At 41.2% G+C, this 144,179-nt stretch overlaps 4 protein-coding genes and 1 pseudogene across 4 annotated transcripts; 4 read left to right on the top strand and 1 right to left on the bottom strand.

Annotated features, from left to right (window-relative positions):
* The first annotated feature begins 8,883 nt into the window (after window positions 1-8,883).
* On the top strand, window positions 8,884-10,838 carry LOC128367702 (uncharacterized; annotated as a pseudogene).
* Window positions 10,839-17,628: 6,790 nt separating this feature from the next.
* LOC128367507 (olfactory receptor 6N2-like) lies at window positions 17,629-18,561 on the top strand. Its single transcript, XM_053328076.1, has one exon. It carries the CDS (start codon window positions 17,629-17,631, stop codon window positions 18,553-18,555), a length of 927 nt encoding a protein of 308 aa, XP_053184051.1. The 3' UTR covers window positions 18,556-18,561.
* A 12,408-nt stretch (window positions 18,562-30,969) lies between these two features.
* Window positions 30,970-89,334, top strand: itgav (integrin, alpha V). The gene is made up of 32 exons (XM_053328031.1): window positions 30,970-31,469; window positions 33,190-33,317; window positions 48,584-48,675; window positions 50,132-50,246; window positions 51,009-51,070; window positions 51,659-51,707; window positions 58,494-58,616; window positions 59,925-59,969; window positions 60,419-60,462; window positions 61,450-61,506; window positions 64,417-64,469; window positions 64,957-65,032; window positions 66,826-66,955; window positions 67,081-67,181; window positions 67,386-67,479; window positions 67,619-67,664; window positions 68,792-68,899; window positions 69,139-69,194; window positions 69,316-69,470; window positions 70,161-70,298; window positions 70,924-70,991; window positions 71,293-71,437; window positions 72,219-72,311; window positions 73,018-73,097; window positions 74,664-74,744; window positions 75,127-75,232; window positions 75,567-75,725; window positions 76,100-76,234; window positions 77,885-77,998; window positions 86,392-86,499; window positions 86,647-86,766; window positions 87,905-89,334. The coding sequence occupies exons 1-32, from the start codon at window positions 31,303-31,305 to the stop codon at window positions 87,995-87,997; spliced, it is 3,141 nt and encodes a 1,046-aa protein (XP_053184006.1). The 5' UTR covers window positions 30,970-31,302; the 3' UTR covers window positions 87,998-89,334.
* Window positions 89,335-92,764: 3,430 nt separating this feature from the next.
* Window positions 92,765-106,936, bottom strand: si:dkey-69o16.5 (Alpha-aspartyl dipeptidase-like). The gene is made up of 8 exons (XM_053328699.1): window positions 106,760-106,936; window positions 106,210-106,298; window positions 105,596-105,670; window positions 104,799-104,878; window positions 103,458-103,631; window positions 94,714-94,773; window positions 93,406-93,488; window positions 92,765-93,273 (listed from the first exon to the last, which is right to left on the bottom strand). Exons 1-8 carry the CDS (start codon window positions 106,852-106,854, stop codon window positions 93,207-93,209), a joined length of 723 nt encoding a protein of 240 aa, XP_053184674.1. The 5' UTR covers window positions 106,855-106,936; the 3' UTR covers window positions 92,765-93,206.
* A 3,005-nt stretch (window positions 106,937-109,941) lies between these two features.
* tgfbr2l (transforming growth factor beta receptor-like) lies at window positions 109,942-132,131 on the top strand. Its single transcript, XM_053328313.1, has 8 exons — window positions 109,942-110,043; window positions 122,305-122,461; window positions 126,579-126,790; window positions 127,504-128,252; window positions 129,853-129,990; window positions 130,126-130,267; window positions 130,622-130,749; window positions 131,745-132,131. Exons 1-8 carry the CDS (start codon window positions 109,989-109,991, stop codon window positions 132,129-132,131), a joined length of 1,968 nt encoding a protein of 655 aa, XP_053184288.1. The 5' UTR covers window positions 109,942-109,988.
* Window positions 132,132-144,179: the final 12,048 nt, after the last annotated feature.

Below are 144,179 nucleotides of genomic sequence, written 5' to 3'. Positions count from 1 at the left end.
GTTGAACGTGAGGCTGAAGTTTTGGGTGGTTCTGGTGTGGGATGTGGGACCGATGATGATGATGTCCGATTTGTCACTGTTCAGTTGGAGATAGTTTCTTTGCATCCATTTTTGAATTTCAGTGAGACAGTTGCTGAGTGTGGAGTGGGTGGTGTTGGTGATGGCTTTGGTGGAGATGTATAGTTGGATGTCACCGGCATAACAGTTGAAACTGGAGACCATGATGATGGATGATTTTGCCGAGGGGAGCATGTAGAGGATGAAGAGGAGGGGACCAAGCACCGATCCCTGGGGGACACCTTGTGACAGAGGAGCGGTGGTGGAAGTGCAGTTGTTAGTGCTGATGAACTGGTGACGGTTGGTGGGGTAGGAGTGGATCCAGGTGAGTGTTGTGCCAGTGATGTGGGCTGAATATTTCAGTTGGGAGAGCAGGATGGAGTGGATGATGGTATCAAAGGCTGCCGTGAGGCCAAGAAGAATGAGGATGGTGAGGTGACTGGAGTCTGAGGAGAGGAGGAGGTCATTAGTGATTTTGAGGAGGGCTGTCTCTGTGCTTTGTTGAGATCGGAACCGGATTGGAATCATTCAAAGAGATTATTGGAGGTGAGGTGGGTTCTGAGTTGAGAGGCTACAGCACGTTCCAGGATTTTGGGCAGGAAGGGGAGATTGGAGATGTGGCGGAAGTTACTTGGATTGTCAGTGTTGAGACCAGAGTTTTTGATGATGGGTGTTATGGCAGCCAGTTTGAGGGTTTGGGGAACAGAACCAGAGCTGAGGGAGGTGTTAATGATGTCGGTGATGAGTGGGGAGATGACAGGGAGGCAGTCCTTAATGAGTTTGGATGGGATGGGGTCCAGGTGGAGGTTTTTATCCCCGTCATGAGAGTTTTTAACTGTGCTGGAGATATCGGAGAGAACTGTAACAGGGGCTGGATGGTGGCAGGTGGTGAGGCAGGTGGTGAAATGGGAGGGATTCCAGAGGTGTTGAGGTTATTGTAGATGGTGTCTATTTTTGTTTGGAAGTATGAGAGGAATGATTGGCACTTTTCAGTTGTAAATGATTAGGGAGTGTTGTCGTGGGGTTTGAGCAGTGAGTTTATGGTGGAAAACAGAGCCTTGGAGTTGTTTGAGCCAGAGTGGATGAGGTGGGAGTAGTAGGTGGTCCGGGCTGCGTTGAGTGCATCTTTGTATAGTTGTAGGTGGTCTGTGTAGGCAAGAAGGTGAACAGATAATCCAGTTTTCTTGCAGAGTCTTTCCAGTTGACGTTTCCGGGATTTCATTTTGCGGAGTGCGGGGGTGTACCAGGGGGCAGAGTGGGTGAATGAGACAGTTTTTGTTTTGGAGGGGGCAAGCTGATCCACGCAGGAGGAGAGTGTACTGTTGTAATAGTTGACCAGGTCAGTGGGGTCATCAGAGGGCAGGGGAGGTGAGACAGACAGTGAGTGAGAGAGGCTGAGAGAGCTGCAGGTGAGAGGGAGTTAAGGTTTCTGAAGGTTATTTTCCGGCTCTGGATTGGGGTGGGGTAGGGATTTCAATGTTCATTGTGATTGCCAGGTGGTCAGAAATGTGCAAATTGTCACTGGTTAGCTGTTGAATGTTGAGTTTAGTGGAGCAAACCAAGTCCAGAATGTGACCACGGCTGTGTGCTGGGAAGGTTATGTGTTGAGTGAAATTGAGACATTGCAGCAGTTCTAAAAATTCTGTGGCCGGTTTATTGTCTGTGCTGTCAATGTGTAGATTAAAGTCTTCCAGGAGGAGAACAGATGGTGAGATGGCAGGTTACTGGGTCAGAAAGTCAGCAAAATCAGAAAGGAAGGAGGGATGTGGTCATCAGGCTGATGCTCTTGCAGCGCTGGGTGGCAACACCTTCTTTTCGACTGTAGCAGCATAGAGGGCACTGCCCTTGATTACAGCCAGCTGGTGGCCGTTGGCCCAGCATTGTATGAATGCGGTTCTCTCGCCGCCTCGTTGTCTTCGCTCCCGCAACGTCATTTCCGCACCGGCTGTTTTGTATCACAGGTAATTGCCTCCTGCCGCTGCTTCAAATTGTGTACTCTCGGGGTGCTGACGGCATTTGCGTCCTCCGCCGCGTAACTGTGGGACTGTGGGCACCTTGTGCTCCTGTGTTAGGTGGCATCGTTTTTGTCGGTAGATGCCGGTACCTGTGTGACTGTCCTTCCTCACTCCTATGCCTGCTCGAAAACTGAGGGGAATCTAATCAGCTGATCGTCACTGCTGCTTTGTCTCCACTCGTTTCTGCTTGCCATCTACTCCTCCTGCTGCCCAGCGGCACCCGGTTTCGTTAGTGTGACTGTGGGTTACTGTCCGGGTTTATACCGGATGGTTACGGATGTAACCGTGGTTCTATGAATGAAGGTCAACACGCCACCGTATGGGTCACTCTCTCCGAGGGTGAGCTGTTTTAGGAGACAATGTAGCAAATTAACACCTCCGCCCAGCGGGCGCAATCAGAGCCTATTAATACAGCTGTGCGATCACCTGCTCACTCTCTTTTTCTCGACTGAGGCCGAACTAGCCTTCTGAATGACAGAGCAAGCTGGCGTGTTGACCTTCATTCATAGAACCACAGTTACATCCATAACCATCCGTTCTATTTCATATCCGGTCAACACGCCACCGTATGGGTCAACAGTATAGCAAATAAGGTCAGGCAGGAGGTGTAGTGAGGCAAAAAACAGTCAGGACAACCAGTTCACAGATCAGAACACATTTTATTGAGAATAAATAATCTCCAGGTTTGTGGTTCCAGGTTCGTGGCACAATAGCCAAAGGCCGACGAAGGCCACCTGCTGTGCATGAAAACACTTTGCATTGAAAAGGAAAAAGGTCCCCATAACAGAACATCCTTAATAAATGAACACAACCACCGGGTAAATATCAACCCTGAAGCCATGGTCCAGCATGGCAGGGACCATAAATCTCACAGGCCTGCTTGCAGAACAGCAGAGGCTATGGATGAAGCAACATTTAGCCTGTAGAACCTTGCAAAGGTCCCAGAAGAGGCCCAACCAGCCGCTGCACAAATGTCCTCCAAGGGAGCCCCCTTGAAGAGAGCCCAAGAGGTAGCCATCCCTCTGGTGGAGTGGGCCACCACCCCCCTAGGTGGAGGGACCCCAGCACTATCATAGGCCAGAGCTACGGCCTGGACAACCCAGCGGGCCAAACGCTGCTTGGATAGAGCTTGGCCCACCTTAGCACCCCCATAACAGACAAAGAGCTGATCAGTCTGTCTAACGGGGCTTGTACGGGCGATGTACAGCCTCAGGGCCCGGACTGGACAGACCAAGTGTAACCGGGCCTCCTCCATAGATGCCTGGGGAGGAGGATGGAAGGGCTCCAGAACCAAGGGCCTTAAAACAAAAGACAGAGGGAGCACCTTAGGTAAGAAGGCTGGATTTGGCAGGAGAGAGACGGCAGAGCCCTCTTCTCCCAACCTCAAACAAGACGGATGCACAGACAGGGCATGTAGTTCAGAGACCCGCTTTGCTGAGGCCAGGGCAAGAAGGAAAACCGTCTTGAGGGAAAGAAGCTCCAGCCCCAAACTGGTCAAAGGCTCAAAAGGAGGCTCCGACAGAGCCTGCAACACCACCTGCAAATCCCATGATGGGACCATGTGGGACCGTGGTGGCCGGATACGCCTAGCCCCCCTCAAAAACTGGCTAATAAGGGGCTGCGAGCCCATTGTCCTACCCTCAATAGGGATGTGACGGTCAGATACAGCCGCCACATAGCCCCGTAAGGTGGACTCTGTCAATCCTTTCTCCAACAGGGACTGCAAAAATAAGAGGACTGCCCGTGTCCCACAAGAGACTGGGTCCCAGCCCTTCTCTGCACACCACTGGCAAAACCGTTTCCATCTGCCAGCATAAAGCACCCTGGTAGAGGGAGCTCTGGCTGCCTGCAGGGTAGCCATAACCGCAGGACTCAAACGGCTGAACGGCTCCCATCTAGAGGCCAGACATGCAGCCTGTAAATCCCCGGATTCTGGTGCCAGAGCTGTCCTTGAGCCTGTGACAGCATGTCCGGTCTGACTGGGAGGCACCATGGGGTTCCCGCCAGCAGCCTCTGCAAAGTTGCCATCCATGGTTGATGTGGCCAATCTGGGGCCACAAGCAGAACCCTGGCCTCCATCATCCCCACCCTGGCCAGAACGGCTGGTACGAGGGGAAAGGGAGGAAATGCATACAGCAGGCCCTGGGGCCACTGGCCCGCAAGAGCGTCCACCCCCAATGTTCCCGGTGGACCTGCTATGGAGTACCATAGTGGGCAATGGGTGGTCTCCCGTGAGGCAAAGAGGTCCACCTGGGCCTCTCCGAAGCGAGACCAAATGGCTTCCACAATCTGCGGGTGAAGCCGCCATTCCCCCGGCCTGGGGCCGCCCCTGGACAGGAGGTCTGCTGCCATATTCACTGCCCCTGGCAAGTAGATGGCCTTCAGGGACACACCCTGCGCATGAGCCCAGAGGAGGAGCTTGTGTGCCAAGTCGTGCAAGGACCCCGACCGCAGTCCGCCCTGCCGGTTGATGTAAGCGACCACAGTTGAATTGTCGGTCGGAACCAACACATGCTTCCCCCGAATTGTAAATATTGAAATACACCAAGGCTCGATACACTGCCTCCAGTTCGAGCAGGTTGATGTGAGCCCCTCTCCAAAAGGGACCCCACAGGCCCCGGACCGGGTGGGTCTCCCATAGGGCCCCCCAGCCTGCTTCTGAGGCGTTGGTAGTGATGGTCACCCTTGAGCACACCGGCCCCAGCGGAACTCCCTCCCTGAGGCCTTGGGCTGTGGTCCACCATGCAAGTGCTGGAAGGCAAATTGCAGACAACAGGATAGCCCTCAGGCCATGCTCGTGGGGGCACACTTTGTGCCTGGCACCACCTGGGACGCCGCCGCCATGAGGCCCAACAGCCTCCGGCCACACTTCACTAAGATGTGCTTGCCCACAGTCAACTGTGACAAGCTGTCCATCAGCACCGCTGTCCTCTTCAAGGTGAGGACAGCTCTCATTAAGGTTGAATCCAGAACCAAACCCAGATACTCCACCCTCCTGGATGGAACAAGGCAACTCTTCTCCCTGTTCAAGGCCAGCCCCAGGTTCTTGAGGTGGTTCAACACCGCCAAGGTGTCGAGCTGGGCCTGACGCTCTGACGGGGAGCACACCAGCCAATCGTCCAGGTAATTCAAAATATGAATGCCCTGGTGATGGAGAGGGGCCAGCGCTGCCTCCATGCACTTTGTGAAGGTGCACGGAGACAAGGACAGGCCGAACGGGAGGACGGCGTACTCGTATGCGGTGCCTTTAAAGAAGAAACGGAGGTACTTCCTGTGACCTCTGTGAATAGGAATGTGGAAGTACGCATCGCGCAGATCCACTGTAGTGAACCAGTCTCCATGCCTTATAGCTGACAGAAGGCGCGACAGACGGAGCATACGGAAGGGCAGGCATTTCAGGAAGCCATTGAACCCCTTCAGGTTCAAGATAGGACGGAGGCCACCGTCCTTTTTTTTGGAACCAAGAAGTAGGTTGAATAAAACCCTTGGTGCAGCTCGCCACTGGGGACGGGTGTTATTGCCCCCTTCTTCAGAAGGGCCGAAACCTCTGTCACAAGGGACTGACAATCTGCCCTGTTGCTGAGGAGGGTAGGAACAATGCCGGGAAACGGCGGTGGTCTGGTTCTGAACTGGAGTCTGTATCCTGACTCCAGTGTATTTAGTACCCAAGGGCACCGAGTACACTGGCGCCAGTGAGCAAGGTGCTGAGGAGTGAAGCGTGAAGCCGGAGGCTGACAACCGTCAGCACCGGCCACCAGCTGACCCCAGTCTGGCACCCCCACGACCAGAGTTTCCACTGCGGTCATAGCAAAAGGAACGCTGGCGAGCCGGGCCGCCCCGGACTGGGAACCCCTGGGCGGCAGGCTGCTGCGCCCTGGAGGCTGTAGAGCTGCCTTGAAAGGATCCACGACCCCAACGCAAGCGTGAGGCCGGCACATCCCTCACAGAGCGCGTCAGCTCCCTTGCCCTACGAGACTGCTCCAAGGCTGCCTCACAGGGTGGACCAAAGACCTCTCCTGGCACCACTGGAGCTGCCAGCACAGCAATGCAATCCTGGTCGGACAGATTGGATTGTGACAGCCAGACTTGGCGGCGTGCCTGGACCATGGAGGCCATTGATTGGCCAAGGGCTTGGGCATGCGCACTCGTGCCCCGCAGCAACATGTCCGCCACATGGAGCATCTCCGTTAATCTCATCACTCGGGGCTGCCGAAGCCAAATCCTGCAGCAGACCCTCCAAATAAAGTAGCAACAAAGAATTGGTGCACGCCAGCCTGGCCGCCAACGCTGAGGCATGATAAGCTCTGCGGAGCTGGTTATCAGTGGCCCTGCAGCGCCTGTTAGAGTGATTGGCATCCCGGCCAGCCCTTGCCATAGCTCCTGCCAACATAGCAAAGGTGGCCCCAACTCGGGGGGCCGTGGCCACCCCATGTGTTTCAGCCCCTGCAATGTTAGCCAGCTGGGTCCTCGGAAGGGCTGCAGAAGGGAGCCCCCCCAAGAGGACCGAAGCTCAGACATAAAATCAGGAAGGACAGGGAGCCCGACTGACCTGCGTCGCCGTGAGCCCCTGTCAAACACACCCTTGTAATCACAGCCCTATCAGAAGGGTCCATCGGCTCAGGCTCCGAAGCCTGTGAAGAGCCATCCCCAAAATCTAAGAGCGACTGGACATCCTCCTCGAACCGGGGGTCGTGCAGACCCTCCAAACTGTCAGAGGCTGCGATAGAAAGCACATCTGGATCTTTATCCCAGACATCAGGAGGTGGCCTGCCCATGCCAGGCAGCCCTGCAGGACGCTGAGCATGAACAAGCCCCTGCAGGGTATTCTGCATAGCCTCCACCTGCAGCTGCAGCTGCAGCTGTTCAATCTCCGCCTCCGAACGCTTCCTCTTCCGCGTGCGCTGCTTACCGGCGAGCGGCCGATCACGCGCCTCTGTGTCCAGCTCATTCTCCGCCCGCAGACCAGCTTGGCCCAGGGCAATGGCTGGAGAGGGAAAAACCTCGCAGTCGCCGTCCTGTGACATGATCTGGCAAGCCAAGACTGCCACTCGGACTTAGCGGAAAGACACAGGCGACAGGTGTGGATAAAAGCCTCAGGTAGCGTACAACCTCCCGGCCGCAGCGGCTCCTCTCAGCTCCAAAAACAATCAGTACTCAGTCAGTACAGGCAGTACTCACCTGGCCGAAGACCACAACAGTAACCCAGCCACGTGAGGTAGCGTTTTCCCTCACGGGAAAAGAGGTAGCCATCCCTCTGGTGGAGTGGGCCACCACCCCCCTAGGTGGAGGGACCCCAGCACTATCATAGGCCAGAGCTACGGCCTGGACAACCCAGCGGGCCAAACGCTGCTTGGATAGAGCTTGGCCCACCTTAGCACCCCCATAACAGACAAAGAGCTGATCAGTCTGTCTAACGGGGCTTGTACGGGCGATGTACAGCCTCAGGGCCCGGACTGGACAGACCAAGTGTAACCGGGCCTCCTCCATAGATGCCTGGGGAGGAGGATGGAAGGGCTCCAGAACCAAGGGCCTTAAAACAAAAGACAGAGGGAGCACCTTAGGTAAGAAGGCTGGATTTGGCAGGAGAGAGACGGCAGAGCCCTCTTCTCCCAACCTCAAACAAGACGGATGCACAGACAGGGCATGTAGTTCAGAGACCCGCTTTGCTGAGGCCAGGGCAAGAAGGAAAACCGTCTTGAGGGAAAGAAGCTCCAGCCCCAAACTGGTCAAAGGCTCAAAAGGAGGCTCCGACAGAGCCTGCAACACCACCTGCAAATCCCATGATGGGACCATGTGGGACCGTGGTGGCCGGATACGCCTAGCCCCCCTCAAAAACTGGCTAATAAGGGGCTGCGAGCCCATTGTCCTACCCTCAATAGGGATGTGACGGTCAGATACAGCCGCCACATAGCCCCGTAAGGTGGACTCTGTCAATCCTTTCTCCAACAGGGACTGCAAAAATAAGAGGACTGCCCGTGTCCCACAAGAGACTGGGTCCCAGCCCTTCTCTGCACACCACTGGCAAAACCGTTTCCGATCCGATCACGCGCCTCTGTGTCCAGCTCATTCTCCGCCCGCAGACCAGCTTGGCCCAGGGCAATGGCTGGAGAGGGAAAAACCTCGCAGTCGCCGTCCTGTGACATGATCTGGCAAGCCAAGACTGCCACTCGGACTTAGCGGAAAGACACAGGCGACAGGTGTGGATAAAAGCCTCAGGTAGCGTACAACCTCCCGGCCGCAGCGGCTCCTCTCAGCTCCAAAAACAATCAGTACTCAGTCAGTACAGGCAGTACTCACCTGGCCGAAGACCACAACAGTAACCCAGCCACGTGAGGTAGCGTTTTCCCTCACGGGAAAAGAGGCTCCCCGCAGCGCCACACTATTCCAGACAAAAACTCCAAAGATCCGCACACTCTTCCTTACTGCGAGCAACAAGCTGTTCCTGCAGGAAGAAGGCAGATAAGTACGTATATTGATAAGCCACATAAAATGTCTCAGTGTGGACAAATACTCACGCACTCCAGGAGGAGAAAAAGAGAGTGAGCAGGTGATCGCACAGCTGTATTAATAGGCTCTGATTGCGCCCGCTGGGCGGAGGTGTAAATTTGCTACATTGTCTCCTAAAACAGCTCACCCTCGGAGAGAGTGACCCATACGGTGGCGTGTTGACCGGATATGAAATAGAAAGCCATTTATACAATTGTGTGCCCGTGGGCCCTGAACGACTCTGCGACACCGGTTGCTCGGCCGTCTCCTCTTTCCCTCTGGCGCTGGCAGTCTCTGCTGCGTCGGCTGCGTTACAGGGGATTGTATGGTGTGGCGGACTGTCTCACGGTGGCACACTCCAGTTTGAACTGGGCCCGGGAAGAATTGAAAACGATCTAATGTCCTGACAATTTAGTGCAAGTATTAGTTTTATGTAAAAGACTTGCTTCGTTTAATATTTTGCTTATTTTCCTTTTATTTATTGATTTGATTTTGTTTTATTCCGTTATTTTGTTTGATTTCTGTTTATTTAATTTAGCCCTATTTATCTCGACTGAGTTGAGTTTTTCTTTGTTCTTTTTTTTGTGTGATTTAACTAATTTTGGGCAATTATTTGTTTAACTTTTATGTTGTTGTTGTTCTAGTCTCATAGTCCTACTTGCCCACCTTTTCATTTTGATTATGTTTATTTTGTGATTAAGTAATTTTGTTTATTCTCTCCCCTCAGTTGCTGCAGGCCGGTGGTGGTGCTGGTGTCCTTGTGGTGGTGGTGTCGTCCCATTTGTGTGCTGTGTCCCGGGATTGTGGGTGATTACACTGTGTGTGTGTGCTGGTCACTTGTGTTTAGGTGTTTTATTATTTTTTTGCTTTAGCTGCTCAAAGAAGTATTCCCCTCAGTCAGCACTTCCTTATTAGATATGATTAATAATTAAAACCTACTCTTGATTCAGAGGTTCTAGCCAACTATAGGCCGATATCAAACCTTCCCTTTCTCTCTAAGATCCTTGAGAAAGCAGTTGCTAATCAGCTGTGTAACTTTCTACATAGTAACAATTTATTTGAGGATTTTCAGTCTGGATTTAGAGCTCATCATAGCACTGAAACTGCACTGGTAAAAGTTACAAATTACCTTTTAACCTCATCAGACAATGGACTTCTCTCTGTCCTCATCCTGTTAGACCTTAGTGCTGCCTTTGACACTATTGATCATCAAATCCTGTTGCAGAGACTTGAACATTTAATTGGCATTAAAGAAACAGCATTGAAATGGTTTAAATCATATTTATCTGATAGATTTCAGTTTGTAAATGTTAATGATAAATCCTCCATGCAAACAAAAGTTAGACATGGTGTTCCTCAAGCTTCAGTGTTTGGATCAATACTATTCTCCTTATATATGCTTCCTTTAGGAAACATTATCCGGAATCACTCAATAAATGTTCATTGTTATGCAGATGATACTCAATTATATCTATCAATAAAGCCAAATGAAACTAACCAATTATCTAAACTACAAACATGCATTAAGGACATAAAGGCCTGGATTACCTGCAACTTCCTGTTATTAAACTCAGAAAAAACTGAAGTTATTGTGCTTGGCCCTAAACACCTTAGAAATTAATTATCAAATGAAATAACTACTCTGGAGGGCATTACTCTGGCCTCCAGCACCACTGTAAGGAACCTAGGAGTTATATTTGATCAGGATTTGTCCTTTAATTCCCATATAAAACACATTTCAAGGACTGCCTTCTTTCATCTGCGTAATATTGCAAAAATTAGACATATCCTGTCTCAAAATGATGCTGAAAAACTAGTCCATGCATTTGTTACTTCTAGGCTGGACTACTGTAATTCATTATTATCAGGCTGTCTCTAAAGACTCTCCAGCTGGTCCAGAATGCAGCTGCTCGTGTTCTGACAAAAACTAGAAAGAGAGATCATATTACTCCTATCTTGGCTTCACTGCATTGGCTTCCCGTAAAATTCAGAATAGAATTCAAAATCCTCCTCCTCACCTTCAAAGCTCTTAATGGTCAGGCTCCATCATATCTTAAAGAACTGATAGTACCTTATGTACCTACTAGAACACTGCGCTCCCAGCATGCAGGTCTACTTGTGGTTCCTAGTATCTCTAAAAGTATAACAGGAGGCAGAGCCTTCAGCTATCAGGCTCCTCTCCTGTGGAACCATCTTCCAGATTTGGTCAGGGGGGCAGACACCCTCCCTACATTTAAGAGTAGGCTTAAAACTTTCCTTTTTGATAAAGCTTATAGTTAGGGCTCGTTGAGCTCTTGACTTATGCTGCTATAGGCTTAGATTGCCGGGGGACCCCCATGATGCACTGAGCTCCTCTCTCCTTCTCCCTCTCTCTCTCTCTCTGTCCATCTGTCTATATCCATTAACATTCATGTTCTATTAATGCATTCAATAACCTAAACTTCTTCCCCGGAGTTGTCTGTGCTTTCTCGTCTCACAGATAATCTGGGCCTGTAGATGACCGGATGACGGATTCCAGTCTCGGACCTTCTAGCTCCATTGTTGATTTTCACTGTGCTTCTCTCCTCTATCCTTCCTTTCTCTCCTCTCTACCCCAACCAGCCGAGGCAGATGGCCGCCCACTTCTGAGTCTGGTTACGCCTGAGGTTTCTTCCTGTTAAAAGGGAGTTTTTTCTCGCCACTGTTGCTCATGTGGGAATGTTGGGTCTCTTTAAAGTTAAAACCTGAAGAGTTCGGTTTAGAACCTACTCTATGTGGAAAGTGCCTTGAGATAACTTTGTTGTGATTTGGTGCTATACAAATAAAGATTGATTGATTGATTGATAGCATTTTGTGTTTGGTGGACCGCCGCCCCCCCCCCCCCCCCCCCCCCATTAGCTCCTACGACCATGGACCTCACGTCTGGTTACTACAATGTTGAGGTTCATGAGGATGACAAGACATATACAGCCTTTACATTGCCGTTTGGGTTGTACAAATACAACCGCTTGCCACAGGGTCTGTGCAACAGCCCTGCAACCTTCATGCGGATGATGTTGACCATCTTTGGGGACCAGAACTTCCTTAGTATCCTTTGCTACTTGGACGATGTCCTTGTGTTTGCTCCTACTGAGCATATGGCATTGGAGCGTCTGGAAATGGTCTTCGAATGTCTTCAGGCTCACAACTTGAAGCTGGCTCCAAAGAAATGCAATTTCTTGCAGAGGTTGGTGAGGTTCCTTGGCCATATTGTGAGTGCAGAGGGCATCGCTACAGATCCTGAAAAGGTGCGCACCATTACTGCCTTATCTGAGGCGGACCTTATGGAAGACGGGCGATACGATCCTTTCTGGGAATGGTGGTTTTCTACCAATTCATTGAGGGTTTCTCCTCGATAGCTAAACCGCTGTTTGGTCTCACTGCTGGACCCAAGGCCCCCTTCCAAAAGAAAAAAAGTGTTGTCCCCCCCAGCGGGCACTGATGGCCGCAGATTGGACAGACGAGCGCAGACATGTCTTTCATCTGTTGAAGCAGGCTTTGCTGGATCAGGTTGTTTTGGCCCACCCGCATTTCGAAGAACCTTTCCTCCTCTTAGTGGATGCTTCTAGTAATGGTCTTGGAGCTGTCTTGTCGCAGGTGTCGGAAGGAGGCACAGTAGCGAGGCCGATTGCCTTTGCACAGTCGAGGTACCCTGCACACAGACAGAGTTTTTCGCCATGAAATGGGCTGTCTGCGACAAATTACATCATTGGCTGAGGGGACACCCATTCACTGTGTGGACGGATAACAATCCACTGACATATATTCTATCCAAAGCTAAACTAGATGCATGTGAGCAGAGATCGATCGCCAAGCTGGCACCATACCAGTTTGATATTAAATACATCCCGTGTCCCAAGAACATTGTTGCAGACGCTCTGAGCAGGGAGCCCTTTGTTCATCCAAGTGTGCTCCACTGCTTGACAAGAGTGGCTTATGAGACACTCTCTGTTGTTGGGCCTTCGGCCGCCTGTTAGTGTGCTGCTGTTGTCCAGCCTGGGGATTTCTCAAGTCAGGAAGTGGCAGCCATTCTTCAGTCACACAATCTGCAGGGAAGTGCGGTAACGCCCCACGCTTTGTTGTTGCCACAGCTTCCACAAGAAGTGTTGCCAATGGAACTGTTGAAACTGAAGTGCTGTCTCATGACCAGCTGATGGATAAGCAGAGAGCTGACACAGTACTGAGCAGGGTGATTTTTTGTGGAAAGGGGATGACGGCCATCTAGGAGAGAGTGTGCCTTGGAACCAGCTGATGTTCTCCATCTACTGAAGAGTTGGGATAGGGTACTTATGCAGAAAGGCATGCTTTATCTTGTGTCAATGAGCCCTGTTACAAAGAACAAGTCTTACCTGTATGTTGTACCTGCTTCTCTGAAAGTAGTCGTGCTGGAAGGGGTCCACAATGAGGCAGGTCACCAGGGCCAGCAACGGACCTTGTACCTTGCTAGGCAGTGATTTGAGCAGGTCTGGAGAAGGATGTGAGAGAGCATGTGAGGAGCTGCAAGCGTTGTGTGCTGAGCAAACCCCCCGAACCAGAAGCAAGAACACCGCTGAAGAACATTGTGACAACAGAACCTCTTGAACTCGTGTGTATAGACTTCTGGTGTGTAGAAGATTCTAAGAACCGGTCAATGGATGTGCTCGTTGTTACTGACCACTTCACAAAGATGGCGAATGCTTTCCTATGCCTGAACCAATCTGCCAAAGCTGTGGCCCATCAATTGTGGCATAACTTCTTCTCTGTCTATGGGTTTCCCAAGCGCATTCACTCAGATAGGGGGGGCAATTTCGAGAGCGCTTATTGCTGAACTCTTGAGGTTTGCCGGTATTCAGAAATCCCATACAACGCCATATCATCCAATGGACAATGGCTCATGTGAGAGAATAAACAGAACGGTGGGTAACATGATTCGGGCACTGCCCCCTAGAGCAAAACACAGATGGCCCCAGGCTCTGAAATCTCTCACATTTGCCCATAACTGTACCATCCATGAGACTATAGGGTATGCACAGAGTCTGAAGGAAGCAATGGAGATTACACAAGCTTCAGCTTCCAAACAGTTGAAACACACTGAACTATACAACCGCAAGGTCCAGGGAGCTCCAGTTGAAGTCGGGGATCATGTATTGTTGGCCAACAAAGGAGAACATAAGCGCAAGCTTGCTGACTATTGGGAGGATGCCATTTACCTGGTCGTTGGGGTAAATGCGGGCAGCCACATCTTCAAGATCCAACATAGCACAACTGGTGTTATGAAAATGGTCCATTGCAATCTGATAACACTGGTCACCTTTCTGTCACTCCCCCGACTCTGTTTCTGAAGATGGGCGGGACTTGTCTTTCTCCTCTGTCTCTGAGTATCCATGTGCAGAGCGGGACGATGCTGTTACTGATGATGATGACGTGTCAACAGATGCAGTCGAGTATAGAACCCAAGTCTGAGTTTCTTAGTTGCCATCTGAGGGGTTTAGTGACCTAAGTTTGGAGACTGACAGCTAGTGTCAGGATGTCCAGCACGCTCCACGTCTTGACCCATCTCCAGTTCAGCCACAAACTGGTGGCTCTGACCTACCTGGTGGTGCGGGTGGTCTACTCCCTTCACCTGTTTTTGTGGGATTTCAATCTCATGATCTCCAGCAGCTGGACTCAGAGTTAAGTAGTGTGGTATCTGCTCAGGGTGACAGTTCTTGCGCTGCCCTGGCTGATGTTGCTGGGTCAAATTACCACATTTCCACACTACATGATGCTGCTCCAGTTCCACCGGTGGAACCATCTTGCAGTATTAGGTCTAGGACAGGGAGGCTGCTAAGGCCTGTGACTAGACTTATTGAGATAATGGACCAAAGGATAAAGACATTTTGATAGGTCGTTCATTGTAGCCCAGGAGGGTGAACTAAGGTCTACATAGTTCCTCAGTTGAGTGTTGTTTTTGACAGTTTTATTTTGTTAAGTGATATGGATGGGAGCAAGCACCTTTCTTGCTGCTTGATATGTTATTACATGTGTATGTTGTTACAAATGTATTGTGATGTAAAATGTTTTTTTTTCCCTTTGTTTTTTTTCACTCCTACTTGGCTGGGTTTAGGCTCACGTACAGTGTCAAGGTTTTCTGATAACCTTCTGAGGGGGCAGGTTTTCTGATACTTAGTGTTGATTATTGATGAGGGATTGTGTAGTCACATTGTGTATTAGACATGTAACAGGCATGTTTACCTGTGATGGTTAAGGAGTATTTCTCCTCTAATTCTTTCAGAGAGTAGTCTCCTGACTGGACTGCATGTGACTTCGCAGAGTTGGCTTCCTCTGTCGCTTTTTCCTGATGTAAATATATATGGATATGTTTTTTTCCTCCATTGTTGTCATGTTGTTGTTCTGGTTTGTACTCATGTTTACTACCTAATGTGTTGTCAACCTGGTCAGAATATTTTTTTTCTTTTATGTTTTTTTTTATGGACAGTGGTATGTGCAAGTGGAATTCACACCAGGACACCCTAGACCGGAGTTTGATGATTGACTTTGTAGTCGTATTGTCGGACTTGCGGACGCATGTCTTGGACCCTCGGGAGAAGAGGGGGCGGGGCTGTCAACTGATCACCACCTGGTGGTGAGTTGGCTACGATGGTGGGGGAGGATGCCGGTCAGACCTGGCAGACCCAAACGTATTGTGAGGGTCTGCTGGGAACGTCTGGCAGAGTCTCCTGTCAGAGAGAGTTTCAACTCCCACCTACAGGAGAGCTTCGACCACGTGCCGGTCAGGGGACATTGAGTCCGAGTAGGCCACGTTCCGTGCCTCCATTGTTAAGGCGGCCGACCGGAGCTGTGGTCGCAAGGTGGTCGGTGCCTGTCGGGGTGGCAATCCCCGAACCCGCTGGTGGACACCGGCGGTGAGGGATGCCGTCAAGCTGAAGAAGGAGTCCTATAGGGTCTTTTTGACCTGTAGGACTCCGGAGGCAGCAGTCAGGTACCGGCAGACCAAGCGGAGCGCAGCTAGGGAGGTCGCCGAGGTGGTTAAAAAGCTGGGTGGGAGGGTCCCGATGGTGGATGAGATCCGCCCTGAGTTCCTTAAGGCCCTGGATGTTGTGGGGCTGTCATGGTTGACACGACTCTGCAGCATCGCGTGGACATCAGGGGCAGTGCCTCTGGATTGGCAGACTGGGGTGGTGGTCCCTCTTTTTAAGAAGGGGGACCGGAGGGTGTGTTCCAATTACAGGGAATTCACACTCCTCAGCCTTCCTGGTAAGGTCTATTCGGCGGTGCTGGAGAGGAGGGTCCGTCGGATAGTCGAACCTCTGATTCAGGAGGAGCAGTGTGGTTTTCGTCCAGACCGTGGAACTGTGGACCAGCTCTACACCCTCTGCAGGATCCTTGAGGGTGCATGGGAGTTTGCCCAACCAGTCCACATGTGTTTTGTGGACTTGGAGAAGGCATTCGACCATGTCCCTCGGGGAGTCCTGTGGGGGGTTCTCTGGGAATACGGGGTACCGGACCCTTTGATAAGGGCCGGTGTGACCGGTGTCAGAGCTTGGTCCGCATTGCCGGCAATAAGTCGGACTTGTTTCCAGTGAGGGTTGGACTCCGCCAGGGCTGCCCTTTGTCACCGATCCTGTTCATAATTTTTATGGACAGGATTTCTTGGCACAGGAATGGAAGGGGTCCGGTTTGGTGACCTCAGGATTGGGTCACTGCTTTTTGCGGATGATGTGGTCCTGTTGGCTTCATCAGATAGTGACCTCCAACTCTCACTGGATCGGTTCGCAGCTGAGTGTGAAGTGGCCGGGATGAGAATCAGCACCTCCAAATCCGAGAATCAGCACCTCCAAATCCGAGGCCATGGTCCTCAACCGGAAAAGGGTGGAGTGCACTCTCGGGGGATGAGATCCTGCCCCAAGTGGAGGAGTTCAAGTACCTCGGGGTCTTGTTCACGAGTGAGGGAAGGATGGAGCGTGAGATCGACAGGCAGATCGGTGCAGTGTCTGCAGTAATGCGGACTCTGCACAGATCCGTCGTGGTGAAGAGTGAGCTGAGCCGAAAGGCAAAGCTCTCGATTTACCAGCTGTAGGGTGGCTGGGCTCTCCCTCAGAGATAGGGTAAAAAGCTCAGTTATCCGGAGGGAGCTGCTCCTCCGCATCGAGAGGAGCCAGATGAGGTGGCATCTAATTAGGATGCCTCCCGGACGCCTCCCTGGTGAGGTGTTCAAGGCACGTCCCACCAGTAGGAGACCCCGAGGAAGACCCAGGACACGCTGGAGAGACTATGTCTCTTGGCTGGCCTGGGAACGCCTCGGGATCCCCCGGGAAGAGCTGGACGAAATGGCTGGGGAGAGGGATGCCTGGGCTTCCCTGCTTAGGCTGCTGCCCCCGCGACCCGACCCCGGATAAGCGGAAGAGGATGAGACGAGACGACTTTAACAAGCCAGTTAGGCACACACAACATGTGAATAAGACAATATTGAAATAACCACGTCTTTCAGTTGATCATAGAGACCACACTGATATCAATCCCCCCCATTAATCCCAGTAAGACAGCAAGCACTGGACCACTGGACCCCCTTAAGTGTAAATGTAATGAACATTACTGAGATTAGTAACATAATTACAGAATTTCAAACTATAATCTCTTACTCTACTTGTCACTGAAAAATGTAATTATGTAACTGTAATGTGTAACATTGGGCCTTTTTTGATAGAAGATAGTAGAGAAGCCTCACAGGAAATGAGAGGGCAGAGGTATGACATGCAGCAAAGGTCCCCAGGCAGGAATCAAAGTGACTACATTACAGTTATGTGGTGTGCGCCTCAGGACTCAGGACACCCTGAGTTAGAGTTTAATGAGATCCATGGAGGTTGAAGCAATCTGATAAAAAAACATTTCACAGCCTCAAACTGTTCACTTTCTAATAGTGGAGTTGAGCACACTCTAAATGTGTTTCGAGGTCAGTATGATGAAGACTCTCCAGTGCAGGTGAAATGTTTCGCTGACAGTTCTTTTCTGTTATTACTTCATTTGTTATAAAATAAGTCTCTTTTATTTGAACTGTTTTTTGATAATCTTAATGGATGATGAATTAAATGTAACATATATAACTCTTGGTGGGTATGTGGAGGTGGACAAATACAGATATGTTTATTTTTTAATTATTTTTACAGTATATATTCTAATAATCTTAAGCAATTCCACTATTGTGTATCTTATCTGGACTCACCAAAACCTTCATGAGCCTATGTACATTTTTATTGCTGCTTTATTAGTCAACTCTGTTCTTTTAAGCACTGCCATCTATCCAAAGCTTTTGATTGACTCTTTATCTGAAAAACAGATCATACCATATTCAGCCTGTCTCTTTCAGTTTCATATATTTTATTCTTTAGGCGGTTCAGAATTCTTACTGTTGTCAGCCATGGCTTACGACAGGTATGTGTCTATATGTAAACCTCTGCAATACCCTGTTATCATGAGAAAAACTACTGTCAGTATTTTCTTGCTTTTAGCGTGGCTTCTTCCTGCCGCTCAGGTTGCAGTGCCAGCTGGACTGAGTGCCAATAAAAAGCTGTGCAACTTTAGTTTGAAAGCAATTTTTTGTAATAATACAGTGTACAAACTTCAATGTGTAGTCTCAAGAGCACAAATTATACACGATATGGTCATTTTGCTTAATGTTGCACTCATCCCTGTGCTCTTCATCATTTTTACATACACAAGGATTCTTATTATATCCTATCGAAGTAGCAGGGATGTCAGGAAAAAAGCTGCACAGACTTGTTTACCCCACTTGATTGTTTTAATCAACTTCTCCTGTTTGTGTGCATATGATGTCATTACAGTTCAGCTGGAATCAGATTTTCCAAAAACTGTACGTTTAATAATGACATTACAAATAGTAATGTATCATCCTCTCTTTAATCCAGTTATGTATGGACTAAAGATGAAAGAAATTTCGAAACACCTCAAGAAGTTGTTCAGTCAAGCCAAAGTGATCTGATACTGACAACAAATGTCTAGATGTTTCTTCTGTAATAATATTATGTAGAATATTTTAAATTTGATTTTTAAAATTTAAAAAGAACAGAATTTTATTCTATCAAGGTTTCATTATAATTTTGTTTTTATAGGCACAACCCATAAACCACATGTAAACAACTGAATGTAAATTATGAATGTTCTGTGGTACTGTATATGCAAATATACCGAAAACAGATGTGATCCAAAATATAAGCTTTTGAATTAACAACAAAAAAGACCCATATCATGATATGATTGCATGTCATTCTTATTACCATGTACTGTATGAATGTCATATGTGAATGTCAGGTTTATTGATTACTGATAAACTGAAGATGAACATTTTAAATACACTATCATATCTCTGATTCATCTTTTAAACTTCAACAGTCTTGAACAAAAGAGCACATGCCCATGTTGCACAGATCATTCTTTATTCCGTTATTGTGTTTTAGATTCTCATTTAGAAACACTGTTCATGGAATCAAAACTAGTAAGGTATTTTATTTACAATTAACTGATGTTCTTATTGAGTGGGGTGTGATTATAAGTTTGTGCCATCTGAATCAAAATTTTGTATAAATAATATTTAAAAAATAAAATTAATAAACCACAACCTGCTGTTAAATAATCATTTCATTATCTGTCTGTCATTGGTTTGTGTGCAGTGTGCAGCTGCAGCACACAGAGGGAACCACAGTCCCTTAGCATGCAGCAGTAATGTTTGGAGTTTTATGAACTGCAAATTCAGCTTCAAATCCCTGCCAGTTATTAGCATTACAGTATGTCCAGTCTCAAATACCAGTCACTGGCCAACAGCAGACCACACTAGGTGTGTGTGTGTGTGTGTGTGTGTGTGTGTGTGTGTGTGTGTGAACAGGTGAGTGAATGTAACTAGTTCCTAACTGACATCAGATTTTTGGATCATGCAGTATTTCATTGTTCTGGATTGTTTAAATAATAATAAACTTACATTTGCATGAAGCAAGCATATGTGTCCACTCCCATGTTCATTAGAGTACTAAACACAAGTACATTTAGAACAGTTAAAAAATGTGGGATTCATTTGCAATTAATCATAAGTTAACTCATCATAATCATACAATGAATCGTAATTCAATATTTTAATCGATTGACAGCCCTAATATATATGTGTGTATATGCATATTCTCAAAATTGTATTGATCAATCTCATTGCACCTGGTCAAAGGTGATTACTGATTTGTATAAGAAGAAAATAAAAAGAGGAATGTGTCTGAAAACAAAATCATTCCAACTTTATGGGCAACCGTACATACATACATACATATATACATATATATACACATATACATACATATAATTAGAATTTATGAAAATGTACAGTTTTGCACAGAAGGCATAGTTAGACAAAACAGGTTGAAACACCAACAAGTCGAAATAATAAAATTAAAACAAACAAAACCGCCACACACTTGAAAAAAGGAAATATTGTTCATGATAAAAGGTCTGTCTGCTCATGAACTGAGTCAGAGCGCGGGGGACAAGACTGTCTGAGGTCAAGGAGAGCCAAGATATCTCTGAGGATCAGACCACAGTAGAGAAGGAAACATAATAGAACAGCCTAATTTAGTCCATTTCATTCCCATGTTCAATCAATCAATCAATCAATCAATCAATCAATCAATCAATGTTTATTCATATATCTTGATTGATTGATAAATAAATAAATAAGCAATCAAGGGTACCAGGAGGAGAACATGGACAAAAACAAAACAAGAAGACAGAGACAAACAGGGGAGCAGTGTAAATTCAAGGGAGGGGAAAACACAGAGAAACACAAGGAGTCTGCAGCTGAGCCAGCCAAATTCACAACACCATTTAAGTTGTTGGGGTCTCTGGACGCTTAACCTCAGGAAATAAAAAAACACAACAGCTTTGGAAAAATGATAGGGACATAATTTCCAAAGCTCCACTGGGCAAGGATGCTGAGTCATAACTCATATGGATCTTTAAGTGGAAGGCAGCAATATTTGTCTGGCTGTTCATTTTAAAAGGAATAGTTGATATATCTTTCCAGTGCTACGTTCAAAATGACACCAATGGTGTTATACGTTACCTGTGCTTCACTTGGCTTATTACACAGTTTGGCAGGTAGGGGGCACACTTAGCTGAAAATTGAGACATTGGGTACCAGAAGAGTTTTTTTAACCACCATTTTGTATCCTTGTGAGAAATATGAATCAATTGTTAATCAATATTAATCCATTTTTTACACTAGTCTGTGAACTTACAAAAGGAGAAACACAGAGATGGTGGTATCTGTGGTCCTCACACAGATCAGAGGAAACCACAGTGACCTATGTACACTTCCACCTTGGCAGTGGCTAACAGGGGAGATATAGTTTGCATTTTATTCTCTTAAAGCTGTAGATCCATTGACAAATCACAAAAGACAGTGTTAGATCATCTCATGATGATAACATTTATCACTGGATATGTTAGATGTTTAACAGTCTGGTTGTTTACTATGTGTTACTTACTACATGTTTAGTAGATTAACCATTTAAATATAAAATTGATTCAAGTATTAAAATACACAATTCAATTTGAATGCAAAAAGGAGACACAGGGGCAACCATACAGTTAATCATACATGAATTCAGTAAAAATGTATGTCTTCAGTTAACAATTTTTAAATGTGTATGATTTCTCACCCAATTCCCTGATGAGGATAAGGATAAGGATAAGGATAAATTTATTGATCCCACAGTGGGGAAAATTCATTATTACAGAAGCTCAAAAAATAGTGATATAGAAAAAAACAAAAAAACAAATGTATACAATTTAAAAACTAATTTAAAAACTAAATAAAACACCCCTAAAATGCAATTATAACATACATATATTCACACATACATACACACATACATACATACACATATATACGAATATATACATATATACACACACACATACATATATATATATATATATATATATATATATATATATATATATATATACACACATATATACATATATGGAACTCTCTCCCACCAGACATTTGCACTTCTGACTCTGTCTCCACATTTAAATCCCACCTGAAAACGCACCTATTCAGAGTGGCCTACTCTGTCTCTCACTAACTATGCAATTTTCATTCTTGTTTATTTATTGTAATAATGCACTTTGTAGTCACATTCATATTTATTCTTTATCTTTGCACTAAATGTCACCTGATTTATATTGTTAGATGTACTGTTGTTGTGTGATATGTGCCTTGTAAGGTGTCCTTGAGTGCTTTGAAAGGTGCCTTTAAATAAAATGTATTATTATTATTATTATTATTATTATTATTATTATTATACATACATACATACACATACATACAACAATAAAAATGCTAAATAAAAATGGCCTTAAAGTGCACTTATAACATATGTATACAACATTAAATTTTATAAAACTAACTAAGTGCAACTATAGTGCAGCATTGTACAGTCTGACTGCAGTTGGAATGAATGACCTGCGGAAATGCTCCTTCTTGGGGTGTATTAGTCTGTCGCTGAAGGAGCTGCTGAAGGCCCTCACAGTCAGATGCAGAGGGTGAGAGGTGTTGTCCATGATAGAGGACAGTTTGGCCAAAACCCTCCTCTCTCCCACCACCTCTATAGTGTCCAGGGGGCAGCCACAGACTCTTTTAATCAGTCTGTTGAGTCTGTTCTTGTCTCACTCAGAACATCCCCCTACCCAACACACCACTGCATATGAGACCACTGATGCCACCACAGAGTCGAAGAAGGATCTCAGCAGTCGTCTACACACACCAAATGATGCCAGCCTCCTCAGCAGTGGTCTGCACACACCAAATGATGCCAGCCTCCTCAGCAGTGGTCTGCACACACCAAATGTAGTACTGTACCCTGATTGGCCCCTGTGCTGCAGACCACCACATCAGACACGCAGTCCTGCAACCTCACATACTGGGGTCTGTCTGTGAGGTAGTCAAGGGTCCATGCAGCCATCTGGTCACTGACCCCCACTCTCTCCAGCTTCCTCCTGAGCAGTGTAGGTTGAATTGTATTGAAAGGGTTCCTCACAGTATTTCCAGTGTCCTCCAGGTGAGACAGGGATCTCTGCAGTAGGTAGATGATAGCATCATAGTTAATAGTTTTGTTACAATTTGCTGCAAATCCACTAAAGATGGAGAATACTGCTTATATTTGCAACCATTCATTTGGTGTGCTGTGGGTCCACTTGTGCATCACTGAAGAGTTTTTAGTGATACTTCTACAGCTAGTGCAAATAAGAAGGCCTAGGTAATGTGGTGTCTGGTTGGTATCCTCATGGTGCTGTTAATTGGTGGTGTTTAGTTTACATTATTTATAACAGTGAGTGAACATCACATGGAAGGTAGGAGTTCTGGCCCGTTGAGTTCAGCTGGATGGCAGTAGCTGCGGGATCATTATTGTAAACTGCTTTTGAATATAATTAAATAACTATTCATCTCATTTTGTTATCACATAAGCCCACAGCTATCTTCTGTAAATTAATTCCATGTCTTTGTTAAACTCAGTTTTACCAGTGCAAATGATATTTTGCTTTATTATAATCAGATATAAGAAAAGTTGTAAATGAATGAATAACTTATTTTGATTTTTGTATAGTAGCTATGCCTTATAACACTGCACTGCACTGTGTAACGCTATGATATTTAAATATTTGTGTTTGTTTAGATGGCAAGGGCAGTAATGAATGCCTTTCCAGCTGTTCCTGACATCTAGTTTGACACATCCAAAAAGGAAATGGCAAAGGAAAGGGAAAAAAGCCTTCTGAAGATATTTGATTGTAACTGGAAATTAATATCAATTTGAATTCAGAGGAAATACAGCTCATATACACTGCTTTAGAGGGATTTGATTTTGCAATTCTACATCAAAAATGTCATGGTATTTTCTGCGACTCATATCAATGTAAAGTGGAAATCACTTTTCGTTTATTTAAATAATTAAAATATGATTTGTAGTAGACCTTTTTTGCTAGAAGTTTCTCTGGAGAATAACAGATGACGAAGTGATGAATCTTTTTCTTTTTCTCAGTACATGCCAGCATGGAGAAGGACACACAGTCATTCTACTGAACAACAAATCGTTTCATGTGTCTTTCTTGACTTAACAAAAGTCATAGTACAGATGTCCATAGGCATTATACAGATGTTAAGGCACACACACACACACACACACACACACACACACACACACACACACACACACACACACACACACACACACACACACACACACACACACGACACACTGAATCCCTCTTAGATTATTCAATTATTTGTATTAAGTCATTCATTTTCACTCTATAAAAGCTTTTCCTCATGGTGTTTTTCCTTGCTGCTGTCACTAAGTGCTTGCTCATGCTATATAAATAATTATTATATAATGACAAAAGTATCTAAAAGCATTGCAGTTCTTAAAAAACTATTTTTATATTTGATTATGAAAAGGTACTTCAAATGTTATACTTCTCACTTATTTTCCATATTTTAGTTACTATGTAGAGGTTTACACAAACACATGACCTTTACATATAATCCTCAGTATAGAGCTATGAATAAGATGGAGTCAAGAGAACACACCAAACTGAAAGATCTAGTTCAGTTAGAAACTTTGTTAGTCATGTATAGAACACATTATTACCTGAATGTGAATCAAATGTTGTCTAAAGGGGAACTATCATTTTTACAAATTTACAGATCTTGGAGAGCAGGCTAGTAATGGTACTGCACATGTGGACAGAAGTAAAAACAATCTCTGATAAATCTGTTGGGGCTTTAGACTAAAAGCCCCCACATGAATGTTGATAGGTTTTTTTTTTTTTTGTTTTTTTTTTAAGATATTGATTATGAGTCCACAATGTTATTGGAATGCAATGCCAAATTGGTAGAGCACCGTTTTAAGATGAAGTGATAGGATCATGGAAATTTGTTCTTTAAAATCAGCATACACAGACTATGTTGAAGCAAATGTGTATTCCATGGATCTATAAAGAAAACTGGACTGAACTGGTCTCTGGTGAGCATGCTCCATGGATGCATTGGGCCTATAGAGCATGTGCAGAATGTGCTACTGCCCCACTGAGCAACTTTCATATAGGAATGAACGGTGCCCCGCCTATTTTTGACTGCAGACAGGGATGATTAAACGTGATTGCATGTATAATAACCTGTTGATAATTTACTTACACAAAATACGTCAAAATATATTTAGCTGACTAGGAAGGCCACTGAACATTAAAGTTAAAATGCCCACTGCTTTCATCTCTTCTGCAGTCCCCACCTTCTCCACTCCACTCTATAAATACAGGATATATGTCACTATTTCACATCTGCTTATGTGTCACATTTGTTTGGACAATCTGTACCCCAAAACACACACACACACATGCACACACACAAACACACACACGCACACACACACAGACACACACACATGCATTAAAAACACATAAACTAGACTTGCATTCATCTGTGCTCTACATAATGCCTTGTCTATTGCACCATTTCGCACAAATAAATAAGCATGCTCTCTCTAGTAATCCCCTGTAATACACACACACACACACACACACACACACATATCTTAATCATGGCATGTAAACCATGCTCACATGTTTATCTTGATACTTTCCAGCGTCTTCATACAGTGTCTGTGTCTCACACTGTACGAATTACACCACCCCTCTTTCTCTTTCACACACACACACACACACACACACACGCACACACACACACACACGCACACACGCACACACACACACACACACACACACACGCATACACACACACACACACACACACACACACACACACACACACACACACACACACACACACACACACACACACACACACACCTCCCCCCTCCTGTGAATCCCATGGGAGTTCTGCCACACATTCTTGAGTGCACACTTCATTGTAGCAGTGATTCAGAGCAGCTCATGGCCAAATAAGACGAAAAACCCTCAGCTCACTTACTGGATCTGTAACTGAGCTGTCGCTCTACGTAGAGATGACTGTGGACTGTGATGATTACTGATGATTGTGGATTTATAGACAACAAAAAACTAGGTTGTATCTCTCTTTGAGCTTGACACATTGCCAAATACTTGTAGATAGTTTCTCAGCCATGACTTTCTAAGGCAGTGTTGTTATGTACACGTGTTAAAAGGGAAAATCATTAAAACAATCTTAGACATGACTTGACTTTGTTCTGACACCTTTCCTGGCTTTGGACTTGGCTTGGGACTGACTTGTCTTGACTTGAACTGGTGAAGATAATCATGGCATCTAGCAGAACTGACTTGACAGAAATGGAATGATCATCAGTAAAAATCCAATGAAAATAAGAATGTCTGTGTTTTTGTTACATAAGAATGAACCCTTTATATTTACATAGGGAGCGGGTCCTCTTTCACGGAGCCCGCCATGTTGCATCGCCGCGTTTCTGCAGTGGCCCGGAAAGGACAAATAAAAGACTGGCTTCAGAGAGGACCTTTGATGTTTTTTGTGAGTTTTATGGCCACAGTAGATTATCCTATATACAGCGAAGGGTGAAGGCAAGGGGCTGCAATCTGCAACCTCATGGTTAATGCCACTAAATCCTACATACTGGTCCTTTAATACTTTAATAACACTTGATGTTGGAGGTGTGTTGTGACTTGGGACTTGACTCTCTTGACCTAGACTTAACTTGGGCTCAGCTGTCTTGACGTGAGACTTGACTTTCTTAACTATTGGACTTGATTTGGACTTGACATTGGCTGTGCTTGCCATTACTTAGGACTTGAATTGGGCTTCAGATTAAAACAAGACCTGACCATACAATACTTGTGGGTGTTGCCTGTCCTGACATGGGAACTGTGACATGTAAAAACAAAAGACTTTGTGCACACCAAGCTATCAGGTATTCACATTACTAATGAAGGTGTCATTCAGTCAACAAATGGAGAAAGTATACCGTCAAAATTGAAGTCAAGTAAATGTCACCATGAAACAAATGTGTATCTTTCAATCATTTGACTGTAAACTTTAATTGTTGTTTGCTTATCAAGACAGTGTGTCCTGTTGAGCCTGATTGAAGGCATACTAAAAACTAAGAAAGAATATTATTATAAAAACAGTGTCTTATCAAGATATCAATTTGATTTGACAAGATCAGACTGCTGAAACTCAATGTTGGCTTTGGCTGAACTTTGAAACTGTATACATTTAAGAAGAGATGTCTTCTATCTGGTTTGACTACCAGACAAGTATATCCCTCTCTCCTTCCCTAGCTTCCTGTCTTACTGTCTATCACATAAAGGCAGGAGGAACTATATCAGTGGCCAAATGACTCTCTTGATATTACATATGAACATGTGAGTAGCCTATTGTAAGACAGACTTGGAAAAAGTGTGAACATACCCGTAATGGTACAAAGAAAAACATTGACTTTTTCTATCATTAATTGACTAAATATGGGCAAAACATGTGTACAGTCTCAAAAGACATTTTTAGATGTGGTTGTAAGCTTTAAAGAGAGTAGTGTGTGTGCGTGTGTAAATAAACCCATCCCATAAGAATTGAGCAGCCTGTGGGTGTTGATTCAGTTCTGATAAATGCAGAACCCTGAGATCAGTCAACACTCCCTGCATTCAGAGACATGCACAATTGTTATGCCATTGATAATTCAGTATGCATTGCTGTTGATAAGTTCTCCTTCATATCAGTAGTAGTAAAAATAGTAAACATTAACTCACATTAACTGTGTCATGGAAGTGAGTAGAGCAGGTGGAAATGGTCTTTATTCTTATGAAAAACAATCTGAATGACCAGAAAGAGACACATGGAGCAGAACTGGAACAAATGTGACAAAACTAGACAGAGGATCCAACAAAGACTGAACAGAAAATCAAGATTTAAAAACTAACAGAACTAATGAGGGAATGGAGGGCAAGTGACTGGACTCTAGTGCAGGCTGGGAGCTGATAGGCTGGGACAGACACAACAAGGAGCAGGGCATAGCTAACATGGAAGACACAGGGCAGGTGTGAGGACAAGCACATGAACACATGCGGAGTGAAGAAACACACATGCAAGGGAAACACCAGAAAAAAACAACACATCTCAACAATAATACGGCACAAATAAAACTGTCCCAGAATGTAAAACTCAAGAACACAACACCATGAGCTATTGAAGAAAGCAAAAAAGTTCAAAGATGGTCAAATAACAAGGAAAACCACAAGATCCAAAACCCTCAGCAACGTAGGAGTAACATAGTAAACCCAGGCAAAGACTTCCAAAAGCATGACAAGAAGTAGAGCTCATTTTGTCCTGTTATTAACTGAATATCACCTTTTATGTCTTACTTGGTTCTTTTAGTCTTGAATCATATATATTTATATAACAAGCTAGAATACTGTTGCTAAAATTGTTATTGCAACTGTAATACAGTTATTTTTAAATCAATATTATCAGCAGTAGCAGCTATGATATATTATAGATCTTTTGCACTTACACTTACACATGCACACACATACACACAGGCACACAGGGATACACAGGAACATTTAGAACAGCTGATCGTCACAAGTTAAACCCAAAATGAACCTATGACAGTATTTATCCAGTAAAGGAAAGAGACATGGCAAATAGGAGAAAAAATCCCCCTTGTTGAAGTGCTGTTCCCTCTGTCTGATCTGATGCAGTGGAATGGACTTCCTGTTGTGAGGCAAAGCTCAGTTGTGTCAAGTTACATGCAGACAGACTGGAAGACATGTGGGTTTGCCTTCAGAATGAAATCATGACGTGCCTATATATAGTGCCAATGCCATAGTGCTAATCAAAAGTGTGGACACACTTTCTCAATCAATGGAATGGGAAGATGCATTCAAAATGTTGACTGGTACTGTACAACAGTTGACTGATTTGAGTCAGTGATTTTGAGATCCAGACAGTAACTACTACTGTTGATGTAACATATAAATCACCTAATATTTTAACAGAAACTGCCCTCTTTATTCCATTAAAATTATATTTTGATGTGCATTTAAGTGTGTTTTAAATGAAAAAATAAGTCAGTGAAAGAGGTAAAAATAATCTTACATTAAAAACAGTGTAAAGTGAATTCAGACATGTTCTTCTAAACACATTAAATAGGTCATAAATATATTTCTAAAAAAGGTGTAAAAATCATTTCAACCATTTAGATTTGAATTGTGGAGCTAGGCTTCACAAACTGTGTTTCAACATTTCTGTGTTCAGGATTTAGTGGGTGGGTCTGAAAATGATTAGCCCCGCCCCTGCTGCTGTAGAGGTATAAATATATTCAGCACACACTACTACTACTACAGTCTACAGTTATTTTGAAGCCTAATTTCATATATTTGGCGATTTTTTTATTCATTCAAATTTGGCAGGGTGGTTAACAACACACTTTTCTGTGGTATGTCAAACTCAGAACACATATTTATTCTTACTTTACACAGACTTTAAAGTTTGTATGATTATGGAGAAAAATGTGACTTCTATCAATTAAAAATGCAAAACAATGCTTTTGCTGTGTGTGCAATAAAAGGTGAAGATAAAAACCAAAACAAAATGTGAAAAGTGGAATTTGATTTCAAAACTAGCAAAATGGCACTTTGCTACCAGATCTGCGTGATTTTTTCAATCAATCTTTATTTATACAGTGTCAAATCACAAGAGAAACCATCTCAAGGCACTTTACACATAAAGCAGGTCTAAATCAAACTCTTTAAATTGAAATTGAAGAGACCCAACATTCCCACATGATTAGGAAAAACTCTTTGAAACCCTTTTAACAGGAAGAAACCTCAGACAGAACCGGGCTTTAAGTTGGTGACCATCTGCATCAACTGGTTGGGGTTGAGAGGGAGATAGAGAGGAGAGGAGAGAGAAGCACATTTATTGGTTATGTAGCTCTACAGGTATCCAGATATAAAAAACTGGACTTATGACACATATTAACATTCACAGTATATTAAAATGAATGGAGACTGGCTGTCTGAAAGAACTAAATAAGAGTTTCAGCAATCTAAAAAACAAGGCATACTTTTTAAAACTGTGCAGAGCAATGTGTTTTGTAGTCTATTAAAACATGCAAAAACAGTGTTCTTTTAAAAAGCAAGGCTGTCGGTGTCATGGCCTCATGGGCTTTGGACTCTGTGTTTTGTTCTCTTTCTTTCCAGTGTTGTACTTCTGTTCAGTCCTTTTGATCATTTGGTTTTGCTTGTATATATTTGGGTTGTGTAAATATTTTCTGGGTTTTGATTTTCAGTTTGCTCTGTTTCCCTTCTGTGGTCCCAGACCATTTTCTCTCCACACCTGCTCTGCATCTGCTCTTTTGATGAGATATTTCCTGACTGAAATTGCAAAACATTTTTAATGTTTCTTATGAATATATTTTTTCTGTTGGACTAAATGTAGTCCAGTTTTAAGTATATTGAATCCAGACATAATCAGCCTGTGTATTTGCTACAACCTAGCCCCAGTTTGTGCCTATGAGGTTGTCTTTCATATCTTTTCTATGAATTTGTTGGTTTAAGCAACACTACACAACATTGTCTTATTTTTATTTATTTATTTTATTTACAAGCTAATTTTCATATGTGTAGAATTGATACACTTAAACGACTTTTTAAAGTCTATCTTAAAACTGTTGGATGTTCATATGAACACTGAAAGCAGATTTATCCCTGTCATCATTCCTCCTGTTTATACGGACTTTTAAAAGATCTCCTTCAAATGGAAGTGACAGAGGACTCTGTATCCACAGTGTGCCCACGCAATCATTTAAAAGTACATGATCAGCTTCTATCCAGCTTCAGCAGTGTTACAGTCTTTTTAGCATCAAATTCCCTCTTAGTCTTTCCCTGTTGAGCTGTGGTGGAAGTATAGTAACTAAAAGAGGGACTTTGACACAAAAACACATAGAAGATGAAGATTTGACTATTCATATTAGATTCAGATCAACTTTTAAATACATTTTAGAAGACAGAATGTGGACTGTAGATTTAGTCCATCACTTAGGCCTACAAGCATCTTCTAATGAACAGGAGGAATGATTACAGAAAGAAAAACTGTTTTCACTGTTTATTTGGGTCCCTGGCTGTTTTAAGATACACTTGTCATTGGACACAATATACGAACGGTAAGGGTTAGGGTTAGTGAGTAAATAAACGGTCTCAATGGAGAATAGTTGTTTTAAAACGGCTTTTGTTTTGAAAGGGATTGACCGGACGTTGTGTAGGCTGTGATATCATTGATGCTGACTTTGAGTCCAGCTGGCTGAGACAAGCCTCGCCTGCAATGACACACTTCCAGAAACACACACATACACATACACACATACAGTCACGGCCTCTCCCGGGCTCGTTTCCGTGTCTTTCTTGTATTTATCGGCTAAAACAGGGAAACGAACCGTCGTCAACACCCGGACTGAGCGCCTGCTGAAACGGCCATTAAACTTCGCTTCAACACGGTAATGTGCTTTAGTTAATGACGACTTGTTCTCTACGGCTATGGAGGGGACCTCCTGTTAAAAAGACTAACACTTTCCACCAGTTTAAAGTGACTCTGTTGGTGGACAGAAAGCACAAGACGCTAGCTAAGTAACTGGCATCTTAATCTGTATTTGAATCGGTTAACGTGTGGAGACTTGGAGCAGCAGCCATGGCAGTAGGACGGTCAGCTCTCAGTCTGTTCACCCTGATGTGTTTACTCTTCCACCGCTGCGGTTCCTTTAACCTGGATGTGGACAAACCCTCCGTGTATACCGGACCGGAGGGAAGCTACTTCGGCTTCTCGGTGGACTTCTTCAAGCCCTCAAACAATCAAAGGTAAGATTCCCAGCAGTGATGTAGTATGATGATGATGAGTGATTAGGCTACACTGTCTAACACGTCTTGTACATTAAAGCAACATATTTAATTAAGTCTCTATTTATAACGCCGGTACCTCAAAACACACGCTATTCTTTCTTTTTTTTTTTGGCCTCTTTTCATGTTTACTGTCAATTGTATTAACTCACTCTTAACTTGATGTCAAATTTGCAAGGAAGTACTTAAATGCGCCAACAGCAGAATGAGATGGTAAACAGAGCAGACAGTGTGTTCTTCTGCAAACTACTCTTATATTTATATTTATATTTTTGAGATAATTCATTCAGATTGTTTTTGAAATGTTTGCAACAGACACAACACATTGGCTGTCGTGGGAATTTATAACTTTATATTTAAAGCTTTTTTTCTAATCTCTAATTTATAGCCATTATAAAGACCGGCAAGAGTTTTTTCAGGCATCAACAATTAAATAATATATATAAGTCATTTCACACAGCATATTTGTGTGTATAATTTCAAACAAACCATGGCCATGGCAGAGGAAAGAAGCAAACCAACCTGAAGTTTGTTTCCATAATGTGCTTCTTCTCTTCCTGTCTATTTTCTAACAGGCGAACTTAAATGTATGGGAGCAGATCTGTTTAAAAGTTTATACCTTATCAAACATTATGTTGCACACGTAAGATACATTTTAGTATCATCATTAGATTGTCTATCAGGAAGCAAGACAGACTGTTTTAATCTCATTCCACTGACTGTACTTCCCAACAGTCTATAAAGCATCTATAATAAATCAAGAAGACTGTCCTATTAAGAACACAGAGCTCTGAAGTCCTGTAAAGCGTAAATGGTTAACATTTTTTCTCATGAATTCTAATCCTCTGAACAGCACTTTTGCTTTACAGCCCAGCTAAGAAGATAAATCCTGTTTCAGTCTGCAAGTAAACCAAGCTGCTGTGAATAAAGACTTTTTTTCTTTCAGCTCTTTCCTGGACACCGGTGAAAACTTTGAAGTAACACTGCAAATTATGTTTCATGTGGCAGAGAAGCACTTGTGATATAAGTGTAGATGGATTAACATTTTTAAGTGTTTCAGTTATGTAAAGGAGAGTTCTAACAGCTTTGGTGTGACTATGTCATGTGATTCACATCATTGTCATACTCATCAAAACATTGTATCTGCATTCGTTTCCACTCAATGGATACCATTACCACTCCTGCCTTTATTGTATCTGCTTAATTCAGGGGTGTCATACATGCGGCCCACGGGCCAGAACTGGCCCACCGAGGGGTCCAATTCGGCTCACTTTCCTTCTTTTCCTTCCTTCCTTCCATCTGTCCTTCCTACCTTCCTTCCTTCCTTCTTTCCTCCCTTTCATCCTTCTGTCCTTTCTTCCTTCTGTCCTTCCTCCCTTCCTTCCTTCCTTCCTTCCTTCTGTCTGTCTGTCCTTCCTACCTTTCTTCCCTCCTTCCTTTTGTCTGTCTTTCTTTCCTTCCCTTCTTATTTCCTTTCTTCCTTCCTGTCTTCCTGCCTTCCTGCCTTCCTTCCTTCCTTCCTTCCATCTTTTTAATGATCCGGCCCACATGAGATCAAATTAGTATGTATGTGGCCCTTGAATGAAAATGAGTTTGACACCTCTGGCTTAAATGATAAGCTGTTTCAGGACTACATTTTAGAAAAATCTTGTATTCCTCTCCTCTCCTCTCCTCTCCTCAGGTCAGACGTTCTGATTGGAGCTCCTCGGGCCAACGCTTCTTCATCCAGCAGCATTGTGGAGAGAGGAGCTGTGTACAGCTGTCCCTGGAAGAGCTCAGACTGCGAGGAGCTGCTCTTTGATAACTCGGGTAACAAAACATATTTAACAGTGACATGCTCAGTACTCAGGTTAACCAGCTCTGTCTCATTCAAGTTCAGCTGTTTGTCATCAGCTCAGAAAGCCTTCAGTACACTCATTAACCCTGGACAGTGACCCCCCCCCCCCCCCCCCTTTCTGCTGCTGTTTTTATAATGCAAAGAATAATCCTAATCATAATTCTGTGGAACAGTTGTGTATGTTAACTATCTAATGGTTCAGTCATTCCCACAGTGTGACCACACACAGAGGAAATAACTATGTTGGGGTTAGTTTGAGAATAGTCTGCTTCCAGACGCCTGACATTCTGCCCACATTGCTCATTTATTCAGCAGTTCAAGGAGGTCTGATTTTTCCCAGTTGGAAAAACAGCTGAGCCAAGCAGAGCTGTGTAGGTGGGATTAATAAGAGGGAAGTCATTGCTGTATTACAGAGCCATGAAAATCACTGCAGCTGTTCAGGTTGTTGTAAGTTCACTCACACAAATACATTGAAGTAACATATTTCTAATGATAAAGATCCCCTCCACACATGTTATAAAACACAGAAATACTCTTTGAATACTTTGAGAAAGCATGCTGATTGTGTCTGATGTTTTTTCCAGTAAAGTTCAGTTTACCTAATTTAAATCCTTAAAATGACTTCTCCCTGCTGAAAAACCAAGAATCCATCTAAGTTGTAATCTAAGTGAAGCTTTTGGACATAACTTCTCTCTAGAGGCTCCCAGTCTCCAAGTTGCATACTGGACTCCAACTAATAGTGACTATTTATTGTCTTTGTGATTATTACACATTTGTTCATTTCACAGAACTACAGATGGAGATTTTTATTGTTTTTTTCCTCCCACATCATTTATTGTAGGCTTTAATTTAATAACAGTTGCTCATTAATATGTTAAAAATGAACTTAATTTTCAAATATTACAGGTGTAGGTGTCAAATAAACAGCTTATAATCACTGAAATGCAGTAAATTAGATGTTATGTTATAGTGTTAATAATAATAATAATAATAATACATTTAATTTGTATTGCACTTACATTTCAACAATCTCAAAGTGCTACAGAGCAGAAAAGAAAAAAAGAAAAAGAAAAAAAAATAATAAAAAGAAAAGGTTAAAAGAGAACATATAAAAGACACTTAGCAAAATGCTTTAGAAAATGCTTTTAAAAAAGTTTTTAGGTCTCTTTTAAAGACTTCTGCTGACTGTGGGGCCCTCAGGTGGTCAGGGAGGGCGTTCCACAGCCTCGGGGCTGCAGAGGAGATCACCCATGGTGCGGAGCTTGGCTCTGGGGGCTTGGAGGGTGTTTAAGTTTTTAGAGCAAAGGGTGCGTGAGGAGGTCTGGGGGGTGAGGAGTTCTTTAAGGTATAGGGGGGCATGTCCGTGAATGCACTAGTGGGTGAGGAGGGAGACCTTGTACTCAATTCTGAGCGGGACAGGGAGCCAGTGAAGGGATTTTAGGATGGGGGTGATATGGTCATATTTGGGTGAGTGTTGGACGGAGTTTGGCGATGTTCCTGAGGTGGTAGAAAGATGTTTTACAAGGTGTTTGATGTGGGTGTCAAAGGTGAGTTGAGGGTCCATTTTACCACCCAGGTTGGTGACGGATAAGGAAAGGGGGATGTTTTGGCCAGAGAAGGTGATGCTGGTGATGGTGGAAGAGCGGAGCTGATGTGGTGTGCCAACTAGGATGGCTTCTGTTTTGGAACTGTTTAACTGCAGGAAGTTGAGCTCCATCCACGTCTTGATCTCCTCCAGGCAGGTGGTCAGTGTGGATGTTGGCAGGGGAGCAGAAGAAGTGGGGGTTGACCTTATGTAGAGCTTTGTGTCATCAGCATAACAATGGTAGGATATACCATGCCTGCTAATTACATTGCCCAGGGGGAGCAGGTAGAGAGTGAAGAGGGTGGGGCCCAGCACCGAGCCCTGAGGGACACCGCAGGTGACGTTGTGGGTGTGTGATTTTGCTTTGCCCAGGGCGACGTGCTCGTTTCTGTCGGTCAGATATGAAGTGAACCAATTTTGTACATTTTCTTAGAGTCCAATGGTGTATTTCAGGCGGTGGAGGAGGATCTTGTGGTCAACTGTGTTAAAGGCATCTGTTAGGTCCAAGAGGATGAGTAGAGATGGGGAACCAGTATCTGCTGCCATCAAGAGGTCATTGGTGACCCTGACCAAGGCTGTTTCTGTGCTATGGCCAGGGCGAAACCCAGACTGAAACTTCTCAAAAAAGTGATTGAGTTTGAGGTGATCCTGAAGTTGTGCTGCAACTGTTTTTTCCAGAACTTTTGACAGAAATGGAAGATTGGAGATGGGCCTGTAATTGGAGAGGACCTCTGGATCCAGGGTGGATTTTTTCAGTAGTGGTCTGACAGCAGTTTTTAATGCAGATGGGATGTGGCCGGCCAGGAGGGAGCGGTTTATGATCCTGGTGATGAATGGAGAGATGGCAGAGATGTTTGCCTTCAGCAGGGCTGAAGGGAAAGGGTCCAGGGCACAGGTGGATGGCTTCATTTTTCTGACGATGTCCTCCACCTCTTCCTGTGTGACATGGGAGAAGAAGCAGAGAGGCTGGACAATCTCAGACGGTGGGTCGATAGTTGGGAGGGGGGGCAGGACAGCAGTGGTGGAGAGATGTGCGTGGATAATATCAACTTTTTGTCTGAAAAAAGTGATGTGCATGTTGCACCTCTCTTCGGTGGCCTCAAAGAGGGAGGGTGAAGGGGGTTTGAGAAGGTGATTTATTGTTGAGAAAACGTGCAGCTTAGCCCAGGCTACATTATAAAGCCTGTTTCTATAAACACACTGCAGGATAAAAGAGAAAAACACTGAAGGAAAACCGAACAGTACACACGTGCCCCAAATCGTGGCAAGCATACCGAACAGAACAGATTTTTTGAATGAACCGTTCCACCCCTAATCAATAAAGACTAATGCTGTTCAGTTCTTCCATGGAGCTGACATGGAAACTATTGGCTGTCGGTCAGTCTGGTGAAGGCAGGTGATTGGGCCTGTCAGGAGCTGCTTACAAAATGGAAAATGAATTGAAATATTTTAGCTAATCATCTTGTAATGAATCACTTTAGTAAATTATAAAGAGTAGAAAAAATTCTAATATATAAATATAAATTAAATAAAGAATCCAATTATCACAAATTATAATATATTGCTAATAAAAAAACAGAAATAAAAGTAAATTGCACAACTCCTGTATCACATAAATACACAAGTAGAACAACATATAAATTGTGTTTTTGGTAGTGTGACTCATTTTACTTTTGGCATCATTAGGCTTCCATAGCTACGCTAGATTCCTCTGCTCCTCCTACTTCAGGCTCTCAGTGTAGAGACCTGCAGTTAACCTGCTCCTGTTCCTCTCCTCATCTCATACTTCTGACTGAGATCTTCTCAGCAGGTAGAAGCTGTAACAAGGTTAATGATCCACATGTGACTTTATAAAAAGAAGACATGACATGCAAATGAGCGTTAGAAAACCAAGCGCCCCTTTATTATAGCTTCGCGAGACAATATTCACTTCGACGAGAAATATCGTCGCGTTTTCGTCCTTCTCTCTCTCCCTTTGCTTCCTGTTTGCTTCATCCCTACTCACTATGTAATAAAGGCTGTATGCCAAACGAAGATGTTTAAAAAGAGTGATACTGTTGTGTGTCCTCGCAGCAGGAGATAACACCTCGCCAACAAACCAAAACCAAGAGCTCAGTTTCTTTTTACTTTATTAGACCATTAATTCATTGCCAGATAGTGAGAATAATAAGACACACAGAGTCAGTTTCTCATGTCAGAACACTTCAGGAATGTGTGGTGAAACAGAAGGTGTGTGAACTTGTTGGTGGACTGTGTGTGTGTGCAGGTGAACAGCTGTGTCTCATCATGCAAACAGCTCTCTCAGAACAATGAAGAGACGCAGGAGCATAGGGCTGCTTTGTCTTTGCTCACTGTACATATTAATACAGAGACATTAATCATTTGTTCTTCTTCTTCTGTTTGCTTTCTTGTTGTTTTCACTGCTGTGTGAAACCAGCAGTAAACACTTTCCAGGACTCTTGGTTGATGCTCTGCTGTGTTTTCACTGACTTTGAACATTAACATACCGTATTTTTCGGACTATAAGGCACATTTAATTTTCTCAAAAATCGACAGTGCACCTTATAGTCCGGTGCGCCTTATATATTAATTCTGGTTGTGCTTACTGACCGATTTTATGTAGTACACGGCGCTCAAAAATCTGTCAAAATTACGCATTACGGCTGCCTTAGTCAGGAGCAATAGTAATAGGCGTAAAAGGCTACGCAACTGTGTTCCAACATACCGCTACTATTACGATGTGTCTATAAGGACCCCAAAATAGCACCTGTTAAGAGACATGCTTACGAAGTGGATTTCAAGCTCAAGGCTATCAATCACACATTAGAACATGGGAATAGAGCAGCTGCGCGAGAATTCAACATTAATGAATCAATGGTACGGAAGTGGAGGAAGCAAGAAGATGACCAAGTAAAGAAGACCAAAAAGTTTCCGCGGGAACAAAGCGAGATGACCACAGTTGGAGGACAAAATTGAACAGTGGGTTATTGAACAGAGAGCAGCAGGTAGAAGCGTCTCTATTAGAGATGCACCGATTGCAAAATTCTTGGCCGATACCGATTTCCGTTTTTTTAGGAGGTCTGACCTGCCAAAACCGTTTTTTCCGATACAGATTTTCTATCTAAGAAATAATTATAATCATATAATAGACACTATATTTGTTTGGCTTGAGTACCCTTCTCCCAGACTACATTTTGCTTATATAACTGCAATTAACACCACAACTAGTGGTAGGTAACTCATTTGCTAGCTCGGCGGCTAACTCATCTGCTAACTCGGCTGCTAACTCGGCGGCTGGCTCAGCTAACTGGCTAACTGTAGACGGGATCATCCCTATGTTCCCCGGTCACATACAAAGCGGGGAACATAGGGATGATCCCTTACCCCGTTGTGAAACTGACCGGGGATTTGGGTCGTCCTGGCACAAAGTGAAATAAGTCCAAATCACCGACATGTTTTCTTGCTAGTTTTTAGCTGTGTTTTGCTCTGGGTGCGTTGAGCTACTACGCACCACGCATGCGGGTCAGTTTGATCGGCCGAAAACCGGAAATGACGACAGTGACCGGCTGGTCACCGATTGGGGCTGATTGGATATAAAACCGGCTTTTTTAATCGGCGGCCGATTGATCGGTGCATCTCTAGTCTCTACAGTCTCTATTCGACTCAACGCAACAGCGCTAGCACGTGACATGGAGATCAACGACTTTCAAGGAGGGCCTTCATGGTGCTTTCGTTTTATGAAAAGGTGTAATCTCTCCATCTGCACAAAAACTACCATCTCGCAGCAACTGCCAAAGGATTACGAAGAAAAGATTGTCATTTTCCACACCTACTGCAAGAACAAAATCACTGAGAAAAAGATCTGGCCAGAACGCATTACCAACATGGACAAGGTGCGACTCACCTTTGACATTCCCGTGAACCGCACTGTCGAGTGAACAGGGACCAGTACGGTGTCTGTACGCACCATAGGGAACGAGAAGTCATCCTTCACTGTAGTTCTCGGTTGCCAGGCTAATGGCCAGAAACTACCACCCATGGTCATTTTCAAGAGGAAGACTTTGCCAAAATAAAAGTTTCCAGCCGGCGTCATCATCAAGGCTAGCCCAAAGGGCTGGATGGACGAGGAGAAGATAAGTGAGTGGCTGAGAGAAGTTTACGTCAAGAGACCCGGTGGCTTTTTCCACAAATCTCCGTCCCTATTGATCTACGACTCCATGCGCGCCCATCTCACCGATACTGTCAAAACCCAAGTGAAGCAAACTAATTCGGTGTTTGCCGTCATTCCGGGTGGATTAACCAAAGAACTCCAACCGCTGGATATTGGTGTCAACAGGTCGTTCAAAGTTAAATTGCGAGCTGCGTGGGAGCAGTGGATGACAGAAGATGAACACACATTCACCAAGACTGGGAGGCAACGCCAGGCGAGTTACGCCACTATCTGTCAATGGATCGTGGATGCCTGGGCTAAGGTATCAGTCTCAAGTGTCGTCCGAGCTTTCATGAAGGCCGGAATCATCACTGAACAACAGCCAAGTACCGGTAACAGCAACGAGACTGACTCGGATAATGACGAAAGGGATCTGGGCATGCTTGATGCTGAAATCGCCCATCTGTTACACTCAGACACTGAAGATGAAGACTTTGAGGGATTTGTGGATGAGGAATGAACTGAAAAAGTGAGTGTATTGTTTTGTATTTTATGTGTTACAATTGAACAATGTTGCGTTATTGTTAATGAGTTGAATAAAGTTCGATTTATCTGACACACGTTTTGGTTCGCTTTATGCGTTTTATAATCCGGTGGGCCTTATGTATGAAAATAGACACGTTCATTGATATTGCGCCTTATAGTCCGGTGCGCCTTATCGTCCGAAAAATACGGTACAGGTAAATTATTTTTGTGATGCTTTGGCAGTAGCTGGCACAGAGTGTTTTGGAGTGTTTGAGCTTATTGTTAGGGTTTTCTGGCCTGCAACGTCTCGGTTTGGTTTGTCTATTCTCATCAACGGTAAAAACACAGTAGGGCTGCGTGATGTGACCAAAGTGTCATACCCTGATCATTTAATATCCCCATAATGACATCACAGTATATTACGTTTTAATTCAGTGAATCAATAGTTGGTCCATGCCTCCATGCAATCTACACAAAAGATGGACAGACTCCAAATGATGAAAAATGCTGCTGTAAAGAGTGTGATTTGTCACATCAATAGAAACAATAGAAAAAGCAAAATATGAAACAATATTCTTCAATATTTTTCTCTCATCACATGATTACATATGGCTTAGTGACAAATAAGGGTTGGCAAGATGAGCAATTCAAAAATGTCTTAAAGATAGTTCTAAAAGCAGCATCAGGTTTGTTAAAAAAATTGCACAATTTTCTACCAAAAGTAAGACTTAATGTCAATTAATACTGGGTTGCATCACGTCATTGACCCATATATCATCATATCACACAGCCTCACACTCACCCTAATCTACTGCACACTTCCTGCTCATCACCAAACAGCACAGACACAGTTAGCTGTTGACTAGCTGGTGAACATAGTGAAGCATTTAGCAGCTAAAGAGCCTGATATTTCCTTCAGCAGTTGGTACAGTAGAGAGGAAACATGGAGCTAAAAGAGAGTGAATATTGGACTTGCATTGAAATGAATGATAATGTTGTCCTCTATCTGGTGGATGTATTAAACTACTGCTAATAAGTTTGCTGTATCAACTGAAAAGTTGATATGTTGCAGCAGGTGAAAAGAGGACTGTCTTAATGACTTCTAACTATGAGTGATGGTGTCCACATGCCAAAGTTAGAACAGAGACTTGTTGGTGCTCTGTGGGGGAAACATGGTTGGAAAGAGTTGATGTAACATATAACAAACATGGGACTAATCAGAATGTTTGGTGGTTAGCTTTGGTTGTATATTGTTCACTGTCACACACTCACCAACAATTTGTGTATGTTTTTCCCACAAAAAAGTTGAATTGCCCTATTAAAAAGATATGAATCCCTTCTTCCTCATTCAATATCCAGAATGTCTGAATATACAGTGGTCATTTCAAAAGTTTCCAGCTGAACATAAAATGTCACATAATAATGCACATTTATTATGAAAACATGTTTCAATGAGCATGTAGAGTAAAGCTCAAACATTACAAAGAACAAGAAAGAAAACACATTTCTGAGAGGAGGGGAACTTTGGTGGGGGAAAAAAATCATATTTATTAAACAGTGATTTTGAATGTTATTGCCTATTTATTTTAAAGGTTGGAGAGAAAGGTTTGAGTATTGGGAGATATCAAAATTGTTTGGGTTTTATTTCTTACCTTGCTATAAGTGTAATTTCCTGATGTGTGTGTCAGTTTCCTGCATGACAAGACAGTCTGAGTGATTAAATAAAGCAGGATACAGAGTAAGCTTGTAACAGCACATACTTTATGTTCAGCACCTCTACACCGTCCACGCATGGTTGTGGAAAATTTAGGTTAGATGTGTCGGGGCGTCTTCACTGCCATTATTAAGTAAAGGCAAAATGCCCCAAAAAATATTTTAAAAGAGAAGAACTTCAAACACACAGTACTTTATTTCAATTCTAGTAGTAATTTAGTGGCATCTTTTATTATTAGTCAACTAGACTAATACTCTGTACTGTAGTATGGATACTTGGATCGTAAGACTATGGATTACTTTTTTTCTTTTGTGAAAACGGAGTGAACGAGCAAGAGCGCGCACTAGAGAGTGACTGCGGGTGCCTGTGTGTGTGTGTGTGTGTGTGTGTGTGTGTGTGTGTGTGTGTGTGTGTGTGTGTGTGTGTGTGACTCTCAATGCAGCGCGTGTGAGAGCGCAGCGTCCTGATAGCTGTGTGATGTCACTGAAGATGTCCCAGTCCTATCTTTCTTCTTGTCAACCAAAGGCCTTTCTGTCATTTTAAATCTCCCAGATCTGCACAGAGACACACCGTTCCTCCAGCGGGTCTAACATAAGGGACGGGACACAGAACTTGCTGGGAAAGACGGGGGCGTTGGATGTATGTCACAGGTGCGCCGCGCCGAGCAGATCAATAATCGTTTATGTCGATTATTACGTTTTTATAATTGTGGGAGGCCAAAATCGATATCACGAAGGTTCCCCAATTGGGGAACCCTGACGAGACTCCGCAAAAGGCATAAAACACTGCCCTAATTATGTAGAATACAGTCATACTGCACATCAAATTAAATAGGAGAAACTCTGCTACAAGCACGTCATTTTTACACACACCAAACACAACTCAAACACCAAGCATATAAATGATCAAATATCAAAATCCGAATAGCGTCAGAAAGTCAACCCACTCTCCACATTTCCATTGCTCCCGCTCTGATACTTCATGGTACACAAACAAATAGCATCTCATATGAAAGCTAAGACCCTGGCGAGTTCAACAGTACCACTATTATTACCCTACGACGAAAACTGAGTGAGTGAACCAGCAGCCAAAGAATACAAAGTTTTGTGATGAAAAGTTGTACTTGAGAGCAAAAAACGCTGGTTTTAGTGAGTCCAACACGGCTGTGTTTGTTTACAACCAATACAACTTCAACCTAACTTCATTTTTTTGGGGGGGGGCTTTCTGTCGGACGAATGCAACGAAGTTCGTTTCGTGTACAATCCATTTGCTTCCTTATAGTTATCATATCATGATCATGTGTCTGGCACAAATTTCGACACTGCCCCTAAAATCAATTGGCTCTAACGGTTAAAACGAGGTGTCAATCATCCAAATCGACCAATCCCCTGCTGAGATATTAGCCTGCGTATCTTCCAGAGCTAAATCCGGCGATAACTTCCCTCACGCATGTGTGTACACCACCTGCTTCTGCCCATTGCAGGTGGAGTGAGAGACGGTAGCAATGTGTGAGAGAGTTTGTCAGTATTTTTGATCATTTATTTGAACGAAAATGGCAGGACGTCGTCTCAACAAACTGTGGATATGGATGTGTGCCAAGATGGCCATTTTGGAGAGTTCTCCTTAGCAGTCTGTACTAAAACCTCTGTAATTTTGCTCTGCTTCACTTTGTAAGGACCAAACATGGCAGAGATAATGGTCACACATTGTGCTATGCTTTGATTTAGAGTTTTAGCTTCATCCTCATCTTTTCAAAGAGATATTCATGAAAATGTGTGATTTTTTTTTTTTAGGCGGAAATTAAATGTCATTTATGCTTGTGTGCCATCTGAATTTACTCTGAGCCAGTGACAAAAATACTGATACTTACACATCTGAAAAAAAATCACAAGTGTTCCCTTTATTATGACACCAAAATTATTCAAATAGACCTTGTAGATGCAGAGATATATTCTATTCTTTTTGGGTATGTCATTTTTGAGCAGAAACCTAAAAAAGAGCCTCAGAGCTTAAGAGGTTAAAATTCAATTAATCATCCAGCCCTAGTTCATGTAGCAACAACTGACTAATGCTCTGATGGTGATGATGAAGAATATACTGATGATGAAGAAATGACTTGCCCCAGAGGGACATGTTTTCTGTCTTTAAACTGCAGAAACCTTGCAGCACTTCCTTTTGTGTTATTCTATCTATGAAGAAATACTTGAAATACATGTTGAAACAATGTAATAATTTTGCTTTTGGAAGCATTTACTTTGTTACAAAGAACTGGACTAAACTGGACTAAACTGAACAAAAGGGAGAACAGAAAAGATCAACAATGGGTGGGGAAATGTTTGAGAAACACATTTGGTGCATAGAAAGGGAGCCACTGAAACATATTTACAAGTTAAAAATAGTCTAGATTGTTTTGAGCCTGGTTGGTATTCTGTGGCAGACCTCAGCCATGAAACTATAGGAACCAGAGGTGGGAGTTAGCCTTAACCTTCAAGTCTCAGACAAGTCCCAAGTCACTGTGAGAATCAAGCAGGTTAAGTCAAGTCCTTGCTAAAAGTCAGTTAAGACCAGTCAAGTCATTGCTCAGGTCAAGCAAGTCACAAGTCTAGTCATATGAAATTCTATGATCTCCCCCAGTTTCCACATGTATATCAGTTAAAATGTCATCAAAAGTTTAAAACTGTTGCAGCCTGATTTCACCCTATAAATCTTACTAATATTTGACATTTTGTGGCAATCAGTAACAAACCTCTTAAATGAAGAACTGGAGAGTTGGGCTCTGAAATGATAGCATAACCTATTGCTCTAAAGTGAAAACACACATATGAGTACACAAGTTTGACTTATAATAATAAAACAGTCCTGACAGCTCTGATTTATTAAAAAAATGTGCAGATACCTTGACCTAAACAACATTATAATATTCAGACATTAACACTTTTCAGACTTGCCTGAGTCACAGTAATATCTATATTCTGATGGACATCTCAGTAGATGATGTTATAGATATGACGTACTAGCAGTAAAAGAAGCAAATGAAATGAAAGTATATTTGTGATGTTGGAGACCTGTGTGTGTGTGTGTGTGTGTGTGTGTGTGTGTGTGTGTGTGTGTGTGTGTGTGTGTGTGTGTGTGTGTGTGTGTGTGTGTGTGTGTGTGTGTGTGTGTGTGTGTGTGTGTGTGTGTGTGTCTGTGTGTGTCTGTGTGTGCATATCTGCTGACTTATGCTTTTTTCATAACAAACCGATCCTGTGCTGAGATGTGGAGAAATGCCTGAAACACTGGAAAGTGCTCCACTCACCCCCCCCCCCCCCCCCCCCCCCCCCCGACAGTCTACGTTATGTTCTGTTCTGTTACATGAAAATCTCAGTTTTGAGGAGTAGAAATATGCAGTAGAGCTCCAAACATTCAGGGCTGAAGCAGAGCAGCAGCAGCAGCACTCAGGACCTACAGGACAGAGCCAAAGTTTTGGCATCGTGCTCATAGCTGTCAAATAAGATGCTGGAGGTTTGCCACCCCCCCCCCCCCCCACATCCACCTCGAATGAAATACATATGCTCATATGTCAAATGTATTCTTCAAAATGAATGAGCTTATATTTAATATTTCAAACAAAAGGTTTCGGGCATTTTAATGGGACGTGTTTACTGCATGATATCTTTCCATCTTTTGCTCTGACCATCTCAGACAGTTGTAAATAGTCTGTGTTTCAGATGTGAGAGGGGTGGAGGTTACCTCACATTTACTGTATAACAAGACATGAATACTTTAATTTCTGCTGTGTACTGGTCAGGCCATGTCCATAAAAGGTGAATTTGTCTTGCAGCAGCCTCAAACCTTCTAAAGTAGACAGTTTTTGTGAGTTCCAAACCGTTTACTTTTCAGCAGCATTTGATTTGGAACTTGACAGCATCTGTACTGCTGATGTGCCTCTGAGCAAGACACTCTGTAGCACTGATAGAAACCACATACTACACACTGATGTTGTACCCTCTGGCTCTAATGCTGTTAGTGAGTGGCCTAGTTATGCCGTGTGTGCGTGCGTGCGTGCGTGCGTGCGTGCGTGCGTGCGTGCGTGCGTTCCTCCCACAATAGAATTCTTTGTTATTGATTTGCTGGCCAAAGCTTTACTGGAGCAGGAGATCAGAATTAACTGGAATTCATGTGTGCGTGTGTGTGTGTGTGTTTGTTGTCTGACTCAGTGTGGGTCTGTTCTATTCTGGCTGTGTAACCATTTTTGGTGTGGCTAGTCCCCTCATGGCACAGTAAATGTTTATCTGTTTAAACACATTTGTCTGCTTTGTTGGACAGAATGTAGCAGGAAGTGATAAGAAATAAATATGGATCCCACTAACTATATTGTGATCAGTTCTCCGTGAATAAAACTTGTCTGTAACATTCCAGATTCAGCGAGTTAGTCATTTATCAGTTTATAACCCCTAAAGTATAATGGGAACTTTCCAAAACTGAGAGCATAATAATCCTCCAAACACATTCCTAAACTTCTATCTAACAGTTAGTTTTGTTTACAGTTTCACTGAGCTGCCAGTGTGTCTCAGTCTAACTTGTCATGTTGCTTTGGTCCCTGGTTATACAGTGAAGTCCTCCATTGACAGACAAAGAGAGTGTGCCAGCCAGTGTTCATCACCATAATAAAAAATGATGTATGAAGTATCTGGTTTCTTGACAAAACTGTGAAACTACTCCTTTATATGTTATCCACAATGTCAGAGGGGCACCAACATGCCACTGATACTGTTTTATCAGCCAGAAGCTTTTAGAAAAAGCCACTTCCTCACTGCCTGTTAGTTTCTCAGATATTAATCTACTTCTTACCGACATTTGTGTCATACTTGTGTGGGGCTCCTCCTATTTCCTTCAGAGGTGACTCTGCATAGCATCAGTCAGCTGGCTTCAGGTGGAGAGCAGGGCCAGCTGCTGGCTCTCTATCACATTAACACCACTTTATTACTATAAATAAATACGTGTATACTACACACATAATGAAGTTTGAATATCTTCATTGCACATGTTTGAATGCAATGACTTCACATGTACTCATGTTTAATTTCCAGTGTTTGAGCATTCTGAATCTTACCATATAACCTTTTTATAGGGCTGTCCACACTGAGAACGATAACTATATAAATAATTGGTTTTAAGTATCATTCAAACTGACCGACGGGGTGGGGTTGGTTTCGGTAAACTGGCCGACCGGGGGGGGGGACTGTGTGTGAGCTATGTGAGAGAGACGCGTGAGTGACAGAGAGCAGAGAAAGGAAATGCAGTTTAACGAATACGATGCGTATTTTTTAATTAGCGTTAAAAAAAAAATTAATAACGAAACGCAATTATGTGGCGTCCGGTGTTGAAGCCACGAATTAGTCTATGTGTGGGAAACACTGGACTGCTGTATTTATTTATTTGAATTCAGCTTTGCTCCTTTCTTACCACAGACTGACGCGCTGTACATTGGAGCAGGATGACACCTAGAGGTGATTTCTCTAGAGAGGTTCTTATTATAACAAAGATGCTGGAACGTTGTTCTCTATTATTATGTATAAAAACAACAAAGTTATGGGATGTCATGCTGTGTGTTACTGCTGCAGCGCTGCATTTTTACACACTGAGCTTCAACACCTGCTGTGTGTCAGTTTGGTGTGTAAATACTGAAACATCACAGCAACTAGTGTGTGAAATACTTGTGATCATCACATTGAATCAGCACACACCTCTGAACTCTGCTGCTTTTCTTTTTATATCTCTGCACAACATACAGCAGTAACAGCTCATCAATAATTAGTTGTCGTTATAGTTATTGTTCTTAGTGTGGATGGCCCTTAACTGAGAGAACTTGAACCTGATTTCATACTAAGGTACTATAAATGAAGAGTTTGTGGAAAGTGTGTGACCACATAGATATTGGTCTTTGGGAGTGTGAGCAGAAGTGTTAAGGCTAACCCTGCATTAGAGGGTAACCTCAGTGCTGTGCTGTGTATCATGCTCTGAGTACTAATCAAGTGTGACAGTTGGTGCATTCTGGACCAGCTGGAGAGTCTTTAGAGACTTGTTAGGACAGCCTGATAATAATGAATTATAATCTAGAAGTAACAAATGCATGGACTAGTTTTTCAGCATCATTTTGAGACAGAATATATCTGATTTTTGTAACATTAGATGAAAGAAGGCAGTCCTTGAAATGTGTTTTATATGGGAATTAAAGGACAGGTCCTGATCAAATATAACTCCTAGGTTCCTTACAGTGGTGCTGGAGGCCAGAGTAATGCCATCCAGAGTAGTTATGTCATCAGATAATGTGTTTCTAAGGTGTTTAGGGCCAAGCACAATAACTTCAGTTTTTTCTGAGTTTAATAACAGGAAGTTGCAGGTCATCCAGGCCTTTATGTCCTTAATGCATGTTTGTAGTTTAGATAATTGGTTGATTTCATTTGGCTTTATTGATAGATATAATTGAGTATCATCTGCATAACAATGAACATTTATTGAGTGTTTCCGAATAATGTTTCCTAAAAGAAGCATATATAAGGAGAATAGTATTGGTCCAAGCACTGACCCTTGAGGAACACCATGTCTAACTTTTGTTTGCATGGAGGATTTATCATTAACATTTACAAACTGAACAGAACTGAACGGATTCAAACCAGTTTAATGTTGTTCCTTTGATGCCAATTGCATGTTCAAGTCTCTGTAACAGGATTTGATGATCAATGGTGTTGAAGGCAGCACTAAGGTCTAACAGGATGAGGACAGAGAAGTCCATTGTCTGATGAAGTTAAGAGGTCATTTGTAACTTATACCAGTGCAGTCTCCGTGCTATGATGAGCTCTAAATCCAGATTGAAAATCCTCAAATAAACAATTACTATGTACAAATGTACACAGCTGATTAGCAACTGCTTTCTCAAGGATCTTGGAGAGAAAGGGGATATTAGTTATAGGTCTTATTTGGCTTTGCTAATTTACTCATTGGAAAATATGCTGGAAAAAATGCCCCCCTTTAAAGTTTCAGTTTTTACAATATCAATTTGATCGATGTTCAGCTGCCATATCCAGATGGCAGTAACACTGCTCAGGGTGACAGAAAATTAAACCATCTGCATATTTTCTACACAAAAGAAATTCCTAAAACTAAATTGGATGTACATGTGTAATTTATTTGTTTTAATAAAGAAAGACATCAGACATGCTGATATAAGAAGAGATTAAGAGTGATTGCATGTTTTAATAGGAGCTCTCCCTCTTTGCAGGTGACAGGAGGAACAGTCAAGGGGCTCAGATGGAGTTTAAATCTAAGCAGTGGTTTGGTGCCTCAGTGCGATCAGATGGAGAACACATTCTGGTAAGAAACACCACACACAGAGACAGAAACACGGACAGAGACAAAGACACGGACTGAGACTGAGACACGGACAGAGACAGAGACATGGATTGAGACACGGACTGGGACAGAGACACGGACAGAGACTGAGACACGGACAGAGACAGAGACACGTACAGAGACTGAGACAGAGACACAGACTGAGACAGTCACGGACAGAGACACAGACAGAGACACGGACAGAGACACAGACAGACACACGTACTGAGACAGAGACACGGACAGAGACACAGACAGACACACGTACTGTGACACGGACAGAGACAGAGACACTGACAGAAACACGTACTAAGACACGGACAGGGACTCGGACGGAGACACGGACTAAGACACGGATAGAGACATGGACAGAGACACAGACTTGGATGGAGACACGGACAGAGACACGGACAGGGACTCAGACGGAGACACGGACAGAGACACAGACTCGGACGGAGACATGGACAGGGACTCGGATAGAGACATGGATAGAGACACGGACAGAGACACAGACTCGGGTGGAGACAGGGACTCGGACGGAGACACGGATAGAGACTCGGACAGACACGGACAGGGACAGGGACTCGGACAGGGACTTGGACGGCGACACGGACAGAGACACAGACTCGGACGGAGACACGGACGGAGACACGGACGGAGACACAGACATTTTATGGATGCAAGAAATTTCCCAGTGGAGACAGTAGTCAGTCAACATGTTTTATAGCACAGGCGCGGTCCATTATCAGAGCTAATTCCAAGCAAATCAGATATTTGAGCAATGAATGAAATGACCATTATTAGAATAAAAAAAGGCATTCACTAAAAATGATGGTTGGTTGACTCAGTTGTGTTGCTGTTCACTAAATGTCCTTACAAGTTCAAAACATCATTTTATTGGAGGACAGTTAAATTACGTTAAACATGGTGTCACATCTATCACTTAAAATATTACACTGTTCCAAAAAATGGCTGTAGCTTGAAATTGCTGTTACCAAGTAAACATAATGCAGTCTCAGTGATTGTCAACAACAATCTGTCCTCTGGTTTGAATTCAGATGATAAACATTCTGTGGCTACATGATCAGAGTTACTCCAGCACTGTTCGCTCACTCTTATCTAGTTCAGCTGCTAAAAACATCAGCTCAGGTGAACTGAGCTTATTCTACATTCCACAACCTTCACTAACTTAGATTTTCCTCCAAAGAATGGAGTGGTCAGTCCACACAAACAACTATAACGAGTCAAAATTGCCTCATGTATAGTACTTATATGACAAAGGGATTGTTCCTGTGGTCTCTGCTATATATTAAGTGTGTGTGTGTGTGTGTGTGTGTGTGTGTGTGTGTGTGTGTGTGTGTGTGTGTGTGTGTGTGTGTGTGTGTGTGTGTGTGTGTGTGTGTGTGTGTGTGTGTGTGTGTGTGTGTGTGTTTTCCAGGCCTGTGCTCCTCTGTACCAGTGGTCCACCTTTGGTGTCTCTGAGCGAGAGCCAGTGGGAACATGTTACCTGATGAGAGGAAACAAAGTGGTGGAATACTCACCCTGCAGATCAGGTGTGTTCCTCTCTTCTCCCTGTCTGTCTTTTCTAGGTTTAACATGTTTTGTTGTGGTTTAAGGACTTAACATTAGGATGAAAAACAGTGTTTGACTCTGACCACAGTGATCATCACTCATAGCTGTGATTGGGCATGCGTAGAATAGCATTCTCTTGGATCTATCAAGACGTGTATGGACTTGATTCACCTAGCACCTGTGACCATACCTAACAGTGATGTCACAGTGTCCTGTACATGAGCGCAGCAAGCTGACAGGTTTAAGCACAGGAGCTCAGCAAAAACATGACTGTCAGGTAGTGTTAAGTTACTGATACATTAAACAGCCTGTCAACAAAAGCCCTCTATTAGGTTTTATCAAATCTGTCCAGAAACAGTACTCACATGTCCACATGTAGATTGAAAGCTATTGTTTGCTGTAATTGTTCCTCTCTGCATACTGCCATGAAGAGATCCTTTCTGACTGCAATTCCAAAAATTGAATTGGTGTCCTCCAATGTTAATAAAAAAATCCCTCTTTGTGTTTCCTTGGACTCTTTTTCCTGACTGAGCTGCTGTTCAGGGATAGTGACACATAGAGGGTGTTTTTGTACTAAAAGACATCATGAACATGATCACTTCATTTGTCATTATTTGTTTTTGCACAGGATGACTGGAGTTCATTACTTGCATTTTACAACTTAGATTTTCATTGATTTCATGTCTTCCTCTCCTTATGCTATATTATATGATGTAATGTTGCTACTTTATTTCTTCATCCAGCGGCCAACTCACCAGAAGGGCAGGGCTTCTGCCAAGCTGGCTTCAGTGTTGACTTTCTGAAGGTTGGTAACCAATACTGACCCACACAGACTCAAAGTTATGCTAACTGGACTGTACTAACCCATATAGTGCTTTTCTAGTCTTTTTTGATCACCCAAAGGGCTTTTACACTGCATGTCACATTCATACACATCAACATGTGGAATGGAATTGAACCACCGATCTTGCGATCTATGGAACCGCCGCTCTACCTCCAGAGCCACAGCTGCCCCTACACACAACAGTGTTGACATCTGTTAATATTTTGGACTTAATGCTGCATCACTAGGAGTAGAGCCTACAGTGATCTGTTTATGGGAGAGTCTGGGATCACTAGTTGACTTTTATTTAGATCAGGTTGCACTGACAGCTAACAAGATGCTACAAATCGAGTGCACATGGACACATCTAAAGATCACTAACTGTGTGTTGTATCTAGTTTGTTTAATCTGTATTAAACTAAGAGTGTGCAGCTCTGTGCTTTGAGCTAAATGGTAACGTTCTGATACTACAATGTTTACCAAATGCACCATCTTAGTTTAGTGTGTTAGCATGTAATTAGCATACAATATAATGTAATTCTCTTTTTCCCCCCTGTTATTGTGGTGCAGAAGAACAACAGAGTGGTGGTGGGTGGACCTGGCAGCTTCTACTGGCAGGGTGAGTGTTACACTGCATGTGTGGATGTGTGTTGTTGTTGTTGCACTCTTAAAGCAAGTTTGGTGTCTAAAAATGAAGAGGAAAAAAACAGTTTGTCTGTGTCTGCTCTCACTATGTGTTAGTGGAAGGTGAACAGAGTACAGACTCTGTGTGGCTTGTCACCGTGAATAACAATCAGTACAGACTGAGGAATCCCCCACAAGCTGTCTGTGCCAGCTGGCAGCCACAAACAGGAGAGTTTCCCACAGCCCTCAAACAATACTTCTTCATCTCAACTAGATTTATTACCATCATTTTAGTCTGGAAATTGCTTTATTTAGTTATTTCTGTTATTTCTGCCACCAATGTATTGTTTTGTTCCTCCGTTAGAGTAGCCAAGTTAAGAGAATTTAAGAACTTTCTAATATTTTGTTCCTCTAATTGTGGTTGAGAATATAGTTGACTGTAATATTTTTGGAAGGCTGCTTAGTATTTCACCTCTTTTTATATTCTAGGGTCTTTGTAGTTGGATCTCTGATTTTGTAGATAGGGTTGTCTGATTTTTGTTTTTGAAGTTTTCTCACCAACAGTTTTGTTCTCCCCGAGCTACTACCTTACCGTGGTGGAGGGGTTTGCGTGTCCCAATGACCCCAGGAGCTCAGTTGTCGGGGGCTTTATGCCCCTGGTAGGGTCTCCCATGGCAAACAGGTCCCGGGGGAGGGGCCAGACAAAAGGTAGCTCAGAAGACCCCAATGACGAGCAAGATAGTTGGTCTTTCGTGTCCCTTGTCCGGACGAGGGTCACCGGGGCCCCCCCCTGGAGCCAGGCCTGGGGGTGGGGCTCGGAGGCGAGCGCTCGGTGGCCGGGCCTTCACCCATGGGGCCCGGCCGGGCACAGCCTGAAAAAGGGACATGGGACCCCTCTCCCACAGACCCACCACCAGTGAGAGGGGCCAAAGGGGTCGGGTGTGTAGTGAGCTGGGCGGCAGCCGAAGGCGGGGACCTTGGCGGTCCGATCCTCGGCTGCAGAAGCTAGCTCTAGGGACGTGGAACGTCACTTCTCTGGTGGGGAAGGAGCCTGAGCTGGTGCGTGAGGTTGAGAAGTTCCGGCTAGATATAGTCGGCCTCACCTCGACGCACAGCAAGGGCTCTGGAATAAGTCTCCTCGAGAGGGGTTGGACTCTCGTCCACTCTGGAGTTGCCACTGGTGTCAGGCGCCGGGCAGGGGTGGCAATACTTATTGCCCCCCGGCTTGGTGCCTGTATGTTGGAGTTTACCCCGGTAGACGAGAGGGTGGCCTCCCTCCGCCTTCGGGTGGGGGGACGGATCCTGACTGTTGTTTGTGCCTATGGTCCGAACAGCAGCTCAGAGTATCCAGCCTTTTTGGACTCCTTGGAGGGGGTGCTGGAAAACACTCCCCCTGGGGATTCCCTCGTTCTGCTGGGAGACTTCAACGCCCATGTTGGTAGCGACAGTGAGACCTGGAAGGGTGTGATTGGGAGGAACGGCCCCCCCGATCTGAACCCGAGCGGTGTTCTGTTATTGGACTTCTGTGCTCGTTACGGATTGTCCATAACGAACACCATGTTCAAGCATAAGGGTGTCCATATGTGCACTTGGCACCAGGACACCCTAGGCCGCAGTTCGATGATTGACTTTGTAGTCGTGTCGTCGGACTTGCGGCCCCATGTCTTGGACACTCGGGTGAAGAGAGGGGCGGAGCTGTCAACTGATCACCACCTGGTGGTGAGTTGGCTCCAATGGTGGGGGAGGATGCCGGTCAGACCTGGCAGGCCCAAACGCATTGTGAGGGTCTGCTGGGAACGTCTGGCAGAGTCTCCTGTCAGAGAGAGTTTCAACTCACACCTCCGGGAGAGCTTCAACCATGTACCGGGGGAGGCGGGGGACATTGAGTCCGAGTGGGCCATGTTCCGTGCCTCCATTGTTAATGCGGATGACCGGAGCTGTGGCCGCAAGGTGGTCGGTGCCTGTCGGGGCGGTAATCCCCGAACCCGCTCGTGGACACCGGCGGTGAGGGACGCCGTCAAGCTGAAGAAGGAGTCCTATAGGTCCTTTTTGGCCTGTAGGACTCCGGAGGCAGCAGACAGGTACCGGCAGACCAAGCGGAGCGCAGCTAGGGCGGTCGCTGAGGCAAAAACCCGGATATGGGAAGAGTTCGGTGAGGCCATGGAAAAAGACTTCCGGACGGCTTCGAAGAGATTCTGGACCACCATCCGGCGTCTCAGGAGGGGGAAGCAGTGCGCCGTAAACACTGTGTACGGTGGGGACGGTGCGCTGCTGACCTCGACTCGGGACGTTGTGGATCGGTGGAAGGAATACTTCGAAGACCTCCTCAATCCCACCAACACGCCTTCCGGTAAGGAAGCAGGGCCGGGGGACTCGGGTGTGGGCTCTCCTATCTCTGGGGCTGAGGTTGCCGAGGTGGTTAAAAAGCTCCTTGGTGGCAGGGCCCCGGGGGTTGATGAGATCCGGCCCGAGTTCCTCAAGGCCCTGGATGTTGTGGGGCTGTCATGGTTGACACGACTCTGCAGCATCGCGTGGACATCGGGGGCAGTGCCTCTGGATTGGCAGACTGGGGTGGTGGTCCCCCTTTTTAAGAAAGGGGACCGGAGGGTGTGTTCCAATTACAGGGGAATCGCACTCCTCAGCCTCCCTGGTAAGGTCTATTCGGCGGTGCTGGAGAGGAGGGTCCGTTGGGTAGTTGAACCTCGGATTCAGGAGGAGCAGTGTGGTTTTCGTCCGGGCCGTGGAACAGTGGACCAGCTCTACACCCTCTGCAGGATCTTTGAGGGTGCATGGGAGTTTGCCCAACCAGTCCACATGTGTTTTGTGGACTTGGAGAAGGCATTCGACCGTGTCCCTCGGGGGATCCTGTGGGGGGTTCTCCGGGAGTACGGGGTATCGGACCCCCTGATAAGGGCCGTCCGTTCCCTGTACGACTGGTGTCAGAGCTTGGTCCGCATCGCCGGTAGTAAGTCGGACTTGTTTCCAGTGAGGGTTGGACTCCGCCAGGGCTGCCCTTTGTCACTGATCCTGTTCATAATTTTTATGGACGGGATTTCTAGCTCTCGATTTACCAGTCGATCTTCGTTCCTACCCACACCTATGGTCATGAGCTTTGGGTAGTGACCAAAAGAACAAGATCGCGGGTACAAGCGGCCGAAATGAGCTTCCTCCGTAGGGTGGCTGGGCTCTCCCTTAGAGATAAGGTGAGAAGCTCAGTCATCCGGAGGGAGCTCGGAGTAGACCCGCTGCTCCTCCGCGTCGAGAGAAGCCAGATGAGGTGGTTCGGGCATCTAATTAGGATGCCTCCCGGACGCCTCCCTGGTGAGGTGTTCAGGGCACGTCCCACCGGTAGGAGACCCCGGGGAAGACCCAGGACACGCTGGAGAGACTATGTCTCTCGGCTGGCCTGGGAACGCCTCGGGGTCCCCTGGGAAGAGCTGGACGAAGTGGCTGGGGAGAGGGAAGTCTGGCCTTCCCTGCTTAGGCTGCTGCCCCCGCGACCCGACCCCGGATAAGCGGAAGAAGATGGATGGATGGGTGGAGTTTTGTTAATTTAGAGCCAGCCTCTTAATGTTTTGTTTTGTATAAATCATCATCTTTTTTTTGCGTTGAGTAAATATACAGTAGTCCTTCCTGATTTCCTTAAATTGTAATTGTGATAAAAATCTCTCCAAAGACCTATCACACCTAGTTCTGACATGAGACTCTTTAATTTTTTATGAATTGGGGTTTGCATTCATTTTCGAGGAATATAACCTTGGATTAATTCATTGCTATGTTCCAGTCTCCTCCACATATGAGGATGCCTGTTGCTTCAGACATCTGGTCAAATATTTTTCTATAGATGGAAATATCACTACCTGGTGGAATATAAACATTTAGTATTGTTACTTCAGTACCTTCTATCTTCCATGAAACCAGCACGTACCTTCCTTCTTTATCTTTAATCTCTCTGAGATATTAAAGTGGCCACTCCTCTTCTATGGCCAGGCATTTGAAAATCCCGTCCTTTCCAATTTTTCATGTTCGATTGAGTTAAGATGTGTTTCTTGCAGTAATGCAATGTGTACTTTTTTTTCAATTTGTTTTTATTCTTTTTATCAGGTTAAGGATTCCATGTATATTGAGTGAATCTTAAGGCTTTGGTTGTCAGTCATAACCTTTTCATGATGTTTGTACCTTCTTTCTCCCTGTGTTGCACTGTTTTTAAAACGTCATACATCCCAAAAACACTCATGAACTTTGAGAACAAGTGTACAAGTACAAGTACAAGTGTAGAAAAAAAGTCAATCGTGTTGAGTCCTCTTTATGTTTTGTGGTGTCTATTGCTTCCAATGATGTGGCTCAATCGAATCGAGCCTTTCTGGTGCATGTGATGTTAAAGTGCTCAAGGGGAGTTCCTCTCTACATTGAGAGAAGGGCCCTAAAAAATGGATGCTTATTTTAATTGACATGTCCACCGCATTTATGTGCCCCGATTACATGGAGTCCAGATTAGGGAATAGTCTCTTAGATCCTGATAGATTCTTACGGGGTCCAAAATCAAAATAGTTCAAGTTAAATCAGTATACTTATCTGGAGCGGTATGCTTTAAGTAAACATCAACACTTTACACTTTACAATTACTTAGTTGAATGTGCATTTGGTTTGAATCCCTGTAGGTGTTCTGTGAGGGTTTCCCCTCTCGTTGTGCCTCTCCGGTCGTGTTTGATGTTCCCTAGGTCATCTGCCACAATGAAAGAAGTTGAAGCTCTTGGTGGTCTTTGTTTATTTGGGTAGTAATGACAGTGACCGGGAGTCCTCTGTGGCCTCCGCTGCACATCTGGATGCCCTCGTTGTAATGGACCTGTAGTTTTTCCAGGTAGGGGGCTTGGAATTACATTTTCGGCTCCCTCAGGACTTTCTTCACCTCGGTGTACTCAAAGTGTTTCTTGAGAACTGTAGATGGGTAATCATGGTTGACGAAGTAGCGGTTGTTGTTAAAGTACACTGCTTTCTTCTGCCAGGCTCTACGAATCACTTCTTCCTTTACTCTGTAACTCACATACTCACCCGTGGTTCCTCCGATTCAGCTGCCCGAGTCCGGTGTGCTCGTTCAATCTTGAGCTCTGTGACTTGGGGGAAGTCCAGTGTTTCTCTCAGTAGCTTCCCCTCTGGAAAGAACAGATGTTGTCCCCCTCCTCCTTCTCAGGTGTGCCGTGGATTGGCAGGTTATCCCGGCGGGCTCACCTTTCTTGATCAATTAGCTTAGCCTCCATGCTAGTTTGGCAGTTTTTCATTAGCTTAGCCATAGCCTGCAGTGCTGTCTCAGCTTCGTCGATCCTACCTTCAGCTTCCTCTAGTCTGTTGCTCGTTCGGTGTATTTCTTGTTTAATTAAAGTTGTTGATTATTGGCCTGTCTGAAATCTTTTATCTCGCTCAGAATGCTGCGCAGAGAAGTATCTTCTTCGTTGTCTTCATCAGGCCTGTGCGTCCGGTTAGCTAGAGTTAGCAGGGGGCATTCATACTCATTCCTTGTCACTGCAGTGTTCTCCTATTTGTTTTTTTATTATTATTATTATTATTTTTGTCATATTTGCTTCAATTTGTTGTTTAAAATATTTTCAGTGATTTTCACGCTGTTTTCTTTAAGTATCAGGGAGCACCGAAATCAGGCTGCCATCTTGTACATGACCCAGAAATAGGCAGCTTGGATTTTACAAGTATAGGTTTACTGCTAGAGCAGCTTAGTACAGAACAGAAAAGGCATCTTGCCATCAGTTTTAGATTATAACCTTTTTTAAAGAGTATCTTTATGGCATATAGTGATTACATTTTGAATATGTGTTTATATTTAATGGGATCTCCTACACAGACTCCAAAAAAGTGAGATCCTTTTATATCATTTGTTTTCCTCACAATACATTTACTGTCATATGCAGGTTTAATGAGACCTCACTGCAGTTATGGAAGTTGTCTACAAAGTCAAATCTCTGATAAGAAGTGGTGCTATAGTATAAAAAAGTAAAGATTGTAATATTAAATGTGAGAGGTGTTTTGATGACATGGCAGTGTTGTTTGGCAGGGCTGCTATGCGTTTGTGGTTTTAGATGGTGCTGGATCAGCATGAGCAGGGTGTGTTGTGTTATTGTGGGCTCTGCCTCCTGTGGGGATTACAGAGGCACATACAGCAAAATCATCTAAAAGTCATATGTGTTGTTGTGACAGTGGACACACTGGACTGAAGCCTGCATCACCACCAACTTAAGAGTTTAATAAGCAGATAGAGTCCATGCTGGTTAGCTTTCAGACAGGGTGTGTTTATCAGCTGTGTGTTATAATCCATGTTTGTCCATTTGTCTGACATTAAAGGGTGTGACACAGAATATGACTGTACAGCCTGAATCAAATCAGTCACACTAATGTTTTCTCCCTCTATGGAGAGGTTGTTTCTGGGGTGTGTTAGCCTAATTATTGTTTCCTGTTGAGTCAACACTCACAACAAACCACATACTCACGTCCTCTTACACACAGCTCTGTTTCTGATTAGTCCATTGTTACCACTGTGGCTCATTTAATAAATAAAATCATTGGTTCTTTATCTGCTATTTGCTTTCTTCTGTTCTTCACTCCTTGTTTTGAACTCCTACCTCTGCTGTCCTCTCCTTCTCCTTTTTCCTATCCTTGGTTTTCTCCTTGGTTTTCTTTGTCAGTTCTCCCCCTTGTTTTCTTCTTGGGTTCTACTCTCCTTGTTCTCTTTTGTTCTGCTCTGATTTCTAATGTTGTCCTCCTCTCTCTTCAGGCCAGCTGATTTCCGATGATGTCTCTGAGATTTTTCAACGGTTCAACAATGATTACATTACTCCCTATGGAAATACCCTGGCCACCAAGTCAGCCGAGGCCCTGTTTGACGACAGTTACCTAGGTAACCGCACAGACACACAGACACACAGACACACACACACACACACACAGACACACACACACACACACACACACACACACACACACACACACACCGTATTAGGACCTGTGCTTTCCACTCACAGGTGCATTAATGAGAACACAGGATAAAGTAATAGAATGTTTTTCAGTGTTCATATGCATACCTGACTTTCAGACTGTCTTAGAATATCTATTTCTTATGCACTTCAATAGAAGTTCAAATGGTATGCTTAAGTTGATTGTTTCTTTGTTTCTTTAATATTCTATTTTCAAAGTTCTCATATCTACATGAAAAAGTTGAATAATAGTTGAGAACTATTTTATTTATCACAGGATTTTAGTCTGAAATAGCAATTTGAAAGTGTGCATTTTTCAAATCTGAAGAATTGCCCTTTAAAAGATAATTAGCATAATGAACAGTGCCTTAAGCTGAAGGAGATGAAAGGCATCTCATATGCCACTGTCTGTTTGGTTGATGTAATGTCTAGTTACAGAAAATAATTGTAAAGAATTAAATTGCAGCCATGATCAGAACAACTACAATTTAATACTGCCCTCAAATCATTAGCTCTAAGGAAGAATATCTGACTCAGTGGAGTAAGTAAATGTAGCAACAGATTAGAGGAACATGTTTTGACCACTCTTTCAAAACATTTCATGATCTGGGAAGTTAGGCCTATGGGCCTAAAATCTTTAAAATGCTTGTGATGAAATGTATAGAAAGAGTGCCCTTTGGGCATTTTAGTAGGCAGGTTTCTGCATACCAGGATCCACTCCAGTTTGTGTACAGGAGGGGTGTTGACGTGGATGATGCTCTACTTTATATGCTAAAGTAGAGCAGTGGGGGTGGGCACATGTCCTTGTTATAATGACGTTATTTTTAATGTTTTGCATCACATGCAAAAGTGAGTGACACCGCTGCGCTGACAAGCCGGAGACGTGTTGCTCCTCCTTACTTCCAAGTCACTGTCATTAACTTTTAACCTGCAACACTGTAGGAATATATGAAAGCTCTTGTGTCAATAGTTACACATTAAAACAATATTTATTTGCTCTATAGAACGACCCTGAAACATGAGCAAACATGCTGTGTCGGTTCGGATCAAAGAGATGCTATGATTCTATTTGCTATGATCTTGTACTGTCTGAGTCTGGATATTTCCTTGCTGTATGTTGTCTGTCTTTGTTAGAAGACATTCAATTTCCCCTCTAATGGATTAATAGTACTTCTTAACATGTTATGTGTAGTTTTACTGAATGAATCCACATCTCTCTGTGTGTTGACCAGGATATTCTGTGACAATTGGAGACTTCAATGATGACGCAAAGGAAGGTAAGGATAGAGATGGATAGTTCACTCATCTCATTGGTCAGAGTGAGGCAGTAACACTACCAGGTTTGGTGTTTGATTCCAGCAGGGACCGTCCACTTTAGATACCTCTGCTGTGTGATCATGCATTTACCTTTTACATACACTGTACAACACCACACTGAACTACAGTGCACTAACCTACATTAAGCCCCATCCTTAAAACACAGAGAGCAGAAGAGAGGAGACATTAGCATGACCTTAAATGATAGTAAAACACAGCAGAATCTCACACACAGCTGAAATGTGTGTGTTCTCAATTAGTGAAAGAATCTACACTGTACTGTAATGCACCACACTGCACTACTCTGCATGTTATTCTGATTATTTGATGAAATGCTTCATGTATATACAGATATGTTAGATACTTACTAAACTAGTCAGAATGAAGTCTGTATTTCTCACCTTCATAGATTATGTGACTGGAGTACCCAGAGGGCAAAAAGCACTGGGCTATGTAAGTATTCATGTACACTGCATACACTACATAGAGTCATATCCTGTCTCCTTGACTATGTCCTGTTCAATTTTAGTCATCTGTGTAACTGGTCAGAGAGTGACTGTGTTCTCACTGTGACTGACCAGTGAAAATGTTACTGTTGTGACAGTAACTGTAAGGGCCTGATTTACTAAGATCCCAAATAAAGGTACTAAATTGCGTGCACAGTGCAATAGATTGCGCGTTTCGTTAACATGCGTTTTGAAGGTGATCTACTAAGAATAAGTGTGTAAATGAAAACAGGAGCAACAGGTGCAGACAGCAGTATTTAAATGAGGGTTTTGTGTCTTAATGGAGAGTTTGGACGAGCAGAAAGCTGCAAGCATGAAATGAAATGTGATCAGGTTCTAGTGGAAGAAGTGAACTAATATATTGACTTATTACAAAAACAAATATTACCAGAAAAACCCACATATGGGAGATTATTAGTGACAAAGTCAATGCTGTTAAAACCAAAAATATTAATACAGGTGGAAAAAATCCGTCCTGTGTGTATTCTGTCATTATGTCTCTGTCTCCTCGTCTCCATAGTAACAGCAGGTTAATACCTGTCCTTCAAAGGTTTTATTAATAGAAACAGTTACCATAAGTAAAATCACCTTCAGGTTTGGTAAATCACAATGCTTGTGCTAAATAACATATTTACATTTTCTCCTCCCTGTATTTTACACACTGGGGTTAAAACGCCTCATATTACATATTCATTATGGCAGACATACTAAATGAACAGCATGTATTATCTTACACAGTTGAAAGACACAAACCTCAGTGTGCTGCGTTAGTAGATTAGCTTGCATATTTTTTGCAGGTGATGTCAAGTTTGCACATGTTTTTACACACAAAGACCTTTAATAAATCAGACCCTAAGAGTACTGAGAGCAGGGTGTTAATGCTGAATCCTGAAGTCATTTGTGTAAAGCTCACTTATTGTATTTGATGTTTTAGGTGAACATCTTCAACGGCCACAACATGGAGTCCATGATCAACTTCACAGGAACTCAGGTGAGCTGAAGGACAGCAGGCCACATGATGAAAATACACATTCATTCATGATTATATTTAGATATAGATGATTATGTTGATTGAATGAAGAAAGTGAAAAACAGACGAGGGCACAGTGCAGCATCTGGAGGGGTTGAAAGTAAAGACACATTAAAATCATCTCTTCCATTAAAACAAGCTTTTTTGTACATTAAAAGCCCCCTTAAAAATTCTCCAAATCTCCACTGAAGGAGATTGTCCTTCAGTGGAGGTTCCTGCTACAGAGACACACGTAATTTCCCTGCAAAGGATTAATAAAGTATATCTAACGGTCATAACCCCATAAAATGACCCTGAAGTTCCTGCAGTGGAAATGGACCTGATGTTAGCCAGAAAAGTTCATTTCCTGGTAGATAACTTTGCTATATGAACAGTGTCATTTATTGTTCACTTTGTGATTGTGAAGGTGGAAACCAAAGAAACATGTGGAAATAAAAAAAGAGCACTCCCAACTTGGAATTAAGAAAAAAATGTGAAAAGGTCAGCTGACTGGGCTGCTATGCTGGTATTTTCCTAATAAAACACAAGATGTGTGAACACCTGTCCCCCTGGAGCACACATCTCAAATGATCTATGTGATATGATATGTCAGCTTTCAGTCATTAATCCTCTGCTTTTTATTGTGATTGTTTTCAAATGGTGTCAGAACACAAGGAGTGAAACCTCTCAAAGTATAGAAGAGCATGTAAACTATAAAGTCCAAATATAGAATTCTTTTGACACTGCAAATTACTTCATGGCTAACTTTTCAAAACCACTGATCTCAAACATTTGAGGAGAATTATAGATGAGAAGAGTGAGTGAGACAGAGGTAGAAGGAAGAATGCTGTGGAAACAGGCAGGGGAGGAGTAGAGGTTGTCATCAGCAGAGTTAATGATAGAGTTCCTCTTTACTTTCCTCTCTGTCCTCCATAACTCACCCTCTGTACTCACCAGCCTCTCTTTTATCTCTTTCCTGTTACTTCTTTCTCTTTGAAGCTTTGTCTCAAGCTCTCTTTTCTGCTTGCTCTCTCTCACTCTGCAACTGTGGCTCACTATTACTCTGTATCTCTCCAGGTTTCCATGCCCTTCTCTCACTCTTTAAACCCTGTCTGTCTCTTTCTCAGCTTCCCTTCAGACCAGGGACGTCAAACATACGGCCCGTGGGCCAGAACCGGCCCACCTTCCTTCCTTCCTTCCTTCCTTCTTTTCATCCCTCCTTCCTTGCATCTGTCCTTCCTTCCATATTTCCTTCCTCTCTTTCTTTCCTTCCTGTCTTCTTTTCGTTCCTTTTATCCTTCCTTCCATCTTTCCTTACTTCCTTTCTTCTTTCCTTCCTGTCTTCTTTTCGTTCCTTTTATCCTTCCTTCCATCTTTCCTTACTTCCTTTCTTCTTTCCTTCCTGTCTTCCTTTCGTTCCTTTTATCCTTCCCTCCATCTTTCCTTACTTCCTTTCTTCTGCCCTTCCTCCCTTTCTTCCTTCCTTCCATCATTCTGTCCGTCCATCATATCTTTCTTCCCTCCCTCCCTCCTTCCTTCCATCTTTCTTTCCTGTCTCCTTTTCGTTAGTTCCTTCCTTCCTTCCTTTTTTTCTTCCCTCCTTTTAATGATCCGGCCCACATGAGATCAAATTGGGCTGTTTGTAGCCCTTGAATGAAAATGAGTTTGACACGCCTGCTTCAGACTATTTGTCTTGTATGTTATTTTCATGACCGTCTCTTGTGAGTCATTGGGTGGTGTTTTTGACTCAGCCTCTTCCACTTCTTGGAAATTCCGAACTTATCATTCTGTAATTGTCAAAATACTTTCCAAAACAAAGAGGTCAGAGGTCAGGCTTAGTCACAAAACTATCTCTTGAACTCAGAGACATCAGCATTGTGGGAATTTGCTGGAAGATTGAACTTGTTAGTCTCAATTCAGTAGAAATGATACGATCCATAACTGCTGATGACAATGTACATTCAGTGTCAGCATATGTATGGATCACATAGCTAAACTCAAAAAATACATCCAAGGAGCAAATCCACTTATTCAAACCAGCCAGATGTTAAAAAGGTCTAAGGCTAAGGCTCTGTCAGTTTCAACACAAACCATCATTCCATGTGTTTGAATCTGCAGGTCTGCTCTACCAGCTGAGCCCCAACCTCTAGTTAGCTATTATCACTTCATATAATTGTCACTAAACTACTGAAGTGTACATCCTGAAGTGCATGTAGCTCTGGAAAACCAAGGCAGCTGCCAATGAGCCACATGTATGCATCTGGTTAGGCCAGATCATAAATCTAAGTATAAACAGAGGTGTATTAAATCACATCTGGATTTTAACTGGATATGAGACACATGAAATAAAAACTTTGAATGGGCCTAAGACATTGGCTCCACATAACATTAGGAGTAACTACATATGATATCAAGAACTTTGGGGGGTTGGTTGGATCACATTCTTCATAGAAAGAAAAAACTGATTTTTCAATGTGATTAAATTTGATACATTTAATTTAGACTTGGTTCATTTAAACGTAAACCTTAAAACCTTTTTTCTTTTTATTAGCTGAACATGAGCTCCTCCTCCTCTTCCTCCTCCTGCTGAGTCAACAGCTTGTAAAGTGGAGCATGTCTCTTCTCTGATGTAAGCTGTCAGTAAATGTAGTTCAGGAGGGCAGCTGAGCTGAACTGAACATGCTGCAGCACACATCAGAATAACACATCCTAACAAGGCAGGACAGTTGATTAGTATTGTTAAACCAAGAATGGATACGTATCAGTGTGGTTTGTCTTGAGCTTTATATTTAGTAATTTACTGCATTGACATGTTTGATATCTGACATTTTAGTAAGCTTATTGTTTCTGCTGTCTTTTTATTTTATATTTTGAATCCTCTCTGTCTTGTAGATGGCTGCTTACTTTGGCCACTCAGTAGCTGCTACTGATGTTAATAAGGATGGGTAAGTCTGTCTGTCCATTATTATATTACCTGTAATGCCCCCCCCCCATGAAACAAGATTAAAAGTCTTGTTTTGTTGCTGTAGATGAGTTACTGAGCCATGAATATTAAATAGCATGACATTGATGTGACACCATGCTGATAATGGAAGACTGCTTGTCTCTCATGTTAAACATGTTCAATGATGTGCACTGACATCATGACTGACATCTGACAGCCAGTGCAATAAAAAATGTGTTATTAAAGTAAACAAGTTGATATAATATACAATATATAAAAAGTGTGTTTAATGAGGCAGAACATGCATTATACATGTTTGTTAGGCCTTAAGGAAAGGTCATGGTGTGTAAGTTCATTCTTTCCATGTCTTTACTCAAGGTTCATATAAACCAGACCATGAAGTGGTTGAAAGGTATCTAAAATTGAATCACAACACATACACAATCTCATTCTTTTATTCACATTTCCTCTATCTGTCTGTTTGGCAGTTTGGTTGATCTGCTGGTTGGAGCTCCTCTCTTCATGGACAGAGGGTCAGATGGTAAACTGAAGGAAGTGGGACAGGTAGGAAACACATACATATAGACACATATTCCCAAAAAAGAGCATCTGTGGCTGTAGTCTAAAATAGATATACATATAGATAAATTCATGTTGGAGCTAAGGTTAGCATACTAACACACTAATAGATGTTTTTCAATTATAGTGGAAATACTTGTTCAAGTTGAGCCACGAAGAACTGCAACTAAGCCATGCTGGCACAGTGCAAGTGTTTTACTACAGCACTGCTTCCAGCTATTGGCGAGTACTATTGTATACATGAAAAACATATGTCTCCAGAAGGAACTGTGTGAAATCTGATTGCCCTAAAGTGATGTCACTTGAGTCAGCATTCGGTGGGGGCTAAACACTACATATATAGACATTATTTGCACTATAAGATGGCTGTTCGGTCAATGGTCACGTTTCATTATTGGTAATATAGGCACCAGGTTTTAAAAAGAAAGAAGGATTCATGGAATAAAAAATATATCTCTGGTTTTTCTACATTGATCCTTATTTAAAAAGCTGTTCAACAATGTTATAGGAGTGCAGTGCTAAATTTAGTCTTATTACAGATCTGACCTGGGCGTAGGGCATTGAACACTTAATTAAGCTGATATGAATGAGATAAAATGACAGTAATGCTAGATTACATACAATATGAAAGCAGTGTGGGAATGGCAGAGAACTGTCAGTAATCCGTAAAATAAGGCTGACTGAATGGTTAGCAGCCACGTCCTGCTGTGAGGCTGCAGTGGAAACACATGTGTTTTTGGAGGCATACACATTAATATGCCAGCACACTAAAAGATAACATACTGTGATTCAGGTCTGACTGTAAAATAACATGTACAGTAGACATGTCATTACTTTACATAAACACATTCAATGGCTGGCTGAAAAATATCAGACATAAATGTTATCTAATCCAGACATTTCTGCATTTTTCTTCAGTGATGATATACACACAAGGGCACTCAGAAGTTTTTACTTGTAACAACATGACATCATAGCCCTAGTGCTACACTGATTCTGGTTGGTTTGGTGCTCTTGAAAGCTAACGCTGCTCGTGCAGACAACATTAATTCTATATAACTTATATAGCAGACTTTATATTCTAGATCCCTTATCATTAAGGAGCCCAGAGGTAACTCAAAAATATGAATGAGCTTTTTGAATATATATTATGATGATCATTTGTAACCCTATGATTAGGTATCCAGACACAAATACATGAGGATGCACTTATTTGCTCATGACTTCCACACAAAGTCACACCATCACACATGTATTCCATCCACAGGAAGCAGAGACAGATACACTCCAAAGCTTTCACACAGTCACATGTGATATTTCAACTTCCTCTAAACTAACTACCTCCTACACACCTGAAGATACGGCCCGCTGTAAAGATGTGCTCAATAAGCATTTCATCATGTATGTAAAATTACTACAAATTCCGACTATAATCTGCTCTGAAGAAAGTGCTTGTATGGATTACTGGTGAGGATGTTACCAAAAGCTTCAACTTGAATGAAAACCCAAACATCAGTCTGCTCTTCTTATTCTCTGCTGAAATGAATGCCTTTGTTACATCTGAAATAACCAAACAGGACAAAACACTTCTTTTAGAGTGAATACTTTCGCTCCTGATTTACTGCTGCTGATGAGCGTGTGCGTGTGTGTGTGTGTGTGTGTGTGTGTGTGTGTGTGTGTGTGTGTGTGTGTGTGTGTGTGTGTGTGTGTGTGTGTGTGTGTGTGTGTGTGTGTGTGTGTGTGTGTGTGTGTGTGTGTGTGTGTGTGTGCGTGTCCAGGTGTCTGTGTACCTGGGTCGAGGTGGATTTTCCTTTCATCAACCTCAGCTGCTCACTGGGTCAGAGCGCTACGCCAGATACGGCTCTGCCATCGCAGCACTGGGAGACCTGGACATGGATGGCTACAATGGTAAGAGAGGCCATCACATCTATACGTATCAGTGCTGAGTATGGACCTGCATCCTGACCTGGATCATTCCTGGCCTGCCTCACATCTTGTGTTTTTATTACTGATTCTCACTGTCGCTCCTCCAGATGTGGCCATCTCTGCTCCTTATGGAGGAGGTCTCGATCACAACGGCTTGGTGTACATTCATAATGGCCGTTCGGCAGGGCCTGACCCGACACCTTCCCAGGTAAATACAGCCAGACGTGTCATTACATCACACCTCCTTTTTATATCATAAAACACACTTAAACTCTGTGATTGTTTATCATATTGTTGCACATAAGGATTCCCCTGCATCTTCTGACATTATATTCAATAGGACAGCTACTACGAAAAGCAAAAGCCAAAACATAACTCAAGTTTATTGTTAGCATGTTGTGTGTTAATTCAGGTCCTGCAAGGGAAATGGGCCTCCAGCTCCATGCCTGCTAGCTTTGGATACTCCATTACTGGAAATACTGACATAGATCAGAATGGATATCCAGGTACAGACACACACACACACACACACACACACACACACACACACACACACACACACACACACACACATACAAAGCAAGGATCAAATGAATGTCTGTACTGCTGCTGTGAAAACCGCTGATGTATGTCTCTGTCTTACAGATTTAATAGTAGGAGTGTTTGGAGCAGACAAAGCAGTTTTATACAGGTAATCAAACTCTCTCTGTGTGTGTGTGTGTGTGTGTGTGTGTGTGTGTGTGTGTGTGTGTGTGTGTGTGTGTGTGTTGCCTCCCCTGCTGTGGTTGTGTGTGTCTCTGATGCTGCTGATGGAAGTTAAGGAGTTTAATGAGCGAGGCCACCTCTGATATCAAAGAACTACTGCTTTCATTCACTTTTCTCCTACTGACTTTATGGCTGCTGTTGCTACACATTTAACCATTTCAGTACAGAGCTGTGTTGCCCTGTATTTCCTTATGCAGCTTTACCCCTGCACCTAATTATATCTTCAATGTTTAATGGAGGTCTGCATTAATCAGCCACTCATCAGTATCACCTTTCTTTTAGCATATTTAAAGGATCATTTTAGTTAAACAGCAAAAAGTAAAAGCTTTTACTGTTTTCGGTTGTTTTGTATTGGTGATATTATTGTTAATATTTTTTTCTCCACATAACTATTTTGATATTATGTAGATTTGTGTGTCTAACAATGTGGCAACAAGTATTTAAGTTTTTGAGTTGAGCAGATATACTTGCATTGTGCTGCATTTTTGTAGTGTATATATGTACTTTAATGAGGGTTAGAGAAACATGATTTATTGTCCAAGTATACATGTAATGAGCTTTGCACATGTGAGTGTGTGCAGTATAAAGACTGGAGACAGGGAAGGTGTTGTTGTGACAGCGGAGTGGCTGCATAAAAGGAGAAATTATTTCACATACACAAATTAATCTCAAAGTCCAATTAAAAAGTATCCTTGTCATAAGTCAAAAAGGCTTAAACTCATGTTCTGAGAAAACTTTATGAGCTGAATTGAGATGTGTGTGTCTGTTGTGAACAGGCTGCATGGTGAAGATGATTTATAGTGACTCATATTGTGCACAAACATAAATAATAACAAACATGTATATCAAACTGACACATATAAGCACATAAGCATTCATAGCATCCTCACTGACCTCTCTGTGTGTGTGTGTGTGTGTGTGTGTGTGTGTGTGTGTGTGTGTGTGTGTGTGTGTGTGTGTGTGTGTGTGTGTGTGTGTGTGTGTGTGTGTGTGTGTGTGTGTGTGTGTGTGTGTGTGTGTGTGTGTGTGTGTGTGTGTGTGTGTGTGTGTCAGAGCCCGTCCAGTGATCAGTGTGAATGCTACATTAGACATGACACCTCAGATCATCAACCCAGAGGAAAAGACCTGCATGCTTCCTGGAACCACCACATATGTGTCCTGGTGAGTTCTCACATGTTTCACTTACCTTGAAAGAGTAAAATTCCCTAGGGATTTTAACATTATAACAATATAAATAGGTAAAAACACACAATACAATATATTTATGTGTATATTACATTTGAACCTCTCCTTTTAAGCAGTTTGATTAGTGTATTCTACAACATTTCTGCTCTGCATTGATGGAAGCTGTCATATGGTATAAAGCTGACTGTAACTAACAGTTTGTGTGTGTGTTCCAGTTTCAGGGTGAAGTACTGTCTGAAAGCCAGTGGCAGAGGAGCTCCAGCCTCTCTCAGTGAGTCAAATACCACCTGTTACCTGCTTTGCTTTAGAATCACACACACATTCATGCATACATGTGTAAGACCATTACATGACCTCCTCATCTCATAACCATCTCTCTGTGTCCTTCTCAGATTTTCGTGTGGAGCTCATTTTGGACCGTCTGAAGCAAAAGGAGGCGACTAAACGTGTCCTCTTCCTGCACAGTCGCACCTTTCAGTACTCTAAGAACATGACGGTGGCAAACGGCAAAGCCCCAGCCTGTGAGGAGCAGGAGGTCTTCCTCAGGGTAAGGAACACAAAGGAAACATTCTAGATGAAAGAAGAAACTCCACACACCAGCAAATGAAATGCTTTTGAAGACCATTGAGTTCCACAGTTTATTTTCTTTTAGATCATATTTATCATGCTGGTAATTTGAATATTGATGCAGATCAGTCTGCAGAAAGTAATCTTTCACAGTTCACAGTTCATGTGTTTGCTGCTTTTCTTTGGGTCGATACAAAACATTAGATAATGAGACAGCTGATACTTGTGTTTGATAATATAACCAACCATTTTTGCATAGGATTCCTATCAAAATAATATCTATATAAATAATAATATATTAAACAGATTTATAATTTTACAGATTACAGTCTTATCTCTACCTATTTGAATGTGGGCTATAGTGTGAAAAACACCTGCAGTTGCAGATTTTTTCGTGTGTCTCCATTTTTTCACACTATTTTATTGATGACAGAAAGGAAGGTGACTACTATACCATGTAAACAATGACATTTGTAATTACTATTCTCTCTCTCTCTCTCTCTCTCTCTCTCTCTCTCTCTCTCTCTCTCTCTCTCTCTCTCTCTCTCTCTCTCTCTCTCTCTCTCTCTCTCTCTCTCTCTCTCTCTCTCTCTCTCTCTCTCTCTCCCACTATCTCTCTCTCCCACTCTCTCTCTCACTCCCTCCATCTGTTTCTCTCTCTTGCTCTCAGGATGATCGTGAGTTTCGAGATAAGATCACTCCCATCTCGGTGGTGATGGAGTACAGTCTGGACTACCAGCGGGCTGCAGACCAAACTGGACTGCTCCCAATCCTGGACATGTCAGCCCCGTCCAACGTCACCAAGCAGGTAACATGGCTCTGTAGCTTCTTTGATGCATGCACTGCACTGAAATTCTCCTGACATCACCCGGAGGAGCTGAATAGAAATGTCCTTACTACCCAGTACAAAGTCTATGTGATGTCTGATCGAGCCCAATCCTCAAAGGGCAATCCTTTAGAGATTTCAGAGTGAGTGAGTGAGTGAGTGAGTGAGTGAGTGAGTGAGTGAGTGAGTGAGTGAGTGAGTGAGTGAGTGAGTGAGTGAGTGAGTGAGTGAGTGCTGCAAGTGCAACAAAATCTAGCAGTAAGGGAGAAGCAACGAATAATTTATCAAACAGCTTGTTGAAAAAGTACGACTGAATTCCAGCAGTTAACTCCCCTCTCATCCACAGCTGGTGCTGCATAAGCACAGCGGCCAGCTCTAGTGCTACTGGGAGAGACTTCCTGTGATTTCTCATAAAATAAAAGCGGTTTTATTTCTGAGCTTAAATTACAACCACAGTTTCATTTTTGCCTCCTCCTCCTTGTTTTATTATGTCAGGTTGGGTTGACCACAGGGTTTGTAGTTGTGTATGACTTATTTTGTCTGAGTTGCTTACCTTGCTTTCCCTTCCTTCCACCTCTCTCTTTCTTGACTTTCTTTGTGCCCTTAGGCTCACATCCTGTTGGACTGTGGAGATGACAACATCTGTAAGCCTGACCTGAAGTTGTCAGTGAAGAGGTGGGTGCTCTCTGCTCATTAGTACTGTCTGCATGCTGGAGTGATCATAGTTATCAGGGTCAGGGTTTCATCTGAATTAATACGCTTATTCACAGGGTGATGTAGTAATTACAAGTCTGGCTGATATTTACCTCTTTTTTAAAAAACAAATGTCAATGAATTTTTTTTTTGTTCATTCTTCTCTGTATCAAAATTCAAGTGTAGTTTCTCTTAATAACAAAGAAATATTAGGCTGAAATAAAAAGTTTAGCAGCACAATAACTGTATTGCATTACCATTATTGTTCTTTATTGTACATCAGTGACCGTGATCAGATCTACATTGGGGATGATAACGCTCTGACTCTGGAGATCAGTGCTGAAAACCAGGGAGAGGGAGCCTACGAGGCCGAACTCCATGTTTACCCTCCACAACAGGCTGACTTTACTGGAGTAGTCCGCAGTCAGGTAACGTCACTTCCACTGGGGCCTGAGCATCACTGGAAATCCCATTATACAACTGGTGCCTTAGAATTATAGTTTAAATAATCTTTAAATCTAAAGATAAGCAGCCGATTCTACATTCATATTAGTTTGATCATATAGGAATAAACAAGATTACTAAACTAAGCAGAAGCTACTTGACAGCTTTCACACATTTCACATCATTTTGCAGACTTTTGTTGGATCACAGCTGCAGGAAGTGTGAAAAACAGCTTCTGATTACTTCCAGGGGAAATCTCACACTCTTTCTCAGATCTATTGATCCTCCTGCTTTGTGATGCTGCAGCCATCACCAAACAGGATTACTATTACTCATCTCAGTGTCTCAACAGTAGACAGCAATAAACTCTGATTACATTAATCGGATAGTTACAAACTCTTATCAACAGATGGGATGATAAATTCCGCAAATTCTACTCTCTAAATGTCCATTCCATGAATTATAACGGATTAAAGACGGAAGATTAAAACATAATAAGTAGTCAGTTTAAGTGATGGACAGTTTGCAGGAGTTTTGGGTTCCTTCACTCAGTTATAAACATCTAATAATTCTTTTCAAACTCTGAACAAAGCAGCCCACTTCAGTTTATGGTCAGTTCAGTCATGTGATTAAATCCAAGGTTGCAGTATTTTAGAACTAACAGCAGTATTGTTGTGATATTTACTGTAGTATTTTGGACAACAATAGTGGTAGCATGAACATTTGATACTATCACATCTCTAATGAATGTGTGGTCTTGAACAGGTCCTCTCCAGGCTGTCCTGTGCTTACAAGAAGGAGAACCAGACCAAAATGGTGGTGTGTGATCTGGGAAACCCTATGAAAGGAGGAACCAAGGTGAGTAATAACTGCTGTCAGCCTCATCACTGTACCTGTTCATAGTAGTGTCGTATCCTCCTGCTGCACTGATCCTACAGACTTCATTACAGAGGCTTGCTGACCATACAGTGAAGGACAATCTGATACAATATCAGGAAAATCAGATGAAGAAAACAAAGCATCAACAAGAATGATATTAACTGTCAGAAGGTTAAGAGTGGGAATCTAACCTTTTGATAGATTGATTTGATAAATAACACATAATTTAATATTTTACTATTACATTAGAATAAACTGTGTTGTAGACTGTGTTACATAAATTATACAACATTTGTCCACAAATAGGCAAAACTAAACAGCCAAATTCTTTAGGGAGATTTATGACTTCAGGATGAATAACTCAGTAAGAGTATGTGTTTCCTGTCATTCTGAATGTTACAGGATAAAGCTGGTGATTTTCTCTATTTTTCTTAATATCAACAAATCTTATATGTGCAGCACTAAACCAACGATGAGCTCGTCCTACTTACAAGTATTGTGTTTATCCAAAGCCTGACGTACCTTGTTCTTTTCATTCTTATGAGATTTGTTGATAATAAGAGAAACCTTAAGAAAATGGTAGCAGGCAGTTGTTTTATATGATGATCTAAACATGGGTTTTGTTTGTTGTCTCCACTCTCTGACTGCTCCGTTTTCTGTCCCTCCCTGTACTGTGATTGATTAGGTGCTGGCTGAGTTGCGCTTCAGCGTACACCAGCTGTCGGAGGAGGACACTTCTGTCAAGTTTGATGTGCAGATGGTCAGGTACAGTCCAACCTGGTACTGAATAAAATGATTTTTACAGTGCTTGATCATACCAGACTGAAAAGAAGGAGACACTGTGACTCAGGCACAGAGTCATAATTGAGTTCAATCAGAACATATGACACACATGCTGCTGACTTAGAAATCTAGAAAAAATAGCTTGTTGTAACTGCAGATCTTGCAACAAATATTTGTAAATGTTCTTCAGTCTTTAGAGTAATCCTGTGATTGTTGTCAGTTTCCGGGGTAACGGTGCAAACAATAGCTAATTCTAACTGACTTTTAATAGAGCCAATTAAATCTAAACAGAAACAGGTTAAACACTGAGACTCAGAACAGTATACCTGCTGCTTTCATCTCTCATGATGAAAAGATGAAACATGATCATCCACCTAAACAGAAGTTTATTTATTTTTTTATTAAAAAAGGATGACAGGAGTGACAGAATGATTGTTATTGAATTATTTGCTTGTTACAGCTTGACCTACACTTCACTTTGAATCAATGACAGTGACGTTGTGTCACTCCTGTCCATATGTGCAGCAGCCCATGTGAGGCAGACCACCATTATACAGTATAATCACATTTAGAATATTCATTGACAGCCTTAGTTGTAGGTACAGTGAGTACCTCAGTGGGAGAAACAAATCCATGAATTTGAAAGCTATCAGATTGACATGTCTCCATGGTGTTAAGTTAAACAGCAGGAACAAACTGTTGACATCACACGGTAAATTAGCAGGGATGTCTGTTTGGCCAACACAGTGACTTGTTTGCTGGACAACCCATTTTTTGTTTTGTTTTTTTATTTGAGCTGGAAGCTGTTATTTTTACCTTTTTGGCATTTTTGCCTTTATTTGTTAGTAGATCAGCAGACAGGAAACAAGAGAAGAGGGGATAAGAGTGGAATCAAACAGACATTGTGCTCATGTGGTATGTGTCAGGGTGCCAAGAGGCTGCATCTCTTCAGCAGGCTCAGTCCTTCCATCAGCATTCATTAGAGCAAAGTTGTTTCTCTCACACTGCTCATTTAAATAACAAAAACTTTCCTGAAACTGAAGGAAGCTGCACACAGCTCAGCTCAGCAGCACAGACATTCTTCTGAGTGAATGTGTTTGTGTTTGTGGAAAGCAGAGGTATGTTAATGACAGGTTTCAGTAACCCTTGGTTACAGTCTGACAGCTCTGTCCTCTTCAGTTCTCTGACACTGTCGCTAAGCTCTTTCAAATGTGTCAGCAAACCTGTGTGGGTGGAGCTGTTTGGGAGGATGCACTTAAATGTTTTGACTCAAATGATTCTCTTAAATAATCCATGAATTGTTTGATGTTTAAATATATCTACATATAGTTTCAGTTTGTGTGGAAACTCCACACACACCATCCTCCTCTCTGTCAGGTCCAAGATAGCAGCGCCACCTTGTGGGTGTTTGTAGCACAGCAGCAGCAGAAACATCCATCCATCTGTTTAAAGTCTTCATTCTCTTCTTCTTATTCTCTTGTTTCTTGTTTAGTTTTCATCACATGCTGATGATGGATCCATTCTCTATGTGTGTTCTTTGTGTTTTAGCTCTAACCAGTTCAACAACACCAGTCCTCGAGTGTCCAGCATCACCAAGTTGGCAGTCCTCGCCAAAGTCTCCATCAGAGGGTAAAACACACACACACACACACACACACACACTAGAGTTGCAACTAACAGGGACGCTTATCGATTACTCTTCTTATCAACTCTGTCTCCTGATAAATTATAGTTAATTAATTATTAGTTTTGTCAATGAAATGCGAGACATTAGGGAGAAATACCAAGTACAATTTCACAAAGTTAACCAACAGTCCAAAACCAAAATCACTAAATGCTTAAAAATAAAAATGAAATACTATATGTATATGGGTTAATCATATGAATGATTATCCCATCATAACGACAGTTGATGATTTGTTGTGTGTGTGTGTGCGTGTGTGTGTGTGTGTGTGCGTGCGTGTGCGTGTGCGTGTGCGTGTGCATGTGCGTGTGCGTGTGTTCCTCCCAGGACATCGTCTCCTGGTCAGGTGCTGCTGCCCATCGCTAACTGGAAACCTAAAGAGCCTCCTGTAGTTGGAGAGGACATTGGACCACAAATAGTGCACGTCTATGAGGTACACACACACACACACACACATATGCATTATATATATTGATATATACATTAGGGTTCTCTGTGTAGATGCACTGGAGGTTTGAAGTTTCCACATCATACTTGTGTAAGATGCATACTGGGCCATTGGCTCCAAACTAGTTGTGATGTCACAAATTCTGATCTTAGGCATATCACAGTGAAGCAACAATAAGAAAACACATCTTTTGATACATGGTTTGACATTAATTTTCAGTGGATCAAATATGTGATTGGTGGTCTGGTGGTGTCAGCGGTGCAGTACTGGCTTGTTTGAAGCAATCATTTAACACTGAGATAAATGTTTGGTCTGTCAGCTCCAGAACAGTGGGCCCAGTACTTTCAGTAAAGCCACGCTGGATGTGGAATGGCCGTACCAGTTTAAGAATGGCTCTCTGCTCCAAATCATCAGCTACGACACAGAGGGACCCATCAACTGCACCACCGACATGAAGATCAACCCATCCAACGTCTCGGTGAGAATACACAAAAGCAAGCACACAGGTCCAGGAAGTTTAGTCAAAGTTTGCTGTGTCTGTGTGTTAATCCACTGATTGTAATATTTACAGTCTGACCTAAAGAAGCTGTTTTTATGGCGATATAACTGTATTAACTTTGCTCGTTATTTGTCAATCTAAACTGGCAGCTGGCTAGTAAGCTTCATGGGTAGCAAGTGGCATATAGATAAATATATAATTCATTACAGCTAAATGTCCACCATCAATAGTCAAAATGGATTGTGTGCCTTTAAGTTAGCCCAGAAAAAGGTGATCCCTGGGGGAGTAATATTACTGTCCTATTCTTAGTACTAACTGTACAGTAATACTGTGTGTGTGTGTGTGTGTGTTAGAACCCGCTGACCTCAGAGAAGAACACCACTGTTGTCGCACCACCCAGAGAGAGAGAGACTGAGGGACGAAACCGAAACCACATCCGCAAGCGAGACCTGGAGTCAAGAGACGCAGATAACGACCTGCCAATTCTGGTATATACACCACACACACAAACCTGGAGGTTTAATTAATATGTGACATTTGGTTCTCAGTTGCTGTTGTCTGTATTTATTGTGGAGAAACAGTTAAATCAGTTTGACATTGGGTTCTTTTTTAAAGTATGAACACTGTTGGTGAACAGGCTGCTTGAAAGTATGTGAACCTCTTCTATTACTATGTTTATTATTTTCATTATTTCAAACAAGCAGGTAAATGCAATCAACTGGTACAAAATTGGTGGCCAAATGATGCAATGAACAGACCAATGGAATGAGAGATTTTTAGGAAAGAAATCAGGCAGCACTGATTGAAACAGACATCACATCAGGTCAGTTTAGTGTTACAGGTCAATGATGCTAAGAAGAAAAGAATTTGTGTGGGAAAAGCTTCATGTCTCTATATAAAGCAAGGAATCCTTCTGTCCGTCTGTATGTATGTTGTTTGTGGATCTCTTGAACCATTCATCTGATCAACTCCACTCTTGGTGGGTGCATAGCCAGGGAACAGTGAATTTGGTACAGTTTGGACACACGATGCCTGACAATCTGACCCTGTCTAGACAGAAAGTGTAACATTAGCAGCACATTTAGCACACCAGCAGTGAGTGACTACACAGGTGGTGTTCAGGTACATTGTGGAGCATAGGTCACCAGTGTTTTGAAAGTGCTCAGAGCCTAATGGCTGTAGTGGCAGTTAAAACCAGTTTGTCTCATATGCTCTGAGACTGTGATGATTGTGAAGCACAAACATACACACTCAAATCTGAAACAAAGGCACAGTAATAGGAACATCTAAGAGCCCAATTTGATTCATCCACTTTATTTTAGGATGCACATTATTTTATTTTTAAATGCAGTACTTGTTTTAACTTAAAATGAAAACAGAGCATGGAATGTATTTTTCTATGCATTGAAGTAGCAGTAGAATCATACATTCAGGAATATTGTAAAATCTTCTGAACATAACCTGAAGTTGTCAGTTGTGAAGTGAAAGCTTGGTTTAAGATGGATTGTACAACCAAGCAAGAGAGACTGATTGGTTGCTATGGAAACCATTTGGTTGAGGTTATTGCTGCAGCACTCTATTCACATAGTTTGTTAAATCATATTTTCTTGTTTTGTTTTACTTTATTATTTGAGATGTCAGTATTATGAATTGGGGTATAACATTTCATTTGTTTTATTTTTTTCTAATCTCCATAAGGTTTACATACTTTCAAGCAGCACATGTATATGTACTATATAACATCAAGTACATGAAGATCACCATCATTTAGTCAGTTTTTTTATATGAGGAAGGACTGACTAAAGGCAAGGTCACAATTAAATCCATCATGATGTTTAAACACTATTAACATCAGTCAGTCACAGTGGCTGTCTGAGCTTCTGTCTATTTTTGCTCGGCTTTTTTCTTTCCTCAATAAAGACAACAGGTGAGAGATAATCCTGTCATTACAACTGACTATTAATTGATAAGTGGAAACTCGCACTCTGTTAGACATTTCTATATGAATAACTGTGTGTGTGTGTGTGTGTGTGTGTGTGTGTGTGTGTGTGTGTGTGTGTGTGTGTGTGTGTGTGTGTGTGTGTGTGTGTGTGTGTGTGTGTGTGTGTGTGTGTGTGTGTGTGTGTGTGTGTGTAAAGGACTGCAACACAGCAGAGTGTGGACGGCTGAGATGTCAGGTTGGTCGTTTGGAGAGGAAGAAGAATGCCATCCTCTTCATCTACTCCAGACTGGATGTCAAAAACTTTCTCAAGGTAAACACATTATATTTCCAATCACAATCACAATAAATGAATCCTGATGAAGCTAACTTATGAAAAAACTGAAAACAGGTCTTCAAACACATACTTCACATATTTAGTTATTGGGTTTTAATGAACATTTGCTCAGTATAATTCATTTGCACAAAGGACTTTGGATCAACAGCTAAGTTCACATTATGTCAGATATTAAGATATGTGGCAAACATTAGGGATGGGCCATACCACTTATTTTTGTTTTGATACAATACCAAGTAATTCTAGGGTTAGTATACTAAGTAATACTAGGGTTAGTATACTAAGTAATGCTAGGGTTAGTATACTAAGTAATACTAGGGTTAGTATACTAAGTAATGCTAGGGTTAGTATACTAAGTAATACTAGGGTTAGTATACCAAGTAATACTAGGGTTAGTATACTAAGTAATGCTAGGGTTAGTATACTAAGTAATACTAGGGTTAGTATAGTAAGTAATGCTAGGGTTAGTATACTAAGTAATACTAGGGTTAATATACCAAGTAATACTAGGGTTAGTATACTAAGTAATGCTAGGGTTAGTATACTAAGTAATACTTGGGTTAGTATACTAAGTAATACTGGGGTTAGTATACCATGTAATACTAAGGTTAGTATACTAAGTAATGCTAGGGTTAGTATACCAAGTAATACTAGGGTTAGTATACTAAGTAATGCTAGGGTTAGTATACCAAGTAATACTGGCGTTAGTATACTAAGTAATACTAGGGTTAGTATACCAAGTAATACTAGGGTTAGTATACCAAGTAATACTAGGGTTAGTGTACTAAGTAATACTAGGGTTAATACACCAAGTAATACTGGAGTTAGTATACTAAGTAATACTAGGGTTAGTATACCAAGTAATACTGGAGTTAGTATACTAAGTAATACTAGGGTTAGTATACTAAGTAATACTAGTGTTAGTATACCAAGTAATACTAGGGTTAGTATACTAAGTAATACTAGGGTTAGTATACCAAGTAATACTGAAGTTAGTATACTAAGTAATGCTAGGGTTAGTATACTAAGTAATACTAGGGTTAATATACCAAGTAATACTAGGGTTAGTGTACTAAGTAATGCTAGGGCTAGTATACCAAGTAATACTAGGGTTAGTATACCAAGTAATACTAGGGTTAGTGTACTAAGTAATGCTAGGGCTAGTATACCAAGTAATACTGGGGTTAGTATACCAAGTAATACTGGAGTTAGTATACCAAGTAATACTAGGGTTAATATACCAAGTAATACTAGGGTTAGTATACCAAGTAATACTGGAGTTAGTATACTAAGTAATGCTAGGGTTAGTATACTAAGTAATACTCGGGTTAATATACCAAGTAATACTAGTGTTAGTATACTACGTAATACTAGTGTTAGTATACTAAGTAATACTAGGGTTAGTATACTAAGTAATACTAGGGTTAGTATACCAAGTAATACTGGAGTTAGTATACTAAGTAATACTAGGGTTAGTATACTAAGTAATACTAGGGTTAATATACCAAGTAATACTAGGGTTAGTATACTAAGTAATACTCGGGTTAATATACCAAGTAATACTAGGGTTAGTATACTAAGTAATACTAGGGTTAGTATACCAAGTAATACTGGAAGTTAGTATACTAAGTAATACTGGAGTTAGTATACTAAGTAATACTAGGGTTAGTATACTAAGTAACACTAGGGTTAGTATACCAAGTAATACTGGAGTTAGTATACTAAGTAATGCTAAGGTTAGTATACTAAGTAATACTCGGGTTAATATACCAAGTAATACTAGGGTTAGTATACTAAGTAATACTAGTGTTAGTATACCAAGTAATACTGGAGTTAGTATACTAAGTAATACTGGAGTTAGTATACTAATTAATGCTAGGGTTAGTATACTAAGTAATACTCGGGTTAATATACCAAGTAATACTAGGGTTAGTATACTACGTAATACTAGTGTTAGTATACCAAGGAAAACTAGGGTTAGTGTACTAAGTAATGCTAGGGCTAGTATACCAAGTAATACTAGGGTTAGTATACCAAGTAATACTAGGGTTAGTATACTAAGTAATACTAGGGTTAATATACTAAGTAATACTAGGGTTAGTATCCTGATACCAATATCAATACTTTTTTTTTTTTTTTTTTTTAAATCAGACCAAAAAAATATGAAACATCACATTTTTCTATTTATTTTTTTTCATTTATTTAACAAACCAGCAATACAACACTGTTTATACTTCCCATTCATTGTGCTCCATTTGCTTAAGCCAATTCAGTTACATTTTAGTGAGGTAGTATTGGACTATTAATATTGGACTAGAGTAATCACTGAATAAAATGAAGTACTTTGCATTAAAGCCACTCATCATTCACCAGAAAAACTAACTCAAACTCAAAAATAGGCAACTATCTCAGAGATACCTTTGATGTGTGCTAAAGTGGTTGCTTAACTAAACTCCAACATAAGATTCAAACTGAAGCTCTGTAGATCTTTGATCTGTCCCATATTGTTGTTACATTTACACAGCCTTAAAATTGACTACTTTTGCTGTGAAGTAAATAAAACAAAGAAAAGAAAGAAAGAAAAAAGGAAGAAGTGAAGGGGCAGCAAGTCTGCATGCTGACGAAGGAATTTAGAGAGACACCTTAAGCTACTGTAACATTTTATGTGCAATAAACCTTTCATAAAAGCTTAGGTAGGACTAGGATTAGGACACAGACAGTTAGAATAGGCTACTTAATAATTACACATTTTGAATGAAACTATAGCCAAAAACCTGCAGTTTTAATATATGCAACAAAAAAAGTTTACACAGTTAACCCTAGCCCTTACTGCTGGAAACTGCAGTAACTATATTGTTTTTTTTCATGTCCAAAATATTGCATTTCCTGCATATGAACTGCAAAACATGCAGTTTTACTATAACATTACTGCAGTTTGACACTACTACAGTAATGCAGTTTTTTGTGTAAGGTTATAGCTTCACATAGCCTAAATCCAACCGACAGCACTCACTGCAAAAGGCCTAAGCTAATTTACACCAACACCATCAAGACATCCTGTGGAGTATACTACGAAGCCAGGTTACTGGTTTAGCCAGGTCACTTTCAGAGTGACCACTGATCTCCAAAAGAGCGCAAGTAGCAACCTCTCTTTAAATACCCCTCTGCTTTAATTTCACATGCTGAAAATTCTATTATCACCAGTTACCTGGATAATTCCTGCCTTTCTGAAACGCCTCTGTTAATGAAGTATCTGTCTACTCTTTCTCCCCACGTCGTTTCTCTTGTACTTCGTCATACACTTTTGGGTGGCAGTTTTTTAAATGCTCCATTAGATTTGTGGCATTGCCACAATATCTCACAGTTGTCACATATATCACATTTTGATTTGATGCTATTGAACATTTCAAAATAACTCCACACAACACTCTGCAACGAGCACTTGAGTTTGTTTCTGTGTGTGCCTTACGACAGCCGGTCACAGAGCTGAGTTAGAATGCGGAAGGAAAAGTAGTTCCTATCCAAACCAACAATTCAAAGAATGAGCAAAAATACTCCGAAAATTATATTAGATTTAATAATCTGATTAAATGATCAATCTGTATCGATTTTTTTAAAGATGGGAATCGATCACAAAACTATTAGGATTGAAATATCGATATTTTGGTATCAATCCGCCCATCACTAGCCAACATACATACAGCTTTTGTGTAGTTAATTTAACCTGTGCTCTGTGGTTGTGTAACACATACCAGCAGAGGCTGGGACACTCCATGTCTATGCTTGTTAAACAGCTGCTTTCAAAAATATTTCTTGGCTTTTTACTTGACACTGTCAATTATTACACAGGGTCTCTGTTGAACCCTCAAAAAACCTTAAAATGTCTTCAATGTAGTTTTTGATATTCAAGATGTAAAATGTCTTGGAATTGTGTGTGAGCGTAATTATATTTCTTCAGTTTATGTTATTTATCATTACCATTATTTTACATACCAACAACATAACCAATCAACTTATTAAAGTAAAAACTAATCAGCAGTTGGAACTATAATGAAACTATAGTCCTTTATAAAATGAGCTCCATTTAACGCAGTACAACAGTAACATCCTGCTCATAATACATTATGTATGAGTACAACAGTCACATGTGACACTTTTCTGTAATGAGTACTTACTGAAAAAAAATGAAAGTTCTTAAAAGTCATGAAATGTGTACTTAATAAATGTGCAGATACGCTGTTATTACCCTGTTAATAAACCTCACAGCAAAAGAGTAGTGGGTTGGAACCCAGCGGCTGGCTGGAGCTCTTCTGTGTGGAATTTACATGTTCTCCTCCCACCTGTGTGTCTTCCTCCCACACACCAAAAACATGCAGCTTTGGTTCATTGGACACTCTAAATTGCCTGTAGGTGTGAGTGTGAATGAATATGTACCTCTTGATGGACTGGGATTGGCTTCAGCCCCCCTGTGACCCGCAAGAGAGGATAAGTAGTAAAAAAAATAAATGAAAAAAGGAAGAGATAAGAAAGAGAAACTGTAATGTCCATCCATCCATCCATCTTCTTCCGCTTATCCGGGGTCGGGTCGCGGGGGCAGCAGCCTAAGCAGGGAAGCCCAGACTTCCCTCTCCCCAGCCACTTCGTCCAGCTCTTCCCGGGGGACCCCGAGGCGTTCCCAGGCCAGCCGAGAGACATAGTTTCTCCAGCCTGTCCTGGGTCTTCCCCGGGGTCTCCTACCGGTGGGACGTGCCCTGAACACCTGACCAGGGAGGCGTCCGGGAGGCATCCTAATTAGATGCCCGAACCACCTCATCTGGCTCCTCTCGACGCGGAGGAGCAGCGGGTCTACTCCGAGCTCCCTCCAGATGACTGAGCTTCTCACCCTATCTCTAAGGGAGAACCCAGCCACCCTACGGAGGAAGCTCATTTCGGCCGCTTGTACCCGCGATCTTGTTCTTTCGGTCACTACCTAAAGCTCATGACCATAGGTGAGGGTAGGAACGAAGATCGACTGGTAAATCGAGAGCTTCGCCTTTCGGCTCAGCTCCCTCTTCACCACGACGGATCTGTGCAGAGTCCTCATTACTGCAGACGCCGCACCGATCCGCCTGTCGATCTCCCGTTCCATCCTTCCCTCACTCGTGAACAAGACCCCGAGGTACTTGAACTCCTCCACTTGAGGCAGAATCTCATCCCCGACCCGAAGAGTGCACTCCCCCCTTTTCCGGTTGAGGACCATGGCCTCGGATTTGGAGGTGCTGATTCTCATCCCGGCCGCTTCGCACTCGGCTGTGAACCAATCCAGTGAGAGTTGGAGGTCACGGTCTGATGAAGCCAACAGGACCACATCATCTGCAAAAAGCAGTGACCCAATCCTGAGGTCACCAGACCGGACCCCCTCCACACCCTGGCTGCGCCTAGAAATCCCGTCCATAAAAATTATGAACAGGATCGGTGACAAAGGGCAGCCCTGGCGGAGTCCAACCCTCACTGGAAACAAGTCCGACTTACTACCGGCGATGCGGACCAAGCTCTGACACCGGTCGTACAGGGAACGGACGGCCCTTATCAGGGGGTACCCCGTACTCCCGGAGAACCCCCCACAGGATCCCCCGAGGGACACGGTCGAATGCCTTCTCCAAGTCCACAAAACACATGTGGACTGGTTGGGCAAACTCCCATGCACCCTCAAAGATCCTGCAGAGGGTGTAGAGCTGGTCCACTGTTCCACGGCCCGGACGAAAACCACACTGCTCCTCCTGAATCCGAGGTTCAACTACCCGACGGACCCTCCTCTCCAGCACCCCCGAATAGACCTTACCAGGGAGGCTGAGGAGTGCGATTCCCCTGTAATTGGAACACACCCTCCGGTCCCCTTTCCGAAAAAGGGGGACCACCACCCCAGTCTGCCAATCCAGAGGCACTGCCCCCGATGTCCACGCGATGCTGCAGAGTCGTGTCAACCATGACAGCCCCACAACATCCAGGGCCTTGAGGAACTCGGGCCGGATCTCATCCACCCCCGGGGCCCTGCCACCGAGGAGCTTTTTAACCACCTCGGCAACCTCAGCCCCAGAGATAGGAGAGCCCACACCCGAGTCCCCCGGCCCTGCTTCCTTACCGGAAGGCGTGTTGGTGGGATTGAGGAGGTCTTCGAAGTATTCCTTCCACCGATCCACAACGTCCCGAGTCGAGGTCAGCAGCGCACCGTCCCCACTGTACACAGTGTTTACGGCGCACTGCTTCCCCCTCCTGAGACGCCGGATGGTGGTCCAGAATCTCTTCGAAGCCGTCCGGAAGTCTTTTTCCATGGCCTCACCGAACTCCTCCCATGTCCGGGTTTTTGCCTCAGCAACCGCCCTAGCTGCGCTCCGCTTGGTCTGCCGGTACCTGTCTGCTGCCTCCGGAGTCCTACAGGCCAAAAAGGACCTATAGGACTCCTTCTTCAGCTTGACGGCGTCCCTCACCGCCGGTGTCCACCAGCGGGTTCGGGGATTGCCGCCCCGACAGGCACCGACCACCTTGCGGCCACAGCTCCGGTCAGCCGCCTTAACAATGGAGGCACGGAACATGGCCCACTCGGACTCAATGTCCCCCGCCTCCCCCGGTACATGGTTGAAGCTCTCCCGGAGGTGTGAGTTGAAACTCTCTCTGACAGGAGACTCTGCCAGACGTTCCCAGCAGACCCTCACAATGCGTTTGGGCCTGCCAGGTCTGACCGGCATCCTCCCCCACCATCGGAGCCAACTCACCACCAGGTGGTGATCAGTTGACAGCTCCGCCCCTCTCTTCACCCGAGTGTCCAAGACACGCGGCCGCAAGTCCGACGACACGACTACAAAGTCAATCATCGAACTGCGGCCTAGGGTGTCCTGGTGCCAAGTGCACATATGGGTGTCCTGGTGCCAAGTGCACATATGGACACCCTTATGCTTGAACATGGTGTTCGTTATGGACAATCCGTAACGAGCACAGAAGTCCAATAACAGAACACCGCTCGGGTTCAGATCGGGGGGGCCGTTCCTCCCAATCACACCCTTCCAGGTCTCACTGTCGCTACCAACATGGGCGTTGAAGTCCCCCAGCAGAACGAGGGAATCCCCAGAGGGAGTGTTTTCCAGCACCCCCTCCAAGGAGTCCAAAAAGGCTGGATACTCTGAGCTGCTGTTTGGACCGTAGGCACAAACAACAGTCAGGATCCGTCCCCCCACCCGAAGGCGGAGGGAGGCCACCCTCTCGTCTACCGGGGTAAACTCCAACATACAGGCACCAAGCCGGGGGGCAATAAGTATTGCCACCCCTGCCCGGCGCCTGACACCAGTGGCAACTCCAGAGTGGACAAGAGTCCAACCCCTCTCGAGGAGACTGGTTCCAGAGCCCTTGCTGTGCGTCGAGGTGAGGCCGACTATATCTAGCCGGAACTTCTCAACCTCACGCACCAGCTCAGGCTCCTTCCCCACCAGAGAAGTGACGTTCCACGTCCCTAGAGCTAGCTTCTGCAGCCGAGGATCGGACCGCCAAGGTCCCCGCCTTCGGCTGCCGCCCAGCTCACTACACACCCGACCCCTTTGGCCCCTCTCACTGGTGGTGGGTCTGTGGGAGAGGGGTCCCATGTCCCTTTTTCGGGCTGTGCCCGGCCGGGCCCCATGGGTGAAGGCCCGGCCACCAAGCGCTCGCCTCTGAGCCCCACCCCCAGGCCTGGCTCCAGGGGGGGGCCCCGGTGACCCGCGTCCGGGCAAGGGACTCGAATGACCAACTATCTTGCTCGTCATTGGGGTCTTTTGAGCTACCTTTTGTCTGGCCCCTCCCCCGGGACCTGTTTGCCATGGGAGACCCTACCAGGGGCATAAAGCCCCCGACAACTGAGCTCCTGGGGTCATTGGGACACGCAAACCCCTCCACCACGGTAAGGTAGTAGCTCGGAGATGGAAAATAAAAATGGCAATAATTTTAAAATGACACCGAAATGTTGGCAGGTATTGTCATGTGAAGTATAAACTTGGAGTTAAAGACAAACAATAAAAGCCTTAGTGAACCATATCATGTTTGGTTCCTCCTGTGTATTCTGGAGCTTTCTGCACTAGTTAAGCTACAATCAGTTCTAACAGAGTCAGAAAAGCATTTTAAATCATCTTTAAGATTCTTTCAGGAAACCAGCCCTGGTTAGTTTCATATTGTGATTCACTGTCTTATTGAATCATCTCCATTAACATACCTGGTAGAAGCTACATTGGCTACTGTCTTTTCTGGGAGTGCTCTTTAGTTTCTAGGCCTGTTGTGAATTTTTGGACATGATTTTCCCTCAGCAGGAGGATGGTGATGTAGTCTAATGTGTCTGAATGACAGATGTGTCTGCTTTTTCTTTTCAGACTGAGAATCAGAATCGTTCATATGTGGTTCGATCTACGGCCTCGTTCAATGTCATAGAGATGCCATACAAGAACCTGAAGTCAGACCCACCATCCAATAGTACTACTGTAAGACACACACACATACACATTCTCTCTCTCTTTGCTTCTAATCCTGCTCTTCATCTGTTGGCTATTTTGAGATTGTGTATAAAAGTTTTTTTTGTTGCTTTTCATGAAGATGAAGCTTATTGATTGTGTTATGGTTGTTTCCAGGTGAGTGTATCAGTGATATGGGTGGCAGATATTCCTCAGCCAGTACCTGGCTGGGTGGTGGCTCTGGCTGTACTGGCAGGACTGCTGCTGCTGGCACTGCTCATCTTCATCATGTACAAGGTGAGGAACAAACACACAATGACATGACACAGTTTCCATCTTGGTGTTACTGTGTGTTAAACTCAAGCTCTGAAGGTTGTTTTAGGAACTGTTGATGACTGGTGTTTGGGTGGAAGGGCTGTGACAGTCATGTATCAAATGGAAAGCCAGGTGGAGCAGTGCTCCCTATTTAGACCTTTTTTCCATTTAACAAAACAGATCAACTCCTGAGAAGAATGTCTGGCTCTTTAGCTGCCTGGTTTTCCATTTTCTTCACTAGCTAGTTTCTAATATTGTCAGTGTACAGTGGCTGCATTAGATTCAGTTGGCTAAGTTGGCTCAGTTGCTGTGGCTAAAAACAACTATGAAGTTAGTATGGACCCAAACAATGAGCTGAAAGATGTGACTCTCACTCTGTAGAGCTAAGGGGAACGACAGAGTTGGAGATAATTGATGGTAATATGTGTCTGTATATGTACATATCATTTAAGGAATACAAGTGGACACCATGGTCTGTTCTTTAAATCTGCCTCTCACCAGTCCCCTAACTTTATGTGAAACATAAATATCACCTGACTGTCCTTTAAAAGTGAGTTAGTTAACCCTTACATACTCTGGGCGTCAAATTTGACCCATTTTGACACGTGACAGCTGTAAAAACCCCAAATGTCTTTTACCCTGACATTTGATCACCTTTCTAATGTGGCTCAAAATGCACAGAAATGAAAATATATTCAAATAGTCTTATGATGTAGCAGTGAAGACTGATGGCTCTAATGGTTATACAATAAACCCCACACTTCCATAAAGTTATAAAATACATTTCCATCATTATTGCTATGTTATATTTTCATGTCTTAGGTCAAATAGGGCATGATATTGTGTGATAGGAGCTGTTTATGGTGTAAAAGCTAAAAAATACACTCTCTCTGCTCTCTGAAACATGAATCAAGGTTTAATCACATTTACTGATCAGTCAGATCAACTATTGATGCTTTCTAAGCAAATCTGTGGTTCAAAACTTGGTAAAGACACTTTTAATGAGGAGAACAAACTGTGAGGATAGAATATGAACAGTATATAAGGGTTAACAGGATGATCCAGCCATCAGCTCCAGCACTAAATGTAATTGTAATTAACTCCTTCTTCTCTTCTTCAGTTGGGTTTCTTTAAACGGGTCCGCCCCCCACAAGAGGACTGCACTGAGAAAGAACAGCTGCAGCCAGAGGAGAACGGCAATACTGATGCCTAGAGGCCAAACTCTGAACTGATCTGGTCTGTTGTAGAGAATAGAGGAAAAGAAAATTCAGGGTAAAATGGTTGACGATGGATATGAGATAAATTCACTGTATTCACTGTTGAATGGCAGATAATGGTAGTGGTTACTTTTTTAATAATGGTTTTGTTTTTACCTGCCAAGTCATGTTTGTGCCAAAAGAGAAGCTCAAGTTAGCTCAAGTAATCAAGTAGACTCTTTTTAGTTAAGTTAAAGCAACAGTTCCACATTTTGGATAATATGTTTTTTTCTTTCTTGCTAAAACTTAGAAATGTGAGTGGTATTAATCATCTCATCTATGTGTTCAATATGAACCTGTGGCTAGTAGCCAGTTAGCTTAGCATTAAGGTTTCAAATGGCTTACCTGGCTCTATCCAAAAGTAAAAGAATCCACCTAGCAGAACCTGTAAAGCTCACATGTCAAAATGTAGCTTCATACATGAACTCCCAAAATGTTGAACTGTTCCTTTACCACAGTGACCATCAGTGCTTCATGGCTCAACACTTTGAAATCTTTTTGTTAGTAGTGTATGGGGGTAAGAGGCTTGTGTCTGCAGTGCTGGTAGAACTCAGCCTGATATTAAATTTGCACATTGTTTTTGTTCAGACCTAAAGTGAGTGATGAGCTGTGAGTGCTTGTGTTACCTTGTACGTCCAGAACTGCTGATACATTCAAATCATTTTTCAACTTGTGTCATGACTCGTGTGCTCTGAACCAGCAGCATCATCTTCTAAACAACAGCAACATTGTGACTCAAAGGTTTGTTGGAGGATCTCTGTAAGCTTTGCTGGTCTTCTTCAGGTCCTTGTAACAAACAGTTAAGAAAACCAGTCAAAACAGCCTGCAGTTTAAACACAGTATTAGCATGGGGGAGATGATTTTAATAATTAAAGTTTGAATATTAAAAAAATGCCATGAGAACAAAAAACAAACTAGCATCCTGTCTAAGAGGAGAGGAGAGGTGGATAAATAGTTCTAAATACAGATGAGATGATGAAGCAGAGGATTGTTTGTACATGACAGCCTTCATCCTTCATCCTGGTTAAAGCACAGCCATGTTGGTGAGATGAGGTGAATTGTGTTGTCCACTTCCATATTTTCTCACATGTGATCATGTGTGAGACCGACATGAATAATGGACAGTCAGCAATAAGTTGAATAGAAGGTGGGTGATCAGCTGTACCCATGTCTCTATTTTTTGATAAAGATGGTTTAGTTTACTATGAAATTGGATAAGTGTTGCAGTAATATATTGACCCTTAGGTATTTTCTTGTGTGTGTGTGTGTGTGTGTGTGTGTGTGTGTGTGTGTGTGTGTGGCTGGAGGGTTTGAACTTTTTTAGATGATTTAGTTGAATAGAAGATGATCACTTCAGAGTCATTACTGCTCTGCTTTGGGAAGCTGGTGGTTGTTTCATTTTTGTAGTGTTTATTTTTTGTATTTTTCTATAATACAATGATGGCAGGTGTAAAGTGTGTTCAGCTCATTTCAATACAATCATGGTATGAGTTTTGCAGTGTTTGGTTTGTTGTTCAGATAATGTGTTTGGTTTGAAATTCAGTGCGAGTCGTGTTTATAAATTGCCTTGCAGAACCGAGCGTGTCCTAAACCCCTCCCCAAAGCAGTGATTGTCCAATCATGGCTCAGTCAATTACCACAGCTAGGCAATGTGGCCTGTAGTAAGAGAAGACAGTTTGGTTATTTTTTTGTTCTTCCATTATTAGCCCACAAATACAAGAATGGATTAAACAGTGTGTTGGTCTGTTCATAAGACAAGCTGCAGTCATTAGCATGCTCTGCAAAATACATTCAGTAACTTAGTCTTCCTTCTAAGACCAAGAGCTTTTCATTAGCACATCATTAACACATCTGCTCACTGTAAGGAAGCCGGTCTTGGATGCTATCAGAGTTTATGCTAACGTTAGCAGCTCTTACTATGATTCTTTTAAATTAGTATTATTTTCCACAAATGTCAGTTATGACTGGCAGATTTGCTGAGAACAACATTGCAAAGTAAAGCAGGTTGCTTTTTTATTTAGAGTGAGTTAGTGAGAGAGTGTGTATGTGAGAATATAAAAAAAATAAATTGCTATGAATTTGCCCATATTGGGTTTGCATTGAAATATATTAATCCAATTAACAATCACAATGAAATAACTCCACAGGAACACTTTGGGTAGGGCACTATACTGTATATTGTGTGTTTTCTTTCACTGATATTCACTGCTTTGTATGCCAACACACCAAATATCCTCTGCTGCCACTAGATGTCACTACATCATCACATTCATCACTTTGATACTTTAACAATCTCTTTCAACAGCAGAAGCTGATGATGTACTAAAGCTTGTGGTGGACATGGGTATCACATACAGTAATTACAGCAGAAACAAACCCAGTGTTCATATGAACAAGCTTCATTTTTTACACAACACTGAATTGTTTAAAAAGTTAAGAAACCAGTGCCAATCCCAGCCTTCTTAAAGTGATACTGATACTGTGAGTAAGTCCATACAAACAGTTGTATTGTATAGCTCTGAGTGCAAAAAGGATGGATTGCAAGTATCATTTGACAGGAGAAGTTTCAATACTTCTTGGTATCATTTTATTTGGAGTGACTAGAGCTGTGCTAGTCAGATGTTACCTCTAACTGAAAAATGAACACAAGGGCTTTACTTTCTGATTTGTAGCTTAATAAATCTTCTTACTGAGAATTAGATGAGAACATTTATACCATTCATGTAGCTTAGCATACAGACTGGACACAGAGGACACACATTACAGTATATGTTAGTAGTTCACACATTAAGTGAAAAACACATGGTTTTCTGCTTAATTACTGCTTAAGTATTGTCATCAGTATGAGGTTGCCGGGCAGCCTGCAGAGCTGTCTCCAATATTTATGCTAAGCTTAGCTAACCAGCTGCTAACTTTAACTTCATATTCACCATACAGGCATCATGTTGGCATCAGCTGTCATCAGAGAAGGAAAATTGGTGTATTTTCTAAACTGTTAGATCTGCTCTGTGTAGTGAAACTGATGAATGAGATTGTTTCAGTATGAATGCTGATGCTGTTAGTAGTACCAGTCATCTCAGAGCTGATGATGTAGATATACAGTAATTGTGACAGGGTGGCTTACTGCACTGTTTAAACTTTTTTTTAAATATTCTGTGTTGAACTAGACTAGTATCAAGGCTTTCTCTTGTTGCTGGGGTTCAGCAGGATTGAATACACCTCAGTTAGTTCAAATTATTCCCATAAACTGCATTTTATTGAAGTATTTGGATATGAGCGCAGTCTCAGGATGAAAGTTGTGTACTTTGGACAGGACCACATTTCAACTGAGGAATTATACAAAAGATCAAGAAATGTCCATGTTTGTGTCTTACATAAAGCAATAACAGTGCTGACTGACCTGACTGAATGGAGTGATGAGGAGCCAGCCCTGCTACTGTCTCTGTTGTGTTTGGGGTTTTTTTCCCACTCTGTTTTATATTTAATAACACTGTCTGTCTTTCTGTCTGACTTTATTTGATGTATGTATTCTTTCACCTAAAGAATAAAATTTAACTATTCTATCAGGAGATGATTTCACCTTTGAACTGAAATAAACTGATTTGTTCACATTTTGTTGATTGTTTTGTTTTAACTGATCTCATACTCATTTTTCTCTTTCTAGACTAGAATGTCATTTTGATTGATTTTAGATTAAATTCCACTTTAGTTTAGTTTTAGTTTCCTTTTAATTCAAAAGGGTTTATTTACTGACTGAACTGAAAGTGAATCCATGAACCCTTGTGCCTCACTTAAAAAATGTTCCTTTCAGTTCCTTACAATGTCTGTGTAAAAGGAATGCCATAGAAAATATAAATTCATATTTTCTACTTTCAATGAATTATTTTTTAACCAACATTGAATTTACTCATTTCATCGCATTTACTTGTCGTTTTTTTTCTTCTTTTCTTTTTGTTTCTTTTTTACTTTTATTTTTATTTATTACTCTTTCTTTCTCTCTGTCCTGACCTGTCAAGGGACAACGGATTAAAACTAGCTATCTTATGTAATTCCGGTGCATTTACATTTTAATTTGAAATATTCATGATTGTACACTGTCCCTTTTTAAATAAACTAAAAATTGAAAAATAAGTTATAAAAGTAAAAAAATGCATCTTATCAAAATGAAGTATAATTCAAGTCATATCTAATCCATTATACCTTCACCCGCACAAGTTACTAATGTCAAATATGTTTTGCTTTGAGGAACTTTTTGTGGGTTATTGTTCACCTATCATTACATTAATAAAGTCGATCATATTTAAGCAATGACGATCATCTTATAGGTCAAACATTTTGTAGGAAACCATACTCAAGGCACACACAAACACTTCAGACACAATGAATGCTTCTTCAAAGTATTTATTTCTTTTGACCACAAAAATCATCTGAGTATTGTCATCTAGAAAAATAAAGCCAAGGTGGAACCAGAAATTCATAGATACATGACTTAAAACCAGGTCAACATTTGTAATAATGCAAATACGTAGAAATGCTGTTTTGAATCACAGCCTAACCTAAATGCATGCTGTCCACTTCTCCATGTCATTCTTCAAAAACAAACTCTTCTAATATCATTATTAATTCAGTATTTGTGTTTTTAGTGTCCTATAAGTTAGTGTCCAGGTTTTAAAGTTAAAACCTGGAGAGTTGGGTTTAGAACCTGCTCTATGTGTAAAGTGCCTTGAGATGACTCTTGTGATTTGGCGCTATACAAATAAAGATTGATTGATTGCTATAGTGAACACTATTCCCCATAAACTCACAGACTGAATGTCACAACTTGACAAAGTGTCTCTGGGTGAATTGCTTAGGAATGACTGTAATGAAATCTATAGACAGCCCAACCAATCAGCTAAAAAGCTTAATAATAGATATAAGTGTTTGTGAAACCACTTTATGATGACAGAAGTACGCATGCTGCAGCGCTGATCAATTACATGGAAGTTGTAGTTTTTCGTATGCTAAAAAAAATGTTGATGTTTGTTAAATTCATGATGGTTTAAATTTGAAGCCAATTTGCCTCAGATTGAACATGCTTCTTTGTTTTTCAGAAAGACAGATCAAAGAAATGAATGGAGACTAGACAGGAAGTGACATCCTGACATCCTGCTTCCCTCTGACTGGTTAATGTGCATCTGTCAGCAGGAAGCTCAGGTCACAACCAGGGTTGTACTCCACTGTGGACTTTCCCCTACAATACAATACAATACAATACACACACACACACACACACACAGAGACAGACACAATGGTGGCAATAGTTGATTAGTGCTGTGCTTTAAGGACTGTGTGTGTGTGCGTGTGCGTGTGTGTGTGTGTGTACCTGGTAAAGAGCCTGGCATTAGTGGTTCCCAGTAGTGTGGCTTTGTTTCCCTCCACCAGCAACATGGATCCCTCCCTCAAACCCTAAAAATACACAATATGACAGTAAATGATCTCAGAAAATGAATGAATTTTTTAATTTGTTTTTTTAAAGTTACTAAGATTTTAGGAACAGCAACACAAACCTCTGAGTCGGTTATTAATCAGAGGGATTCTGCTACATAATCAGCAGTGACGTGCGGTCAGGGGAGGCAGGTGAGGCCGTGCCTCACCTGTTATCATGGAAAAAGACTTAAAAATGAAAAAAATTATAAATGGTTATATTTGTCCAGTGATTTGCACTATAACGTTATTTTGTTATCTAACTTTACCAGTTTCGCATTATTTTTAATTCAAAATCGCTGAATTTTCACATGTACTGATCAAACACTGAAAAGAGACGCGCGGTGAGGCAGCAGCCCGACGAGCCTCACCATGGATTGCGCAATGACTCGGTTTACTGCGCTGGCATGCTATGCAGTGAGACAGTACAGCTGTACAGCTGTCTCTCTGTATGTAGCTATTAACATGTTCAAACACTTTTACTATATGAACTATATTTCCATAGTTTAGCTGATGATATAATGTCCAGTGTTTGTAGCGTGTTTCGTGTGCTGCGCAGCATAAAACGGCTGCAAAAAGTCACTAAGTGAGGCACGCAGTTCTCCGGCCTCATGGCAGGGGGCGCTCCTGATCCCAGTGATTCTTATTACAACTCATTAGCTGCAGAATAAGTGCAAGTAAGCTACAACTACAGTGAGCAACTTCTACAAACAAGTTATCGATTCTTTTGTTCAGAAGGAGCGCCACATGGACTTCATTTATAAGTAAAGGTAAGACCATAATAACGTTTTTTAAATTAAATGTGTTTTCTTGTGTGCTACAGTTTGTATGTGTAAAGAAAGCTGATATGAGATTTTAACATAACCTGTTAACTGCTGCCAATCAAATGGTGAATTAGCTACTCTGTAGGGTTCATATGTTTGTAAATCTGATTGTGATGAAGTCAGTGCCTCACCAGACATGAACCTCACCGCACGTCACTGATAATCAGCTATTTCTTTGTCTTACCACCAAACATTTCTCTTCACTTTCTATAACCAGACAAGTATATACTCTAAACCGAGGCAACCGCTGCCTTCTGGCACCAAGATATGATTAGAACCCAGGTGGAAATTGAAACTAATCAGTTTTTCTTTTTTTGGCCATATTCATACAAAACCAGTAATCATGTATTCACACGTAGAGCCTATTTCTCTCTCTCTCTTACCAGAACACATGGAGTATCAGGTTCCTCATGGAACTGTGTGATCCTCTGCTCTCTGGTCTCCTGCACAAGAACATCATGCCAAACAGTACAGTGTTAAAAATGGGATAATAATTCAGAAAACTATATATAGTGTATATCATGATTAATGACACTGAGGCCCTCCTGTGTTCAATCATTGAAAGCTCCCTCAGTAACCAACACAAGAGTTTCCTCTGTATGAGTGATACATTCAGTTTTACACACATTTAGAAAATGTGACACGTGCGTTGTGACAGTAGTGAACATGAACTAGACTTACAAACATTACTGTCAGAAAAAGAAATGTGCTGAGATGATGTTTTACTTTTTTCCTACTCTTTTACATTTTTATCATTCTATAGTTTTATCCTCTCATCTTATTTTATTGTCTTTTTCTTGTCTCTTAATCCTTTTATTAACATAGTTAAAGTCCAGCTTTTATTAAGCTTAATCTTTTTCTTTTTTTTTTTTTTTTTTTTTTTTTTTTTGAACTTTTTATTTAGACATTTTAAACATTTTACAAAACATGTCCTGACATATGACTTTGAAAATGCATGTTAGACTGTACAAGAGAATGAAAGGTAATGTAGATGAGAAAATATACATAGTCATGATATAAACATTAGTAACAACCCTGACAATAATAGGTAGGAGAGCAGATATCTACAGATAGTAGCTGAGCATGATTCTCCAAAGAGGAGCTCCCAAAATTACTCTGTCACATATTCCCATTATTATACACCCAGGTATCTTGAAATACAAGTCCATCTTTGCATGAAAGTGTCCACTGTGAGCTGGAGAGTAGCTGTCATTCGCTCCATCATATATACATTTTTCAGTCTCTGGGTCCATTGACCTATAGTTGGTGGTTTTAACTCCTTCCAGTTCACTGTGATCACCTTCTTTGCTACCAATAAGAGAATCCTCAGTGCATATCGTTGGTCTGCATTGTATATAACTTTGGGTATAGCTCCCAGCAAAAATAACATTGGTTCTAGAGTAACATCTATATCCAGGATAGTATCGATTTCCTTTTTAATATCACCCCAGAATCCCTGCAGTACTGGACAGTCCCAGAAGATGTGTGTGGTGTCACCAATATTTCCACATTTTCGCCAACATAGTGCCAAATTAGAGTTTTTCACATTTGAGGAGATAACAAGAGGAGTATTAAAAAATCTTATCTTTACCTTCCAGTCAAACTCTTTCCATAATTGACTATTAATTCCCTTGTGGCAGCCTGCCCATATGTCCTCCCATGTAGAATCTTCAATTATAACATTCATTTCCAATTCCCATTTTTCTTTAATGTACTCCGTGTTTTGTAGAGTGCTCGTTGCTAGCCTTTTATAAATATTAGACAAGTGTTTTTTTGTTGGGAAATGTTTCTCTAAAACACTAATAAAGTATTCTTCTATTTCATTTGGGTTTCTACTAACCATTTCCTTTTCCTTATGGTTTGTAACATAATGTCTTATCTGAAGGTATCTGTATAGATCCTTCGATGGGAGGTCAAATTGTTCTTGGAGTTGAGAAAATGATTTAAATTCTGTTCCTCTGAAAAGTTGATTAATTGTACGGAGACCTTTGTCTGCCCACCTTCTAAACCCACTATCCCACAGGGAAGGTGGGAATTCTATATTTCCTACTATCAACATGGCTCTTGAAATTGACATTGGTCCACCGAGCATTTTTTTTACTATTGTCCAGACTTTTAGAGTGTGTTTTATCCATTCATTCTTTATTTTAATTTTATTGACTGACTTTATATCCATAAATGGGAGTACTGATAAGGAGACGCCCTTAACAGAGTCTTGTTCAATCTTGGTCCATATTGCCTCTCGGTCATTTCTGAGCCATGCCACTATTGCATTTATTTGTGCAGCCCAGTAATAACTTTTGAGGTTTGGTAGACCCAAACCTCCCTTGTCTTTGGATAGTTGAAGAGATTTTAATCTTACCCTCGGTCTCTTCTTTTGCCATATAAATGTTAAAATTAGTTTATCCAACATTTTTAAGGTAGAAACGGGCACTCTAATCGGGAGGGATTGAAACAAAAAGAGAAGTCTGGGTAATAGGTTCATTTTTACCGTCTCTATTCTGCCGATTAAAGACAGGGGTAGGACTTCCCAGCGTGTCACATCATTTTTTATTTGTTTAATTAATTTGTTGTAATTTGCCTCAAACAGTTGAGTGGGGTTAGGTGTAATCATTATTCCCAAATATCTAAATCCTTGTTTGGACCAGCGAAAAGAGACAATACTATTCAGCTGTGTAGGCCAGGTACCTGAAATCATCATGGCTTCTGATTTATTTTCATTAATTTTGTATCCAGACAGTGACCCATATTTATGTAGGCAGTTCATAAGTGCAGGGATGGAAGAAAGTGGATTTTTTACAAAAAGCAAAATATCATCTGCGAATAAAGCTATCTTATGAACTGAACCTCCTTCATCCGTTATCCCTTGAATCTGTACATTTTGGCGTATCGCCTCTGCCAGAGGTTCAATACTAAGAGTAAACAGGATGGGTGACAATGAGTCTCCCTGTCTCACCCCTCGTTCTATCCTAAAAAAGCTAGAACAATGACCATTAACTCTGACTTTGGAGCTGGGCTCTTTATATAATAGATTTATCCAGGCTACAAATTCCCTCCCAAAGCCCATTTCTATCAGTGTCTGCTTCAGAAAAACCCAATCTACTCGATCAAATGCTTTCTCGGCGTCTAGGCCGAGAAGCATTGACGATTGTTTGTCTCTTGCCGCTATTGCCTGCAAATTCAGGGCTCTTCTTATATTGTTTGTTCCTTGACGTCCTAATATAAATCCTGTCTGGTCTGGTCCTATTAATTTTTTAATGTTTTTTTGGATTCTAGAGGTTATTATCGAGGTCAGGATTTTATAATCCACACAAAGTAAACTTATTGGGCGATAACTATTGCACAGAAGGGGGTCCTTCCCTTCCTTATGAATCACTGTTAATATGGCTTCCGACCATGAATTTGGGGGGTCTCCTGATTTTAAAACATAATTATATAATTTACATAATATGGGTGTGAGCTCATTCACAAATATTTTATAGTATTCTCCAGAGAAACCATCTGTTCCTGGTGTTTTGTTGTTTTTAAGTTTAGTAATGTTTTCTTTAATTTCACTTTCTGAAATGGGTTTTATTAGAAGTTCTGCCTCTTCATTTGATAGTTTATTCATTTTAAGGGATCTTAAAAATTCTGATGTTCTTTCTTCCTTAAATTCTAGTTCTTCAGCCTTATATAGTTGTTTGTAATACGAGGCAAATGAGTCTGATATTTTTGTGGGTTCGGTCTCAACCTGATTGGTTTCGGGGTTCCTAATTTTGGGAATTGCACGGATAGATTGGGCTTTTCTGAGCTGAAAGGCCAATAGCCTGCTAGCCTTATTTCCCATCTCATAATACTTTCTATTAGTATATCTCATAGCTCCCTCTGCCTTATATGTCAGAACCTCATCCAATTGTTGTCTAACTTCCTTTAATTTTTTAAGAATGTCTTTCTTTCCAAATTGTTTGTGTTCTCTTGTTAATTTTTTTATTTCAGCTTCCAGTCCTTGTTGTTTAGCGAGTCTTTGTTTTTTAATTCTAGATCCTATAGAAATAATCTTTCCTCTCATCGTGGCTTTACTGGCATCCCATACTATCGAGGGGGAGACATTACCATCATCATTTATAATGAAGTATTCAGTCAAAGCTTCTTTTAATTCCTGTCTAATATTCATATCTGTTAATAATGAAACATTCAGTCTCCAATATCTAAAGTGGTTGTCTACTCCTAAGTTAATTTTCATGGTCACAGGGCCGTGATCTGAGATGGAGATTGGTTCAAGTGTGCTTTCTTTTATTCTGTATAGTTCAGTTTTTGATATACAGAAGAGGTCTATCCTTGAATAGCTCCCATGTACATGGGACATGTAGGTAAAATCTCTCTCATTAGGGTGGAGTTGTCGCCAGATGTCCACTAGACCCAATTCCTTCATCATATCCGATAACCCCTTGGACATTTTAGATTGAGGTTTTCTTGTTGCAGGTAACCTGTCCAATTTTGAATCCAAGGTGCAATTAAAGTCACCTCCCACTATTATAACCACCTCACTTTTATCTGCCAATAAGGTTGCTATCTTTTTAAAAAAATGAGGACAGTCTTCATTTGGGGCGTATATATTAAGTATAGTTATCTTCTTCCCTCCAATTGTGCCTATCACCATAACGTATCGACCTTCATCATCTTGAAAAACTTTCTCATTGTTATAGTATATAGATTTATTAAACAGTATTGCAACCCCTCTCTTCTTTTTCCTCCCACATGATGCACTGTAGACCTGATCAACCCACTCTCTCTTCAGTTTTAAATGCTCAGACTGTGACAAGTGCGTTTCCTGGATTAGAGCTACAGAACAATGCAATTTCTTTAATTGTCCCAAGATTTTTTTCCTTTTGATTGGGTTATTAATTCCTCTTATATTATAGCTTATGAAATTCAACTCAGCCATGATCTTCGTGTGGTCTTGTGATATAACTCCCTACCTGTTTTAACAAAATAAGTCTAATCACTAACAAAACATTGTCTGTAGGATATGTCAGGAGAAACAAAGAATAAAGAACAGTATAGATAACACAAAAATGACCTTCCACTTCATCAATCTGACGCTGGAACTGAACTAAAACTGCGTCAGATCCCCGGTGATGTTGGGGCAGAGAGGTGTGACCTACCCTCTCTGTGGAGAAAAGCACAAAAAGTGCGAGTGTGACCAATATTACATTAAAGTGTAAAAGAGGTCCAGATGAGTGTAATCCACTCATATATTCAAGCATAGACTCCTTGGACTAACACATAGCCTTATTGTGTGACAACAATATATGTTTGGAGAAAAGAAAAAAAAGGATAATCTATTGACGCTTGTGTTTTGTTTTTTTTTGTTTGTTTTTTTGTGATAGCAGCCCGTTAGTTACATAACTTAATGCGTGGTTGTCAATCTTACCACCGATTTGGTTGACACAAGTTTTTTGTTTTTCTTATCCATCCTGATGACACAGTCACTTCAATCTCCCTCCTGCAGAAGGGCCTTAAAGTCAGCTGTTGACAGAAACGCTCTCCTTTTTCTCCCCTCTTGGCTCCTCCATCCATCCTTCAGTTCTTCCTCGATGCGCTCCCTCTCCTCATAGCGCACGTTAACCCCCAGCTCTCTCAGCAGCGTCGCGGCACCTGTTAATGATGTAAAGGTCTTCTCCCCGGTGTTCAACTTGATGCGTAGTTGGGCTGGGTATAGACATCTCGCCTGTATGTCTTTCTTTTTAAGTTGCTTGATAACTTCGTGTACCCTCATCCGTTTCTGCTGTAGGTCGGGGGAATAGTCCTGATCAAAGTAGATCCGCTTTCCTTGAAAGAGGACTGGACCCTGGCTCCATGCCTGCTTGATGATTGTGTCCTTCACTGCTGCATCCAAAAGTCTCACTATGATCGATCTTGGGGGGGCTGTAGCATCTCTGGGTTTGGCCACAAGAGAGCGATGTGCTCTTTCAATCCTAATGTCCAGGTCTGGTGGTAATTTAAGTTCCTTCTGGAGCAGGTCTTTGATAAATCCAGCCATATCTTTACCTTCACTGTCTTCCGGGATTTGAAAGATCCTGATGTTGTTTCTTCTCAGCCTGTTTTGCATGTCGTCGCATTTTGCCGAGAGTTCAATATCCCGGTGCAGCAGGTATCTCAGTGCCCTCTGGTGGCGTATCTCCGCATCCTCGGCCGCCCCAATTCTCTCCTCCATTCTTCCCATTCTTACTTCGTGTTCCGCCAGTTGGCCTTTTATGTCCGAAACAGTTTGTTCAACACGGCCAAGGGCCAATTTGGTGTGGTTGTGTCCATCCTGGTTTTCTTGTCGGAGTCTCTTCAACTCCTCCAGTATCGATTTATCAGGCGGAGACGGACACGTGTTGCTACTAGCCATGTTTTTGCTAGGTGGGCTCGGTTGATTCGGCTTATTCTCCACTTTTCCTCGTGAAGGGTCGGGTTTGTCCTGTCTCCTTTGGCCGGCGGAGGAGCTCATGCTTCATGAGTGTTTTTTTAGCGTTTCGGCGTCAAAATATTATTGTTGTCACTCTAATCTGTTATTTTGTCCAGCGGAGCTCTGCTGCTATGCTGCAAGCACGTTCATTGCGTCACCGGAAGTCTTAATCTTTTTCTTTTGTCTTTTTCATCTATTTTAACCTAGTTCCTAGTCTTATTCCATTTATTTATTTAATCATTTTATTTATTTTTTACTTATTTCATTGAAATGTTCATTGAAATTTTTATTGTTCTTATTTCCTCTTTTGTGCATTGGCCTCAATGTTTGTCTTTAATTTGTTCTTTGTCTTTGTTTCTTTTCTTTATGTGGTCACTTGTTCTGACTTATTATCAGCTAACAGTAAAGCACCGACACCAGCAAGTATTAAAGGAGCTATACACTGTAGCTGCTTCACTTTCAGGGTCCTGGTGTGAGCATGCTGGCTCACTGATTTATTTATGACAAGTCTAAATGTAATGCACAGAGATGACACTAAGAAATCAATAAAGCATCATTATTATAGGACAGCTGTCTATGCAGAGGTCTCAGTTCACTCACAACATATCCAGGGATTCTAACTATGCGTTTGCTGACATTGCATTTATTTTGTTAAGCACTGCAGTCTTCACAGCTTCACATGTTGCGTAACTTCTACAGGCAGACTTCACCCTTGTGATAACACACATGGAAACAGCTGGACTACTTAATAATTCTCTACTGAGGCTTTACCCAACAGCCAAGTTTAATTCAGTCCATTAGCCTATAATAAGTACAGACTAGATATTTTTCATATTTAAAGAAGTTCATCATTTGGAAGAACATATTTGTTTATGTGAAAATAAGAGATATCTAGTTTGTGCACCAAAGGCAGAGGGGTGTGAAGACACATCATGACCCAGGTTCATTCAGTATGTCAGGCTTATTTTCATTAGGATGTTAAACAGTTAAGTTACCATGGAAACACATCCTTCCATACAAGCCTAGTCCTGCTCTATGAAGCAGGATTTGTGGTTAGCATTTGACTTCAGGTTTAACTCTGGGTCCTACAATGGTGGTTCACTTCTTACCAGGTTCAATCACCATGGCAACTTGTGCTGAACAGCTGAACTAACCAATGTAATGTTTAAATGTCAGAAATAGACACTTTTAAAACAGTCTACTTTTAAAATCATTGTTTCTGCCATATAATAAATGACCTGGCTGGTTGTTTGATGGCATGTTACATATACATCTATATATATACATATGTTATAATGTTCTATACCTATGATGACATGATTACAAACAGAGTGCTGCAACAAACTGAGCAGCAGGAGCTCATCTCTACTTATAACTCAAGCTATCTAAAGTTGTCTTTTGCTTTGTTTACTGCTGTTATTTTCTTAATTTCCTGTCAATGTTGTATTCTTTGTGTTGCATGTTTTATATGTGTAGCCCAGAACATCAGTATCTTTATTATGAATGGATAATGCGTTGTGGTTCGTATCTTATCATCAGCTCTAAATTGATTTTATGAAACATTTGAACCCTGGTTCATTCAGGTCAGGCTTTTCACTTCTTTGAAACACCTCTGTAATTCTTATCTCTCCTCCCGGTCCTCACAGGACAAAGTATGAAATTAAAATCACATTTATCATGGAGACTGTAAGATTATGAGGAAGTGTCCTAATGATTCATGTTTTATTTCTAGCAGCGACATCAATTCTTTGTATTATCATTCTATTGTATTTTACCAATTTTGATTTTTTTTTCTAATCCTTCTAATCCCCATTCTGTTGGCTGACAGGTGCTCATCAATTAGCCAGTCACCTTTCAAGTCCTCCTGTGAAATACCTGATGAAGGTCTGAGGAACCGAAACATTGCAACTCAATACAACTATATCAATGAGTCAGACATTCATCTCTGCTCACTTGTCACTACTCAGGTGAGCAGACATTTCTTCATCTTTACATTCTAAATTTGAAACTTCACAACTGTCGACATTGCATGTACTGTAAAATGTCATTATGTATCATATACTAAGTCCTTATTTAACCTGAGGGCAGAGATAAAGGAGTGAGAGGTTGGTAAGTGATTAACCTTGAGGCAGATATGACAAGCAGTCCACCAGTCAGAGAGCAGAAGTATAAAGGAGGTTGCATAATTCTCATTGTAAAGTTGCACATTTGTGAAGATAAGATCAGACAAGATAAATCAAAGTCATTGGACTTTGTATCTTTTTACTATGATGGAGCTAGGCTAGCAGTTTACCACAGTCCAATCTTCATCTGAACTGATCTCTGGACTGGATCAACAGAGATTAAAAGGTCAGCAGAAATATCATCCATACTTTATTAATGATGTATTTCCTGTTGAGGCAATTGAGACCATAACACAGTAGAGAGTGAGTGTAAACTGTAGATATAAGTGAGGAAAAGGCAGGTTCATTTGGTACAAGAGACAAACGAGTGGAATAAAAACATCATAGCTTTGCAGCAGTACCTGGCTACAGCACGCCTGTTAAGGTTTGGATTTTTTTGTACTACTGAGGCTGATGGGAATGTCAGTATGTTGCTGCTATTTGGCCATAAATGAAATGAAACTAGTTTAATAGTTATGTGACTCTTTCACCTTCCTTCATGTTAAACACATGCTGAAGTTTGCTGACTTACCCCCATGTGACGGCTGCTGGGGTCTGTGTCCAGATAATGGGGGTTGATGTTGAAGGGAACAAGGCCAATGGCAGAGAAGGATGGAGGGTAGACAATGGGCATGTCGTTGGTGGTGTTGATGCTGATGGTGGCGACGTTGGTCCCGGCACTGGAGCCCATGTAGGGGACACCGTCCTGTGGCAGGGGGGGTGGGGGGCATATCAAGACAGGACAAGTGAAGGATGACAGAGGATAGGAAGGAAAGACAGAAGAATGGAAAGGAAAGAAAGGAAGTACAGAAGGAATGAATGCAATGGAGAACAAGAAAACATCAGTATTCAGTTGGGTGCTTGCTACAGTATGAACACAGTCTCAAATGTTGGGCTGAACACAGACATGGACAGACATCACATGAACCCTCATGACCACATGGACACAGAAAATATGAATGAGACTGCAGTCATGTTAGAGGCTCAGTGAGGCTGGAATCAGGCCCAGCTGTAATTTGAGCTAAATGCTAATATAAGGCATGCTAACAAAGCTGAGGTTTAGCAGGTACAGTATAACAATTACCATGTTCACCATCTTAGCATAGCATATTAGCATGCCAACATTTGCTACAAAGTAGTAAACACACATTACAGCTGGGGCTAGTTGTGAACACAGCCGCAAGCTTCTTACTGGTTTAAACAGATGACATCACATCAGCTCAACCCAGGCTTCTCTCCTCTGTCTCCCTGTTCATTTTAGAATAGCACATCTAGGCCTAGCTCCAAGCTACATATCAGATATGTTGACTCCATATGATCCTCAGGTGTTCCAAAGTTGAGGTGTAAATCTAGAGGGGACCACAGTTTTACCATCAAGGCCCCTTGACTTTCAAACGTCGTGCCTGAGGAAATAAGGCTGGCACAATTAATAACTTCTTCTGAATCACTTCTCAAAACAGACTAGCTTTTATGTGATGTTGTTTGTTTATTGTTACTGTCTTTTATTTTATTTCATTTTGTTTTATAAAATGTACTTTTATATTATATTTTCATCATGTCCTTACTGTATTTCATTGTCCTCAGTGTCAGTCTCGTTACTGCTCTCTGTGCTGTGTGTCTTGTTTTGTATTGTGCTGCTTTTGCTTTGTCTGTCAAAGCACTTTTTTGTTTAAAAAAAAGCTATATAAATAAAAGTAATAATAATAATAATAATAATGATTATTATTATTATTATTAATATTATTATCATCATCATCATCATCATCATTATTATTATTATTATTAGTATTATTAGTGTGTGTGTGTGTGTGTGTGTGTGTGTGTGTGTGTGTGTGTGTGTGTGTGTGTGTGTGTGTGTGTGTGTGTGTGTCACCTCGAGAACTCTCCTCCTGATCTCTGTCACCACCTTGTTGTCATAGAGACTCTTCAGCAGCCGGAAAGTGTTTCCTCCTCCTATAAAACATACATTCTCATGAATATCTAGACTGATGCCTTCAGTCAACTGTGACACTGAAAAACAAAACCTGAAGCACTTCAAGTGATAAAACATGCTGATGTGAACAGTGAAGAAATGACAGGAGAAAAGAGAGGTGAGATGGATGAAAGGAAAGGACAGAGGACAAAGGAATAATGTGAAATGGGGAAAGGAAAGTGACAAAAAGAAAAAAGCAGAAGGAAGCAAAGGATTCATTTTCCTACCCTTGTGTATTCTCCCACTGAACACCAGGAAAGATGTAAAAGATTCAATATGAGTGACTGAGTGATTATTGAAGTCTCATCATTTCTTTAGTCAAAGTGGGATTTACATATGTCTCACATCAAATATGAATAAAGATTATAATTATTCCTTAGCACATTTTGTACAGTAGTCAAAAGTGCAACAATTCACCTTTCTTACACATGTAAAGAAGGATCTCATATCTGTTGAGACTCAGACAGCTGAGCCTGCCTAAATGGCTGAAAGTCTGAGTCTTAGCTATCTGTTAATTAATCATTACCGAGTCTCATATTTATTTGGAATGTTATTTTTCTTGGATAGTTTTCAATTTACATTTACAACTACAACACCACAGCTCCCAGTAGCTCACTAATGTATTGAACCCCTAGGGGGATAAATTAAATTACCCTACCCTATTGGGGGGGGGTTCACTGAAGGCAGCATTTCCTCACCTATAAAAATGCCTTCAGCTCTCCGGACAGCGTCAACAGGGTCTGAAGCCTCGTGGATGCTCTCCACCTCATAACCTGCAGGGGCAAAACACAACAAGTATATTATCAGGAATACTAAGCTGAGTCCCTGTACCTGATTCACTCTCTCAGCAAACAGTCAGAGCATACTTTACTCTGAAAGCTCAAAACTTTGTTTTGTGTTGTCACATCTGTAAACAAAACACAAGTGTTTTTTCATTGTGCGGTTATATACTTGAATATTTGTGTGTACTGTGTGGTTGTGTGTATTTCTCTGTAGAGCATGTGGCTATGTATGTGTACTACACTCTATATTTGTTTGTTGGAGTTGAAGTATGTGCATGTGTATGTGTGATGCTCTGCCACATCATAACAACACCAGTGATCAGACCTACATAACACAGAAATGACATGAGTAATCATGGTGTTGCATGGATATCTGCATAAACATACATTGGAATACACACACAAATCTGACCACATTGCATGATAATTATATATACTTTATACACATACAGGATTGTACACATCAAGACACAACACATCATTAACTCTCTCTCTCTCTCTCTCATACACTCACACACACACACACTCACCAAGAGTCTTAAACTTGTCCCTAGCAGTCTTGGTGTAGGTGTCTCTGTCATGGAGAGCATAAGGAACAAACAGGACCCTCTTCACATCTCTGAAACACAACGAAAACAAAGCGCATCAATACAACAGTGTAGAAACTGAACAGAATGATTGTATGATTGCTGATCTGATGAAATGAAATCTCTGTTTCAGCAGTGAATGGGACGTATCAAGTCTCTCCACACCAAACTCCACTGAGAAAATCTAGCATTTAAATGTATTACTAGACAAAATACAAGCCAACATTATGAGCTCATGTTGATCACATTTAATGAGGTAATTATTCTATTGACCTTAGATTACAGCATGAAGTTAAAAAATATTAAAAAATATTTGAAGGATTGTTTAATTAAACTTTCGTTATAAAATGTGGCTTGTAATATGGACATATTACATTTTATTATATTTTTTATATATTATATATTGCATACGTTTTGCAGTGCAGCTGATAACGGAAGCTCTTCCTGATCCTGCTCTGTGTGTCACACCACACTTCAAAACTTACACACTTACTTTCCGAAGAAGTGAGAGATGTGCTGCTGACAGTGGTCCAGGTAGCCGCTGCCGTGCAGGGTGGAGTTAGACACCAGCAGGAGTCTCCTCTTCATGTCTGAACACACACACACGCACACGCACACACACACACTGACAGAATGACTGAGCTCAGCAGTAGAGGCACACACAACCTGCTGTACAGTCTACAGCTCCTTTAGTAATCAGCTGATAGCACACCAACGACGTAAAGTCTTCTTTCCGCTAGTAACACAAATACTTCCGTTCAAATGCTTTCAGATTAAAAGTCAACAACACAAACGTAAAACGAAATGAAGAAAAACATTGGATAATTATAGTTTCTGTCAATGGTGTTTCTATTCAGACTGTATTTGATCAAATGCATTTCAATCAATACAAATAAATGATGTTCAGTTTAGAAAGAACAGGCCAATAATGGAGCATTTAGAGCAGATTAAATGAAGGCAGAATAAAATGTTTTACAGACTCACTCTGTAAACTGTAACTTGTTTTCATTTTTATGACAAAAAGTGACTTACTGAATATTAATGTTGCAAAGAGATATAGTCAGTACTTCACTCCAACTAAACCCATGGCTTTAAAATAGATATTTGTGTAGTTTTGATTATATAAGACCCCAATCATTTTCATTAAATGTATTTTCCTTTTACATTTAACACCTAGCTGCAGGGTTTGACACTTTGGTTTGGTGCTATAACTGTATATTATTTTCTAAAAGAGGGTTTTAACAATATAGAAAAACTAATGTTGTTTCAGTTTTGAGTCCAGTCATCTGACTGAAGTTACAGCATGTGACCAGCAGGCGGAAGCAGCAGCACACCGCTCACATCAAACTGTGTGAGCATCACTAAAAGTATCTGGTAGGAGAGTATCACTGACCTCTCTGTCATTTAGTCCACAGTTGATTTTGGACCATCAGGTAATTCATAAGTAGCAATCATGTTCCATGAGGTCATGGTGAGCTTTGAATGTAAAAGGTGAATCTACAAGTACAAGTAAGTTTACAGCTGTCACATAGAGGAGCAACCAGCATTCCCTCTGAAATACAGAGGAGGACAAGCTGGTAACCTCATGGTCACACAAAGACAGGAAGTCACTAAGGACTTAACTCAGACATAAAGAATGTCAATTAGTGAGTTTAGAGGTGCTGCTAGGTAGGGCTGGGCAATTAATAGAAAAATAATCTAAATCAACATTTAGAAACTCTAGTCGACTTAATCTTGCTCATGTCAATTAATGGTGGTGTTCACTGTTGCCATGACAGTAAAGGTTGCATATCTTTAAGGAATTGTAAAACTTGTCTCCAGTGATCATTTGAACCCAAACCATGATCTTTACATGGTTCTAATCAAGTAAACTAGACATTAACCACAGCGTCACACCTTAAAACATCTTTATTTTCACTCCCTAAAGATTCTCATGTGTGAGGGCAGCAGTGGAAAATACTAAACTAAAGAAACTGTGAAAATACATCATTGTTCATCAAGGGTGGAGATAATCGTTCATTAATCGTAATCAAGGTTAAAAGTTCAATTAATCGTGATTTTGATTTTTGCCATAATCGCCCAGCCCTACTGCTAGGTGTATTATTGAACTTTGGCCCGTCTTGTCTAGATGCTATGCTTAAGCCAAATGGTTCCTTTAAGTTTTGAAAAGAAAGCAAATAAGTTATTTTCCCCAAATGGCTAACTTTACACTGATCAATTCTTTTTGTTGTGTTTCTGGTCAACTGATGAATGTAATGTCCATTCTCCTTTTTGCTCTGTTTTTGAACCTCACCTACTCCTGTTACTTAGCTGCACTGCGCTCCACTATATTCACCATGCTGAGCAGGTAGTTCATTTGGTGATGGTGATTAAAGGTTTGACTGGATGGTGGAGTTTATAGTAAAATATAAAATGCATGGACTTTGGTTGAATCATAAGACCATGAGGACAAATGCAAAATAAAAAGAGAAATAAAAGATAAAATAGAAACAAAGCGTTCTAATGTATCAGAGTGTGTGTCTGTGTGAAGCTTTTGTCTTCAGCTCACTGATCCCCGATATCATTGTGCTTTCATCATAATCTGACTAATGAGCTGGAATAAGCCTGTTAGTGGTCACCATCTCTGCTTTATTGGTGTGCAGTGTACTGTAGCTGAATACGTCTTTGTTGCAAAAACATATTCATGGATAAAGAATAAGAATGCAAAAAAATACAATAAAATACAAACTGGTTATTTAAAAAGAATGATGAGAAGTGAAAATAATGTATGATGATTGTATAGTTTGTCCCATGTCATCTTATGTTGTGTAATTTAGTGTACGTATGTTCTCATTCTCCTAATTCAGGTCATTTTTGTGTCAGTTGTTAGTGTTATTATGGTACAAAACAGTAAATACAATAATATAGTAGCCTACGTTTTAAACTATATTATCATACATACAGTATACAACAGTATACTAATCTCTTCTTCTTTTCAAAAACACTAAATTACACTGCTCATTTGATACTGTTGCTTTGCCTATTAAGTTGTTCATGTAACTATGCTATTGCCAACGCTGAAACTACTGTAGTATTATATTACAGTATAGGTGATGAATAAGAATTTAATTTAATAATAAAAACACTTTAATTGCAACTAGGCTATAACAGCTTGGACACTTACTAGGCTATAGAAATGGATGGTACATAAACATATGCAAATATTTGGCTTCATGCTTTAAGTTTATTTATTTATTTATTTTTATTTACTTGTAAAAGGACCATGTACAATATTAAACTTTTGCCATTTAATTTAGGGTATCAGACTAAACTCAAAGCTAATTTACATCTACAGTCCCTTGTTTTTCAAACAGTAGCCTATGTTTCACTTTTACAAAAGAAAAGGAATTGAGGATGAGGACGTGTGGCTGCAGTGTAAGAGTAGGACAGAGTATTCACTCTACTTATAATTAAATAAAATGAATATCATATACTCCAGCTTAAAGAGTCACTCTGAGTAACAGCCATGACAGCAGAAACACACATGTAGAATCAGACCTGCTCCTCAGTGGAAACACACTGGCAGAGAGGCAACAGCTGTGGGCGGGGCTAAATCACATCTGGATGAAAAACATCTGGAGTTCTCTCTCTGCATACATGAGCGTCCCTCCGTTGCTCCAGTGGCCGAAGACCGACCGACAGACCGAGCGCCTGTGTGTTTTTCCGGCTGACTTTGCCCGCAGATGATGGCTCGGTGCTGGACGTTTTGGGCCGGGATCGTCGTCCTTCTGACTGTCTGTGAGTGCTGCCTGTTCTCTGGTTCTCTCTGAGTCTTCTTTCTATTCCTCCGAGCTGTTTGCGGATTTTCGGAGGGCCGGACAGAAGGGATGGAGTGGGGGAAGACACAGAAATCTGAGGGTGGAAATGTTGAAATAGTAGTTGAGCCTAAAGACTATCTGACGACCCAGACGTCACGGCAGTCCTGCATCAATTTCTTTCTTTAGGTTCTTTCTTTCTGTCTTTCTTTCTTTCTTTCTTTCTTTCTTTCTTTTACTGGCTAAATGCTACATTGAGATTGATAGTGATAGTGGCAGGCCCTGGAGTAAAATCATTTTTGTTTCTGAAGTTTGATTAACTAAACTTTTTTACAAAGGGAGCCAACTCTGGACTATTTTACAGTGGTTGAAAAGTTAAGATCCTTTACTCCACTAAAAGCAGCAATGTTTAAAAGAGCCTGCTCCATGCTTTTACAAGTAAACGTTCTGCATTCAGGATGTTTCTTTAGAAAACGTTTTCTTAAGCAACAATATTTATTGTACTTCAAGTATCAAAAGTAGTCACTTTGCAGAATGTCCCCTGTCAGTGCTATACTACTATATTCATTAAATCATTACTATTGATGCATTAACATGTAAGCAGTGCTTTAATGTGGAGATAATAGCATCTTTATATAGTTGGATAATTACATTAGTAACACCTGCGTCATATTTATGAAATGATCACATGAAGTCTTCTGTCAAACGAGTGCAAAGTAACCCTAACCTTACCCCTGAAATGTAGTGAAGTGTAAAGTTTCTATTAAATGGAAAAACTTGAATTGCGATTATCTCTAACTTGGAGCTTAATAGTCCTACACACTAAAAATCACACTAACACAGTTGTTATTAATGTAACCCAGAAAGCCACAGTTTAAGTCTTATTTTTTATTTTAGTGTGGGATTACTTACCCAAACTAGAGTTTGTTATAATCTGCTCTGCTCTTTTTGAATTTACATTTAACAGTTAGTTATTGAATGTTAATAACTGTTGTCCAAGAAATAATGCATTTGTGACAGTGTTTAGCTAAAGCTTATTGTGTATAACACTGGGTCAAAATATGTCAATTTGACCCAAATGGGTCAAATTTGAACCCAGTGATTTTTAGTGTGTAAGGTATCTACACAAATCATGTCCAATATACAAATCTCCAAACCTCTGAATCCTCAAGCTTCATTATGACAAAAGTGTTCAGTTTTATTTTCATATCAGACCTCATTTTAGTTTGACAGCTCTGTTTATACCAGAATGTCACAAGGAAAAATGTGTTTTTTGTTTATTGTTTTGTTTTTTAAAATCTTTAAACAGTTCTCTGTACAAACAATATATTGTACCCTTAGGTGTGAGTCCACATTTGTGCCGTCATCGCCTTGAAAAAAAGCTAAATTAAGCTGCAAATATTTACCCAAAGAGCGTAATCTCCCAGGAAATTCATTCTTATCAGTTGGTTTTGTGACCCAACTCAACTGTTGTTTTTTTCTTCTGTGAGCAAAGTCAGTCAGAAGAGCTGTATGTGTGAATAAGTAGTTTGTATAATTTGATTTCCTGACAAAATAGTGTGTGAGTGCAGAAATACCATTAATACAACTGTGTAGTAACTGAAAAGTATAAAAACTGTGTAAACATCTCTGATCCCCTGAAGTTACACTGGCAAGCTCAGTTTTTGTCATGCGGTATATATTTAGTAAGCAAGCAGTAAGAACAACCACCACATACCAACAAATCATTCATTTCTACCAAAGGTTGTAAATTAACCTCCTGTTGGAAAACAAAAACAAACATCACAATTAATATGAATATATTAATATTCAGTTAGTATATCTTACTTTTACAGACACAGTTTCTGTACCATCTTTGACTTATATACTCTACTTCACCATTTTATGTGTGCTCACTTTCAGTTTCACCTCTGAAAAGACCATTTTAGTACTCCATACTAAAGATTGCAGTTTTTCTGTCTCACTGTCACATACATCTTTAAAAGCTGTGTAAAGTAAGAATAAATATGTGTTCTGAGTTTGACATACCACAGGAAAGTGTGTTGTTAACCACCCTGCCAAATTTGAATGATTAAAAAAATCACCAAATATATGAAATCAGGCTTCAAAGTTGTGTAAAAATCAGCCTCTTTCTCTGCTCCCAAACGCTGTGGGAGTGCCCGCCGAGTTCACTGAAACCCCGCCCCCTACCAAGTGTCACCTGTCAATCAAAGTCACCACCTCTACCAGAAACATGGACGCTATGTCTGAGAGTTTTCTGCTGCTAGCTCGGCGGCTAACTCAGCTAACTGGCTAACTGTAGACTGTAGTAGTAGTAGTGTGTGCTGAATGTATTTATACCTTTACCGCAGCAGGGGCGGGTTTATGCTAGTCACTAAATCCTGAACACAGAAATGTTGAAACACAGTTTGTGAAGCCTAGCTCCACAATTCAAATCTAAATGGTTGAAATGCTTTTTACACCTTTTTTAGAAATACATTTATCACCTATTTAATGTGTTTAGAAGAAAATGTCTGAATTCACTTTACACAGTCTTTAATTAGCATTACCATTTTAAGATGTGTGTATGTCCATTTGTTTTAAAATTTAGGTCTGAGTCCATGACTTCACCAAGATTACTGGCTTGGTTTGTTGTCTTCAGTATCAGTGATGTCAGCTCAGTTAGCCCAAACTAACTGTTAGCTTGCTAGTTAGCCAGGAGCCTCATCACTGGCAAATAACTTGAACATGCTAACATTAGCTCCTGTGAAATACTTGGTTTATAAGAAGATATGTTGAAAACTAATTAATCAGCAAGTCCTCTTGAAGCTCTATATCTGACAAAGGGCAATTATTACATTAACAAGAACACCAACACACAGTAATATGTATCCTTAGGACTTCAAAGGATAAAGTCCATAAGGATACATCATCTGGGGACCATGACTGTCTTTACACAATTTAGTGTCAGTCCATCCTGTACATGTGGAGATATTTTACTTGAGAAGTGTAAAATTTGACCTGAAGGTGGTGTTAGATGTAATGTCAGATGGTCACCAAAGTCATTAATCATGGGCAACTTGGATATCTACCAAATCTTATGGCACTCAATAGATGTTATTTCAGTTTGGACTAAAGTGGTGGACCAACTGACCAACATTGTCAACAAATGTCAAACCAAAGCCACAAAAATGTGTTTCTACAATTTCACAATGGTAAGTTCAAATAATGTAACAACACCCATGATAGAAATCACATGAGAAACACATTAGGCTATGTAATAAGATGTGTTACCAACGACACAGTTTTAGCTAGTTTAGGAGATAATTAACAACAAACTGAAAAACTGAACTAATGAGTCAGTGATGAAGTGTTCTCCTGCAGCAGTTACAAAACACAATCAGATGTTCACGAATATGGCCGCCAAATGAGGAAGAGTTTTCAGGATGATGTTAGAAATGTTCCAGTAAATTACTACAACATTTCTACAAGTCCATCATTTTCATAATCAGTATTTATGTATTTATATACTACTGCTACTTGTCTTCCCATCTAGATTGTGATCAGCACTCACACTCACCATACGTACCTGTGTGTTGGTTGATGTAGCATCTACCTGAACTGATCCTAGACAAATAAACAACATTCCAACCTACACAATACTTTACAGTATTGATGCAGTTCATGTTTGTTTACAAAATCATCATATACTAGCCACACTACACACACATACAGTGCAAACAATACAAATAACGATGTGGACACTTGAACATTACACTTATGTGATAGTTGAACTCCAGACCCATTGTTTATTAATCTGCTGCTATTACATCCTCTACTGTTCTAGCTGCAGCCTCTACACCAGATGTTGCAACCTGGCTGCAGGGATTTGCTACAAGAGCATTAGCAAGGTCCAACACAGATGTTGGGTGATAAGTTCTGGCTCACAGTCAGTGCTCCAGTTCATCCTAAAGGTGTTGGTCAGTGCTCTGTGTAAGTCAGTCAAGTTCTTCCTCAGAAACCTGGAGAAATCATATTGTTTATGGAGCTGTCTTTGTATATGGGGACATTGTCATGTTGAGACAGAAATGGCCTTCCCTAAAGTTGGAAGCCCAGCATTGTCTAAAAAATCACCAGATGCTTTAGTATTAAGATTTCACTTCATTGGGACTGTGAGGGCTAGTCCAAACCCTGAGAAACAGCCCCATACCATACAGAGATTGAAATGACCCAATTTGAATCAGATTGCGATCTTTGGATGCATTGCTAAGATAAGTATGTATGTATGGGCATGATGATGTAAGCACTGAGCTTCAGGTTCTTGACCAATGAAATAGAAACCATTGGCAGGACAGTTGGATGATAGCAGCTTTAAAGCGTAGTCAGATCAGTATTCAAAACTGCAAAACTGTGCTGTGAAATCAATTAATATCAATGGAACTGCTTCTCTCATGGAGGTGCAAATGTGTGCCATTGTCCAATAGCAGGTTATCCTCACTGTATTTTCGGGGAACAGAGAGTCAGAGTCCAAAATTGGGTCATTTTAACATTGTAGCTTATTAGCTGTGTGTCACCATCCAGATTTACTGAACATACTATATCGGAGAAAACTTCTCCACAAAATGAATGGTTTGAAAATGATGATGGTGCAAAACTTTGTGAACTTAATGTTATATTAGAGATCAATCTAACAAGCTTGTTATTTTGAAGAGCTTTTATCTCTCTTTAATAAGTCTTGATGATGTGAAATCCATGGCCTAGTAAAGAGAAAACTGCTAGAGACTCAGAGCAATTGTGATTGACTGGAGCTGTATGTAAGTGTGTCAGAGCCAGGGCACACAGTTTGCACCAGCATGTGTGTGTCGCAGAACCTCTTGATTTCCATTTCCATATTAACAGATTACAGCAGCAACACAGCTCACATGACCCACCATCATCTACAGTTTTGGGGTCTTGCCTATTTTTTTCTATTATTTCTCTTATTTTTTCATGGTTCCCAGCAAAAGTAGACTATGAAAATAATAATATGTCATATTGACATTACACAAGCAACATTACGCCTTTCTGTGTTGTTTCAATGTCATTATCTGAAAAAAAAAAAAAGTTTGACCATTGCGGGTCAGCCCACATGATGCACACCAGGGCAGGAAGGCTCTCTGTTACTCCAGTGCAGAGAGTCAGTGACACCCAGAGCTCCTTCTCTCAAATCATGCTCACCTTCTGTGATATTATTTCAAACCAGGACTCCTGCCAGGTGTTTTACTTGCTTTCAGATAGAGATTTGGTGTTGTTATTTTCCGTATTTGTTGTCAGCAGTTTCCGTCCTGATGAACTCATTTGGAGGTTTGTTTGTTGGAGTGTGACTTATTTAGACAACATGTCATCTGGAGAGTGACAGTGGGGCTTTAACTAATGGAATCATCAATACAATTCTGTGTGAGGAGTGTAGTGGCTGACACACTTCACATATGATTATGTACTTTTCACAATTGAGCATGTGCTTGTCAATTTGTTTCTGTCTAAACTCAATATAAATTCAATTTAAAATGAAATGATATGATGGTCATGATCAAAGGCAAACTCTATTTAGAAAGATAGGCTGGCAGTAGCAACTGTCGACAACACAGGTGGTGTGTGTGTGTGTGTGTGTGTGTGTGTGTGTGTGTGTGTGTGTGTGTGTGAGGAAACACTCATCAGGCCATCTTCATGTCACCTCACTGTCCTCATTAGCAAAAATAAAATGCCTCTTTCTTGCTCTCTGTGTCAAACACACTCACACACACACTCACACACACTAACTTTCTTTCAGTGCCAGTCTCTCTCTTCTCCAGTGTCTTAAGGCTGCACCAAGAAGTCACTCTGTGTGTGCACGTGTGTGTGTGTGTGTGCGTGTGTGTGTGTGTGTGTGTGTGTGTGTGTGTGTGTATGCAGCTATTCATAAGACATTTCAGATACACTCGTTCTTTGTTAGATCTGCGATAATAGGCTGCTTCTTAATCACACGCTCTGTTCCTCTCCATCAATTAATTTGACTTCAGTTTACAGTTACACTTTACAAAGTCTAGATAACTGAGAAGCACTTAAAAAGCCGTCAGCCATAAAAAGAGACATTGAGCAACATACATTTCAAAGAAAGCTTTTTGCATTGCCACAAACATAATTATTAAAATGACAAAATCTTCAAATATTACTATGCAGGACAGTTGTAGAAGCTGATGTAGAATAAAGATGGATACGATGGAACAAAATATATAAGAATAACATTAAGGTGAGTTAGCAACTTTCACATTACAAAATGGGAAAACTCTAAAAAAAACAAAGTCTAGCCTAGCACTGCTTTTGATGACATCATGGCTCGTTAACCTGTTCCTTACGCTCACATGTTGGGTGGATGGCTTAAGGGGATCTAATGGACGTCAATGTAGGAGACTGCTGTTCATTTCCAAGTCAGAACACAATTGTTGTGATGTTTACTGTGGCCTTGACGAAGGTTACCTAACTTAGCAGTAACTGTAACACACACCACAATTCAATCATTTGACGCTAACAATGATAATTCCATAATGATGATTCCATAACCTAACCAAGAGGTTTCTGTGCATAAACCGGACCTTAAACCACAGTGATGTAATGTAATAAAACATGCACAGACAGATTAGAAAATGTCATATGGGTGATTCTGGAGTGCATGGTCAAACAACGTTTAATTTGGACTCATTATTGCTCTCAATGGATGAGACTCATCATTCCTATGGCCACTAGAGGGCTTTATCACTTGAATATCAATTGTGGTAAAGACTGATGCTGTCTTTAACATTGATACTACTCTACTACTCTCTGGAACTCTAGGCAAAGCATATAAGAGTTTTTCCCAAAATATCAAACTATTCCTTTAAACTGATTGACAGCAGAGCATGAAACAATATAAAGTTCCTGTAGCATCAGCTGAGGAAATAAAATTATAGTAAATATTCAGAAATGATTGTAAATGTTTGATGTGTATGTTTGTCCATCTTAAATATTTTAGTGTGTATCTTTAGCATGTATAAAATGGAAGTCTCGTGTGTGTGTGTGTGTGTGTGTGTGTGTGTGTGTGTGTGTGAGAGAGAGAGAAAGAGAGAGAGAGAAAGAGAAAGAGAAAGATAGAGAGGGTGTTTGTGTGTGTTAAATAAACCGGCAGTACTGATAGGGAGGGCCCTCTCAAGGCAGCATGCAGTGCTTAGATTTCCCATGAGCCTTTGAGGGCGGAGTGTTGGAAACTAACTTGGCTCTGAAAGCAGTTCACTTCTGGCTTCAATTTATTCCTGGAGGAAATAAAATTCTCTCTCTCTCTCTCTTTCTCTCTTTCACACACACACACACACACACACACACACACACACACACACACACACACACACACACACACACACACACACACACACACACATATACATACTGTGTTACACACATCTGAACTAGAACTTGCTGTCAGTCTCTAACAAAAACATACACAACACATGCAGCGACTCTTTTGTTTAACGCTCTCTCTCTCTCTCTGTGTGTACACACACACACACACACACACACACACACACACACACACACATACACACACAAAGCCTCTGCTGATTCTAATTACAGTGAACTTTTTGCTTCTCCAGCTCTTTTAGTTCTCTTCTTCCTTTGTCTTCAACTCTGTAAGAAACATCTGGAACAACTTTTGCTGTGTGTGTGTGTGTGTGTGTGTGTGTGTGTGTGTGTGTACACACAGAGAGAGAGAGAGAGAGAGAGAGAGAGAGAGAGAGAGAGAGAGAGAGAGAGAGAGAGAGATGTTGTGTCTTGATGTGTACAATCCTGTATGTGTATAAAGTATATATAATTATCATGCAATGTGGTCAGATTTGTGTGTGTATTCCAATGTATGTTTATGCAGATATCCATGCAACACCATGATTACTCATGTCATTTCTGTGTTATGTAGGTCTGATCACTGGTGTTGTTATGATGTGGCAGAGCATCACACATACACATGCACATACTTCAACTCCAACAAACAAATATAGAGTGTAGTACACATACATAGCCACATGCTCTACAGAGAAATACACACAACCACACAGTACACACAAATATTCAAGTATATAACCGCACAATGAAAAAACACTTGTGTTTTGTTTACAGATGTGACAACACAAAACAAAGTTTTGAGCTTTCAGAGTAAAGTATGCTCTGACTGTTTGCTCCAGCTAGTTTGGCAGATTCTTGGTACTGTGGAGGACGCATGCTGACAGTTTTACAACTTTAATCATTTTTAAAGGGATACACGTCACATTTATTACATGAGATCCTATATGTGGTAGAGTAGATGCAGTAGGATATGTTGCCATTTACTCTGAGAGTATGTTTACACTAAGTCAGCCAGCTAAAAAGCTTTCCTCCATTTTGGTGTTCATTCTAGTCTAAGCCAGCATTTTCTTCTCAAAAATGATGATGTAAACATAGTCTGACTTTGAGCAAGAAAGTGAATTCCCAAAATGTAAAACTACTTCTAGCCTAGATGCCTACAGGCAGCAAGGAGTGACCATTACCAGTGACTGTTAACATTGAAAACAATGAAGGCGACAGTGAGAGGGAGGCTCGCTGCCACTCAGCATTTCTTACTGCCATTTGTGTTAAAGATGATTCAACTTTTTTCAATTTTCCACTGCGCCTTCCTCTGCAACCATGGCAACCACAAAAATGTTGAAACAATGTGTCTGTGTAATGCTTATCAATTCAATTTTCTATTAAAAAAATAAATAATAAAAAATTGTAAATGTTTTAATCCAGTTTTCTAAAATTGTATTTTAGTTTTTCACTATGTGTATAAGGAATTATTATTTATTAAGCAACAGATGAACTAATATCATACATGACTGTTTCTTCCTGTCTCCTCACCTTTTAACATTTAAAGAAGCAATTTAACTCCACAGTAAAGATGAATAGAAATACATTTTTTTGCAGGTCCAAAGAGTTGATTGAGGGCTCAGAAGTGTAAGACCTCTGTATTTTACACACTGTATAATAAGCTCTTTTTATTAAGACTTTATATAAAAAATGACATTGCTACTGTAGCTGAAAGAGAGAAAACAAACACCAGCTGCAAGCTGCTGAGGAACCTTTAGGCTGCGTTCACACTGCAAGCCAAAATCCGATTTTTAGCCCATCTAGATTGGAACCAGATGACTCTTACGAAGTCTGAAAAGTCATAAATCACATGAGACCTGATTTTTGCAAACCAGATTGAAACCACCTTTGGGAGGTAGTTTCAAATCTCATTTGGACAGATGTGTCTGAGTCTGAACAGCTCCAAACACTCATATCGGATTTGACTGTCCGTGACGTCTCTCTACGTCTCTACGCTACGTCACTCTATGCGACACCAGACTCGCGCTTATTCCAGTTGTTGTTGCTAGGTGATATCACTGGAGGCAACGGAGGACATGGAAAACATCAGTCCATGGACAGAGGACCAAACCATATTCTTAATCTTTGGTAGGATGGCTCAGTTCAAGTGAAGCTCGAGGGTTTGTTGTTGCTGTCGCTGTAGCAATTATATGACATCACACAATACACGCTAGATGACGCCTCCGCTCTGACAACGTTGCCACGGCAACCTGTCAGATTGGTCATTAATGTGGCCCAGTCTGAACAGAGCCAAATCCAATTTGGACACTTGCTAAAAACAGTGTGGACAGTCAGGACTAAACATCAGATTTGAGAAGGAAACAGATTTGAATCAGATTTGCCTGCAGTGTGAACGCAGCCTAACTCTGCTGTTGATGCACCTTGGAATCCAAATTATAAAGATACAATTTGATGAATGAAATGACTTGGGCTTGGTTCTTAATCAGATGTCTGACTGTTATAATAGGCTACCAGGTGCACAATGCAGGTTTGTTACATAAATGTTGGACGCTCAAAGAGACTACGGAAGAGGATTAGGGCCACTGTGGAAAAAAAAGTGAGTTCTGACTTTTTTCTCAGAATTCTGACTTTATCAAAACTCAAGTTATTTACTAAAGAGATAATTAAAGAGAGGAGACAACTATGTGCTCTGTCATGGTAAGCTATGTGTTTGCATTCAAGTATGTTTGATGCAGCACAAAGCTGGGGAACTAAATCACAAATGAAATGACTACAACTGGTAACTCTCACTAAACAAACCGCAATGCATGAGCCAAACTGACTAATCCCTGAACTTCCTACATCACATATCCCTTCATCAGTAGTTAACAAAGATGACAATTAAGAAAGAAAGTTGCAGTAGTTGCGGCTGGCAAACTAATGGCTAACCCACAGCCGACAGAGAAGATGCTAGCTCTATGAATACTGTTCTAGTCTTCGGGCGCTATCTTGCGGTCGGCCCACAGCGGATTGCAGGCGCAATGCATGTGCCTCTTCGTTAGTTTGCCCTCAGCTGTGCACAGTCCTAACAACTGTATGAGGGGTTATAACATAACAGTTTTTGAACAATATTTAACTCATATTATTGAGATGACATGGATCAGGTTTAGATACTTTCAACAATTAAAACCCTGCTGAGTTTACCTGTTACTCTATGACTGAACAAAATGATTTTAAAGACAACCAAAAATTAAAAGATAAATAAATAAAAACAAAGCGCCACAATGTCTGTGTGGTGTGCAGCTGCAAAATATGGAGCAAAAAGCCAGTTGTTGGTGTTTTAGTGGAGAATGGAATATCAGAACAACATCTGCTTCTGGAAGAAAGACACTCCGCTGCCACTTAGTGATTTTATCAACAAGAAATCCGCCCAAAAGGTACTTGCGCCACCAGATTCACGTAATGCGCTACAGATTAAAATTAAAATAGGGCCCCTTATCTCTATTCTGGGCTTTTTACTCCTCCCTGGCATTTTATTTTCAGGATTGAACATCAGTTCATTCAATAAAGAGTTATTGGGGAGGTTTCTAATGCCGCTTTTCCACTACAAAGTTCCAGCACTACTCGGCTCGACTCGTGTCGACTCGACTTGACACGGTTCCAGGAACGATCTTTTCCATTACAAAAAGGTACCTACTCAACGTGGGCGGGGTCATCATAGCACGGCTCTGAAACTACCGTGACTTTGTTTTATACGCGACACAAACACATAAACAATGGAGGACATGGAGGCGATGGTGTACTTGCTGCTGTATTCTGTCACACACAAAGCAACAAAATTGAGCCGTATGGCTGTAACACTGTTGCCGGTATTTAAAAATGCCGGGTTTGATTCTTGACTCTTCCAGCGACAACTCTTCTGACCAATCAGTGGCCAGCAGTCTGTTAACGTCACATTTAGTATCGGCTCGGCTCGCTTGGAACCTCAGAAAAAAGTACTACTAAAAAAGTACCACGTACCAGGTACTATCCCTAGTGGAAACACAAAAAAAGCCGAGTCGAGCCGAGCCGAGTCGAGTCGTGCTGGAACTGTGTAGTGGAAAAGCGCCATAACTGTCAGACAGTTTATTTGGTTGTTAATGGGGCGGTACGTTAATACAATTTATTAAGACACGTATTTGTACCATTTATACTCCTGTCTCATTTGTGTGTAAAACATTCTTGTGTGGCATAAGGAGGTGAAATATTGGATAGTACAACACAAACTGTGATAGATTATTCAATTTCAGACTCTCTGTTTCTTCAAATCTCAACACTGTCAACATGGCTTGGCTATTGTGAAGAATCTGAGTGGATTAATTTCCCCCCTCTGAGAGAACCCACTGATTGCACCAACTGCTTTGAAATGATGTGATTTGCCTGACACATTGTAGACAATGTAACACAGAGATGAATGTACAGCAATAATGACCCCAAACATACATCATAAAGCACTCAAGAGTGGATGAGAACAAAAAGTTGGACCATCCTGAAGTGGTCCTCTATTAGTCCTGATCTGAATCCCATAATTATCTGTGGAAAGAGCAGAAATTTGGAGTTTGGAGACAGCACTTATCAAACCTGAGAGAACTGGAGTAGAGTACTCAAGAAGAGTAGGCCAAACTACCAGTGGAGAAGTGGAGAAACCAGAAGGTGCTTGACCGCAGTTATTGCCTCCAAAGGTTGTGCTTCAAAATATTGACCGTGTCTGTACAATTATTCATGTCATATCAAATGTCCTACACTGTACACAGTACAGTATATCTGTACTAATACATTAAATCTAATTAAAATGACTACACCTGTTGACTTTCATCTAATATTGACAAACTAAGCCTCTCTCTCTTTAACCCTGCAGGGCTTCCAGTTGCTGTCGAGTCATTAAGCCATCTGAACTTCAACCTGTGTAAGTGGTGTGAGGTGTCCAGTCCAGTGTGTAAGAACAGCGTCTGCTTTAGTAACTGCACTCTGTCCTCTTTCTGCAACGTCATCGAGGAGATCTGCATCACAATATGGTGAGTGAAACTTTTACTTTGGTTTGTTTGAGCTGGTGTGAAAACTGTAAATCGAAGCATTGCCAGATCTCAGGCTGCTATAGACTAGTATAGATGCAACAACTACAACAAGACTGTCCGGTTCCAAGCAGACTCTTGTGTGGTTTGTTAGTGGTGACAAAGACATTCCAACCACAGGACTGAGTGAGAGTAGACTATTTATGGTATACGAGGTCCAGCTGCAGGTCCATCATTTTTGACTGAAGAGGAAAATACATATACTCGTAATGTGTAGTAATGTGCTGCATGACCTCAATCAATCAATCTTTATTTGTAAAGTGCCAAATCATAACAAAGTCATCTCAAGGCACTTTACAGATAGAGCAAGTCTAAACTGTACTCTTCAAGTTTAATTTTAAAGAGACCCAACATTCCTGCCGTCATTCACAATTATTTGCTTTTCCCACATAGGTATGATACATTGTTTTCTTTTGGTCCAGTTTGCAGTCACACCATTGTCATATTTAGAAGAACTTTATACTGGACTCAAAGATGGCACCCTGTTCATTCCTATGAAAGTTGCTTCGTGGCAGAAAAGGCCAAAAATTGACTTCCTGCTGAAAAATGACCCTGATGTTGCTCATGCTTTTTGCTTGTTGGTCTATGGAATAACAACAGCATTAGAGACTTCCACTTTCCGAGCCAGCTGACTTCTGGTTGGCTTTCGATTCACTTGAATGGTTATAAATAATTTTAATTTAATCATGTGGCTTTTGTGGACATTTACCGGTATTTGTCTCTTTTACGGTTGCTCCTTTTCCAATGATTGTGTGCAGGGGAAAATGCTTTTTAGGCCAATGTGCACCATGAGACAAACCTGAAGTGGTAATTACATTGTTTGGCCACTATGTCAAATTGGCCTCACAGCTCAGTGCTCTTCCTGGGTTCACACCATAGATGTATAAAAAGAAGTGGATACAGCGTTGGAGGCAGGGCCCTGTTTATTCCTATGAAAGTTGCTCAGTGAAATGAAGCCAAAAAATACACTTCACTGTAAAAGAAATACCTGGATGAAAACTTACTGCCCCACATTCTACACTCCCATGGAGCATGCTCACTAGGGACTTCCTCTGGCCAAGACAGCTAACTTCCTGTGTAGACCTCCAGATAATTTGAATGGGGATAAAACAATTGAATTATGTGGATGAAATGAGTGGTTTGGCTGGGGATGTGATGACATCTCTTTCACATTGTAAGTCTGTGGGAAAAAGTATTATAGGGCCAGTATGTTTGAAGGGAAAGGGGAGGGAAAGAAACTGCTCCTGAATATCTATATGCATATTTGTTACCATGATTAGGGTTAGGGTTAGGGTTATTTGCATGAATATAGTATATACATCACTAACAAAAAATGTTGACTTTTGACTTTATACTTAATTCACATATTTGCTATCGCAAGATCCTGTTTGCTTTCAGACCAGAAATAAAGTATCCACTCTGAATCAGACTGAGATTTTCTTGCAATTTCAGTCTCACACCATCACAAATGAACCAAACTAAACAGGAAAATACAGAGGAGTTTGTTTTAACTGAACCAACCCAGTTAGATGTGAAAGAGCTAGGTTGGGTACTGTAAAGCCCACTGAGACATTCAAAGTCATGCAGCTAAATTAGACTTGAATACCTGTGATTTTAAGTAGCCTAACACTCTGTTGCTGCTGTGACTCAGTAGATTGGGCATTTTAAAAATGTTACACTGGACTCCAAATATGCAATCCTCCAGGGCACCATGCTGAGGCTCACTTCAATTAGATTAACTTCTATTTAATTTAGCATCTATTAGATTTACCCTAAAATAAAAGTTTTCTTCTTAATGTGTTGATAAAAGTAAATAGGATGTTTTGCAGAGGCTGTTAAAATGATCATGAAATAATTCAAGGCTAAAGAGTGAATAGTGGTGACTGTTTTTCCAGTACAACAGGCGCTTATACTGCCGGGCTTGTAACACTCAAAAGTGACTGTGGGTGATATGTAGGTTTTTAGACTCCATTATTTTCCACACCAGGGCATCTCAGAGAATGTTATGGCTCTTATAGCTTGGTCAGTGTTAGTAGATTGTTGCTATGGCTGGTTAGGTGTAGGCACAGAAAAACAATGTCATGGTTTGGGTTGAAATGATAAGTGAAATGCTTTAAATAAAAAAAGTCCTGATGAGACACCAAAAATGTCCTATTTATAGACATATTGAAATGCTAACTGGTAGTGTGTGTCGTTACTATTAATTGCAACTGTATGACAAAAAACCCATTTATGCTTCACTAATTAGCTGGTTTCATATCATTTTGTTACCTATACTTACAGTATACTAAATAAAACTAACATTAGTTGACTTGGTAGCAGTCATGGTGCTGATATCTGGATACTAAATTACAGTCACAGCAGTGGCTAATTAACATGTGACTTTCAGACAAATATGATAGTGTGGTTGTGTATAGAAACAAACAGATTAGCAGTGCAGCAAACTGTATAGCTTTATTTTTAGTTGGAAAAATAATTCATATTAAACCATTTAACCTACTTTGTCACTGAGGATGCACACTGTTATATTGTCTACAAACTGCATGGTTGCATAGACAAAATTTTAAGTTGAGCTATTTATATAGGTTGTGTTATGTGTAAAATGTTGAAAATGAATAAAGAGATGTTAAAAAAAGGAAACACAGGCCTAAGTAGCTAAAAACAGACGTTAGGGTGGGTACGACTTTTTTTGCTTAGTAAATGTATCTGTATGAAAAATGTACTTTTTGCAGTTTGCTTCAGAAAGACTACATCATCCTCTTAGAATTGTTTTAAAAACAATGTGCACTGAATGCTTCAGTGTCCTATAAAAATGTTGGAATATCAACGTGTGCACACACACACATTGTTTTTCTACAGCACGATCCCATGATCCAGCAGAATACACCACAGTATGACTAAGCTACTTAATATGTTGTTGATCAGCATTATGAAACATCCTGAAGTGATTTCACTCAATTTGCTACTGTTGCAGAAAAAAAGCAAGTAACAGCAATTTCGTCTTTTGCTTGTTTAATCTCAAAGGCTTGTTGTTTGCACTACAGTGAGTGTGACTTGTCTGGAACTTGAAACCTGTCAAACCCTCGCAAAATCCATTGGTATCGCTTTCTTCTGCTAATGTGTGCTTTTGTTTGGATAACAGTACTACATGGGGATCCCCTCCCACCCCCCCCCCCCCCCCCCCCCCACCCCTCTCATTTCCTGTTCACGCCAGCCTGCCTGACCCTTCCAGCTTGCTAGCAAATGATAAGAGGGAACTGACAGAAGAGAGAAGACGGGAAAAGGCTGGCTTAATCAGGTCAAAGTTGACAAGGATCATCTTTGAGCTGCAAACTCGCAGCAACAAGAAGAAGTCTCACGCTGTGTCTCAATTTGAATACTTCCATTAGTACACTTTCATGTAGTACACTGAGTACACTTTGTAACTAATTGCATAGCAAGTTGATTTTAACAGGATAGTGTCTCAAATCAAGCATTGCTGTTGTGCACTTACTGGGAATGATGATCACAGCATTTGATGGTGTCCTTTCCCACTTTGAAGTTTGTACTGTCAACACACCTACCTGACTGTACAGTGACAAAATCATCTGAACTCAAAGCAATTTAAAACACTTTCCCACTTCTCACAATGAATAGAATAACCTCATAAACAGAGAGATACAGTAAATTATATAATTCAGACTTGGATGTAGCTATAATAAAAATTCAAACTGTTATGTAGCTTAATAACATAAAGAAAAATTAATATAAACTGATCTGTTCATTACAATATGTCTCTGTTTATGTTAATATGGTGATATCAGGAACATGAATGCAACATCCTGTAGAGGATTACAAGTATTTTGGGGATTGATGATAACAGGATCGCAAGACTGACTGCTATCAGGCTGTGGTGCTGAAGAGAAGGTTAAGCTATAAAGCAAAGGTGTATATTTAGTGGTCAGTCTTAGTCAGAAATAAAAACAGACTATTGATGTTCCTTTAGTGTTAACAGTTATTTAAGTCATGGTGGTTGGTTGTTTTTTTATAGATTTAGATTTATGTTCTTATGCTCATCCAGGAGGAAGACCAATGACACAATGACGGTGCACACAATGTGTCACAATCCCACTCTGCCACTAGAGGGCGTAGACCCTGGCCTCCTGCTGAACTTCACCTCCAGGGAGTGTCACATGGTTTCACAGCTTGTAGAGGATGGAGCCATGATGGTCTGTGGCTGCCAGGGAGAACACGAATGTAATGATAAACTCATCTTTGACAAGGGAGCCAATGGTGAGTAGATGGATGAATGAAAAAATAATGGAATGGATGGATGAATGAAGGGTTGGATGGATGACCAGATAATAGTAAATGGAGTGATACATTTAAACAGATGGTGAGAAGATTCCATTTCTTTCAATTCAATTTTATTTAAACAAATTCACAACAGAGGTTATTTCAAGGCACTTTCACAAAGAGCAGGCCGAGACAGTCGGTTCATTATGACAGTTAGACTTTTTTAGGAGTTGCCACCAGACTTGTCACAATATTTTGTATGAATTAAACTCACACAGGATGCAGGCTTAGTAAGCAACAGCAACACTAAGCAACACACTCAAACCCATTATAAACCCAAGAAAGAATAATAGAATTCTTAAGGCAATAATAATTATGTATGTGCAAAAGTTCTGCATAAACCCTAAACTCTCACAGTCTCTGGGTAACTTTAAATCAGTCCAACAAAACCAAAACCTGTTCAAGTGATAATCCAACAGGAATTCTTCAATTCAAAAGCCAAATAATTTTTTACAGAGGTCAATCAGTCAGGTCATACTGATCTTAGTTACTCTTAGGAAAAATAGCTAACTAGATTAGTAAACTGAGGTAAATATGGTTGGATGGATGAGTAGATGAAATATGGTGAATAAAGTAAAAATGTTTGTGCAGATACGTAGGTGAATGGATGGATGCATTAATGGATTCTGTTTATCGTTCCACTTCTTTAGGCTTCTCCAAGCTGCAAAGTAAAGATGTGATCCCGGTGGTGATGGTTAGTTTGGTGCCTCCTGTCCTGGTGGCCTTAATCACCACCGCTGCCTTCTACTACTACCGCACACACCACCCTGGCAAACCTGGCCCTCCTGCACGCCCTGACTGGCCCACCAAACGCACCCCAGAGCGCTACCAGGCTTTGAATCATGCATGTGGAGGTCTGGGCCCACAGCAAGAGGTTGGAGGAGGTGGAAGCGTAATGAGTACTGCAGCTGACGGAGAGGAGTCTAATGCCAAGGTGCCATCTTTCAACAATGACATAATCAGTGACATGACACACTGGCAGGGCCGGCTTCCTGAACCACTGCCGATCAAACTGGAGGTCCTGGTGGGGAAGGGGCGCTTTGCTGAAGTCTGGAAGGCGCGTCTGCTGAAGGGTGAACTTAACAATTATGAAACTGTGGCAGTGAAGATGTTTCCAGCTGTAGAGTATGCCTCATGGAGAAATGAGTGCTCCATCTTCTCTGATCCCAAGCTGGTGCATGACAATGTGGTTCGATTCCTTGCAGCTGAAGAGAGGGGCCCACCCAGCCAGGCCCTCAGGAAGTATTGGCTGGTTTTGGCCTATCACAGCCTCGGGAACCTGCAGGACTTCCTCACTGCAAACATATTGAGCTGGAAGGAACTTGTTGCCATGGCAGGCAGCATCGCTCGGGGGTTAGCTCATCTCCATAGTGACACAACACCGAGTGGTATTCCCAAGGTAAACCCAGTCTCTGCTAATCCACCTTTTGCTGACTTTAATCATCATCCATTTTCATACTGTTTAACATATTGTAAAGAAAGAAGATTAAAGTGTGTTGATTTCTGCACCAATTTCAATTTCAATAACTTTCAATAACTTGAAGAGTGTGTGTGTGTGTGTGTATGTGTGTGTGTGTGTGTGTGTGTTTGTGTGTGTGTGTGTGTGTGTGTGTGTGTGTGTGTGTGTGTGTGTGTGTGTGTTTGAGAGAGAGAGAGAGAGAGAGAGAGAGAGAGAGAGAGAGAGAGAGAGAGAGAGAATCTGCCTGTGTGTACTGTAAGGTAGCAGTGAAAATGTGGAATTAATTTATTTGGGTTTTTTTCGCAATGAGCAAGCCGAATGGATTTAATAATGAAGCACTGACACAGTGGATAGACTGATGTACTGATTATCGACATTGTTAAAGTGTGTGTGTGTGTTTGTGTGTGTGTGTGTGTGTGTGTGTGTGTGTGTGTGTGTGGGGGGGGGGGGTCTAAACTATTAACTTAAAAAAGTGGCTTTGACATATAATGGCTGCAACACCCATGCAGCTGATTCAATTTAGCATTTCTTGCATTCCTTTGCTCATTAGATTTTGCCTCAATTGCTTCTTTCTGTCGATTATATTTGTTCATTAAGGCGACATGCATCACACACTTGAAAATCAACCAACAGCTTCATGTCATTCATTTACTCAACCACAAGTTTAGGTGCATTCTTATTTCATATGCAAATGTCACAGCTGCAGCATGGCCTGTAGTGTCATACATACAGTACATGTACTGTATGTTTCAACGGAAGAATAACTTAATGAGCGAGTGGCGAGTTGATTAATTGTGACATCCAATGCACAGGAATATTCCATTCCTCTTCAAATACTCACACTTCCAATATGTGTTTTAACACATTCATAACCCAACAACAGTTCACACAGTGATCAAACCCTTTCCAAACCAGTGGTAACAAAGCAAAGTCTTCATGTTGACAATTTTACAAATGTGTCCTGGCTTTCTATGTTACTTTCAAAAAAAGCCAGTCAGACACCATGTGAGACTTCCAGCACACACATTTTATCTTCTTACCGTGATAATGTATTTTGTAAATAAGTGCATCTATGTTTCTTTCTATTTTCTCTGCACAGTCCTTTTTGTTTTGTGTGTATTATACATCATTACAATCAAAGATTGAGATTAGACTTAAAAAATGAAAAAACCTCTCAGAGCTAACTGTCAGTAAGCAGGCTCTTTAGGTTGATCACTGACTGGTTGATCAAATGTTGTTGTTTTAATTGGTGGTGTGACTGGGCCTTAACATTAAGAAATTGAGTATCCCTCTCCTGCCCAAACAGTTGGTCAGAAAAGAGCAACACAACACCCACATCACTCTCAATGAGAACTAAATGTGACAAAACATGTTTTTGTGTTCTGCAAGCTTGTTCTTTGTGCTGTCAGTTGTTCTATGCCCTTTCACTGTTTTGAGCTGCTGCAAAACTATTGATAAGATGTTTATTGCATCTCTTACCATTTTATAATGAAGTCAGGCTTTTTGATTGTGCTTGTTGGTTTTGCCTGTGTTTCTGTAGGTGCCAGTTGCCCATCGGGACCTAAAGAGCAGTAACATTGTGGTAAAGGGCAACGAGGAGTGTGCTCTGTGTGACTTTGGTCTGGCATTAAGACTGGACCTCTCGCTTACTGTTGACGACTATGCCAACAGTGGACAGGTAGAGTGCAAAGAAACACAAACAGAGACAAAAAAAGCCCAAGGCAATGCAATGCAGCAAATTGTTGAATACATTACAAAGCAGAATCTGCATCTGGTGTTCTGGTCATCATGTGATTGGTCTAATCTTATCCAGGTGGGGACAGCTCGCTACATGGCTCCTGAGGTACTTGAGTCCAGGGTGAACCTGGAGGACCTTGAGGCCTTTAAACAGATAGATGTTTACTCAATGGCTCTGGTCCTCTGGGAAATGGCTTCCCGCTGCCATGTCATTGGAGGTAGGAGCTACTTTGTCTTCCTATTACTGTATGTTCACCAGCTAGTTAAAAACTGTCTGTTTGCAGTTTGGTGCAGAGCAGGTAGTGTACCCTTTGCTTTTGTACTGAAAAAAGCTGTGTGCTATGGCTAAAGTTGACTCTGACAAGATATATGAGAGTGAACCAAAAGAGTAAAGCTACACATCTGAAAATCCAAATCCAAACAAAGAGCGTAAACAAGTTCAAATGCTGCAGAGTTGCTTCAGCCCCTTCTAATATGGGTTATCTCCAGTTTATCCTATGTGAAACATATTAGTTTCTTGGAACACATATAGTATGTGAGCCTAAACTGTGCATATGTGTGTGTTGATACAGAGGTGAAGAGCTATGAACCAGCGTTTGGCTCCAAGGTGTGTGAGCAGCCCTGTGTGGACAGTATGAGAGACTTAGTGCTGAGAGACCGAGGACGTCCTGACATCCCTTCAGCATGGACACAACACCAGGTCACAATTCACACTGTAAACCCAGACTACATGAAAAGACTGTCAATCTTCAAAAATATGTTGTATAAAATATATTCATAGAATAGAATAGAATAAAGCTTTAATGTCTACCAAGGTGGAAATTCATCTACAGCTCAACATAAAAGCAGACATACAACATAAAAGGTTCCATTCCACATTAAAAACAGTTCATATGTGTAGCTTGGACCTTATCAGTCACTCTGCTGTGTTCAGTATGCTGACAGCACTCAGAATGAAGGATTTCTTAAAAGCATTTTTAGTAGCCAGACGGACTGTATAATGTCTTCTGGAGCTCAAAGACTCAAACTGGTTATATAAATTACTTCATAAATTATGTAAAATATATAAATTCATTCATAAATTGTGAGAAGTTTTTATTTTCATTATATTACATAATTTTCATTCTAAGAAACTATTTCATAATGGCATTTTTTAGAATGACACTTCAATTTACATTTAATTTCATAATTTCCCTCAGGACAGATTGAGTTAGTTAGCTTATGTTAACTAGAAGAATAACAATGCCAGCTAGTTGGTTGTTTCACAAATACTTTGGCATTGTTGTGTCTCTAGCTAGCAGTTAGCAGCTGACTGGCTAAATTTGATAACAGTTGTTAAGCTTGTTAAAAGATGCTGGATTTAAAAAATTACATTATGAAATAAAATGTGACATGAACTAAAGGTGTTATTGGACTCCTGTTACAAAATGAGAGAAATGGTTATTTTGTAATTATATTTTTTCACAATGAATTAAAAACAAACTCCAATAAAATTGAAAATGAAAATAATATTTCTTGATAATAAGTTGAGTTTTAATCATTTCTCAATAATTACTTCATTAATTATTGGTTCATTTACATATCCAACACAAAATATACATGTGATTATTTATTTAATTATCACTCATTTTTGTATATTGACCAATTTGGGTTTCCATAAGTTGCTTACTCTAACTCCAGTCTTCTGTTCTGCAGGGGATGAGTGTCTTCTGCTCCACCATCACTGAGTGCTGGGACCACGACCCCGAGGCCAGACTGACAGCTCACTGTGTGGTGGAGCGCTTCAATGCCCTGCAGCAGGAGGATGAGGAGGAAGATGAGGGAGGTGGAGGCCACGAGGAAGGAGAGGAGGAGGAACTGACGCAAGAAGCTGGCAGAGAAGAAGAGGGAGAGAAAGAAAAGGAGTCAGAGATACTGGATAGTAGCCAGATTCAAACCATTCCCGTTTCCCCTCATTCCCTCTCCACCACTGCTCCCTCAACCTCCTCATCTTCCTCCTTTCAGGTTCCTCAGCAGGAAACAAAAAGAGACAGTACAGAGGTATCCCATGATTCCCTGGTTCTCACCGGTTCTATGGTGTGAGCACCCTCTGTATTAGTATATTTGCTGGTTTTATGGAGTTTACCATTATTTGCTGCACTGAAGGCCTGGTTCTGTGAATGGAAGGGTTAGGGTTAGGGTTGGGTGATCTCCTGACTTTGTCTCTGGGTTTTTGTACAAAAAATGAACATGCAATGCTCAGAAATGACCTTTATCAAATCAATTTTGTGCTGTGATTTTGCATTCTGAGTTTTTCCAAGCTATTGGCAAGGCTCTGAGGATGGTCGTATTTCAGTCCGTCAGTTAGTCGGGTGATCCACCATTTTGGTCCAGACTGAAATATAACTATTGGATGGACTGTTCTCAAATTGTAGTACAGATATTCATGTTCCCTCACGGGGAATTATGATAATGTTTTTTAAAACTGGGTAATCCATCTAGTGCCATCATCAGGTCAAAATACAGAGTTGGTCTGAATGGGCTATGAGAAACAACAAATAGAAGAGAGTTACAATAACTTTTCTTAGTCAGCCTGGGAGAGAAACAGTCTGACATTATTCCTGAAATGATAAAAGAACACTTCAGTTATGTTTCAAATTCCTAATCATTTTGGTGAGGCTCAATGATAACATTAAGGTGCTTGACCTGTTCCTTGGTGTGAAAATGATTTTAGGTGGTCAAACAGTTTTTCTCTTAGCTTGATTCAGTTGTAAGAAGCTTTGAGTAAGTCAGAGATGCATGTGATCAAGTTATTGACGGAACTGTAATCATTTGGACCTTTAGAGATATGCAGCTGGTTTTTGTCTGCATAGTTAAAGAAAATGAATGCTGTGATTTCTGGTAACACTACAGAGTGGTACAGTAACATCTGCAGACTGAATAGAATTGGGCCTAAGACAGAATCATGAGGGACATCACATTAGACCAGTCATCCAGGGCCCCAAAGAACATAGAGACAAACCTAGTGTTCTAGTCTGCCTGTCAGGACATTTCATTTCACATTACTGTTAACATTTAATACCACAGTATTGACATGGACATCTTTGACCAAAGCTGCTTCTGTACTGTGATGGGCCCTGAATCCAGACTGGACAGATGGAGGATTTGAACTCACAGAGAACTTTTCTGATTATTTCCACATCCACTGATGTAAAATGAAAGTGCATAGTGCATCTGAATTTTCCAGCCTTTCCTGAATAGTATTCATTTTGATGGCCACAATTGTGTCTCTAAAATGGGCAGAAAATTCACTGCATTTAGTAACGCTCAGGTGATCAGAGTAGTAGTTAGGACTTGGGCCAACAGTTGTAAAAAAAAAAATGTATTTATGAGTTCAGAGAAATAAGATGCATTTTATTCTTGAGGGGTTCTTTTAAGATGTCATGGAAGACCTGAAGTTTATTTTTCTCCATTTCTGATGATCTCATTTCTTCTGAGTTGGTTAATAGTCTGTTTCTCCATTCTGTTCTCCATGGTGGTATTTGTGTTTGAGGAACTTTCTGGTCTGAATGATCTGACAGTGTCAAGCAGTAGACAGGCAGTCGTTATTATAAAGCTAAATGTTTCCTTAATATTTTACCTGAATACCAAGGAGAACAGAAATAGCCATAGACTTACTCCCTTTTGTCCCAAACAGAGAGTGAGCAGTCAGTCACTGGGGTTGTACCTGAAATCTTCTCAACTGAGGACATGAGTCATAGTTCTGCTGGCAGATATGCACAGCCAAACAGTTTGGTTGGTTAAAATTTTTCTCATTTTTCAGGAGCTGGTCTCCATTTTGTTGTTGGATTATGTTTTAATAGCTACTGTGATTATCATTTCTATATGTGCTTGTATGAATAAATAGGAGAGAGAGCGTCCTTCTGTCCTGTGGAAGTAGCATGTGTGTTCCTTACATTTACACATGAGCAACAATTAAAAACAATGGCACACGTTGGTCCTTCAATCACTAAATCCCTGCCAAAGACTCATGAAACAAATCGCATACACACACACACACACACACACACACACACAATTATATGGCGTGTTATTGTTGTAACCAAGATGTAAAAAAAAAAATCTTCCAATATAGTTATTATTTGTAGATTACTCATTACAAACACTAAAGGATCCAGTGACTAAATACTTCTCCATCTAGAGTGAAGCACAAAATATGGAAAACCACTATTGGATGGAAAACCCAGTATTGCCAAACTATATTGCTCATTTTGTAATAAAGTTTGTTTTTTCATCATTGATTCATGATTTTGGACTCTGCTTTACCATCCGTCACTATTCCAAACTTTGGTCAGATACGAAATAAATGTCCATTTATGTGAAGACATGATGCGATATTACATTAAGTGAAACATGGGGATCTATACAATGTGAGATTAATAGAAATTGCTATACTGTAATATGAAATGATTCAACACATGGAGAAATATAAACATGTTTATAATGATGTGATTGAATGTGGTGAAGAGATTAAATTAATTGAGTATGTTTGAGCTCTTCTATGACTTGGATCTGCATGAAAATCTCCTAGTTGAATCATCAATACAAAAGATGAACAACCATTATAGGAAATATCTGGTCCTTTGATTACAAAAAGTCATCAGTCGGTCACTGGATTTGGAAAGAAACCCACTGACCAACCTTAACATTTGGTTACATACTATTCGTGTTCTTTTATCATCATGTTTCCTACATAGTTTTTCACAGTTTGAGCTTTCACTGCTATGAATGGACTGGAACAGAATGTCAGCACATGGTCTGGTGTGATGTGACATGATATGATGGACATCACATGATGACACTTGTTTTGTTTTCCCGTGAGAAACGTGCATAAGTTTGCGCGACAATGTCGCCTTCCTGATGACTTGGTGTCCTTTGATGAGCTCACAGTTTTTTGCTTAACAATAATTCAAACTTAATTTCCAATGTTAGAGAAGAAGAAATGAAAGAGAAGGTAAAAACAGCCAAAACTTTACAGGAAAGTATTTTAAGTTCTGGGTTGGGATTCAAAACTGGACATGCATTCTGGTGGTTACCAGAGTACCAGTACTTTTTAATAAGCCTGGGCTTACCAGACATGACTGATTTTCTCATTTGGGTCTCAAAAAGTCAGGGACCACAACACAGACAGAACTGAGGAGAAACACCCAGTTTTTATGATGAAAGAACTCAGTCCAGCTGCTGCTTCAAACTGATCTCTGAACACAAATATATGAGCATGTTGGTTTGACTGAATAATCTGCTCACAAATAAAAACCCTGGCATTAACTTTAAAGACTTGCATAATATATGGAGCCTCCAAGAGTACATGAGTTAAAAAAAAAAAAAAAAAGTTTCTGGTACACACCAGATACTATCCTGCGGGCACGAGAAACTTTCCTTTGCCCATGAGAAAGTCTGTGTTGTGCCCAAGATATCTGGTGCACACAGGAGACCACCCAGTGTATGTCAGCCTGCTATGTTTCTGTGTGGAAATGACAGTACAGGAGTTAGTTGAGCTGTATTTTTACCTTGGGCCTCATTATTAGGACATGAAAGTTGACACCATTATGTACACCTGCAAACCAATAATATCGCACCACTGCCATGTTCTTAGGAAATTAAATGTTACATTTTGATCATTTAATTAATTTTGCTAATCTTAAACTGATCGATAAAACATAAATAAAAAAACAATAACTTGGAAGTACTGAACTGTGTGCTAAGATTGTTTCTGCTACCAAAGCAAAGTGTGGAAAAGTAGTTCATAATTGATGGCAAATGGTAAACTGTACTTCTATAGCACTTTTCTAGTCAAAGTTATTTAACACTACATGTCACATTCACCTATTCATACACTGAGCCACAGCCACCCCATGGCTCAGGATAAGATCTGTCTGACCCACACGTTGCATTTATATTCATGGAAGCCAGTTAACAGTGTGTTATTTTTCTAATAAAAGACAATCTTTCATTTTTATTTCAAATGATCACACAGTTGTCTCAGGTTATTCTGAGCTGCAGCGATGGAAACAGAGTGTCAGCTGTCACTCTCAGAATAAAATAAACTACAATTAAAATGCAGATAAAATCATCATTATGTGTTTAATGTCATTAACGATCTCTCTGAGCTTTGTTTTAAAAGCAGAGTGGAAATAGCCTGGAACAATAAAATGCTTCTACCAAACTATAAAATGATACATTGCTCTTTTTTACATGTCATATTATTATAAACTCAGAACTTTTGTCCATGTCAGGATTTTGTTGAAATGATGACTTTTATTCTGGTGATCTGGGTGTTAACAGGTGATACAATCCTCTAAAGTTAACCTGCTCTGCCATGGTAACTGCCTAATCAAAACTGGTGTATCCTTTGCACTGAAACAGACTGCAAGAGAACATTTATATAAAAGTGATGACTTTCAAACTAAACTGTAATGTCCTTATAATGAAGACCAGGGTTAAAAATGGTGCAACTGATACCTGTACTGTCATCTCCACACAGAAACACAGCAGGCCAAAATGCACTGAGTGGACTCCTTTGTGCAAGAGATATTTTCTTGTGCTTATGTGATAGTGTCAGGTGTGCACCAGATAGGAATCTGTGCATACAATGACCTTTTATGGGCTCCATACTAAGCAACACTAAAAACATGATAGTTGATTATTTGTTTTGAAAAGCTGCATCAACTAAAGGACTTGTTCATACTGCTTTGGTCACTCTGCAACAACAACAACACCCTCTTTGTGGTTTTCCAATGATTTTAATCAAGGACATAATTTTAGCATTTATCTATCTTTGGTTGTAAGATCTGCTGGAAGCTGTTCAAACCTCTTTAGGACCATTGGATCACAATTTTAGGGCTGCAATTAAAGGGAACATATTATGTTTTGTGAGTTCTGTTATTAATAAATTGTTATGTTGTCAGATGTCTATGTTTAGCATGGTCAAAGTTCCAACAACTTCAGGTTAGATGCTCACTGCAAATGAAAAGTCAGGACTTCAACCTGCTCTGAATGTTCTGTTTGCCATGGTTGTTTCTACTCATCTTGCATGCTCATAATCAGCTGTCTGTTCCATATCCTTGGCTGTTGAGGCTGCTGCTAAGGTTTTTACATGCATTGCTCAGGTTATGCACTGTTTTTCTCCTCAGGCTGTTTTCTCCTCCATACCTGCCCTGCATCAGTCTATCAGCCCTGCCCTGCTCCCATTGTCCCCCCCCCCCCCCCCAATCAGCTCCTAGTCTGTTTTCCTGTTGAGTCACCTATTTCCTATTCCCTCATTAGTTCAGTTTTGTTATTAAGTCCTGTCATTGAGTTCAGTCCTGTTCCTGCAGTGAAAAAATAAATGTTGGTTCTTCAGTTTCCTGCTGCTTGCTTACTCCATGTTACACGCATACTGATACCAGAAAGAGGAACCAGAACTTAAGGTGCTCTATGGTTTCTACATGTTTTTTTCATATGTACTAAGCTCTGAAGATGACTCTGGTCGTGCACAACCAAAACAAATGACTAAAGTGGCACATAATTACTTTTTTGTCTTGTCAGACTTAGCTGACTTGGTTTTGTTTTCTCTTGCAGTTGGGGGTGGGATATGAACAAAATGTAAACACACTGAAGGTTTCATGTTGCCCCTTTTTTAAAGAAAAACTAATCTTGAAACTGGGAAAACCAAATATACTTGTCTTCTCCCTGTGAGGAATCAGTTGCCTGCAAATGATGATTATCAGGATAATTACTAAAGGGAAAAAATGCTGTGCCTAAGATAATTATTGCACCTTATTTCAAACCAGAATGAAATTCTGGTCTTAGACCTTGAGAATTTGTTGTTGATTTTATAGTTGTGACTGGGTCCCAAAATATAGACCTGAGGCCTGTACTATAAAGCTGGATTAACATACCCAGGATATCTCTCCGTTACCTGGGTTGATTTACCCAGACATTCACAATCCTGATAAGCGGTACTATGAAGCTGGTTATCAACTCGGTAATTGAACCCGGAGTTTTCCAATCTGGATCACTGCACGCTCACATAAAGGGGAGGTGTTTGCAGCGTCTGACCAATCACAAACATGGAGAAACCCTGTAGAGCAGTACTTTACCCTTTACCATGGAGGAGCAGACAATTATTATTCAACTATATGAAGAATTCAAACATCATCCAGGCCAAAAGTAACACTGTTGCTGCAGCAAAAGCCAGGAAGGAATGCTGGCAGAAAATAGCTGACTCTGTTAATGTGTACATTCATGAGATTATACAATATTAATAAATTGGACAATATAAACAGACAGCACTCTGATCACACAATGTCACTTTACTATGGCACTGATGTTTCGGGCAGAGCGCTTCCTCAGTGCCCTTCCTTTCATAAGAGACATTAAATTCAACATTCAAAATACAAACCTATTCTGCCCTCCCTAGATGTAACTGGATGCTAGATTGGCAGATAGTGAACAATCTTCTCAGTGAAAACCCAAGCCGATGTATAGTTGAGGCTGCTTATTCAAACATGAGCAAGCTGTAAAACTGAACATACAGAAAAAATGTAGCTGTTACTGTCACATAAATCAAATATACTAACAGCATGATATCTTATGAAACAGAAACCAAAATAACAGAAAACTGCAAGAAAACCAAAAGAATATACTTACAAGCATATATTTTCCAAGGCTTTGCTAAAAGAAATGGAGATTCAGCATGCTCTTTCATCTGCTGTCTGTCTACCTCATGTGCTGTCTAGCAAACTGAACTAACTAAGGCAAACTCAAAAGACCAAACTTAATCTAAAAAACAATACTCAAAAACACCACTAGGTGGCTACCATCTCCACGAGCTGTGGGCAGCACAAAACCTATTATGCGCTTCAACCATTTGAGTGAATGATGTCAAACCAACTGTATAACATACAGAATAATATCCCTCATGTGCCTCAAGGATTATTTTTTAAATATATATTTTGGTCAATTAAAAAATATTAATAAAATTCTGCTTTTCTGCACTTTCGCAGCGATGTTCTTATTGAGTGGTGGTAAGGTTATTTATTTATTGTAATTGATTTATAAATTGTAAAAAAAACTGACGAAAAGATACATTTGTAAAATAATCCTTTAGGCATATGAGGGATATTAGTCTGTAGGTTATACAGTTGGTGTGACATCATTCTCTCAAATGGCTGAAGCACATAATAGGTATATACTTTGAATGTCAAATGGATGTTGAATATTAAATTGACTTAATGTCGCTTGAAAATCTGTACCTTTCGTATAGGATGTCATCGGGGACAGCAAAAGGATTGCATCTATCCCTAAAAACTCTTTCTCTCCTATGCGCCACTCTCACGAGCCACGCACCAATGTCGACAAGATCTAAGAATCTAAGAATGGGCAGGCCATTTTCTAAGAGAGCTGATTGGTCAGGAGGTGGTGCTTTTATACTCATCGATCTCTTATCCAGAACGTAACTTGAGGGGTATTGCATGAAACCAGGATAAGGGATTAAGCCGGGATATGTTAGTTATCCTGGCTGAATTTAGCCTCAAGTCGGTTGCATGTAAGCAGGTTAAGTTTAACCTGGTCCAGTTACTATGGTGATTTATTCTCTGCAGCTAGCCTGCTCCAGACCAGGCTAACAACCAGGCTCAGATTATTCTCAGGGTTAGGGGCAGTTCTGTCAATCGTGTGACAAATTAATGGGTTTTACAGCATTTCCATGGTCTTTCTAAATATGTTGATATAATAGACTATATTGTCGTTTCATTAAAGTCTGTTGACTGTTTAATTGCAACAATCATTTAATAGTCATTCATGTGGTATCATTATTGTGTATAACGTACAGTAGATTTACTTTGTACTATTTACTAGCCGATACTCACAATGTTACTTGGCTGCTTCTGAGGCTGAGCAGCATCTGGGTCCTGTTACACCTTATTTTCTATTAGCACCAAATCACTGACTTCATATCCATTATGGGCTAAATGAGCAAGACATTTCCACAAAATTGACATGATACCTAGGCCTGTTACGATAACAAATTTTGCTGGACGATAAATTGTCTCAGAAATTATTGCGATAAGCGATAATATCGTCGTTCTGAGATAATTTTCATCTAATACAATGATAATGGTAGTTGTTACGTAATTTATTATTTTTTCACTTTGCTTCATGTTTGATACACGTTGTCGTCTGACTCGTTCATAGGAGAGAACGGGAGAGTTCACTCAGTAGGTTTTAATTCAAAGCAAGACGTACAATGACAGAACGAGGTAGATTACTCCAGTAAAAGTAAGACTTGGTTTAATGACTTACTTTAACGAATTTCGTTAGTTTATATAATGCAGATTTGTAAAATATTACTTTTATGAGGGTCACAGTCACAGACAATAAACTTAGCATTTGATAATTGTGGTAGCAGCGGTGCAGCAGATGTAATGAAGTCCACGCAGCACGCTGCATGCAAACTAATATTAAGCCTATAGCGTATTCATTAAAAATGTCCATGGACATAAATTGAGTTCTTTTGCCTTAATAATGACAAAATAATACACAAAAAATGGTCAGATTTGGGAATAATGCGTGCAATCGCCGATGGACACCCGCCGATCGGACCAACCCTACTACCGGTTATTCTACAGGTCCAGGGCCGGCCCAAGCCTCCATGGGGCCCTAAGCAAAATTTGATTTTGGGGCCCTCTATTACTGCCAATAATAATGATTATTGATCATTCACACACCTACTATAAACGTATTCTACTTATTCTACTCCGTCATTATGAATACACTTGTAAAGCTAAATGTGAGAACTTTTTGTTGTAGTTAGATTGTAATCAACAGTGATTAATGCAATGGAAGCAGACACCAGGACTTACAGAAAAATCTTTCAATTAATATTTGGCAAAGTCAGCAACTCCCCTTACTGGCCACACAGAGAATCAATACATAAAACCTCAAAGAGCAGCCCGGCATGTTTTACCCATCTTTGGTTTTTAATCTGAAATGGTAGCAAATTCAGCTACAAGAGCAGCCTGGGGTTGATTAACACTTAATATTCAAAGTGATATAGTACTAAGTGTGATACTGAATGTCATCTAGGTCAATTAAAAGTAACAAAATAAACTAATCATTTACTGTAAACACAATCTGCTTTATTATTATTATTTTAAATAAACTGCAACACCATATATACAAAAACAGACAGTATTAAATAAAATGAAAATACAACAACAAATACTTAAATAATGATGAGGCACCTAAACAAGGTAACACAAATGGTTGATAAATAAAATATTAAGTTGAATTAGTTCTGAAAACTATGTAAAAATGTGCAAAATCTTTTGTAAAAATAGGGAGGGAAATACAAAACACACTCCAGTAATTCAAACATTTGACTTTTATATGTAAAAAACACAGCATTGAATAAAATAAACAAAGAAATATCAAATAAAATAGAAAGTTAAATAATTACGTCTGAAAACTATGTAAAAATGTCTCTTCGGGAATGTGAATGTGTCCTTTATAGGCAGTGGCCCTCTTAATACCTGTTCAGTCCTTTCTGAGTCTGATAGGAAAGAGGGACACTCAGCTGGGTCCACTGGCGGAGCTGCTGATCCCTGCTGCAAACTGGATGCTGAAGAAGACGATGACCAAAGATGAAGGACCTATAGGGAAATTAAAATAATATTTTTGGACAAAATTATTAATCTCAGAATATTCTGCAGTACACTGAGCAATTATAAAGGCTGTTTTGTTGTTAACTTACCAGGTACAGCTGAGGTTGCAGAGAGGACAGTGGGTACAGTGGATGTAGCAGAGGATAGAGATGGACCTGAGATGAAAAACATGTCCCTTGTCATATGATTATATTTTATATTATTACATCTTAATGAGATAATTTGACTAGAAATTAAATATATATGGTGACAGTTTTTCGATTACCTGATTCATCAGCCTGGGCTGCTCCTGAGGAGGTGGATTGCCCCTGGACTGAGTCACTGCCTCCTCCAAAATACTTTAACAGTGCTCCTGAGGAAGTTTCATATAACGTATGAATAGGGAGTTGATTTTTATTTACTCACATAAATTACTGTGCTCTGCAGCAAACAATTGCAAACAACATACCTCAAACTATAAGTTAACTAAATTAATTCATTAATGCAAAACCATATTGCTAGCAAACGTCACCGCGTTTGTAATTAACGTTAGTTATTAAACATTTGCTATCAAACGTTATCAGAAACGTTGTTTTGATGCCAAAAAGCGACCCAGAATAATATATATACACTGAGAATTAACTTTTCAAAGTATTACACAAACACAAAAACGTTAGCTTGAATGGTAAGATAAGCTATCTAACCTACCCACAAGAGAAGTAGTAAGACATTTTGAACTAATGTTAGCTAGCAAATTTGCTATTATAGGCTAACGTATTTGAAACAAAATGTCAACAATAATTAGGGACTTTCCTAATTTCAGGGAACTTTTCAAAATCTCCTTGACACCAAATGTTACATTACCTTTATCTTGTCGTTTTTTCTCCTCTTCATCTTTCTTCCTTTTTCTCTTTTCTGCCCCTGAGGGGTAAGTCCTTTTTTGCGACATCCTTCACCTGCTCCTAGCTCCTAGATGCTGAGTGCGCACCGCACGGTTGGGTGCACTGCACACGTTACTAGCGGAGGTCAAATTTCAAGCAGTAAGGCAGTAGGAAACTACACTCTGCTTGATATCATGTTAACAGACTCTGTTAACATGATATTGTTGTTGGTTTTTTGTGGGGGTTTTTTGTACAAGAACGTACATTTGATAATATATGAATCATCATCACGCACACATGGAAAAAAAATAATTAATTGCTTTTTTATTTTTTAAGTTAGTTGCTCTTGGGGGCCCCCTAGTGGTCACGGGGCCCTAAGCAGCTGCTTAGTTCGCTTATGCCTTGGGCCGACCCTGTACAGGTCTATAGGCTACTATGAAATAAAAAATAAAAACTCTTTAAATATTTTATTAGCCGTACTCGAACTGGCAACGAGCTTCTGCCTAGTGCCTACCGGTATACTTCTCACGCGGCTCTTTAGCTGCACTCTGTGGTAGGCTACGCCAGGAGTCCCGCCTCCCCACACACCATGCGACTGACAAGTGACTGACATGAGGGTTCATTCATCGTTACTCTAAGGACCCGAGAGAGAGAGACGAGGAAAACAAACAAGCATGCAAATGGCATTTATCGCGGCCAGAAAAATGATCAAGCTAATTTTAATTATCATGCGATTAATTGATTTATTGAATATCGCGACAGGCCTAATGATACCTCAAGCCTGGAGTCCAGCAACACTGTCTCCTCATCTGCAGAAGTGCATCCTGCAGCTGCAGATGTGCCTTCCCCCTGCCCTACACCTAATTATAATAATTGTTTGCACTTAATTATATTTCCTGACTAGCATGCACTTTTGCTTGCCACATTTAAATGAAAGTGTTTAATTGAATTTAAATCAAAACTGTTGATTAGTGGGCTTGGACAGTAACTTCTTTAGTCCTTTAATTGTCCTTTGTTGTATTAATTGTACTTTTTTTTTTTAAGTATATTTTTTGGGCTTTTTTTGGGCGGCTTTGCCCCTGTTTGCGTTTGACCTCCTCTCCTTGTGTCTTCCCCCAATAAACGCACCAGCCTTCTGTCCCTGACCACCAATATTGCCTGTTCCTGTTTGCCTGTGACTGTGTGGCGTCTTCCGGCTTCAGAGAACCAAGAAACTCTGTGAGTGCTACTGGCATTGTCTTACCTGCTACCAACTCTGTCTTTGGTGACCCTGAGCCCTGCCTGCCCACCTACACATACTGTCTATACCTGTTCACTTACCTTGTGGACTATGAAGTAAAGACATTTTCAAACTGCTCACTGGTGTTCTGTGCTGCAACTGGGTCCTACCACCTCCACCCATTACATGTACAAAGTACAGCCTGACTAGCATGGCTGTACACTCTGTCTTGTGGTGGATAGATTTTCTGTTGGTCATCCAATTAGATAGTTTCATCAGTACATACTTTAACTTGACTAGACTTGCTTACTCTAAACAGGATATTTACTATTTCAGTATCAACTGCAACTAGATTGTATTTGCTCTT

Source organism: Scomber japonicus, chromosome 11 (genome assembly GCF_027409825.1).
Source record: "Scomber japonicus isolate fScoJap1 chromosome 11, fScoJap1.pri, whole genome shotgun sequence".
Taxonomy (NCBI): domain Eukaryota; kingdom Metazoa; phylum Chordata; class Actinopteri; order Scombriformes; family Scombridae; genus Scomber; species Scomber japonicus.
This window is presented reverse-complemented; position numbering and strand designations above follow the sequence as displayed.

What these genes read in the sequence shown, in the direction of transcription:
- LOC128367507 (XM_053328076.1), top strand. Translation starts at nt 17,629, where the DNA reads ATGGATGATGAATTAAATGTAACATATATAACTCTTGGTGGGTATGTG.
- itgav (XM_053328031.1), top strand. Translation starts at nt 31,303, where the DNA reads ATGGCAGTAGGACGGTCAGCTCTCAGTCTGTTCACCCTGATGTGTTTA. An exon ending in GGCAAAAAGCACTGGGCTAT is followed by an intron (nt 60,463 to 61,449) that starts GTAAGTATTCAT and finishes TTGATGTTTTAG; the next exon opens with GTGAACATCTTCAACGGCCA. An exon ending in GACAAAGCAGTTTTATACAG is followed by an intron (nt 67,665 to 68,791) that starts GTAATCAAACTC and finishes TGTGTGTGTCAG; the next exon opens with AGCCCGTCCAGTGATCAGTG.
- si:dkey-69o16.5 (XM_053328699.1), bottom strand. Translation starts at nt 106,854, where the DNA reads ATGAAGAGGAGACTCCTGCTGGTGTCTAACTCCACCCTGCACGGCAGC. An exon ending in AGCTGAAGGCATTTTTATAG is followed by an intron (nt 104,879 to 105,595) that starts GTGAGGAAATGC and finishes TATGTTTTATAG; the next exon opens with GAGGAGGAAACACTTTCCGG. An exon ending in AATGCCAGGCTCTTTACCAG is followed by an intron (nt 93,274 to 93,405) that starts GTACACACACAC and finishes ATTGTATTGTAG; the next exon opens with GGGAAAGTCCACAGTGGAGT.
- tgfbr2l (XM_053328313.1), top strand. Translation starts at nt 109,989, where the DNA reads ATGATGGCTCGGTGCTGGACGTTTTGGGCCGGGATCGTCGTCCTTCTG. An exon ending in CACCGAGTGGTATTCCCAAG is followed by an intron (nt 128,253 to 129,852) that starts GTAAACCCAGTC and finishes GTGTTTCTGTAG; the next exon opens with GTGCCAGTTGCCCATCGGGA. An exon ending in CCGCTGCCATGTCATTGGAG is followed by an intron (nt 130,268 to 130,621) that starts GTAGGAGCTACT and finishes GTGTTGATACAG; the next exon opens with AGGTGAAGAGCTATGAACCA.